Genomic DNA, 120,574 nt, shown 5'->3' with positions numbered 1-120,574 from the left:
CCAAAAATAATTTGAAATGTGGACTCGTCAGACCACAGAACACTTTTCATCAGTCTATCTTAGATGAGCTCGGGCCCAGCGAAGCCGGCGGCTATTCTGGGTGTTGTTGATAAATGGCTTTCGCTTTGCATAGTAGAGTTTTAACTTGCACTTACAGATGTAGCGACGAACTGTAGTTACTGACAGTGGTTTTCTGAAGTGTTCCTGAGCCCATGTGGTGATATCCTTTACACACTGATGTCGCTTGTTGATGCGGTACCGCCTGAGGGATCAAAAGTCACGGGCTAGCCGCTTACGTGCAGGGATTTCTCCAGATTCTCTGAACCTTTTGATGATATTACGGACCGTAGATGGTGAAATCCCAAAATTCCTTGCAATATCTTGTTGAGAAATGTTGTTCTTAAACTGTTCAACAATTTGCTCATGCATTTGTTGACAAAGTGGTGACCCTTGTCCCATCCTTGTTTGTGAATGACTGAGCATTTCATGGAAGCGGCTTTTTATACCCAATCATGGCACCCACCTGTTCCCAATTAGCCTGTTCACCTGCGGGATGTTCCAAATAAGTGTGTGATGAGCATTCCTCAACTTTATCAGTATTTTTTGAAACATGTTGCAGGCATCAAATTCCAAATGAGCTAATATTTGCAAAAAAAATAACGTTTTTCAGTTCGAACATTAAATATCTTGTTTTTGCAGTCTATTCAATTGGATATAAGTTGAAAAGGATTTGCAAATCATTGTATTCTGTTATTTATTTACCATTAACACATTGTGCCAACTTCACTGGTTTTGGGTTTTGTATAATACAAGCAAAATATTTGCCAAATAAAACACAAGAGACTACTTTTGTTGGTCAATGTTGCTCAGTAGAGATCGGATCGATACTTTATGCTCTAACATCCATTCTCAAGTCAAAATATCAATACTTTGAAGCTTTAGTTCTTTGAGATAATGTACTGGGAACACAGTGTAAAGTAACTAGATCTTTGGTATATCAATGTTTCTTAACCATAGCGCCCCCTAGAGAGCTGCCACAAAATATCAGTTTCTCAGCAGTGGTCCGTATGAGCCGCCGCGGTACTCAGTTGTAATACACTTTCCCACCACTTGTGGCAGGAATGACAATCTCAAACAGAATAATTCTAGAGCTAAAGTCAAGGGGAAGTTTTTTAAGCGCAAAAAATGTGACACAGCAACACATAAAATACAGAACTTTTTAAATTTTACCAGACACATAAGCATAGTATAATTGCACAAAGTAATGGTATCGGGCCGGTATCGCCAATACCAGCCACAATTTTACTGCTCAATAATGGGATGGGCGGTTGGATCCAAATATCAATCTATCGATACCAAGTAAGGCACGTGTCGGTATAGGATAAATAAACACAATCTCATACTTGCAGTATGAGATTGTGTTTATTTTGCCAAACATGTTGTGTTGTTCATTAAGATACAGTGTTATTGTTATACATATACAGTACAGGCCAAAAGTTTGGACACACCTTCTCATTCAATGCGTTTTCATGACTATTTACGTTGTAGATTGTCACTGACGGCATCAAAACTATGTAAATATACTTATGTACTGTTTTCTATTCTAGTTTCTTCAAAATAGCCACCCTTTGCTCTGATTACTGCTTTGCACACTCTTGGCATTCTCTCAGTGAGCTTCAAGAGGTAGTCACGTGAAACGGTTTTCACTTCACAGGTGTGCTTGAAACTCATTGAGAGAATGCAAAGAGTGTGCAAAGCAGTAATCAGAGCAAAGGGTGACTATTTTGAAGAAACTTGAATAAAAAACATAGTACATAAGTATAAGTACATAACTCCACGTGTTCATTCATAGTTTTGATGCCTTCAGTGACAATCTGCAATGTAAATAGTCATGAAAATAAAGAAAATGCATTGAATGAGGTGTGTCCAAACTTTTGGCCTGTACTGTATATCAAATAGTAGTTTTTGCTATTAACTGTCTGCTCAAAGAATTATAACACAAGGGAATAATTCTTATATTGATATATTAATAAGTAGGTAACTTGTTCACACATACACTGCGTTTTATTATGATCTTGAAAAATGTCAAGTACTGTAAAAAGTAGCGGTATCTGCAATACTGGTCATGTATTTACTCTGTATCAGATCGATACCAGAATGTGCAGTACTGTATCACTCAATGCAAGTAGGAAAGTACATTTCTGAATCATTTTCATGTCTTTATATGCACCCCCTGCTGTTCAGAAGCACTCATCACAGTTGATAGCACTCTGATACATACAGTACCTGTAAGAAAATGTTAAAGGATACTTACAGACCCGACTAATCAGAAGTTTGGTGACACTGTTGCACAATTGAATGAGAGAGTGTCACCAAACTTTAGACTTGTACTGTTTCACAAACGTATTAAGCAAATAATCATTAGAATAAAAATATATACAATACAGGCCAAACGCTTGGACACACCTTTTAACTCAATGCATTTTCTTTATTTTCATGACTATTTACATTGTAGATCAGGGGTGTCAAACTCAAATACAGAGTGGGCCAAAATTTAAAACTGAACAAAGCCGCGGGCCAAGGTTGAACAAATTAACCTTTAACGTACTCTGCGAGCTATCGTCACGTCCCCTTTTCATCCATTCTAACATCGTTCAGACCCAGTCACAAGCAATGTGCGGCTTCTGTACGCACACACGAGCGAATGCAACGCATACTTCATCAACAGCGATACAGGTTACACTGAGGGTGCCAGTATAAAAAACGTTAACACTGTTAGAAATATACGCCACACTGTGAATCCACACTAAACAAGAATGACAAACACATTGCGGGAGAACATCCGCACCGTAACACAACACAATACCCAGAATCCTTTGCGGCACTAACTCTTCCGGGACGCTACAAAATACACCCCCGCTACCACCAACCCCCCCCCACACACACCTTGTAGAGTCCCGGAAGAGTTAGTGCTGCAAAAGGGTCCTGGTTTGGTGTGTATTCACAGTGTGGCGTATATTTCTAACAGTGTTAAAGTTTTTTATTCGGCTACCCTCAGTGTAACCTGTATCGCTGTTGAAGTATGGCTGGCGTTTGGAAGACTCCCGGGAGGATCGGCGGGCCAGCTTTAGTGTTAATTTGATATCGCCTCAAGGGCCAAGTGAAATTACACGGTGGGCCAAATTTGGCCCGCGGGCCAGAGTTTGACACCCATGTTGTAGATTGTCACTGAAGGCATCAAAACTATGAATGAACACATGTGGAGTTATGTACTTAACAAAAAAGGTGAAATAACTGAAAACATGCTTTATATTCTAGTTTCCTCAAAATAGACACCCTTTGCTCTGATTACTGCTTTGCACACACACGCTTGGCATTCTCTCGATGAGCTTCAAGAGGTAGTCACTTGAAAGGGTTTTCACTTCACAGGTGTCATAGTTTTGATGCCTTCAGTGACAATCTACAAAGTAAATAGTCATGAAAATAAAGAAAACACATTGAAATGAGAAGGTGTGTCTAAACCTTTGGGCTGTACTGTATGTATATGGTACTGTACATGACAGCAAAATATGCTTGCAGGAATCAATGTGGGAAAACATTGTCCTGAATTTATTATAGGAAAGTTAGAAAACAAAAATAAAAAAGTCAATGCAAATCCTAATCTTCTGTACAGGTGCAGGTTAGGTCAGAATGTGTAAAAAAAAAAATGCTGCTTGTTTCTTGGCAAAACAGGAACTAAACATTGTATGTGACACATGATGGCAAATAAAAATTGTTTGACAATACGCATACGGTATGCAAGCAAACATGATCTCATTTTTTTTTTTAGCAATAATTGAGTGTTTTCGGCCCAAGTTGTCGATTGATAAAAGTGGATATTACAAATGTGTTATCCCATAGACTAAAATAAAAAGCATAGTAGGTTAAACATGTTAAATGCGCCATATTATTACGATGAGTTTGAGTTCCTTTAAATGTGTCCGGGTATAGTTAATCCACAGTCTGCTCCCGCCTCTGGACTGGCGTCCATTCTGGCTAATCTGCTCTGTTCCAAAGCGATGGCCTCTGCAGAGTGTTTGCATTTCTCAGAGCCACACTGACAGGTAAAGTACTTGCTCTTGATGTCCCAAAAGCGGTCTCCGTAGTCAAACCTATGCAAAGAGACACAGACAGGATGAACAAGCCTTCCTAAAAAGTGCAACGCAGACCATCGATGGAGGTGAGTCACACGTCTCAACACTCACCCGAGCTCTTGGCCGCTGAGGATGTCTCTGGAGCTGAAGAAGGCAATGCGGGGAAACCTCAAGTCCTGGTGCAGCATGAAGACCCTCACTGGGATGAGGTTGGGGTCGCAAAGGTGGTTGATGAAGCGGCTGATGTTGCCGTAGTAACGAGCATCAATACAATACACCTCCCCGTCCTTGAAGAAAACACGTCTTCTGTTAGACATCAATTGCACCTGGAATGTTTGACTGGAAACGGTGGAGTCACGAAATGACTTTAATGCGACTGCTTTCCGGAAATTGTTCACGAAAACCAACACATTTCATGACAGACATAAAATACTCAATAATCTAAAAGTTAAAAAACGAAGGCTGTCAAGTGATTCATTTTTTAAATCAGATTAATCACACTCTTGAACTGTGATAAATCATGAATAATCACAGGTTGCTATTTGCTTGCATAACTAAAGTTTCCTGAAGAAAATACCCCAATATATGGATACAAGTGCAATTTGGTAGTAAGAATGTCATACATGCAGGGGTGTCAAACTCATTTTAGCTCAGGGGCCGCATGGAGGAAAATCTGTGCACACGCGGGCCGAACTAAAATCATGGCATTAAAACTAAAAAATAAAGACAACTTCAGGTTGTTTTCTTTGGCCAAAAATAAAACATTCTGAAAATATTACAATAAAAATACCGGCAGCGGTAAAGTTTAGATCCATGAAGGAAAATAGAACGTGAATGAATGTTTATAACTGAATACATTTACCGGTACATATGCATAAAAAATTGTTTTCTTGTGTATTATTTTTTTATATGAATAAAATAACGTTTATGACAACCTTTCAAAACAATATAGAATGTGAGATATAACAGGATAATGCATACATTTATCATTTGTTTTCAAAACACTTACAAAAAAGTGGGACCCCAAAAATTTACTGTGGGACCCCATTTAAAGTAACTTTGATTTAATTGTTGTTCTTTCTAAAACCATACAATGTTCAGACACTTTTGGCCGCAGTCGCCATAAACTTGCAGTTTAAAGACATGTCGTCTCTTTGCTCATTCATATCTATGGCTGACAGACGTGTTGCTCTACTGCAGGGGTAGGGAACCTTTGGCTCTAGAGCCAGATGTGGATCTTTTGATGACTGCAACTGGCTCTCAGATAAATCGTAGCTGTCATTGCTTAACATGATAAGTAATGAATAATTCCTCTGGTAATCACAGTGTTAAAAATAACCACGTGTCAACCAGCCTACAAAGCCATCAGCAAAACCATGCAGCACCAGAAGTCGCATTAATGGTAAGAAGTATTTTATTTATTATTGGTTATCTTCAGAATAACAATGTTATTAAAAAGAATAAGAGACTTATCATACTCTAAACATGTTGGTCTTTCTTAAAAATGCACGCATTTAGTTGTATTCAGTGTTAAAAAATATTATATGGCTCTCACGGAAATACATTTTAAAATATTGGGCTTTCATGGCTCTCAGCCAAAAAGGTTCCCGACCCCTGCTCTACTGTATAGATGTTAGTCTCTCCTGACGTATTAATCTACTTGCTAATTTCCTCTTCTGAGCTGGTTACTCTCTGATGTAATGTGCTTCTGATTAGCCTTCTGTTGAAGTGCACATAGCATTTATTATTTTCTTGTTTCACTACTTCACATTCAAGGTAGCTTAGCGATGTGGCTACCATAGCTTTTCCTCTCCTCCTAACTCCACATGTCTGCACTAACCCAGCTGACACATAACATTAATATAATGTTAGTTAATGGTTCTCCCATTGTTTATTAGAACTAAACCGACAACTAACGTTTAGAGAACATTAGCAGTAATGCCGCATGTTCTAATCGTGATGCATCGTAGAATCGATCATCTTTTCCACATCTAATGCATTCGCTCACTCTTTGTCAAGTAATGAAAGTCGCCACTTCGCACAGAATAAATCAAATATGACTGGAAGTAATCCACTAAGTCAGGCAAATTGCAGTAAAACAAAAATATAGTTGGGTCCTTTGGGGCCACGGTGAATCACGGCCAAGTCCAGTACGGTATGAATGGCGAAGTGAGTACACCCTAAGACAGACCTGGGCAAATTAAGGCCCGGGGGCCGCATGCGGCCCGTTAAGCTTTTCAATCTGGCCCGCCGGACATTCCCCAAATTTTTTTTTTTACATCTAAAAGGTCGAGTTCCAAAGCTTAGTGATATATCAGATAGTAGGTGGGTTTATTTTTTACCCTTCGCTTTCATATTTCGCTGTGTTTGTTGCATTTTTGTTGCGTTTCGCTTGATTGTAAAATATGTCAATCGAGAGGGGGTGTGACGTTCATATGTTGTCAATATTCAGTGTTTTATCGTTAATATTGTAAATCCCACATTCGTTATTTTCATGTACATTCTGGTTGTCTCATTCAGTAAAAAAAAATTAAATTCCATTCCGTTTTTTTAAGGCGGTCTGTCACAACGTTTTTAGCATTCGATCAGACATTATTGTGAGGTTTTGTATTAGTGTTCCTAAAAATAGATATACCGGCCCCCAGACATTTTTTTTCTCTAAATTTGAGCCCCCCCCCCGAGTCAAAATAATTGCCCAGGCCTTCCCTAAGATAACTTGGTGTGCTAATAGATAACCAGAAAATAAATGAATCCGCTCAACAGTACATAACATTTAAATTAATAGACTAAGTAGTTCATCTCGGGAACGTACAAAAAATCATATTGTGAAATGCAGATTTTTCAGTTGTGCTTTTAAAATTTCCATTATCTTTTTAGGGCTGTCAACATTAACAAAATAACTTATATGATTAATTATTAAAAATATCACATTAATGACGAACACACTTAGATTAATCATGCAATTCATTTTTTACCGTACAGCTTTTTTTAACTTAACCATTATACGGTAAGTGATCAGATCAATGCATATGTCAGTACAAAAATTAGTGAAAAGACTTCTTTTTTTTGTGTGAAAAGACTTCGATTGGTGTGCTTGCTGGCACATTTTTATTCCAAAATATGGCCTGGAAGAACTTGAGATAAAACTCCTCCCAATTTTTTGTGAAAATAAATGGCCAGCATACAAGTAAAACGATAAAAACATTCCTGGATGACATTCTGACCAAAATTTGCATTGATGTACAAATATTGGTGTCTTTTCTTAAGCAAATGTTATTCATGCAAGGGAATAATCACCTGTGATAACTGTAATCATAATTCATCCAAATTCATAAATGTGATTAATCTGATTTGACAGCCCAATGTTTTTAAAAGCTGTTTGTCAGCTTTTGCATATGGTTTATATTAAAATTAAAGCCTTTACAGAGATAACTATTAGAGAGTTAAAACTGCTTATTGTAGTTTCATTATTATCACTATAGTAGTTTGTGGTACCTTATTGTCCAAGTCAAAAAGGTAGGAATCGTCCTCTCTAACGTCGGCTTCTGCATCCGAGATCAGCTCCCCCACATATCTGCGTGGGAAGAAGACATCACTTAATCTGACACTTTCTGTGGAAAACATACCTTGATTGGACAGGTGGACTCTTACTCGCAGATGAAGCTTCCCTGGGGGATGTCCTGCAACGCTCGAACGCCCCAACCCATCTTCTCTGTCCTGTAGAGTTGAAGGCGAACTCTAAGAGAAGAATATGAACATTTAATGGGTTTACTTCTAGTGTGAAAATACACAGTACCTAAATTCTGATGAAACGTGGCTTCTTATTTCTGACATCAACAGAATGGGTGGTAATGTCCAAATTCACTTTAACCTTGGGTAATAGTTTGTGAATTAAGGACTACACATTGTTGAACTAAACTTGCTAATACAGGCAAAAAGTAATTTAAAGAATGCAATTCGACACTTGCCTTTATGACCAGTGGCATTTTAAATTTAAACTTAGTAGAAATTGGCACCTTTTTTCAGTGCTAAGTTAATAGTTACTATCAAAGTAAATCATAAAGTTACTATTAAATCATGGTAACTAGTTAGTTAGTGGCATCAAAATGAGGCATACATAAGATATAGTTACCCAATAATTGATCATTTTCAATGTCTAAATCCGGACTTAACTGTCATTTATTAATAATTAAATGTAATTTGACATTAAATAAATTACGACACTTTTAACACATTTGTGTATTTAATTACAATTCTAATTACACATTTAAGTATTAATTTAAATGTGTATTTATTTTAAAAATGTTGTTCCATTTTCAACACTATGGGCCTGATTTACTAAGATCCAAATACCTCGTGCTAAACAGCGTGTGCAATCTACAGTACAGGCCAAAGGTTTGGACACACCTCCTCATTCAATGCGTTTTCTTTATTTTCATGACTATTTACATTGTAGATTGTCACTGAAGGCATAAAAACTATGAGAACACATGCGGAGTTACAGTATGTACTTAACAAAAGAGGTGAAATAAATGAAAACATGTTTTATGTTCTAGTTTCTTCAAAATAGCCACCCTTTGCGCTGATTACTGCTTTGCACACTCTTGGCATTCTCTTGATGAGCTTCAAGCACTCCTGGGATGTGAAAACCATTTCAGGTGACTACCTCTTGAAGCTCATTGAGAGAATGCAGCGTGAGCACTCCTCTCTGTGTGGAACTTTGTCAGTTTGCATGTCCTTTTCCAAACGTGCTAAATAAAGTGCTCCCAAAACAGTAATGAGTATTGATAAATCACACAACAAATGTATTTCTAATTTCTTCTCCCATTATTGTGGGAGTTTTGATTATCAGCATATATTCTGCATATTAATAAAGACAAACGCAAAATGACCTGCACACCTTATCCTGTTCACTTAACAGACGCAATCCACTTTGCACACGTTTAGTAGATCAGCTTTGCGTGTGCTTTCAAGTTTGCGCATGTTTTAGTACACGCAAACCTTTAATAAATCAGGCCCTATGCGTGTGTATACTACCGGTACTTACTTGATGCCAGCCTGTACCACTCTGTTCTTGCATGTTCGATGACAAGAGCAGGCCATGTTGCATTCAAAAATAAGCGGGGGTTCAATCTTGTTAAACTCCTGCAGCAACCGCTGATCCTAGAGATAGAAAAGGGTATACTATAGTTTTAATCTGCATACTTCTGGCCCTACATGACATACATTTTGTCCTCCGTTTACCTTGTCATACCAGCAGCGGATGCTGAGCTGTCCACATAGACAGTTACTAGACGAGCAATCGTCTGTGCAGCCACAGTGCTGAAGACAAGTGTGAGATTTGATGTAATATACTGCAGTTCAGTTTGCTAGTCAAGTAGCAGAAGCAGTACAGTACGAAACATCTTACCTGTAAATGTGTGATGTTGCGATCTATGTTCATCGCTGACGTTTCACAGTTTTCGGAAACGTATTTGTAGTCCGAAGGGCAGCCTTCGTCGTCCACCGCGTTGACACATGGAATGGGTACGTTCTCGTAGCCTTGGGCGATGTCACTAGGATTGTGGAGTAATAGTAAAGACAATCAGGTATAATGGCGAATTCTAAACCAAAAGCAGGAGAAGGGAGAGCCTTAACACAGATCACCGACAATACTGTACAGTATATTAAATAATCATATACTTGCATGCTACCATTAGGGGTGCCGGGAAAAAAAAAAAAAAAAAAAAAAAAAAAAAAAAAAAAAAAAAAAAAAAATCGATCTACAACCAATTCACTATTATTTATTTCAATTCAGAACGTGTATTAAAAAAAAAAAAAAAAAAGTTTAAAAATTGATTTTTAAAATGTTTATTCGTTTCGTGTAAGCATCATCAGCCAGAAGCCAAGATGGGCTTTTGTAACCTTTAAAAAAGGTTGTGTTATAATTTATATACCCATTAAAACGTTGAGAATCGATTTGAATTAGGGCTGGGCGATATGGCCTTTTTTTAATATCTTGATATTTTTAGGCCATGATACACGATATATATCTCGATATTTTGCCTTAGCCTTGAATGAACTCTTGATGCATATAATCACAGCAGTATGATGATTCTATGTGTCTATATTAAAACATTCTTGTTCATACTGCATTAATATATGTTACTTTTAAACTTTCATGCAGAGAGGGAAATCACAACTAAGTCAATTTAGCAAAACTGTATTTATTAAACAGTTATTAAGCAGTGGCACAATCATTCATGTCATATCCAAAACAAAAAGTGCAAGATTGTCAGAGACATTTTAAAACAAGCTATTAGTGCACTTTTGTGAATGATGTCACTAACATATCAAACATATCAAAAGAACACTAAATTAAAGTGCACTTTTTGTACAGAACGCCACTACAATAGTTTAAAACGAATAAAGCGCACTTTTGTGCATGATGACACACAAGATATTTCAATAACTGTCAAATAAAAATGAGCTGCATATCAAATAGTATATGTCCTACAGTGTTGATGTGGAAATAGTTGCTTCGGCATTTAGTTTGTGTGGCACCGAACGGAGATGTTGACATGTAAAGACATATTCCCGCTTGAAGCCAAACCACCGTCAGACGATGGACCCCGTGCTTTTCTTGGGAATTAATTATTCCTCCATTTGTTACCAGATTTGCACCTTCTTTCTCTCGTATTACCACTCAAACCACACCGTTAGCTGTTAACATCACAGCTAACGTTACCATGTCGCTCTGTGGGAGCGTGTGACGTTGCTCACGTGACAGTATGTGACGTATGTAAGAAGGTGCGCTTGTTTTAAGTGTCTGTGAGAAGGAGAGACAGGAAAGAGGGAGAAACGTCTGCAGTTTAATGCCCCACAGCTAAAAGCAACTGCGTGAGAACGTATACTCTAATATCACGATATAGTCATTTTATATATCGCACAGAGACAACCCCGCGATATATCGAGTATATCGATATATCGCCCAGCCCTAATTTGTATCAAATTAAATTGTGAGTAGTTGTAATATACCATACAACTTGATTAGAATGGAATAGAAAATAATCATTTATTGTCACTGTCAACTTTGTAAAATTCAGTTTTAGCAGCGCCACATGACTTCAAGCAGTGCCTGAGACAACAAACCGTAGCAGTATAATACATAAACAATATGAAAAAAGAATTTTGAAGATTTTTTTAACTATGTCTCAACCTACTATTATATGGCATGTCTGTGGGATACCCTCTTTCACCGTAAATGGAGTTGCTTGCTTGCTTGTTTGCCTAAGAAATAGTTAACCCACAGGTCTTATGGGTCAGACTGATATCACATATTAGGCAGTAGATCTAAAGAAGGTTTGTTTATTTTAGATAAGAGTTGTGGAGTCACATCAGTACAGGAAGTAGTTTTAACAAAAGGGTGATGCCAAAACCAAAGGACAAGGTCAATTAGCAATTTGAAAAAAAGGTTAAGCAACACCTGGCAACCAAACCAACAGAAAAATCGAAGGAAAACCACCACTTGATCTTTTGATGTCAGAAAGTCAAACCTACTTGAGCGGGGCCTGATTGTCTCCCTTTTCAAGATTGTATTTGTACCATCAGCTTCAATCAATCACAATTCTGAATCGGAAACCACTTCGGGAGTCTTGATTGAGACAAAAGAATACGCTAAAATGGGAACTGCACTTATTTGGAATTTTGCCTATCATTCACATTCCTGATGAGACAAAAAGACAAAAGGTTTTGGGTTTTTTCTGCCTTCTAACTTGTAATAATCCGTTGGTTCTAGATGGCTAGCAATGCAGCTAATGGGAACGATCCATTCTGCCGCTAAATCCCTTTAAAAATGCATCTTCAAACCGCCAACACTACATTTACGCTCTGTAACCTGTAAAATAACCAAGCTGTAGCGACATTGTAATTGTAAAAGCGAACACTGAGGAATTCTTTTGCTAGCGTAGTAATTAGGGATGTCCGATAATATCGGACTGCCGATATTATCGGCCGATAAATGCTTGAAAATGTAATATCGGAAATTATCGGTATCTGTTTCAAAATTATCGGTATCGGTTTCAAAAAGTAAAATTTATGACTTTTTAAAACACCGCTGTCTACACGGACGTAGGGAGAAGTACAGAGCGCCAGTAAACTCTTAAAGGCACTTCCTTTGCGTGCCGGTACAATCACCTAATACCTACGACTTTTCACACACACAAGTGAATGCAAGGCATACAGTTCACACTGAGGGTGGCCGTATAAACAACTTTAACACTGTTACAAATATGCGCCACTGTGAACCCACACCAAACAAGAATGACAAACACATTTCGGGAGAAGATCCGCACCGTAACACAACATAAACACAACAGAACAAATACCCAGAACCCCATGCCGCACTAACTCTTCAGGGACGGTACAATATACACCCCCAGCCACCCCCCCAACCCAGCCACCCCAACCACCCCATGCTCTCTAAGGGAGAGAGCATGTCCCAAATTCCAAGCTGCTGTTTTGAGGCATGTTAAAAAAATAATGCACTTTGTGACTTCATTAATAAATATGGCAGTGTCATGTTGGCACTTTTTTCCATAACTTGAGTTGATTTATTTTGGAAAACGTTGTTACATTGTTTAATGCATCCAGCGGGGTATCACAACAAAATTAGGCATAATAATGTGTTAATTCCACGACTGTATATATCTGTATCGGTTGATATCGGAATCGGTAATTAAGAGTTGGACAATTTCGGAATATCGGCAAAAAAGCCACTACGGGCAGCTCTAGTAGTAATACATCGCCATGCTGCGGGATTAGCCGTAAACTAGCTACTGCAAGCAGTAAACTAGCTACAACAAGAGGTAAGCTAGCACATTTGCAGCTTGACCAAATCATGCTGACCTCACTCTCTCGACTTCCGTCTGCTCCAACGTTTCACCCTCCGTTCGTGCTCGCTTCAATAAGCAGCAGCTCATCTTCCATATGTTAAGCTTCAATAAGATTAGGTTGCGAATCCTCATTTGTCCAAAAATAGTAGTTTTCGTTGTCTATTAACAAGTCCGTCGTGATTAAAACACACTTGTGTTTGTTTCCGGAAGTAGGGACACACATTTGTTGCCTGAAGTGTGCTGCTGTGGAAACGGAAATAAATGCGCCGAGAAAATAAGTTTCGTAATTGCTTTGTTAATTGGTGTACCTCAGGGATCAATACTAGGACCTAAATTATTCAATCTCTATATAAATGACATTTGTAAAGTTACAAAAGATTTAAGGTTAGTATTATTTGCGGATGATACAACAGCGTTTTGTTCAGGTGAGAACACACAGAAGATAATACAAATAACAGAAGAAATTAACAAATTAAAAAGATGGTTTGACAAAAACAGACTATCGTTGAATCTCAGTAAGACTAAAATAATGCTATTTGGTAACCGTAGCAGAAAGTCAAACAAATACAAATAGACGGAATAGAAATTGAAAGAGTAAATGAAACCAAATTTCAAGGTATAATGATTGATGATAAATTAAAATGGAAATCTCACGTAAAAAATCCATCCATTTTCTACCGCTTATACGCTTCGGGGTCGCCGGAGCCTATCTCAGCTACAATCGGGCGGAAGGCGGGGTACACCCTGGACAAGTCGCCACCTCATCGCAGGGCCAACACAGAGACAACATTCACACTCACAGTCACATTGGGCCAATTTAGTGTTGCCAATCAACCTATCCCCAGGTGCATGTCTTTGGAGGTGGGAGGAAGCCGGAGTACCCGGAGGGAACCCACGCAGTCACGGGGAGGACATGCAAACTCCACACAGAAAGATCCCGTGATCGGGATTGAACTCACGACTACTCAGGACCTTCGTATTGTGAGGCAGACGCACTAACCCCTCTGTCACCGTGCTGCCCACGTAAAAAATATACAACATAAAGTAGCAAGAAACACGTCAATAATTAATAAAGCAAAACATGTTCCAGACCAAAAATCACTTCATATTCTCTACTGCTCACTAGTGTTACCATATCTGAGTTATTGTGAAGAAATATGGGGAAATAATTACAAAAGTACACTTCATTCATTAACAGTGTTACAAAAAGGATCAGTTAGAATAACACATAATGTTGGATATAGAGAACATACAAACCCTTTATTTATTGAATCAAAGATACTGAAATTCCACGACAGTGAATTTGCAAACAGCTAAAATTATACACAAAGCAAACTATAACCTGCTACCCAAGAATATACAACAATTCTCAAAAAAAGGAGAAATATAATCTTAGAGAAAAATGTAATTTAAAACATTTGTACGCACGTACAACACTTAAGATCTTCAGTATATCAGTATGTGGAATTAAATTATGAATGGATTAAGCAAAGTAATCAAACAATGTACTAATATGATCCACTTCAAAAAACTCTTCAAACTTAGTGTTTACAAAGTACAAAGAAGAAGAACCATGATAAACATTCATCCATTCTTTCACTCTCAAAATAATCTTACTTATCTCATCATATTAAATATAACTTACTTCACCAATTATTATTATTATTTTTTTTTTTATTGTTTATTTTTATTATTATTTGACTTGCCTATTGCCATCTAAAGTAAAAAAGTAAGACAGAGAGACACCGACGCCAATGGATGCAAGCTCCCAAAACTTTAACAGCATTTACCTGCATATGATTCTTTCTGTCCGAAGCATACGATTGGTTATTCCCCTTCGTATCTTTCTGTTGATTTGGAGTGCAACCCAGACTGGCGTGTCAGGGCGGGCAAGAGTGAGGGGTGTGTCTCCTTCCCTGTTCATGATGTCAATATCGGCACCTCTGGACAGAAACAACCTAAAATGCCAGCTTTGTAAGTTACAGCAGTTGATCGTGTCAAGAATATCATGTCAATTTGGTAGTTACATGTTCAAAATAATATGGCTGGGGAATAGTGCTTAGATAGTAAAGCATGAAACACTTGATTGAATTTGACTCACGTAACGCATTCCAAGTAGCCTTCTCTGGCAGCGATGTGGAGTGGCGTGTCTCCATGCAGGTTTACTGCTGCAAGTGAACAGCCAGCGTTCAACACCATCTCTGCTATATCCACGTTTCCTGCATACGCTGCCCAGTGGAGACACACATTGAGCTCCTAAAGGGAAACATTTGTTGATTAAAATGTATCTGTGATTAATTCAGTTAAACCCAAATTCAAACATACCAGTATGTATGGTCAATTTGTTTTAGACAGGCTTATACAATAAGTTATGTTAAGAAACAATGTGGTTCCAGTTAATTACACGTCTAAAAAGGAGTAGGAAGCAGCAGAGCCTATTTAATTATAACGCTTTTCGTCATCGATTACTGATCATTCATTCACAGCACATATTTTACATGTTGACACATATACAGTATAATACAATACTTCCTGAACTTTAAAAAAAAAAAAGTTCTGAGAATAAGAAACAATGTTGGGTATCAGAAACACACATGTACAGTCAGGGCCAAAAATATTGGCACCCCTGCATTTCTGTCAGATAATGCACCACTTCTCCCAGAAAATTGTTGAAATTACAAATGCTTTAGTATTTTGGTATTTATTTCTTTTGTTTGCATTGGAACAACACAAAAACAGCCAATTCTGATATTATTATACACAGAACTCCAAAAATGGACTGGACAAAATTATTGGCACCCTCAACTTTTGGCTCTGCCTCGGGGAGCCATGGTCATGTTTGCACCAGAGACCAGCTGCTGCCTCTCTGCCACACCGGAGTCCACATAGAGAGACCGGAGGTGATGCAGAGGAAAAGACGGTGCTGTGCAGCGAGCGTTGAGCGTTGGGATGGACGAGCTTCACAGAGCCCTGGTTGAATGAGCATGTATCGGACACTTCGGTTTCCCTGGACGAATTCTCACTCATCGGCGCTGACTGGACATTAACCGAATGCTAGTGGGCAAACTAGGACAGAGTCTGCTCTCTTGGTTACTTTGTTGGGTCTGTTCCTGTCTCTGTCCGTGCTGCCACACCCTAGGAGACGACGTGTGGTGCATCACAGAGGCCACTGAGGTTTTTGTTTTGTTTGTCCAGCATGGTGCAATAGAATGTGTGCATTGTGTATTATTTGTTGCTAATATTTTACTTTTGTAGCTGTATATACAAATAGTGCCACTGAAGTAGCAGGTGGTTGCATCAGATCTGTACTCTTAATGTATTTCATGTCCTTTGTGTTCTGCACTCTCTCAGTTATGTTTTTGTTTCTTACATTGAACAAAGGCCACAATGTACAAAGTCAAATTCCTTGTGTGTTAAATATACTTGGTCAATAAAGCTGATTAAATAAAATACATGCAAAAATAGTAATTTATGTTTATAAATTAAGCGCTAACTTAACAGTTGTGTACAATGCAAATTATTTCCAAGACGGTCACAGCAGTCAAGTGTTGCTCTAACACAGAAAGTACTGTAAACAAATATGCCACTAAAAACAACTACAGTACTATGTTTTTCCAAGTAAAGTTTTGATATGACAATAACTCACCTTGTCACTGATGGCAACGTCGGCTCCTCGGTTCAGCAGCACCTTGATCACCTCCACGTGTTTGTGCTCTGCAGCCCAAATAATTGGCGTCCAACCGCCGTTGTCCTGAGATTAACCATGGAGAAGAATTATAAAATGTATCTGTGTTAATCGATAATAGGAACTAATAGTGGATGTTGCTGTCAGCCCAATAATAACATTACTATAATTAAGTAAGTACATTTTATTTATAAAAGGCTTTTCACAGATAAGAATCACACAGTGATGTACAAAAACAAAACATAGGTGAATTAAAACAACAGGGGTAACAAGATAAAAAGGATTAAAAAAACGTTAAAAAGTCCATTAACACAGTCAAGCTCACGGAGGGACTGGTGCAAGTCACTTCATTCTATACAATGCAAACTCCTTTTTGCATGCATGACTGATGACAAGTACAGTAAGTGATGCGTACAAAAGTGTATTTTTGGAATTAGAAGCTCATTACCTGACCATTGACATCAACTTGTCCTGTCTCCAGCAGCATGCTGACAATTTCTAGGTTGCCCTGTTTGGCTGAATGGTGGAGGCCAGTATAACCATCAGTCTCCTGAAAATAAACCAACAACATGAAACATGAATCTTGACCAAACCTGCAAAATCTTATTGTCACTGTTTTTTGAAAGGAGACAGCGATACTTACAACATGATAGACACAGGCGCCATTCTGGACCAGGTATCGAGCCACCTCTATGTGGTTGTTGACAATGGCTTCAAGGAGTGGCGTTCTAAGGTCTCTGTCTTGAGCATCAATTTGGGCACCTGCCTGGCAGTAGAAGATTGTCATTTATTAGCTAATGCACCAGATGGGGATAATACCCTAATAAACAAATGACATACATGCAACGTTCCCTCTAAGGTGCGCGCCTGCGCAATTGCGCACCGCTCACGCGTCCTCTGCGCACAGCAAATTAATGCCGCGCAGGAAATCAAAAATCCCATCTGAACTTTAAACAAAATAAACACATTACAATTCATTCTGTATGATTTTGCAATGCAACTCTGTGCGTGACAGGTGACAACAAGAGTGGCCCCAATGAATAAAACAATCTTTGTCAACACCGTTCAATTATTGTCTGTCGAGACACTTTACGGACAGGAATTCCATCAATCACTTTATTGAGCAAAACTGTAACCACACCAAAAACATGAGTAAAAAAAAACGTATCTATAAAAACTGGTAATTTTCTGCCATACAAACCAGGCTTAAACCAACGTTATCATCCGTCGTTTCAACAGAAGCCGCTCGCTCTCTCACCTGCACCAACACAAGCACTCATGGCACTTAGCCAGTGCTGCGTTTATGGCCACACAAAAAGTCGGACAACCCCAACGCCACACAATGTGTAAATGCCAGGTTGTAACACTCTGACTCCACAATCAGATGTGTGTTTATTTTACTGCCATTTATTAAGAATGTTAATCTAAGGATATTATTCATGAAATATTGTCACTAGATTTCATAAATGCTAATAAAAAGATGTATTTTACAGACAGAAAGTTACAGGAACTAAATGTAATCTCTGAAAGGGGTAACATTTATTATAAAGGCAGGACCCGCAGCCAGACATACAATACTAGCACATAGGTCATGAAAAACATGTTTTTTTGTTATTGTCATAGTAAGAGGGCAAAATCACTTATCAGAAAATTATTTTAATAAAACATTTTAAATTGTTATGTCAGGTTTGGGACAGGTGTGACGCTGGTGTGGCCACAGTGTGCACGTCTGATGTTGCTCACATATGCTCCACTGAATGCTCAGGGAGTTTGTGCGTTTGCTCACACACATGAAAAATTAGAGGGAACATTGCATACATGTATGCTGTGTTAATGCACCCTCTCACCTGCAGGAGTATGTAGCAGACTTCAAGGAGTCCTCTCTGAGCGGCAGCATGTAGAGCAGAGCGCCTGTTCTGAGAGTCAGGCTGGTATGTGGGATCAATGCCTTCCACTTTGACAAAAAACATTGTACAAAATATTAAGATTTTTTAAAACAATTTAAAAACATAATCATTTCATCACATACACAACATTGAAGATAACCAAAATATATACAAAAGAAATTGGTCAAAATGTTAGTGAAAATGTTCTAAATAGAAATAAATGAGCATTGTTTTTGTAGTATGTATTCCCTATTATGAACGTGCATATACGGCGTGTACGTATACGTACACATCTATGAATGTTTTCATTCATCCAGATCATTGTATTCTCAGGGAATTCAATTTATCGCAACTGGACTGTTTGGTTTGTCTTAGAAGACGTTTTGCCTCTCATCTGAGTAGGCTTCATCAGTTCATGCTCATAGACTTAGACTGGTCCGATTTAGTCAGTCTATGAGCATGAACTGATGAAGCCTACTCTGATGAGAGGGGGAAAGATCTTCTAAGACAAACCAAACAGTCCAGTTGCGATCAAGCACATGCTCTGAGAATGTATGTGTACACAATTCCAGATAAAAGACAAATATATATATATATATATATATATATATATATACACACACACACACACACACACACACAGGTAAAAGCCAGTAAATTAGAATATTTTGAAAAACTTGATTTCAGTAATTGCATTCAAAAGGTGTAACTTGTACATTATATTTATTCATTGCACACAGACTGATGCATTCAAATGTTTATTTCATTTAATTTTGATGATTTGAAGTGGCAACAAATGAAAATCCAAAATTCCGTGTGTCACAAAATTAGAATATTACTTAAGGCTAATACAAAAAAGGGATTTTTAGAAATGTTGGCCAACTGAAAAGTATGAAAATGAAAAATATGAGCATGTACAATACTCAATACTTGGTTGGAGCTCCTTTTGCCTCAATTACTGCGTTAATGCGGCGTGGCATGGAGTCGATGAGTTTCTGGCACTGCTCAGGTGTTATGAGAGCCCAGGTTGCTCTGATAAGTGGCCTTCAACTCTTCTGCGTTTTTGGGTCTGGCATTCTGCATCTTCCTTTTCACAATACCCCACAGATTTTCTATGGGGCTAAGGTCAGGGGAGTTGGCGGGCCAATTTAGAACAGAAATACCATGGCCCGTAAACCAGGCACGGGTAGATTTTGCGCTGTGTGCAGGCGCCAAGTCCTGTTGGAACTTGAAATCTCCATCTCCATAGAGCAGGTCAGCAGCAGGAAGCATGAAGTGCTCTAAAACTTGCTGGTAGACGGCTGCGTTGACCCTGGATCTCAGGAAACAGAGTGGACCGACACCAGCAGATGACATGGCACCCCAAACCATCACCCAACCATGCAAACTTTGCATTTCCTTTGGAAATCGAGGTCCCAGAGTCTGGAGGAAGACAGGAGAGGCACAAGATCCACGTTGCCTGAAATCTAGTGTAAAGTTTCCACCATCAGTGATGGTTTGGGGTGCCATGTCATCTGCTGGTGTCGGTCCACTCTGTTTCCTGAGATCCAGGGTCAACGCAGCCGTCTACCAGCAAGTTTTAGAGCACTTCATGCTTCCTGCTGCTGACCTGCTCTATGGAGATGGAGATTTCAAGTTCCAACAGGACTTGGCGCCTGCACACAGTGCAAAATCTACCCGTGCCTGGTTTACGGACCATGGTATTTCTGTTCTAAATTGGCCCGCCAACTCCCCTGACCTTAGCCCCATAGAAAATCTGTGGGGTATTGTGAAAAGGAAGATGCAGAATGCCAGACCCAAAAACGCAGAAGAGTTGAAGGCCACTATCAGAGCAACCTGGGCTCTCATAACACCTGAGCAGTGCCAGAAACTCATCGACTCCATGCCACGCCGCATTAACGCAGTAATTGAGGCAAAAGGAGCTCCAACCAAGTATTGAGTATTGTACATGCTCATATTTTTCATTTTCATACTTTTCAGTTGGCCAACATTTCTAAAAATCCCTTTTTTGTATTAGCCTTAAGTAATATTCTAATTTTGTGACACACGGAATTTTGGATTTTTATTTGTTGCCACTTCAAATCATCAAAATTAAATGAAATAAACATTTGAATGCATCAGTCTGTGTGCAATGAATAAATATAATGTACAAGTTACACCTTTTGAATGCAATTACTGAAATAAATCAAGTTTTTCAAAATATTCTAATTTACTGGCTTTTACCTGTATATACATACACACACACACACACAGTACAGGCCAAAGGTTTGGACACACCTTCTCCTCATTCAATGAGTTTTCTTTATTTTCATGACTATTTACATTGTACATTGTCACTGAAGGAATCAAAACTATGAATGAACACATGTGGAGTTATGTACTTAACAAAAAAAAAAAGTTAAATAACTGAAAACATGTTTTATATTCTAGTTTCTTTTTTTGGGGGGCGGTATAGCTCGGTTGGTAGAGTGGCCGTGCCAGCAACTTGAGGGTTGCAGGTTCGATACCCGCTTCCGCCATCCTAGTCACTGCCGTTGTGTCCTTGGGCAAGACACTTTGCCCACCTGCTCCCAGTGCCACCCACACTGGTTTAAATGTAACTTAGATATTGGGTTTCACTATGTAAAGCGCTTTGAGCTACTAGAGAAAAAGCGCTACATACCGGTAAATATAATTCACTTCACTTCTTCAAAATAGCCACCCTTTGCTCTGATTACTGCTTTGCACACTCGATGAGCTTCAAGCACACCTGTGAAGTGAAAACTATTTCAGGTGACAACCTCTTGAAGCTCATCGAGAGAATGCCAAGAGTGTGCAAAAAAGTAAAAAAAAAAGCAAAGTGACTATTTTGAAAAAAATAGAATATAAAACATGTTTTCAGTTATTTCACCTTTTTTTATTAAGTACATAACTCCACATGTGTTCATTCATAGTTTTGATGCCCTCAGTGACAATCTACAATGTAAATAGTCATGAAAATAAAGAAAACGCATTGAATGAGTAGGTATGTCCAAACTTTTGGCCTGTACTGTATATACATAAGTCAATTAAAAATATTCAAATTTAAAATACTTTTTTGGGAATTTTACCCATCATCCAAAATCCCCACATGAGACAAGACTTCTTTCCCTTTGTGTTTCTAGTAGAACTGCCAGTACGAGGCGGATAACAATGCAGGTAATGAGGATTCTACTATTTCGCCTTTCACACACTAAAATAACATCCCAAAACCGCCAAAACGTTCCATGTATATGCCGTCACCTGCATATTAACCATTCTTTAGCGACATTGTTATTGTAAGGAACTACTTTTCTGGCGTAGTAGTTTTTATCTGCGGAGTGAGGATTACGCTGAATTTACCAGCTAAACGGGGAGCACAAGTCTTGTGCTGAAAGATATGAACATACAGTACCATCATTAAGCATTCCAGTGAGAGAAGACATTGTAAGGGAATGTTTTAGGTTTATATTTTGTTGATGAAACATTTAGCACGAGTGCTACATGATGGTTTAGTGTTTCACTATAGCTGGATGTGCCTAGTACCAGCTTCTGAAATGTGTGGCTAATCCTCTGTATATTCAGGCTCAAAAAGATAAGGTTCTGGATGTCCCAAAGTAGTTGTCGCTGGCTTTCACAATGTCTTTAGTGTTAACAAATAAAGAACATGCTCTCTATGCTGTTGTTGCTATTGACAGAAGTAGCATTCGTTGCTATGCGCTCTGTGAAATTAATGCACCCAGGAAAGAAGTAATGCTTAAAATGACCAAAATACTGTAAGGACTACATGTTATCATGAATGCCTGCTACTCCATTGTTATAGCATGAATATAAAACATTGCTGGAGTTTTTTTAGAACGTGTTATAACAGAAATGGTGAATCCCCATTACCAGAATTGTTAGCCGCCTCCTACTAGCAGTTTTTTACTATGTAGATTGCACAGAAAAAAGAATGACATGTGTTCTTGTCTCCCATAGGGATTGTTGATGAGGGAACAAACTCTAAAAAAAAAAAGTGCAGTTTTCATTTAAGCATAGTAGTCATATTTCTATTAAGAAAGCAACATAAGTTTACAAATGATTTTGTTCAACTCACTTAGCATCAATAAAACTTTCTGCACCTCGCCTTGCTTGGCAGCAGGGTAGAGTTGGCGAGGGTGGAACCTCAGTTTCTTTTTCCTAAAAAAACAAAAAAACAACAACTTTTGATTTAAACAGTTAACATTTTTCGGGAGCACCAAGCATCCATCTCCATTTAGTAATTGTCAAGTTCTCCAGGTATTTTCACAGCCGTGCCCAAACTTGAAAGGGCCAGTTGGACTCAGGAAGGACTCAAAGGGACAACTCGATCCTTTCAAGTTTGGGCACGGCTGTGAAAAAATCTGGAGAACTTGACAGTTGATAACCAGTTGCGTCTTCTGAGTCCAAACAGGAGCTGTCTTCCTTCCTCTTAGCAGCATGTCAGCAGGGTGACTGACTGAAGCTCAAACATTTTGAGCACGTGCTCTGAGCAGGTGAACAGGTGAATTCAATCAAACCAATCTGTTGGAAGCAGGTGGAGATGTTCAGCCCTCAGCTCTCACTGTTGCCCCTTCAGGCCTGGAGTGTGCTCTACAAATCAGTGGTGTTTGTGCTGCTCTGTACTTTGACTTGACAGTAATAGTGGTATGCCACGCCTTTCTATATACCTAATAAGATATTATTTTGACAAGTGCTTGTAATTATACCAGGTAGGCTGCGAATCCCAGTATGTTGGCCAAGCATAATGCAGATTTACCATGTAGCCTAGATATTGTACATTTATGGTTAATTTTATCAGAAGAAACCTACCATTTCTACAATGTACAAATTAGAAATTGATGGCGTGAACAACTCTGCAAACATTTCGGCGACATTGTAATGAGCAGACCAGCCAGTAAACCACACACCCAGTCATTTCTACGCACACGCGCGCGCGCGCGCACGCACGCGCACACACGCGCACACACACGCACACACACACGCACACACACACACACACACACACACACACACACACACACACACACACACACACACACACGAACAAGAAGCGGCACAATACCCAGAAGACTCATGTTACGCTTGTCTGCAAATTTTGTGATTTTTACTCAACTAAATGTTAAAACACAATTTAATCATATAGAAATACATTTACAACACAGTTGAATGGACAAATACTAACATTAATTTTATGGTTTTATTGTTTTTGTAAATCCACCTTACCTGCCTACCCTGACTACACACCCATGCTACTTATTAATCTATTATATCCAAACTTTTAACATATTTGATTTTTTAATATGTTTATTGCACTGTAGCTCTGGTTAAGAACATATTTCCATTTCCTTTGTGTATATGCATTTACTCTGAAAATGACAAGTAAAGGAATCTGAATCATAGTGGTTAATTATTATCTTAATAGCCCTTGAGATGAGCAGGATATGGCCATTTTAAAGATGCTGAAACCAATCATGTAAATCAATACTGTACATGCTAAGCTAGCTGAACAATACAGCAACATCTTAGCTTTGTATTATAGGTGACAAAGCAAATTAGTGTACTATCTAATAATACAGTATGCCTCATTAATAATGTATTAATTATATTTTTTTAATATGCCAAGGGCCAATGAAAAACCAGCCTCTGGGCCCCACTGTGGATTTCCCTGCTCTAAATTATCCATTAGTGTAAATGTTCATGATTGTTTGGCTACGCGCCCGGTAACTGACTGTCAAGGGTGTACCCTGTCTCTCGGCCCAAGTTAGCTGGTATAGGCTCTAGCTCAGCATCTGTGTTTCTACCGCTTTAGCTGACAGAATACTTGAATACTTAAATACTTGAAAGCAAACCTTTCAGTGTCCTGCGTGAGAATTGCCTTTTGTAGCGCTGCCCTGCTGGGTCCTGGTGGAAGAGCACTTGGGCTAACAGGCTTCCCGTTTGGCATACAGACAGAAGGCCCCACGCTGTCCACCCCTTCTTCTGGAGGGGGAATGGTGGTGACGGACGCAGTTGAGGGTGCCGGTTGGGTTGGTTGCTGTTGTTGTTGCTCCACGGTCAGTGTTACCATTCCATGGCTGCGCATACGTGCACTGGTAAAGGCCATACAAAAGGATAATGTAACCCACATGACATTTTTTTTTATAAATATGACACTGCGGCACCTTGATTTATGAACCCCTTTTTTTGCAAACTTTTCTATTTACAAACCATAAGATTGAGCCAAATATGTCTTTCTGTGCGAACCATGGCTGTGTACGAACACTTCATTCATATTGTGTCCAATTGGCAGAAACCTTGTGCCAGAGGCGCAGCCATTTTGCGGAGCCAGAGCCTTCCATGCCACTACACCAGACCTGGGCAAATTAAGGCCCAGGGGCCACATGCGGCCCGTTAAGCTTTTCAATCTTGCCCGCCAGACATTCCCAAATAATTTTTTTAGATCTTTAAGATGGAAACTGTAGCTGCCATTATGATGTGCAGTGATGTTTTCAAATGACCGTAAGTCTTGAACTATACAAAGTATTTCAATGGTTGGAATGTGCGCTTTTGCATGATATACTAGTTACTATGGTAATCTAAGTCACAGCAGCTCAGACGAGGCACCAAGCAGTGTGGGCGTGGTTTGTTTCCACAGAGTGTTTCCAGAACGGCCAGCCTGAAATGCGGGTGACAGGGACAGACGCGGAAGGAGATTTTTACAACAAAGTTCTGCAAGAAAAGTGATATATCAGATTGTAGGTGGAGTTTTTTTACCCTTCGCATTCATATTTCGCCGTGTTTGTTGCATTTTTCTTGCGTTTCGCTTGATTGTAAAATACGTCGATCGAGAGGGGGTGTGACGTTCATATGTTGTCAATATTCAGTGTTTTATCGTTCATAGTTAATATTATAAATCCCACATTCTTTATATTCATGTACATTCTGGGTGTCTCATTCAGTAAAAAAATTTAAAAATCCATTTCGTTTTTAAGGCGGTCTGTCATAACAATCAGACATTATTGTGAGGTTTTGTATTAGTGTTCCTAAAAATAGATATACCGGCCCCCAGACACATTTCTTTTCTCTAAATTTGGCCCCCAGGTCAAAATAATTGCCCAGCCTGCACTACACTGTGCTTCAGCGTGTGTATTTTTAATGTTTTTTTGGCATTTTGCAAACTCAATAGGAGTCCCAAAGAGACACCAGATCAGTGTGGAAAGTGGGAGGGAATTGCTGTGGGGTTAAAAAAAAAAAGACTATTGGCAAGGAGTACATCAATGGCGCTAGCAAGTAATATGGAAGAATCGACTAAGTAGTCTTTGCAATATAGCAAGATTTTAATTGTGATGAGACCTGACTTTTCTGGAAAAATATGTCAAAGCGGACTTACTGTATATCACAGCGGAGAAGACGGTACTAGAGGGACACAAGCCAATCAAGGATCGCCTGCATCGGTGGCGTCATTATCAGCACGCACACACGCACGCACGCACGCACGCACGCACACACACACCCCTTCTATTTTTCCCGTCCGTTGTGTCTGCCTGCTTTCAGCCCCAGTCAGCTCCACATTTAAGTTGGAGTTGAAGTTAAGTGGATTTTACTTTTTAAACATTTATTATTGCAGCAATGTTGTTATTAAACGGCAGCCGCACTTTTTTTTTTGCCTATAAGTCACAATCCTTATGAGAGACAAGAACACATGTCTTTTTAATGCATTCTAACTCGTAAATAAAATTAAATAAAAGTACGCTTACAATAGGAGAAATACGAGCCATGAAGTCATGGTGTCATTGCGTCTATTCCGACCATAAAACCCAATAAATAACCATCCAAAAAGCGCCAACTATTTGAATTTTGTGACCTGAATATCAACTAAGTACTGTATTAGCGATATTGTTATTATAAGCGCTAACGTTAAATACCTATTTATTTCGGCGCATTGATTACAGAGAGATAACTTTTCTTATGCTGCTGTATTGACATCATCAGCTAGTGAGTTGCTTTCTTGCCTCGGAGCTCACCTGCATATTACATGGATGAGGCAATAAAGACCCGAAAAGACGCTTTATTATTCAGGAGGATTATGAGTAATTCTTCATGTAAACGAAAACATGTGTAAACAAGAACAAAGAAACTTCCTAACAAATGGCATCCCAGTGAGAGCAAATGTTGTACGGCAAATGATGTTTAATTTTCTTTGTTGATTCTCTTGTCTGCAGTGAGTAGTAATCATGTGATGTTGTTGAAGGAAAAAAATCAACGTTGTGGTGAATTAATACGCCGCTGTATGCGTAAAATGAGCTAAATATTACATATTATTATGAATGTGCCTGTAACTACATTACATATATACTTACAGTGTGTATATAAAACGTTGACAAAAGTGTTTTGAATGTTTTTCAAGCGCTTTATAGGCAGAATAGAGAAACATCCATAGGCTTTATTGTAAGCACACTTTTGCTCGCATTTATTTAAAAGTTAAAAAATAGAAAAACATGTGTTCTTATCTTACATAAAGATTTAGAATGATGGGCAAAATTCAACAAAAAGTGAAGTTCCCTTTTAAAGTTAAGGATTTTTGTGATTTCAGATCGTTTGTGAGGGCACTAAAGGACTTGTGTGCACGTGTTGGCAGAGCACCTGCATACGAGACTGTTAAACTTGTCGTCCTTGTTTTGGCTTGTTATTAAAGAGATTTGTTTTACATACAGGACATTAGATCACTTTATGTTGTGTTCAAAGTGTACTAACCTTCACTAAAACTTTTGTCGAGGCTGGAACCCAATTTTTGTCTTTACATTGTTTCTTATGGAGAAAACTTGCTTCACTATACCAACTTTTCTATTTCTGAAGAATGTTCAACAACCAATTAACTTCATAAATCAAGATTCCACTGTATAATGCCATCCAGAGTAATCAGGTTAAAAAGGCAAATACAATTTGAAGGTTACAAATAGAATTTTACCTGACAGGCCTTTCAGGCATCTTTTCGTCCTTCATCCCTCCTGTGGAGGCCGTCAGCGAGGGCGCTGTGGGAGCAGATGGCGGCAGAGACGGTGTTGTGGTGGAGGACGCTGACATGGTGACAACCTTAGTCATCGAGGCGGCTGTGGAGCCAGAGGAAGGTATGGTGACTTCCTGAGCCTCGGTAGCATCTTCACCACAGTGGGGACAGAAAAGCATCCCTCCATTTCCCCTAATTCGCCCTCCCCCGAGCACTGTCACACACCCCCGGTGGAAACGGTGGGCTATGCGCTGGTCCGGACAGCACTCAAGGAACGTTCCCTTGAAAAAGACATTGGGCATGAAAAAGGGCAACTCGAAAAGAACCAAAAGTGGTGATATAAAACTTACAGTAATGCAAAAGTAGCCACAGCCGGGGCAGCAGTGGTGCTTGACCATGTGTGAGCGATGAGTTTCACAAAGCACCATGAGGTTTACTCTACTAGACGGCCGCATGGTCTCTCCTTTGCTCGTCACATTTGTGCAAGCCCTCAACTGGTAGATATAACCAAAAAAAAGACAGTTGGAAATAGAGCATAGGGGTTATAGGTGACGATTAGCAGGGAAGTTCTTTTGATCAAATGTTTGGAATGTAACTTCCTGTATGCAGTATGGATCATTAGTCTGGAGTACGTACGTACAGTGGAACCTGCTAAAGTCAACCAATATACCAAGTCCCGGTCCACCAGGAAAAGTGCCCGCTTAAGTCGACACTGACATACATTGTTGACTGTCTTTTTTTCTTTAACAGCCAATGTGGTAATTTTGATGAAAAATTGGTCTATTTAGGTCACCATGTGTAGTATCGTCAAATTCCTCATTATCATTAATCAGCATAAAAAGGCAAGAGCAACTAAACTAGTGCCTAGTTACGCAGCATTAAAACGCACAAAGTTATTGTTCTGTCCAAAGTAAGCTTTAAAAAAAAAACATGACAATATTGACATAACAAAATTACAGATTTATTTTTATTTTTTTAGATTGCTATTCACCGGAAAATATGCACATGTACGAAAGCTTTATTGTTGTTATAGTCAAGACATACATATGAAATTACAGAAACAGCTCTGTTAGATTAGATTTAGGGATGTGAAGAAAAAAAACCACTGTTAGAAATCCCACTATTTTTCAAGTTTTGTGTTTGCTATGCTTCCCTGACAATGTTAAGTCTTAGTATCTTGTTATTTTAATGGTTAAGCTTTTATTGTTTTGAATATTGTTTTTTTACTGTAGCACATTGATATGTATTTAAATCAATAGCACATATGTAATATCTATTATGATTATTTATTATTTCTGGCAGGAATTGTGGCATCCTACTCTGTTCAGCGGTCCTTGAATGCATCGTAAAAGCACCTCCTTCTCGTATTCCTTTGAGTATAGAACAGTCACATTAAGAGAGCGCGGCTTGTAGGTTCAATAGCTTAGTTGCCCAGACAGCAATGTGTTTATATAAGGTTAGATTGGGGTATGTCCAATAATGGCTTTTTTGCCGATATACGATATTCCGATATTGTCCAACTCTTAATTCTGCGATTCCGATATCAACCGATACTGATATATACAGTCGTGGAATTAACACATTATTATGCCTAATTTTGTTGTGATGCCCCGCTGGATGCATTAAACAATGTAACAAGGTTTTCTAAAATAAATCAACTCAAGTAATGGAAAAAAAATGCCAACATAGCACTGCCATATTTATTATTGAAGTCACAAAGTGCATTATTTTTTTTAACATGCCTCAAAACAGCAGCTTGGTATTTGGGACATGCTCTCCCGGAGAGAGCATGAGGAGGTTGAGGTGGGTGGGGTTGGGGGAAGGGAGAGTAGGGGGTAGAGGGGGTGTATATTGTAGTGTCCCGGAACAGTTTGTGCTGCAAGGGGTTCTGGGTATTTGTTCTGTTGTGTTTATGTTGTGTTACGGTGCGGATGTTCGCCCGAAATGTGTTTGTCATTCTTGTTTGGTGTGGCGTCACAGTGTGGCGCATATTTGTAACAGTGTTAAAGTTATGTATACGGCCACCCTCAGTGTGACCTGTATGGCTGTTGACCAAGTATGCCTTGCATTCAGTTGTGTGTGTGAAAAGTCGTAGGTATCAGGTGATTGTACCGGCACGCAAAGGCAGTGCCTTTAAGGTTTATTGGCGCTCTGTACTTACAACCGTGTACCAATACGTACAGCGGCGTTTTAAAAAGTCATAAATTTTACTTTTTGAAACCGATACCGATAATTTCCGAACCGATACCGATCATTTCCGATATTACATTTTAAAGCATTTATCGGCCGATTATATCGGCAACCCGATGTTATCGGACATCTCTAGTAAATACCGTAGGTTTATCAAAGTGCAGTTATCAAAAACTTTTTTTCCATAATTTTATTCAAAATTGTAATACTAACCGTTAGGAGTTTTACTGCGCTTATCATTAATACCGCCTCTCGTTACATCCCTAATTAGAGTATGAAATGAAATAAAAATATATTATTTATTATTGCCCAATTTCCTTAAGTCAACAAGCAACAAGTAAAGGTGAAAGCAACAAGTAAATGTGCAAGCAATGGCTAGTTTAAGTCAACACCCAGTGTCAGAGGCATTGACAGAAACGGGTTCCAATGTATAATTGAAATTTTAAAACTTCATTATAAATTTCATTATAAGAAATACATATAGAAATACTTTTTCATAGATGCCCACTACTAATCCTTCAGGCATCTTCTAGATGTTTATGATAACAATAGGTGGCCGGTCTCAAGCACCTCCTATTCATTCTAGACATGTACTGAAGCAAACATCTGCAGGAATAACTGCAAAAAGGTCAAAGTTGACACACACCTCTCCATTGCTGCTCTCAGTGGCCATGCACTGCCTGGTGACATGGTGGCCGGAGCTGTCAACGCGAGGAGCCTCCATTCTGCAGCTGCACAAAGGAAGCTCTTCCAGCCTCTCTGTGTCGCCTCCATCACTTCCTTCTGCAACCACAACATTCTTCATTACTTTTCTTACATCATTGTTATTATTGCATGCATTTATTCATTTCACACACACACACGCAAACGCACACACACACGCACATACATTAATTTCTAACTAGAAAGGTCTCACCATATCTTTTTTTTTTTACTTGATGATATCACATACTGTATGGAAAGCAGTTTAAAGTGGTCCCCGCTCTATCTCTCTAGAACAGGGGTAGGGAACCTGTGGCTCTTTTGATTACTGCATCTGGCTCTCAGATAAATCCTAGCTGTCATTGCTTAACACTATAAGTAATGAATAATTCTGCTGCTAACCACAGTGTTAAAAATAACGTTCAAAATATAAAACATTCTCATACATTTTAATGCATCCATCCATTTTCTACCGCACCAGTTCAAGAAGTCGCATTAATGGTAAGAAGTATTTTATTTATTATTGGTTAGCTTCAGAATAACAATGTTATTAAAAAGAATAGGAGACTTATTGTACTCTAAAAATGTTGGTCTTACTTAAAAAGGCACGTATGTAGTTGTATTCAGTGTTAAAAAATATTATATGGCTCTCACGGAAATACATTTAAAAATATTTGGCTTTCATGGCTCTCTCAGCCGGTTACCGAACCCTGCTCTATAAGCTCGGGGGTCCTAAGCCTGGAAAACGTTGACGATCCCTGCACTACGGCAATCAAAGTATAATATTTACCAGTAAGTTTTTTGAGAACATTAGCTGCGTTTCTAAAAAACGTGCAAATTCATTCCAAGTGTTTGACTCAATAAAAAAGTGTTTTTATATTGTTTTGTAATTATTCAGCATGCTCTAAAACATATATTTTCTGGTAACCAATTCAATTCAATTGCACTCAAAATTATTCAACCATCATTGTAAATTTTATTTATATGCAAAGTATATTGAAAATAAAAGAAGTAAAAAAGTAGTTTGCAGTAAACCAACACTAACAAAAACAACTCATTAGCTCAAAACAGTAAATAATAAAAACAACCCTACATTTCTTTTTTTTTTCTACATGAAAGTGTGTACATTTAGAAAATACATGTACTTTGCAAAGGGAGTTAAATAATTTGAAGTACAACTGTGATTAAGTAAAAACAGGACCTTTAACACCACAGTGACAAGATACCTGTGACAATACAATTCCTGAGAAAAATTGTGTGTGAAATTTGTGAATGCTGTTGACGCTGATGCCGAACTGCAATGCTGTAAAACGTGCAGAGCACTAGCCGAAACTAAATGCCGGCGAAATTGCTTATGTCAGCATGTGTCGAGTTATAGGACTCTGAGGTGTACGCCTGCTGAAGCTGAATTGAAATGCTGCATGCTAACAGTTGTCATGTGTTAACTACCAAGTTACATGACTCTAGGGTAAATGGTTACAAAATTTGCCAAAAAAAGTTAGCATGGAATAAGAAAACTGGTTGGAATATTATACGTGTGAATACTACAAGTACTGTATAAACCTACCATGATGAGGTGAGAGCGTCAGGCTGTCGGCAGCAGCGATGTCCAGGGCACCTAAGGGAACCTCTGTGTACTCAGTGGATCTTCCATCTGAAAGCAGTAAAAAGACAAATCCGATGACGCAAAAAGTACTTTGTTTATTGTACGTGGAACTCCTATCGTACAGCAAGGGTTTGCGTGGCGTCGCAGACCTCTCAGGCCTTATTATAGCAAGGGTAAATATTTACAGAATTTAAACAAAACAATGTTTCTGCCTTTACCATGACCATCCCATCACCCACTTGAGCTGTCGATATTACTTTGCCCGTTATCTTATTACCGGCCATTATTATCGTGAGCTACATTTACACTACAGAAGATGCAGTCGGCAGGAGCGTTGAATGTTTTAAAACCACAAATTTGTCATGCATATGCAGAGATTTTATACTCAAATAATGCTGATAAGAAAGCTGACTAAGACTACAACCTGACTTCTGATCTACATTTCTGCAAAGCATAGGGCTCTTCAGCACAGCCTCTATTATCATTCATGAAAAGAGGAGCAGGTACTGTGTGCCATTGTTATCAATAATCGTTTACTCTTTAAATGTTATTAAACGCTATGTGCGTTTAGAATTTCAATAAAAAACAGCATTACAGTGTAAAATTAGATTTTTTTTGGTAAGGGGGGCAGAGTATTTGCTGCACAGTTGGAGGAACATTGTATAGCTCGGTTGGTGGAGTGGCCATGCCAGCATCTTGAGGGTTCCAGGTTCGATTCCCGCTTCCGCCATCCTAGTCACTACCGTTGTGTCTTTGGGCAAGACACTTTACCCACCTGCTCCTAGTGCCACCCACACTGGTTTAAATGTAACTTAGATATTGGGTTTCGCTATGTAAAGCGCTTTGAGTCACTAGAGAAAAAGCGTTATATAAATATAATTCACTTCACTTCACTTCACTTGTGTTTTAATGACTCCAGGGTAAACAAAGTATTTGCATATAAATATGTTACTGTAACACGAATATAGGTTACTAAGTAGCAGTATCGCATCGTATAGACATGAAAAAGTGGTATTGGGCCGTGCCTAATGTTAATCAGGTTTTGTCATGAGTTAGTCATTAGGTCACTAATTTGTATAAGAACATGAATACACAAGTATAGTTTACCATTGAAGATATTTTTTTTTTACTGTTAATCAGTGTTATTTTATGTAAGACTTGATACCAAATGACAAGAACATGTTTACTTTGTCACTCACCTCCGACAGCTTCCACTACATCACAGGTGATTTGTTCTTTTCCTGCCTGATGCCATGGGAACTCCTGAGATTTGTTTTGAATGGGTGTGCTTCTTTTTGATTCAGATTCTGAATCCTGCAAAAGAGAGAGAATATTTCGATCTGATAAGCCAATAAATGTGATATATTGCTTTGACACAAATTGTGCAAAATCGGCACTATTTCCAGTCAATGCAAGCCTTTGCTTGTACTAAAAATAAAATCGCAAGGCACACATAGACAAACAACATTCCCACTCACATTCACACCAATGGTCAATTAAGTCTCTGATTAACCTGAAATGCGTGTTTCAGGGATGTAGGTGGAAGCTGGAATTCCCAATGAAAACCCACCCACGCATGGGGAAAACATGCAAAGTCCAGACAGGTAGTCTAACCCTCAATCTCCTGTCTGTGCAGCATGCTAACCACTGTATGGTCCCCAGCACTCACTTTTTCAACAAAGTTACAAGAAAATAACTCACTTCCTTGAATCAAATAAAGTCTTGATATTCGGCCTACCGTATTTTGTGTATTATCAGAAAATGTCTTCTCAGGAGTGCTGGCAGATATGTGGTCCACTTTTCTCTTTTTTGCAACTGCAGAAAAAGTGACACTTTAATAAGGACCCGGTAACACAAAGAAAAGTTTACCATATTAAGGTAATTCACATCCTAAAATAAATACCAACATTGGACATTGGACTAAACGTAATCAACTCAAGAAATCAATTACCCGATTGTTTTTTGTTGAACATAATTGAAACCTGTTTATGTCTACGCTCCTCAGACTGGCTGAAACAAGCTGTTGTCAATTGTCAATTGGTTAGTTAGTCAACTCAAAAGGTTATGGGCGGATTTTTATGAAACTTTCAAGAAATGCCCGAAATGGGATAAGGAATGAGTAAAAAGATTTTGGAGGTGATACTAATCTAATATTGTAACAGCGATCCAGCACCTCCCCTCACGACATTGGGGCACGCAAACAATTGTTATACTTTTTTAATCAAACTTGAATTTAATTTGATGCATGTTTTTAGGGCTGCAACTATTAATCGGTTAAATTGATTAATTACATAGAAAAAAGCTTTAATTTATCTTTTGTCGCTTCGATTAATCTTTAAATAAGTGTAACTCGTAAAATCCGGACTGCACGGAGTGCCTGGAACCTGAAATACACAGACATAAATGTCTGCACGGCCGCTGCAGTACAGCATATGTTGGTGCCATGATATGTGTGGCCACGAACAGCAGAGCTTTTTTTGCATAAATGCAAACAAAAGTGAAATTTTAATGTTGACGATGTGCATCTGTGTCGTTTACACTGGTGAATGCATGTGAATGAATGATAGGTGGTGGTCGGAGGGGCCGTTGGCGCAAATTGGCAGCCACGCTTCAGTCAGTCTACCCCAGGGCAGCTGTGGCTACAAATGAAGCTTACCACCACCTATATGTGAATGTGGAGTGAATGAATGATGGGTTCTCACTTCTCTGTGAGCGTTTTGAGTGTCTAGTCAATAGAAAAGCGCTATATAAATCTAATCCATTATTGTTATTTTAGATAAGCAACATTTCCCCAAAAAGTGCTGGTCCCATTTAAAGTTAAGTTAAAGTTAAAGTACCAATGATTGTCACACACACTAGGTGTGGTGAAATTTGTCCTCTGCATTTGACCCATCCCCTTGTTCACCCCCTGGGAGGTGAGGGGAGCAGTCGGCAGCAGCAGTGGCCGCGGCCGAGAATAATTTTTGGTGATTTAACCCCCAATTCCAACCCTTGATACTGAGTGCCAAGCAAAAAAACTATGGGAATAAAACACAGTGGACAGTGACTTGTGAGTTGGTCGACTTAAACAGGTTGTCAACATAAGCGAGGCCGACTTACGGTAACCTCTGAAGGCCCAAGCTGTTTGTTTACATGCTTTTTTTTTATTTCTCTTTGCTATTTGCTAATAAAAACTAAGAATCATCTTTTGATATGATGTACTTAGTCCATAAGTACATAAACATGTACTTCATCTTTAGTGACATGCTAATTCTTATTTTTACACTTTTCTTTCTCCCCAAATTCCATTGTACCGTATGTTATACTCTTCTGACACCACCAGATGACAGTATAAGTGTCCACATACGCGGCCATAAGACCCCAATTCAGTAGTGTACACAATTTTGGAAATAAGACCTAAAAGGTGCTGTCCACGCATGTGGCCACTAAGCCTTTAGAGGTCAGGTTGTCAACATAAGCGAGGCCGACTTAAACAGGTTCCACTGTATAACACAAGTTTGAGCCAGTATATGAAGACACTCACCAGTTTCGGTATCTGAGGATGACCCTGAAGGAGGCATTGGTGCACTTGGTGTTTGAATTTGGCTCATCTGTATATTAAAGTAGTTAGTGGTTGAAGTGATGATGAAAATATAGAGTCAATGCAACATAGTTATTAAATACTTGATCAATAACATAGTCAAAGCAGGATAGCTATTCCAAGATGGTGCCGCTGCAGTGGCTGCTGGTTGCAGGAGCTCTACACTCTTGTGTATCCTCCTTTTGTGTTCTTGATGTGTCCCTCTTGTTTTCATGTGTTTGTTTCCTTTTGGTTGGGGCCCTGTTGGGATTGCGCAACAAGAGGTGGCACTTTCGTGACTTCTGCGGTGCCTTTTTGAGAACTTTTGGATCCGCCTCAGGGAGGTCTTTTGGCCATGTTTGCACCGGAAACCAGCTGCTGGCTGTCTGCCACACCGGAGTCCCCGTGGAGAGCCCGCAGGACATGCGGGGGAAGAAACGGGGCTACGGAGCTAGCGTTGAGCATCAGGATGGACAAGCTTAAACAAAGCCCTGGATAAACGAGCATGTATCGGAAACTTTGGTCTCCTTACACGGATTCTCGTACATCTGTACGGGCTGGACATCGGCCGAGAGCTAGTGGGCAGCCTAGGCCTCGACTCTCTTGGTTGGGGCTGTTCCTGTCTTGTCTCCCCCCTAGCAGATGATGGCATGAAGTACTGCAGAGGCCACCGCAGTGTACAGTGTGTGGTTGTTGATATTATGTTTTTGTATTGTTTTTGTTATTTGTCTATGTGTGGTGCAATCATATATGAGCAATACGTATTATTTATTGCAAATTTTTTGGTTTTTCGATGTTTTTTACTTTGTAGCTGTATGTAGAAATGGAGCTGCTGAAGTGGCAGCATCAGCTCTGTGCTCTTTTTTATGTAGTTTATGTAATTTGTGTTCTTTATTGGTTTTTTCTTGTTTTTTGTGGACTGTTTTTATCTACACAGCAACCACATCATTTCCCTATTGTAGTATGAATAAAGTCTATCCTATCCTATTCTATTTTAATAGAGCACGGGTATATTTTACCATAACTCTGTTAGGTCCAGAAGGCTTACCTGCGCTGGTGGTGGCCGGTTCATTGTTTTGCGTGCTCGATGGATTTTAGGGGATTCACTTAAAAGTGATGGAGAGGAGGACGACGAAGGCGCAGACGGCAGCACGGGTTTACTACTGACAGGCCCAGAAACACTCATCTTTGCTCGGCCTGGCGACAGCGTCAAAGACGTGGAAGGAGAGGACAACAAGGAGGACGACGACATTTGTAAGGATTTGGCAGCATGCCCTGAAAAAGAGAAGTACAAAGCATTACAGTGGGACCTGCTTAAGTCAACAATCAATCAATGTTGACTAGGTTATCAAGTCCTGGTCTAACAGGTTCTTATTTCTAAAAAGTGGATGTTGACATACAAGGTCCACCGCTTTTGTCCACATAAAATTTGAGAAGAAAAGGCAAATTTCTATACAAATTAATAAATAAATAAATATATATTAAAAATAAAAATAAAAATAAAAATATATATATATATACACAGTACAGGACACACTTTCAATTTTATGCGTTTTCTTTATTTTCATGACTATTTACATTTTAGATTGTCACTGAAGGCATCAAAACTATGAATGAACACATGTGGAGTTATGTACTTAACAAAAAAGGTGAAATAACTGAAAACATGTTTTATATTCTAGTTTCTTCAAAATAGCCACCCTTTGCTCAGATTACTGCTTTGCACACTCTTGGCATTCTCTCGATGAGCTACAAGAGTTACCGTATTTTTTGGAGTACAAGTCGCTCCGGAGTATAAGTCGCACCGGCAGAAAATGCATAATAAAGAAGGAAAAAAACATATATAAGTCGCACTGGAGTATAAGTTGCATTTTTTGGGGAAATGGATTTGACAAAACCCAACACCAAGAATAGACATTTGAAAGGCAATTTAAAATAAATACATAATAGTGAACAACAGGCTGAATAAGTGTACGTTATATGAGGCATAAATAACCAACAGAGAACGTGCCTGGTATGTTAACGTAACATATTATGGTAAGAGTCATTCAAATAACTATAACATATAGAACATGCTATACGTTTACCAAACAATCTGTCACTCCTAATCGCTAAATCCCATGAAATCTTATACGTCTAGTCTCTTACGTGAATGAGCTAAATAATATTATTTGATATTTTACGGTAATGTGTTAATAAATTCACACATAAGTCGCTCCTGAGTATAAGTCGCACCCCCGGCCAAACTATGAAAAAAACTGCGACTTATAGTCCGAAAAATACGGTTGTCACCTGAAATGGTTTTCACTTCACAGGTGTGCTTGAAAAACTAGAATATAAAACATGTTTTCAGTTATTTCACCTTTGTTTGTTAAGTACATAACTCCACATGTGTTCATTCATAGTTTTGATGCCTTCAGTGACAATCTACAATGTAAATAGTCAAGAAAATAAAGAAAATGCATTAAATGAGAGGGTGTGTCCAAAATTTTGGCCTGTACTGTATATATATATATGCCCGTTTACGTCAACATGCATTCTAATATTACAGTGTTGTGTTGAAACGACAACGTCAAACATAAATGTATACGAATGAGGAATGACTTGGATAAATGAACATTCAAGATCACTTTAGCATCTACTGAACACTCTTCAGGCTTTCCCGAAGATTGTCAAGATACCTGGGGGCGTGGTCACCATGACATGATTGTATAATTTGCTATGATTATATGATGTTCTTTAAAAGAGCTCAAAAAATGTATGCATACATTTAAAAATAAATCTGTGTTATTATCATTTAGTAGTAAAATTTTTGCATATTATATCGTTTTGCTATCATTTCAATTGTTGCTGCTTATTGTACAATGTACTTTGTTGAGAATTTTTTAAGACTTTTAGTGACTTTTTCTTTAATAAAAACGACTAGCAACAAATCTAGTATCTTTTTCCGGTGTTATTATAGACTGTAATCGTGTTTACAAAAATCTACTTCTGTGCCTCGATGTCCCCCGGCGAAAAGCCAGCTGCAGTGAGCATGACGTCACAATTGCTTCGCGCAGCTGCTCCGCTTGAACTTTCTCTCCTTTTTACTATTTGAACAATTTGTAGATCGCTGTCCGCAGGTATATCTGGGATGTATTAAAGTTACATCCACATCGCAGAATTGCTGACTAAGCTCCAGACTATCGCGTGCGTCTTGTTTACTTTATCACAACATCTGGTTTTGGCAGCGCTGTTATCTGTGATCAAAGTCTTGTTTTGGTAACACAATTTTAGGTGCATCACTAGTCAATAGTGCGCAAAAAATAAGCTATGTTTATATACAATCATACTGTAACAACCTGGTGGTAGTAATGTTTTATGTTCGTGTGGTTTTAATTTAATTAGAATTTTTCCCATGATCACAAACACACCCTCGGTGCCTGAAAGCAGATTGGCGTAGAATTAGGAAGTGTTGTGTGTCCGGAATTGAAGCACGGAGACGATGAATTGGGCTGGTTGTTAGCATGAGCTTGAGAATAAAAGTTAAAAATACCGTCGGATATTGCGTGACGACTTCTAGAGGCTACCATACTTTATATTACTTTAATTTGCGTTCACACGTGTGAAGGTGTGACAGCTATGATTTTGCCTTGGCGGTGTGCAACGTTTAGTTACATTAAATGCAAACCCTGTTCTACCTTTTGTACTTTGCTACGAGTTCTTTCTTGAACTCAATGGTGTTTCTCATCTTCTTTACCAAAATGCTTGCACTAGTGTTGTATCCAAGAATTACTGTGCTTACACAACTTAGACTGATGCCATCACTTATACATGCGCTAGACGGCACAACATGTTACAATGACGTGACTCCACAACCCCACGTCAGTATGCTACAACTCGCAACTTTCTTTGGCCCTATGGTGGCTTATTTTGAAGACGTACTCAATAAAAAAAAGCATAGACGGCAAGTATGTATGTATGCTTTGTTACCTTTGGTGAAATTTGTCAGAATCAAATGAAAAGTGGGGCGTACGAAAACCGACTTGCCAATGTGCTGTCTTGTTACACTGCATTAATGCATGCACTCAAGTTTCAAAATAAAAGCATATTACCCTGGATTCTACCACAGCAACTAACAAAATGTACACATTTAATAATTTTTTTAAAGATTGTTAGCCACCGGCAGAAACTTTGCCAGTTACGAAACTTCATCATTGAAGTCCAGACATACAACTAAATTACCGAAGCAGCTCTGTTAAAAAGGAGTTTAAAACCCACAAAAGAAAACTAAAATTAAAATATGCATAAATGGAGGAAAACGATGTTAAAAAAAAACTGCCGTAGGTTAAAAAATCTGTTCTCGCCTGTTCTCCATATGTCAAAGTAAATGTGCAAACAGTAACTATTTTTGGTTTTGAACACCTTATGTCAGTCGGTCAGCGGGACATCGACATTAATTGGTACCACTGTACAAAATTGCCAAAATAAGGAATTGGTGGCGATTCATAAGCAATACTTTACCTGGTTTGTTAAGTGGGGAGGACTCAGGTGGCCATTTTTCTCCATCCTCTCCATCTTTGGGCGCATCCCTTCCCAACGGCTGGGCGCTCAACACTGGCTGCACGCTGCTAAATGGTTCAGTTTTTCTGGCAACAGCAGTCATGGTGTTGTCCGCATCATCTGAAGAAAAAATAGGATTTCATGGATTAAATATTTTTTCATTTAAAAATGTAATAAAAAAATAAGCTGCCGAGCAGACTTACCCTGCTTGACTTGACTGGGCCCAGCTATCGACTCACATTTCGAGTCTTTTTCTTCTATAGAATCCTGGTGAAAAAGCAACACATTTTACCCATTGAAAAACATTTAGAGGAAGACAGTATTGTTTATGTTTCAACCATCTTCGAGGGATTTTACTATTTATTATAGTGGTCCGAATCCAAATCATGCACCTCTTATGCAACTACACTCTGAATGCACAAATGAAAAACGTGTTAGAAAACTTTAATTGTTTCTGCTGAAACTATCTTGGTCGTCTTGCTGGATATGTCCAATGCTGCTATCAATAAATCGTCACAATTGCACAAAATGACACCAAAGGGTCAATGACATGAAATGCATGTGAGTGTGTGTGTGTGTGTGTGTACTTTAACTACTTTCACATTATTTAAAATATTTGTTCAATTATATGGCAGCTCAAGCCACAAAATATAAGGTGGCACACCTGTCCGTAACTTTTAAAAATGGTACATTAATAGTATTAAACTCAAAATAATATTTTCTTTATATCCGAAAGCTTTCACAAAAACACAAAAAAGTTGTTGAGATAACTGAATAACTTTTGTCCAGCATTTTGTATGTTGTCAAATGTCAGGGCAGCATAAAACACACTTTTATTGTAAAATTTAAAAATAAGTAAACATGTACCATTAGCATAATTGCATTTTAAAACATTATTGGCAAAAGCCAACGCTAATGCAGAAGCATGTTTAATTTATAAATAGTTGTAAAAGTCAGGTGGCGCAACTGAACTGGAAGTCCATCCATCCATCCATTTTCTACCGCTTATCCCTTTCGAGGTCGCGGGGGATGCTGGAGCCTATCTCAGCTACAATCGGGCGGAAGGCGGGGTACACCCTGGACAAGTCGCCACCTCATCGCAGGGCCAACACAGATAGACAGACAACATTCACACTCACATTCACACACTAGGGCCAATTTAGTGTTGCGAATCAACCTATCCCCAGGTGCATGTCTTTGGAGGTAGGAGGAAGCCGGAGTACCCGGAGGGACCCACGCAGTCACGGGGAGAACATGCAAACTCCACACAGAAAGATACCGAGCGCAGGATCGAACCCAGGACTTTCGTATTGTGAGGCAGACGCACTAACCCCTCTTCCACCGTGCATGTACCTAAATAGAAAATAATCTAAAATTATTTTTTACGTTTTGTAAATGTTTATTATTTCATGCCTTTATTACCAGTAGGCTAGACTATTGTAATGGTCTCCTTGCAGGTCTTCCCAAAAAAACTGTCAGGCAGCTACAGCTAGTTCAGAACACTGCTGCTAGAGTTCTAAAAAAGACCAAAAAATGTGAGCACATTACACCAATTCTTAAATCCTTACATTGGCTCCCTGTACATCAGAGAATTGATTTCAAAATCCTCCTGCTCACATATAAATCAGTACATGGTCTAGGGCCGAAGAATATCACTGATATGCTCCCACTATATAAGCCCTCTAGATCACTAAGATCTTCTGAGACCAATCTGTTAGCGGTTCCCAGAGTAAACTCAAATCAAGGGAGAGCATCATTCAGTCACAATGCAACAAATAGCTGGAATAAACTTCCTGAAGATGTCAGACTTTCCCCAACTCTGACTACTTTTAAAACTAGACTGAAAACGTTTATGTTCACCTTAGCTTTCAGCTAAATCTTTTAACTTTTAACGTCCGCATTGTTTTTATTTTTATTGTCTGCATTTTAATTTTGCTTTTATTTTCTTTCATTTCACTTTGTTGTCTGTGAAGCACTTTGAGTCTGCGTTGTGTATGAAAAGTGCTATACAAATAAAGTTGCCTTGCCTTTATTTTTTTAAATATTTGTAAATAATATATATGTAAATAAAATGTTCACGTTTATAATTTGACAGATAGTAAAAAATCTGCACACTATGAACTCTAGGAAAACATTGATTGATTGAGACTTTTATTAGTAGATTGCACAGTACAGTACATATTCCGTACAATTGACCACTAAATGGTAACACCTGAATAAGTTTTTCAACTTGTTTAAGTCGGGGTCCACGTTAAGCAATTCATGGTACAAATATATACTATCAGCATAATACAGTCATCACACAAGTTAATCATCAGAGTATATACATTGAATTATTTACATTATTTACAATCCGGGGGGTTGGTGGGGGGGGGGGGTATGTTTGGTTGATATCAGCACTTCAGTCATCAACAATTATATAATCTGAGAAATGGACATTGAAACAGTGTAGGTCTGACTTGGTAGGATATGTACAGCGAGCAGTGAACATAGTGAGTTCAGAAAGCATAAGAACAAGTATATACATTTGATTATTTACATTTGTATATTTACAATCCGGGGAGGTGGGATGTGGTGGGGGGAGGGTGTTTGTCTAAGGTTGTAGTTGCCTGGAAGTGTTCTTTTAGTGCGGTTTTGAAGGAGGATAGAGATGCCCTTTCTTTTACACCTGTTGGGAGTGCATTCCATATTGATGTGGCATAGAAGGAGAATGAGTTAAGACCTTTGTTAGATCGGAATCTGGGTTTAACCTGGTTTGTGGAGCTCCCTCTGGTGTTGTGGTTATGGCGGTCATTTACGTTATGGAAGTAGTTTGACATGTACTTCGGTATCAGGGAGGTGTAGCGGATTTTATAGACTAGGCTCAGTGCAAGTTGTTTTACTCTGTCCTCCACACTGAGCCAGCCCACTTTGGAGAAGTGGGCTGAAGAAGAAGAAGCGTATTTGTCATTTTAAGCAACAATACACATTAAAATGACATCCCCATACATGAAACAGTAAGTTATTGAAATCACAAATACATGCATGTTGTTCATTCATTGCAGACACACATGAGTGTTGTGTTGGTATGCTGTAGGAATGAGCACATTTAAAGCCGTGCAACAGAATTGGGTGAATTACTAAAACCACTGTAAACATGCAACGGAAAACGACCTCCAATATATATATATATATATATTTATATATATATATATATATATAAACAAACGCAAGACTTAATGGGGCAGTGATTCTAAACACAATACTGTTGCAAGCTAACGGCTAATGCTAACAGTTCAGGAAAGCTTGGAAGCAAATGCTACTAGAAACAAACACATTGAAACCCCTAGTTTCACACACCGCTACATCTTTAACGAAACGTTTTGCCATCAGTGAGAGTGTGTTTTTAAATCATAAGCCCGGGCCGTGATGTGTGCAAGTGTCGTTTGCTACCTTTGTTGCTGGTTCGGATGCCGACATGTTTTACCATTTGGGCTCCAGAAGTCACGTGATCTCGCAATGCATCGTGGGTCGTGGTCGCCATTTTTGCCGGGAAAAGTTTTTGTTTACGTTAGTTGGACACAGTGATTGCAAATGTTTTTAAATATCTTGGAAAATTGTTTAAAAAAAAAAAAAATTAAAAAGAGAGAAAATCCCTTAAATTACTGTCTTTATTTGACTAATTTAAATTGTCCATCCATCCATCCATCCATCCATCCTCTTCTGCTTATCCGAGGTCGGGTCGCGGGGGCAGCAGCCTAAGCAGGGAAGCCCAGACTTCCCTCTCCCTAGCCACTTCGTCCAGCTCCTCCCGGGGGATCCCGAGGCGTTCCCAGGCCAGCCGGGAGAGATAGTCTTCCCAAATTGTTTCAGAAGATAATCCCAATATTTTAGAATTTTTATTTATTGTATTTTTTTGTTTGTATTTGTTATTTTATCTTTGTGTAATGTTACTTTACATAACTGGAAGTCTCTGCAGAGAGTGGTGAGGACGGCGGAAAATATCATCAGGACTCCTCTTCCTCCTATGGAAATCGCAAAAAGCTGCTGCCTGACCAGGGCTCAGAAAATCTGTAGAGACTCCTCCCACCCCTACCAAGGACTGTTTTCACTGCTGGACTCTAGAAAGACGTTCCGCAGCCCCCGTAGCAGAACCTCCAGGTTCTGTAACAGCTTCTTCCCTCAGGCCGTAAGACTCTTGAACGCATCATAATAATGCCCTCAATTCCCCCCAAAGATGGATTAACTCGCTGGAATATAAAGACAATAAAACATACACCCAAAAACGTGGATGCATATGCAAAAGTGCAATACATTTATCTGTACAGTAATCTATTTATTTATATCTGCACCTTATTGCTTTTTTATCCTGCACTACAACGAGCTAATGCAACGAAATTTCGTTTTTATCTGTACTATAAAGTACAGATAAGAACAATAAAAGAAAGTCTAAGTCTAAGTCTAATATAAATAGATAGATAGATAGTACTTTATTGATTCCTTCAGGAGAGTTCCCTCAGGAAAATTAAAAGTACCGTAAATAAATATACCCATATACAGCACCACCATCACCCAAGACCTCAAGTGGGAGCCGACCATCAGCTCCTTCATCAAGAAGGCCCAGTAGAGGATGTACTTCCTGCGGCAGCTGAACAAACTGATGGTGCCGACCGAGATGCTGGTGCAGTTCTACTCAGCAATCATCGAGTCCATCCTCACCTCCTCCATCACCGTGTGGTTCTCCAAGCATCGACTGCAGCGCATGGTACGTGCTGCTGAGAAGGTGATTGGCTGCAAACTCCCACCCCTCCAGGACCTGTTCTCCTCCAGGACCAGGAGGCGTGTGGGTCGGATCACAGCTGACTCTTCTCACCCTGGACTATTCTCCCCTTTCCCTTCAGGCAGGAGACTACGGTCCATCCAGACCCACACCTCCCGCCACCTGAACAGTTTTTTCCCCTCAGCCATCAGACACATGAACAATAACAAGATCTGATAGCTCAGTTACAGCTCATGTTATTCTATTCTGTGTTATATGTGTTTTATGTTTATGAAAACCTCAAATAAAGCCAGAAATCTTGGGGTTATTTTAGATTCTGATTTACATTTCGACAGTCACATCAAATCAGTAACAAAATCGACCTACTATCACCTCAAAAATGTAACAAGACTTAGAGGGCTCATGTCAGCTCAAGACTTAGAAAAACTTGTACATGCCTTTATTACCAGTAGGCTAGACCAGTGGTTCTCAACCTTTTTTCAGTGATGTACCCTCTGTGAGATTTTTTTCAATTCAAGTACCCCCTAATCAGAGCAAAGCATTTTTGGTTGAAAACAAGAGATAAAGAAGTAAAATGCAGCACTATGTCATCAGTTTCTGATTTATTAAATTGTATAACAGTGCAAAATATTGCTCATTTGTAGTGGTCTTTCTTGAACTATTTGGGAAAAAAGATAGGTTTTTATTTATATTTATAAAGGATTTTTGAATTGTTGCTATTTTTAGAATATTTAAAAAAAATCTCACGTACCCCTTGGCATACCTTCAAGTACTCCCAGGGGTACGCGTACACCCATTTGAGAACCACTGGGCTCGACTATTGTAATGGTCTCCTTGCAGGTCTTTCCAAAAAAACTGTCAGGCAGCTACAGCTTGTTCAGAACGCTGCTGCTAGAGTTCTAACAAAGACCAAATAATGTGAGCACATTACACCAATTCTTAAATCCTTACATTGGCTCCCTGTACATCAGAGAATTGATTTCAAAATCCTCCTGCTCACATATAAATCACTACATGGTCTAGGGCCGAAGTATATCACCGATATGCTCCCACTAAATAAGCCCTCTAGATCACTAAGATCTTCTGAGACCAATCTGTTAGCGGTTCCCAGAGTAAACTCAAATCAAGGGAGAGCATCATTCAGTCACTATATGCAACAAATAGCTGGAATAAACTTCCTGAAGATGTCAGACTTTCCCCAACTCTGACTACTTTTAAAACTAGACTGAAAACTTTTATGTTCACCTTAGCTTTCAGCTAAATCTTTTAACTTTTAACGTCCGCACTGTTTTTATTTTTATTGTCTGCATTTTAATTTTGCTTTTATTTTCTTTCATTTCACTTTGTTGTATGTGAAGCACTTTGAGTCTGCCTTGTGTATGAAAAGTGCTATACAAATAAAGTTGCCTTGCCTATGTTGCACGATTGCGCCAAGTAAAATTCCTAGTTTGTGAACCTGTTCTCAAACAATGGCAACAAACACTCTTCTGATTCTTCGGATTCTGATAATGCACATTTGATATGATTCGATTTTGAGAGTAGAAATGTATCTTTCGTGGATATTGGTAATAAATCAATTTTAGCAGCAAAAAAAATGTGACAAAAGTGAAGAAATTCCCATCACTTTTTTTCCCAATGAGCGTCAACGTGAAATAACGTGCTTGCGTCACATAACAAGCCCCGCCCCTGTACCTGACATTATTGAATTTTTTAAAAACCCGCTGATTGGAAATCAGTCCGCAAAGCTCAGGTTGAAAATAAACTAGCGTGAGGACAATTGCAGGAACTGACCCGAAGTCTGTCCGGCTGGCAACCGTCTAAACGGCGGTTGGCTGTCGGCTGTTGGTTGTTGGTTGTCATCCAACGAGAGGTCACAAAGTAAACACACTCATTGACTGTAAGACAACGACGCTGGACAACGGAGGCATTTTTCGCTGTGTTAATCAGCCTGCCTTTTTTTAATCGCCTTTTTAAGCAGTATTCGACGGTACGGAAGTGGCAGGTGAGTCGCTTCGAAGTGAAATAGTGAAGAGGTTTGTTTGTGTGACTGCTGACTGGTCGGATGTCAAGCAAGCTAACCTGTTAGCTAACGCTAGCTTTGGTGCTATTGGATTAGCTTTGAGGGACAACAGTAAAATCGAACGTCTTGTTTGATAACGTTATCCTACCACCATCATTTACCGTTTTCATTTAATCAAATACATTTAAATGACAATTTATCCCCCCGCCTCCCGTTGTATTTTTTTGTTGTTGCCACCATTCTAGTTAACTTTCTTGCCCAGGTCAATTCTAAGATGGTAATGTTTATTTTATGTGGTGGACTCACATTATGACATAGAGTGGAAGTTATGCTCTTGTCCTTGTTTTCACTGGTATTACAATGAGATCATACCGACATTTACCATGCATTCTTTCCACATGTGAATGTCTCTGCACAAAATGAACACGTAAAAACAAAAACATCTAAAAATAATAGAGATGTCCGATAATGGGGCTTTTTTTTGCCGATATTGCCCAACTCTTTATTACCGATTTCGATATCAACCGATACCGATGTATACAGTCGTGCAATTAACACATTATTATGCCTAATTTTGTTGTGATGCATTAAACAATGTAAGAAGGTTTTCAAAAATAAATCAACTCAAGTTATGGAAAAAAATGCCAACATGGCACTGCCATATTTATTATTGAAGTCACAAAGTGCATTGTTTTTTTTAACATGCCTCAAAACAGCAGCTTGGAATTTGGGACATGCGCTCCCTGAGAAAGCATGAGGAGGTTGAGGTGGGTGGGTTTGAGTTGGGGGTTGGGGGGTAGGTGGTAGCGGGGGGGTGTATTGTAGCGTCCGTAAGAGTTAGTGCTGCAAGGGGTTCTGGGTAGTGATGGGTTGATGAGGCGTCATGAAGCGTTTCGACACATTGCAAAACTGTATTGATACTGTGTCGATACTGTGTCACTAAATACTGACATCTGCTGGACATTAAAAATCCCTACAGGCAACCTATGGACCGACTCAACTGACACTGATTTTATGACCTAGTATATACAATAATATAAACCAAGTCATTGTATTTCATTTAGGATTATTTCATCCATCCATCCATCCATTTTCTACCGCTTATTCCCTTTGGGGTCGCGGGGGGCGCTGGAGCCTATCTCAGCTACAATCGGGCGGAAGGCGGGGTACACCCTGGACAAGTCGCCACCTCATCACAGGGCCGGATTATTTCATATCATTTAAATAAAAATATATTTTTATCTTTTTTAGATACAGTCAATAAATAATGTGAACATCTAACTGACTAACTGGTTGTACTTGTATAGCGCTTTTCTACCTTCAAGGTACTCAAAGCGCTTTGACACTACTTCCACATTTACCCATTCACACACACATTCACACACTGATGGAGGGAGCTGCCATGCAAGGCGCTAACCAGCAGCCATCAGGAGCAAGGGTGAAGTGTCTTGCTCAGGACACAACGGACAGTATCATAACATGGAAATCTAAGAGAACGTGTTGTGAATGAGGATGCTTGTGGACTGGGAATTTTTGTATTTATTTTTATACACATTTTTATTTAAAAAAACAACAGTTTTTCCAACGTATAAAATTTTAGACGATTTCTCTTCTTAGTTATTATTTCTCCGGCTGTAGAAAAGACCCGTCAGTGCGACACAGTTCGCGTATCGGTCACGTGACCGACACAGCTCATGATCAATCACGTGGCTTTCTAAAAGTGGTACGCGCACCGACACAGGGTTTTGCTCTATGAGCTCGTCGCATGCGCCGATGCATCGGTGTTGCCAGACCCATCACTAGTTCTGGGTATTTGTTCTGTTGTGTTTATGTTGTGTTACGGTGCGGATGTTCTCCCAAAATGTGTTTGTCATTCTTGTTTGGTGTGGGTTCACAGTGTGGCACATATTTGTAACAGTGTTGAAGTTGTTTATACGGCCACCCTCAGTGTGACCTGTATGGCTGTTGACCAAGTATTGCATTCACTTGTGTGTGTGAAAAGCTGTAGATTTTATGTGACTGGGCCAGCACGCAAAGGCAGTGCCTTTAAGGTTTATTAGTGCTCTGTACTTCTCCCTACGTCGGTGTACCACTCCGTACAGCGGCGTTTTAAAAAGTCATACATTTTACTTTTTGAAACCGATACCGATCATTTCCAATATTACATTTTAAAGCATTTATCGGCCGATAATATCGTCAGTCCGATATTATCGGACATCTCTAAAAAATACATCTGCTGTTGTGATTTGGACCATTTTTGATGTTACAATTTTTCTCATTTTTGATTCACTATACTGTTAACATAGACAGCACGGTGGAACACGGGGTTAGTGCATGTGCCTCACAATACGAAGGTCCTGTGTTTGATCCCTTTCTGTGTGGAGTTTGCATGTTCTCCCCGTTACTGCGTGGGTTCCCTCCAGGTACACCGGCTTCCTCCCACCTCCAAAGTCATGCACCTGGGGATAGGTTTATTGGCAACACTAAATTGGCCCTAGTGTGTGAATGTGAGTGTGAATGTTGTCTGTCTATCTGTGTTTGCCCTGCAATGAGGTGGTAGGCAGGGTGTACCCTGCCTACCACCTGAATGCAGCTAAAACAGGCTCCAGCACCCCTCCGCCACCCCAAAAAAAGGGACATGTGGTAGGAAATGGATGGATAGTTATACTGATAAAATAGCTTGTGCCTTTTAAAAAGTTAAAGTTAAAGTACCAATGATTGTCACACACACACTCTAGGTGTGGCGAGATTATGAGATTTTGAGCAGCTCATTAACTATTTATACATAAAGATTAGCTTAAAATGTTTATTAATGCCTACTGAATATTAATGCATAACATTAGGTCCTTAGAACCCGTTTTGTATGATGATGCTTATTTGAACATTAATGCTTCACATAGATCAGAGTGAAATGTATTGAGCATCGCTGAACCTCATGACCTGCTGGTTTTTGCAGAAGTGTCAACAAGTCCTATTCTATCAAAGAGCATTTCAGTGCGCAAGAGGAAAGAACATGACTGCTCTATTCTATAAAAGATGTGTGGCCCCTCCCCAGGGGACTTTCTCTCGTATAAGCTTAAAAAGCCAATGATTTTGAGCAACGGAACTCTTGCCTTCACATAACCCAACGAGTTTGGTGATTGTATTGCCAACAGTCCAGAGTGGCTCTAAGTATATTTTTATGGTTGATGCTAGGGATGTCCCGATCCGATATTTGGATCGGATCGGCCGCCGATATTTGCAAAAAAATGCGTATCGGCAAGGCATGGGAAAATGCCGATCCAGATCCAGTTAAAAAAAAAGCCTCCGGTCCGTGTTTTCCAATGCACCGATTTAAATAATACATTCCACTCTTCTGCTGCTCCCCAATTTCCGTTCCGCATTTTCCAGCACACCTTCAACACATCCACAGGTCTGTGGATTCTCACGCAGTTCCTTTTAGCTGCTGGCATTACACGACAGGCTCTTCTCACTCTTTCCTGTGTCTCCCTCTCACAGACAGACAAGCGCACCTTCTTACATACGTCACATACTGTCACGTCATACGTCACTTACGTATACGCCCTCCCCGAGCAGAGAGGTAGCAGCATGGCTAGCGTTAGCTGTGATGCTAGCGCAGCCGTGCGAGCAACCTTCCCTCTAAGGTGCGCGCCTGTGAATTGCACTGCTCAAGCGTCCTCTGCGCACGGCAAATTTATGCCACACACAAAATCAAATAAAAAAATAAGCGAATAACAATTTTCGACACACGGACACGACAGAGAAAACAGTTTTCGTCATCATTGTTCAAATATTGTAACGTCTGTCGCGACACTTATCTCCATTCGGTGCCACACGCCCACACCATCAAAATGCCGAGGCAAACATTTCCACATCAACACCGTATGAAAATTTATTTGATTTTTTTAGTTGTGATTTCCTTCTCTGCATGAAAGTTTAAAAGTAGCATATATTAATGCAGTATGAAGAAGAATGTTCTAATGTAGACACATAGACTCATCACACTGCTGTGATTATATGCATCAAGTGTTCATTCAAGGCTAAGGCAAAATATCGAGATATATATATCGTGTATCGCAATATGGCCTTAAAATATCGCAATATTAAAAAAAGGCCATATCGCCCAGCTCTAGTTCAATGATGCCATTTGTGTTTGTCATGTATAATTTTGTCTATTTTGTGTTTATCCTTGAATAAACAGGTCAGTTTCTTGTTACCAACCATTGTGTATTATTCAAACTCCCCTAATTCAGCTGGCTAGTTGTTATCAAGAGTACTAAAACATGATTCTGACAACTAAGTAGGCTACATAACTTTAAACTTTAATACATGCTCGGATAGGTCAGTATCGGTATCGGATCGGAAGTGCAAAAACAATATCGGTATCGGATCGGAAGTGCAAAAACCTGGATCGGGACATCCCTAGTTGATGCAAATAAATGTAACTGATTGAGCATTAACATACGTGTCTGAAAACCTTAATTTCCCTCTGATTAAATAATGAACACGCGGCGAGGTGGGACGAGTCCCTCGCCAATAATGCCTAGATTTTAATGTTTTAATGTTCCATTTCCTCAGACAAGATGGAGATGCTCTGTTTCCGCTTGCCGGGCCATGGGGACATGACTCTGAAGCACATGAATTCTCTGAGGTCTCGCCAGCACTTTTGTGACATCACCATTTTGACCAGCAACAACCAGACATTCCGAGGGCACAAAGTAGTGCTGGCGGCTTGTTCGCCATTCTTGAGAGACCAATTCCTCCTTAGTCACGCCTCCAAACTTCAGGTAGCGACAGTCACCATGCCACACCTTCATTTTAGTGGCTCATCTATATTCTGCGATTAAGAGGTTTTTCCTCTCTTTTTCCTGTTCAAGGTTTCAATGCTGCACAACTCCTCGGTCATGTGTGACCTGCTACAGTCCTGCTACACTGGTTTGTTGCAATTCAACCCAGAGGAGATTGTCAACTACCTGACTGCTGCAAGTTACCTGCAGATGGAGTGTATCGTAGAGCGCTGCAGAGATGCGCTGAAGAAATACATGCGATCGAAGAACCCGGGTCCACTTAAGGTCAGTCACTCGAAGGGGAGTGTCTACAGAAACTGCACTGCTAAAAAAGAGCTGTCAAAATATAAGGGGAACAACACTGTTTTGGATTTTTGATTATTGTTTTCAATCTTTATGTGAGACAAGCACACATATGTGTTGGGGTTTCTAATAAATAGTATTCTAATAAATAAATGTGAGCAAATGTCTGCTTACAATGGAGCCAATGAGAGTTGCTGTATTATGTCTATAAAGTGCTTAAAAAACATCCGAACACCTCCATCAAGGTTTTATCTACATGCTGTAAGTTTAGATATGTATATATAGGCCCATTATTATAACATGTTATATTTACGTATTGTGGGCATTTAAAGCAAAAAAAAAAGTAGGTGAACCGAAGAGTCTTTTCGACACTCGGGTCTTAGAACATACTCATAATCTGTTTATGCAATCAAAGTTGCTCAAATTTGATGACCTTGTTAAATATAATACATTAATAATCTTATATAAAGCATTTAACAAATTATTGCAGCCTAATCTACAACGTTTTTTTATAAGACGAGTGCAGGCTCATAACTTGAGAGGCTTTGGATATTTCTCATTGCCGAGAGCTCAAACCACTCGTAAACGTTTTTGTGTGTCTGTATGCGGAGTAAAACTATGGAACAAACTGGACTTACAACACAAGCAATGCCAAACTATTAATCGATTTAAACTATTATACAAACATGGGGTCTTGTTCAAATACAGAGATAAGGGTCTTTAATTTGACCTGCTGCTGTAATCTGTCTCAAAGTGTTAACATGTGCTCAGTGTTTCCTTACCATTATTGCTATGTTGTCTATTACCATTATTGCTATGTTGTCTATTACCATTGTTGGTATATTCATTATTCCTACGTTGTTGATACAAATTATTGTTACAGTGTAATAATTATTGTTACATGTGGTAATGCCACTATGATACAACATCTGTATTATAATCCTTGAACAAAGTAAGAGTGAAACTCATGTGAATAATCACTGAATGGAGAACTGGGGGTGGGATTAAATAAATTATCATCTTCACACTCCCTTTCAGGCAAAACTGGACAATCATGCATACTATACATTACCTTTTGCACTATATTAATTTATATTATTATGTGTTGTCAACTTTGTACTTTTTTTTGTCATTGCCTGAAATAAATAAATTAAATGAAAAAAAAAATAAATAAATGAAAATAAATTGGCTGTCAAAGTTGACCAACTTCTCAGATTGTGTCCACGTCATTTTACTTTATGGGTTAGATGCATGAATTATAATCTAGAATAAACTTTCACAAGCTTTGTGGCGAGGAAGCAGCTCACCAGCTGATGACGTCAATTCCACAGCATAAAAAAAGTTACCTCTCTGTGACAATGCGCCACTAAAAATAGTTACTTAACATTAGCTTCTTTATTATAGGGAATTTATGTTCCAGATTTGCACACATTTCAATTAATTTAATAAATGTGGGAATTATTATATTTGTGTCTTATTACAAATGCACTGTTTTTTAAAGTTGCAAGTGATAAACACTTATTTAGTGAAACAAAAATAAATGTAAAAAACTGCATCAGTATACATAAATTAAAGATGTATCAATAATCGATTTTTAATCGAATCATAGCTCCTGAACCGTAACAGTAATCGAATCGTGAGGTGTCCAAAGATTCCCACCTCTAGTGGTTATCGTAATATGTTTTTAAAAATTATTTAAGCCTTTATCGTGCCTTAAAAATGACAGAGTTGGCCAGTTATGTGGTAATAATGAGATTGTAAACGACTGTTAATGCGTTATGTTAATGTGCTAAACATGCTACATACATTAATAACTGATCTATGTTGATGTGCATAATACATATTAATATAACGTTTTGATGCATTCATTTAAGTGAGTTATATATATGATAATGGAGTACATATACTGTACTGTTAATGTGTTGAAGTACCCTTAATACCCATAAGAGAGTTATGACAATGAAGTACATACTGTACTGTTTACGTGTTGAAGTACCCTTTATACCCATAAGAGAGTTGCATAAATGATAATAAAGTACCTACTGTATTATTTACGTGTGAAAGTACCCTTTAAAAAGCTAAAATCAACCCCAAACAACATCTTTGTGAGTCACAATTATATTTTGACATTGACACAGGTCAAATATTGGCATCGGGACAACCTTACCAGTAGCCTATAAACTAGATTACAATTGTGACTCACAAGCAGCCAATTTTTCAAAACCTTAGTTAATGTTGCTTGTGTTGCTAGTAAAGTTTGTGCGATACAGACAATACACGATATAAGTGATAGAAATGTTGCTGACTATAGAGCTTTTAATATTGTTGTATTGTGACAATGCATGTTTATGACACATTATAAGTGTGTCCGTAAATTTGACAGTGAAGTGAATGACCGCATCCTCATCACACTAGCATTCTTGCTAGCAGCTAATGACCATCCACAGTGCAAAGCCACTTCTAAGTCAGTAATCCTCGCTTTCATTGTGCAAATAAACTATGTTTCTTACAAGTATCATCCCTGGAGGACAAGGAATAGCTAAACATAGTAGACTTTGCATGCAGTTGCAATTACAAGATGGCAGTAGTGTATATAGCGTACGGTGGGTTGCCATAGTCAAGAAGTAGTCTTTGCCGTTAAGCTGAATGTGTCGGTTTTGTTTTTAGTTGAGCCCTACAAAGTGTTAATACTTTAAGTTTTGTACTTGTTACACACCAACTGTTTGATTGTAACGTCCATCTTAGGTGTAGTTTTGATTACAAACTTTGAAAGTCTTGAAATAGCCATGTAAAATTGCTAATGCTAACTGGTAGCTTGTATATGGTATATCCTATGTAAACTAGCAACGTGCTACCACATTTTGAAAAGTGGAGCCTTACTTTGTTGGCATGGACAATTACATTAGCTAGAGACTGCTCGCTACGAATACACCTGTTTGCCTAGCGTGCAACAAAGGTATCGAAATATGGTACCGTCTGAGTTTACATAGTACCGAACGGAATAAAAGTACTGAATTTGTTACCCTTTCCTACTTTGCATGTTATCAGAGTCAATGATAGTTACACAATTCATCATGTCTATGTTTTAATGTATAGCAGTGAGCTTTTTTTTATGCTTCAATAACTGCTAATAATGTTAGAAATATGAAAACATTACAAGGTGGGGAGTCTTATTTCATATGTGTAAAATTATTTGTAAATATAAAGAGGTTACTACTGTATTTTGAGAACCAGTGTCCTCTGCATTGAATATTTGTATTCTATTTCTTTTGTGAGCATTGCAAATTTAGTGAGGGTAAAAAAATAGACCTTTTATGCTCATCACATATGCCAACTGCAGTAGATGCTGGTTCCTAGGTGGATATGCAGGCAAAAGCATTATTGTTTATGAATAATAGTCAACAGACAATGAACAACCCAACTAAGGTTAAAGATCAAATCTGCCTTGAAGCAAGAATCCCATTGATTTTCAGTCATAGCTGGTGTAGCTAAGGTTAAAAGTGTAAGGCTGTTGAAGAGAATTGGTTACATTTCTGCATCCCTAAAATTACACATTAGCCATTAAAGACTGGTAGTAGATGAGGTCATAGGTCACAACACATAGATATCAATTGGTTGAGTGTGTCAGAGGAACTCTATTGATTTTGGATGACAGTTCATCCAGATCGGCTGATAGGAAAGGCCACAGCTCCAGGGTGTAATAAAATCCTTTAACCCGAGTTTGCATGGATCGCCTTACAAGGAACTCTTAAGTTTTCTATACTGTGCAAAGGATTATTATTTTCTATTTCTACCCATTTAAGAGACAGCTTTTATAGACGTCATGTGTACCAAACACATTAAATTCTTAATGTGTTCCAGATAACCACTGAAGAGAATTCGGCTCAGCCTGTGATTGTCAGCGGCAGCATTCATTCCATTGCACCACCGCCCACCGGCCGAGCTTCCGCTGCGCGTAGCCCTGAAGTGCACTTAGTTGATAAGAACAGCACACAGGAGAGCAGTCAACAACAAGATGGCACTTCTTTTGTGCAAAAAGCTTGCGTCAAGGTGTGTGACAGGCATCTTCATTCATTTCTTGGATGGATACGAAATGCTTCATGATTTATGGTTGGCACTCCTGGTCTGTGCGTTAAGAAAAATACAATGATTAGTAAATACTAAAAACAAAACTATGGATAAATGTACGCAGATAAGCCATGTATCTGGTAAAACACACATTTGTTACAAAACACTAATTGTAGGAATTTGTTACAATATTTAGTAATTTCACTTGCATTAGTTGAAGCTACGATTAGGCGGTTTTAACTCCGCTAATATTTGGCATCAAATCAAGCAGCTGTGTGCGTGTCTACTTATCTACATGTGCACAGCAGGGGAGCTGGTTAAGAGAGTATTTGTGTTTGTGAGAATGGCAAAGTGATGGCTGAGTGACGTTAGTGAGTGAGTGGGCAAGTAAAGAGAGAGAAAGGGAGCGCGTGCACTGCGCAGTAGAGCGATGAACGGGTTTGGTTGTGTCCTGCAAAACTAATAATAAAGGGATTGTCGTGAATCGGCGGCCTCGTCATTCTAACCCCAAAGCGGAGCTTAGCAGACCCAGTGCCTAGTAAAGTGAGGGGTCTTGCACCGACGAAAACATCCACCCTGGAAGGAATGTCTGCCTAATGCTTCTCCACTACGGTCTGCACCGGAGCCGAACAACAGGATAGGACGTTGTTACCCAGTGGTGGACCGTGCGTTTCCCACCTAGGCCTTCAGTGATGTCTGACTTCAACTAATCTCAAAATACCATCATTTATGTCACCACATGACCATTGCTGGAGAAATACTATACAGGAACACATTTACGTACAACTGGGCATTGTACAAAACAGGTTATTTTCTGGCGCATTTAAAAATCAATTAACCCGCATCAGCATTTAAAACATATCTTATGTGGTACTGTCAAAATTAAAATTGCAAAAAACATATTAAACGTGAAATAATAAAGAAATAAAATATCTGAATTCACATTTCATTGCCGGGACAGCTGAGCTAGCTTCCGTGGTTGGCCGACATGGTCTCACAAGATGTAGTTTCTCTTTAAATATCCTTCTTGAAAATGGCCTTGCAAATATATGTTTTGTCTTGTCTAATCATAAAAGATGCAGACGAGGCGTGTTGGCTGAGTTCTTAAAGTTTACTCCACAGCGTGCTTGTCAATAACATCCCGCTGCCGCCATGTGTACATTCAACAACCTAAACGGGGCTGCTGAGCACGCTCTTCACTACTGTGGCATGCTGGGTATTGGAGTTCTTATGTTACCTCGCTCCACAGCTGAGGCCAGCTAGAAGGCCTTACTGACAACAACTTGTGATCTGATTGGCTATCGCAACTGTCTGTCAAATGTTTGTGTCCGTTCACTTACAGCGCATAGACGCCTGCATTGTTGATTCTGAAGGCTCTGGGCAGATTTGGTACAGCATGGCAACATAAGCTAGCTGAATTCTGATTGGAAAAAAACTCTATAACCTAAAAACAACAGCGCTGGAAGGAGCATAATATGACATGAAGAGAATATGAATACTTTTAGATATTTAAGGAAAGTAAATAAAAAATTACTCTTATCTTTAATTATGATCATGATTTTTGGTTATTGTTAGGCCAGCAGAGAAGGCCTTGCTGGCCCTGACGGCAAACCACTGTTATTACTTGTCACTCTTTATAACTCCTTGTGCAGATCTGAATGCTTATTATTTAAATGTTTACTTAAGTTTGAAGCAACGGTGGTAATACTAATGGCATGTTTTAATTACCGCATTTTTCGGAGTATAAGTCGCTCCGTAGTATAAGTCGCACCGGCCGAAAATGCATAATAAAGAAGGAAAAAAACATTTATAAGTCGCACTGGAGTATAAGTCGCATTTTTTTGGGAAATTTATTTGATAAAACCCAACACCAAGAATAGACATTTGAAAGGCAATTTCAAATAAATAAAGAATAGTGAACAACAGGCTGAATAAGTGTACGTTATATGACGCATAAATAACCAACTGAGAATGTGCCTGGTATGTTAACGTAACATATTATGGTAAGAGTCATTCAAATAACTATAACATATAGAACATGCTATACGTTTACCAAACAATCTGTCACTCCTAATCGCTAAATCCCATGAAATCTTATACGTCTAGTCTCTTACGTGAATGAGCTAAATAATATTATTTGATATTTTACGGTAATGTGTTAATAATTTCACACATAAGTCGCTCCTGAGTATAAGTCGCACCCCCGGCCAAACTATGAAAAAAACTGCGACTTATAGTCCGAAAAATACGGTACAACACTCATAGCGTGGCGCCTCCTTGTATAAAGCGTCACCTTAATCGATAGTGTTGAAGCCCAAATACCTCCATAGTGCGCTTCACCACCCTCTTTATATAGCTATACCGTCTTTTGGGACGGTATAGCTCGGTTGGTAGAGTGGCCGTGCCAGCAACTTGAGGGTTGCAGGTTCGATCCCCGCTTCCGCCATCCTAGTCACTGCCGTTGTGTCCTTGGGCAAGACACTTTACCCACCCGCTCCCAGTGCCACCCACACTGGTTTAAATGTAACTTAGATATTGGGTTTCACAATGTAAAGCGCTATATAAATGTAATTCACTTCACTTCACTCTTTATTAATTAGTAGAATTATCCTTTTTTGCCATTCTTCCCCACCACGATGTCATTGCTTGTATGCACTTTGTGTGTGCGTTTTGACACACTCAACATCATGCGCCTGCACAGCTGCATGCAGATGAAAGAACGGTACCGGTACTTTTCAAAGGTAGTATACTCCATCCATCCATTTTCTACCGCTTATTCCCTTTGGGGTCGCGGGGGGCGCTGGAGCCTATCTCAGCTACAATCGGGCGGAAGGCGGGGTACACCCTGGACAAGTCGCCACCTCATCGCAGGGCCAGGTAGTATACTACCGGTTTCAATTAATTGGTATTGCGGTACATTATTAGTACCGGTATACCGAGCCACCCTAGTTTGAACTTTCAACTAGAATTTGATACAGTAAATCTGAATAGCACTTTGTTGTCACAAGACTGAAAAATAACAACTTATTACCTAAAAAGTAGCTGTCCAATGTTACAGTACTGATACAAATGAATGGGAAATGGAAAAATGTCTCTGCCTTGTATCTTACCTCCTCTCATTTTTGGCGTAGGAGAAGGCATCAGACAATGAAGGAGAGACCCGCATTGAAAAGCAGCATGTGTTCCAAGTGTACATCTCTGATGAAGAGCCGAACAATGTCAAGGACGACGGGACCCTCGCTCCCACTGATGAGCCTCAGGATGCACGGTCCCCTGAAACGGAGGGGGGAGTAGTCGGAGGAGAGAGAAGCGAATACGACTTAAATCCAACAGGCAAAGGTGCGAACACCTTATCAAGAGATGAACTGCGTGCTCTCAGACACAGGTTATCGGAACCTGAGCAAGGCAGAGGGGGAGCAGCAGGACGGGGGCTCAAGAGGAGACGCTTGGTGTCAACTCAGGAGAAAAGATCTCCTAGATTGGCCTCTCAGGATTTGTGGTATTTAGCCAACGCGGCAACAGCAGGGGGCTTTGGGCTTGACTTCAGTGAAGGGCTCAAGACGGGGAGTTTGTTCTCGGTGGATCTCCCACAATTGGACTTCAGCTTGGACGACGCTCAAGGGGACAAATCTTTGCCACCGGCCGCCACTAGTTTGACTCATTTCGGCCTGGAAGAGTCTCGTGATGCTGGTGAGGGGAGTTCCGGGTTAAACGTTGGCACTAGCGAGGGAGGGGATGAGTCCGTCGCCGTGGTGGGATCCACGTCGAGCGTCACCGGTCCCGTCATCTGCGAGCACTGCGGCGTGACGTGCCCCTCGCCTCACGACCTCGCCATCCACTACTGCGCCGCTCACCAGGTTTACGCGTGCCCCTTCTGCGACAAGCAGTTCCAGCACTCTTATAACCTGAACCGACACATGGCCTTGCACCGGGGCAACGGTCGACCCCACCAGTGCCCCCTCTGCTCCAAGAGCTTCACCCAGCGGTCCACGCTCATCGACCACATGAACCTTCACAGCGGCGAGCGCCCACACCGCTGCGCATACTGCCACGCTCGGTTCGCACACAAGCCGGCCTTACGGCGCCACCTGAAGGAGCAGCACGGGAAAACGACGGTACAGAACTCCCTCCACGAGCAGGAGGAGCGAGAGAGGTCGATTGGAAGAATACAAGAAGGGCAAGAATGTCCGATTATGGAGCAAGTTTCCTAAAACCAAAGAATTAAAGGCAAAACCGAGTAACCGTGTGCTGGTAGTTTAGCTGTGAGGCCTTTTTAGACTGCTTTGTTTTAGTCTTGAGGAGGTTTTTATATACTGTGTAGTGTCAGGACATCAAAGACAACTTAAGATTGTATATGTTTTAAAAGAAGAAATGTGATATAATACAGCATTAAATGTCAAAAGAAGGTTGGTTTTCATTCCTGAAATTGCCTAAACAAAACCTTTTGTGGGGCTTTTCTAAATTTAAAAATGTAAGTCATTTTAATAGATTTACAGTAGATTTTTGTTACCACAAATGCTTAAGTTTTTGAAAGGACATTTAATTGGTAATACTTTATTTACAACACACCGCAGAAATATCCATCCAAGTTTTAAATATAAAGTTAAAGTACCAATGATTGTCACACACACACTAGGTATGGCGAAATTATTTTCTGCATTTAACCCATCACCCTTGATCACCCCCTGGGAGGTGAGGAGATCAGTGGTCACGGCCAGGAATCAATTTTGGTGATTTAACCCCCAATTCCAACCCTTGATGCTGAGTGCCAAGCAGGGAGGTAATGGGTCCCATTTTTATAGTCTTTGGTATGACTCGGCCGGGGTTTGAACTCACAACCTACCGATCTCAGGGCGGACACTAACCACTAGGCCACTGAGTAGGTACTGTATATACTGCAGTTTCAAAAGGTTGTATTAATCACATTTACATGGGGAGATAAATAATTATGTATATGAGCTCTTACTCTCATTGAGTATTTCCCTATCTCAGGCAACTTTACTTCATTTTTGTTCAAGGCTCCAAAGCCAAATATGTTGCATTTCAGCAAAAGGACTGAAGGTCACAGGAGTGAGTTTTCAGCATATCAAATACATGAAATATAGCCACATGGCATTTATGCCAATATATATTTCATGGGTTTGCTGAGTCTCTCAAAAACCTTTGACTCTCTAAGTACCACCATAATGATTAACTTTAAAATACAGTAGCATAGTAAGCCTAAAAATTCATTAAAAACAAGGCAATGGTTTTATTTTAACAAGTATATTAAATATTTTTGGCCACTGTAACATCACACTCAGTTTGAACAGTAACACTGTGTTTGAATATTTAATTCATTGGCGTATACCAGTGCCACAGTTTGAGAATCACTGGTCTATGCTAAAACCTCCCTCCTGTTACTTTCATTACTGTTACTCAAATGAGTAATCTTGTTCTTAGGAACCCTTCATCCATCCATTTTCTACCGCTTGTCCCTTTTGGGGTCGCGGGGGATGCTGGAGCCTATCTCAGCTGCATTTGGGCGGGGGATGCTGGAGCCTATCTCAGCTGCATTCGGGCGGAAGGCGGGGTACACCCTGGACAAGTCGCCACCTCATCACAGGGCCAACACAGATAAAAAGACAACATTCACACACTAGGGCCAATTTAGTGTTGCCAATCAACCTATCCCCAGGTGCATGTCTTTGGCGGTGGGAGTAAGCCGGAGTACCCGGAGGGAACCCACGCAGTCACGTGGAGAACATGCAAACTCCACACTGAAAGATCCCGAGCCCGGGATTGAACTCAGGACCTTCGTATTGTGAGGCACATGCACTAACCCCTGTTCCAACGTGCTGCCTGTTCTTAGGAATTGAAAATTACATTTTGAGTACAAAGACAAACTGTGCAAGTCCCCTTCTCCTAACACACCTCGAAGTTACTTCTGACAAACTGTGGCCAGGCTTGTGATGATAATTCCCACATTGAGCTCTTTGTTTTTTTTTCAGATTTAGAGTTGAAAAAAAGACATTTAAGTTTATTTAACAAACAAATGGAACTGTTTCGGCGGAATAGCTAGTAAAAGCCATTACAAATGACTTTAATAGTGCATTCACAAAAGTGATATGACGTACAGTGCAGGCCAAAAGTTTCGACACACCTTCTCCTCCAATGCGTTTTCTTTATTTTCATGACTATTTACATTGTAGATTGTCATTGAAGGCATCAAAACTATGAATGAACACATGTGGGTGGAGTTATGTACTTAACAAAAAAAGGTGAAATAACTGAAAATATGTTTTATATTCTGGTTTCTTCAAAATAGCCACCCTTTGCTCTGATTACTGTTTTGCACGCTCTTGGCATTCTCTCGATGAGCTTCAAGAGGTAGTCACCTGAAATGGTTTTCACTTCACAGGTGTGCTTGAAGCTCATCGAGAGAATGCCGAGAGTGTGCAAAGCAGTAATCAGAGCACAGGGTGGCTATTTTGAAGAAACTAGAATATAAAACCATTTAAAACATGTGTTCATTCATAGTTTTGATGCCTTCAGTGACAATCTACAAGCAGTCATGAAAATAAATGAGAACTTTTGGCTTGTACTGTATATCATAACAAACGATGGTTCTCTCAGCTTTTTGAGCAAAGACGAGCTAAACTGGAATTTCACGATTTTTTTTTTTACCGTAAATTTCCCTTTAAAATCTTTAGGACGTGTGGTTATGTAAACTATATTTTACTAGAAGCTGCGGCCCTGTACTGACAGCCACTACCAAAATAACTAGGAATACTTTTTACTGGGCTTGCTTTATTAGTCAAAACAAAAACCTTAACAATTGAACTAGTAATTACAAAAAAAAGTTAATATGTATGAAAAAAGTATTTTTACAGATACAGTCCTAGACAAAATCTAAAGAATGGAGAGAAAATAACAGCTGTCTGCTTGATTCGCTACAGGAAATCTTCACTGTACACCACCTGGTTCCTCTTGTCCCTGTAAGAGCCTTTGGCGCTGTTGTGCACAGCTGTGAATAAAAGAGGCAAAAGTGCAGGTTAACCAACAGTAAAGATGCACAGGAAAAGCGATTGAAAGAAAAAAAACAGCGTTTTACCCAAAGAGGCCCACACAGATTTTCCAGTGGCAGCGTCCAGCATGGGTTGCTTCCTGGCGATGCTGACTTTGATGTGAACGTCTCCCACCGTGCTCCCATTCAACTGGGGGGAACAACAACAAGGTAAATCTGTAAAAGAGGTCTACTTTGCCTAAATTTCCATTTTTTTAAAAATGTGTTTTTGACTACTCCGACGTTTTCTCACAATTTCAACAATTACACCATCAAAACATTCCACTTGGTCAGGACAATTGGGCCATCCATTCTTTCCTGCTTTAATATAGCACTTATTCTGTACTAAAAAGGGTTACTACTTTCACATTTATCTAAACTGACCATACATCCTCTTTTCCCCGGACGTGTCCTCTTTTGCGGGGCTGTCCGGGCGGGGTTTCTTAAATGCCTCAAATGTCCTGTACTTTGAGTTAGGGTTGCGTGTATTTTCAATGTACGTCCAGGGTTAAGAAGGGGTTGAAAACAAAACAAATTGTGGAGGTGTGCGCACGCAGCAACATTCGTGAGGGAGGGGCAGAGACAGAGAGCGAGACAGTCGAGAAACAGACATGACACAAGAGAGAAGCCGAAACGTAAATGCAACTTCACGGATGATTTGCATGACACGTGGAAAGCAGAATGCACTGTGTGCAAAGCAGGAACATATCTGTGGCAAATAAAAGGGACAACGATCTACAAGCCCATATCGACACTACAAAGCACAAAACAGCTGTGCAGGGCGAGAGCTCGTCTGCTGTTTTTTGTTTAAATTTTATTAACTTGTTTTGAGGCACTATTTATGTTTAGATTATATACAAGAGGTTTCTTTGAATATTTCTACCTCTGCACTTTTTTCCAAAACTGTGAATGTTACAGAATATAAGTGTGACTTATTTTGTTATACTGTCAAGCAGTGTTGGCGTTAACACACTTTTGGTGTCTTTTTAACGTATTAAAATCAGAAAAGACGCAGTTTTTTTTTTTTTTTTACCATTTGCGGCCCACAGCTAATGTTTTAAAGGCCCATGGCACATTTATAAAAATACTATTAAAATAAACAAAAACATAACAAAAGTGAAATAAAAAAGCTTAAAGGTGAAATGTAATTTAAAAAAAGTTGCAATGTTGACTAATAAAACAAAGCTGTTTTTTTTTTTTTTTCAAACGGTCATTGCTCAAAACATAATATTGAATCAAAATCAATTTTATTGTGAATTATTGACCTATCAAAGGTTCTGATTACTTCACAACAGATATTCCACTTTGAAAAATATTTTTGGTGGAAGATTTTGCATATTTTGTGTGTTTGCCATTAAAAACATAGTTTTGTTTGACAAAAAAGGGCGGAAAACAAACAAAAAAACAACATAAAAAAAACTACAACATTTTGAAATGAGGGATAGATCTGAAGTTGATGTAGACTCCAGAGATTTAAGCGTTAAATATAAAATGTATGTATGCCCTGGCACACCATTATCATAATTTCATGACCCAAGCAAAACACTTTTTACACTTTTATACTGAAATAAATACACCTACAACTTATTAAATAAAACCTTAGAAAAAACTACCAGCAGCGGTAAAGTTTGGATCCATGAAGGAAAGAAGAAAGTGAATGAATGTTTATAACTGAATAAATGTACATATGCATAAAAATGTGTTTTTTTTTTTTTTTTTTTTTTTTTTTTTAATGAATTAAGTAACGTTTATGACAACCTTTTTCCAAAACACAATATAGAATGTGAGATATAACAGGATAATGCATACGTTTATAATTTTTTTTCAAAACGCCTACAAAAAAGTGGGACCCCAAAAATTTACTGTGGGACCCCATTTTTATGACTTGATGGGGTGCCTGGGACCCCATTTTGAAAATTCCTAGCGCCAACACTGCTGTCAACAGAGGAGAAAAAATGCTTTATTTAAATAAATATATTATTTATAAAGCAAGTTCGCAAATTTGCCCGCCTTGGCACGCATATATGTGTCCTCTTTTTGGGATTTCAGAATATGGTCAGCCTACCTAAGAGTCATATAACTTGGTACTTGACATGCTAACCTGTTCAGCTAATATTGCAGGCATACCCCTCAGAGTCAGAACTTGCATTTTCTAGTATGTGTGTAAAGTTGATACCAACCTCAGTTACTGCCAGGTCTGCAGACTCCATCTTCTCAAAAGTAATGAATGCACAACTAGAAAACAAAGTGAGTAATACACACTCAACACTGATTTTTTTGCTGTTGTAAACAATCTAAGCAATAGAGAGAGGAGGAAGCCATTTATGGCTGCTGACTTGCGTGGGTTGTCCATGGAGAGGTCGATGATGTTGCCATGTTGAGAGAAAGCAGAGCGCATGCTGTCCTCAGAGAGCCCCGATCCATAAACATACACAGTGTTCCCTTTCCTCACTCTGCGCTCAGGATAAGAATCAGAGCCTGACAAAAAGAAAAATGGAGTTTACACATGGAGCCATGAACTAGGAGCCTGTGAGTCCTTGCGTGGTTACTCACGTCTGAAGGACCCATCTCTCTCTCTTTCACCTTCACGATCCCGATCTCTCTCGCTGCTCCGGTCCCGCTCTCTGTCTGTCTCTCGGTCCCTCTCCCGGTCTCTTTCTCTGTCTCTGTCTCGCTCCCTGTCCCTGTCACGTTCTCTATCCTTTTCGCTTTCTCTATCTCGACCCCGCTCTCTGTCACGGTCCCTCTCTCTCTCTCTATCGCGCTCGGGGTCCCTCTCGCGCTCTCGTTCGCTGTCCCGTTCCCGCTCTCTGTCCCGCTCCCGATCGCGGTCTCTGTCCGTCTCTCGGCTGGAGGACACGCCGCCCCCGTCGTCCTCGTCCCGGTATCTGTCACTGGAACTGACAAAGCTGCAGGAAAGTGCATGAAAACGATGTCACGGCGATGCAATCTGCACATCAGGTGTGCTGAACAAGTGCACAGTACTACCTTTCGTACAGCGACTTCCTCTGGGATCTCCTTCCAGACTAGGGAAAACACACAATATGTAAAGATCACAGTCAAATACAAACAACTGCTTCATTTGTGTCAATTAATTATTCATGCCAAATAAGATAAGGCTCAGAATGGTTTCTTAACAAAACTTTTCTACATATAAAGGGCTTTTTTTGATTGATTGATTGAGACTTTTATTAGTAGATTGCACAGTACAGTACATATTCCGTACAATTGACCACTAAATGGTAACACCCGAATAAGTTTTCAACTTGTTTAAGTCGGGGTCCACGTTAATCAACATTAAACTGCTTCAAGTTGTTGCTCTGATTAAATAAAATGACAAAACTTTTCTTCTACATATAAAAAGTGCAACATTAAACAGTTTCAAGTAAACTCAGCCTCAGATTAACTTTTCTCATTCACACAAAAGGGGTTGTTTCTTTCTGTTATTAAATTTCTGGTTCCTACACTATAGAACAATACAGTCTGCAAGGGATACAGTCCTTGAAGCACACATGATTGTGTGTGCTGCTGGTCCACTAACATTTTCATTAATTACAATTTTTTATGTGATTGTTTTTATATTGTTTTACTTTCTTTTTTATTCAAGAAAATGTTTTTTATTTATTTATGTTATTTTATTTTTTAAAAAAGGACCTTATCTTCACCAGACCAGGTTCTCAATGAAATGTATTAATGAAAACTAGTACATCTTTGCGATAGTATATTGCGTAAACCTCACGGCGCCGGACAATGGCCTTTAGCTCATTTCCTAGCACCGTTTGGCTAACTTGTTTTTAAATTATTCCAACATTAATTTTTTTAATTATATTTATTTTTTTATAATATTTATATTTATTTATTATCGCATATATTTTACTAATGCTAAACATTCCAAAATGTATGCCAATATTGCAGACCCATGTAATCGATGTCAATTGACTCCTGCAAACATGATACACATGTTCTGGTCCTGTCCCTGTCTGAAAGCATACTGGATTAATATTTTTAAACATCTGGCAGATGCCCTAAATTTTAAGTTGTGCCGAATTGGCTATTTTTGGAATTCCACCAAACTATCAAAAAATTAAGCAGACTTTTAGGGATAGTATCTCCTTTGCATCATCAATAGCTCGTAGAAGGATTTTATTGGAGCGCAAATCACAGTTTGCCCCAAGGCCTCCCTATATTTCAAGGACCTCATGTTTTTCTTAGATTTAGAGAAAATTAAATATAATCTGAGAGGTACACCAAAACAATTTGACTTGGCCTGGGGCTGCATAATTAGTTACATAGCTAAATTAAAGACACTATAGGATAAATGTGACACTCACTGTTGACAATGTACCTTTCCACTTACCTCAACTCTTTTGTTGTTGTTGTTTTTTTTAATTTAGTGACACTTCTCTGTATGTTTGTGATTTTTATTTTGGTTGTTACTTGTTTTCCTTTAGTCAGATTCTCTATCTGCTTGTGGTGAAGAGGAAGGTAGTACATTCCTACCCACTGTGACTGAAATGTAGGACGGGGGGTGGGAGGGGGTGTTATTATTTTGCTTTTATTATTTTTTGTATTTTTTTTGTGGGGGGGAGACAAAAAAGTGTCTGTTTTTCTCAGTATCTGTATTATGATTTCCATATCAAATGAATAAATAAATATTATTTTTGAGCATCAACAGTTTTGAAGTAAAAAAAAAAAAAAAACTGCCTGCATGGCAGCTTTGTGTTACTAGAGTCAATATTGCAACATGTTCTTTCTTTTTTGTAGTAGTATTTACAAAAGGTACCGCAGGCCGTAAAAATATCAACTGCAGGCCGCACTTTGGACACCTTTGATTTAAACTAGAGCTTTCCCTCCACATTTTTTAAGGGTATTGTTGTCAACCCGTTGTGTAGAAGCCTAAAAGACAAGTACTGAGGAGCTAAATGTTTACTATTTGACATGAAAGATGTCCTCTCATGTCAGCATCAGCTGTCTTACTTCAGATAAGACTGTATAGGTGAGCTCTGATCCTAATTCTGTAAATTTTAATTCAAAATTTTTTAAGACAGCACCCTCTAGTGGCGAGATGTGAGTGAAACAACCACCCTGAATGACAACTACCGGTAACCTGTTTAATGGAGGTGCACGAACAGTACAGGCCAAAAGTTTGGACACACCTTCTCATTTCAATGCGTTTTCTTTATTTTCATGACTATTTACATTGTAGATTGTCACTGAAGGCATCAAAACTATGACACCTGTTAAGTGAAAACCATTTCAGGTGACTACTTCTTTAAGCTCATCAAGAGAATGCCAAGAGTGTGCAAAGCAGTAATAAGAGCAAAGGGTGGCTATTTTGAAGAAACTGGAATATAAACCATGTTTTCAGTTATTTCACCTTTTTTTGTTAAGTACATATTTCCACATGTGTTCATTCATAGTTTTGATGCCTTCAGTGACAATCGACAATGTAAATAGTCATGAAAATAAAGAAAACGCATTCAATGAGAAGAAGGTGTGTCCAAACTTTTGGCCTGTACTGTATAAATTTCAACCTGTATGTATATTTTTTAACCTGTGTAAATGAGAGAACATTCTGAATAAGTTCAAAAGTGTGCACCAAATACTTTTTTATCAGAGGTCATAAAAGATGACTTTGGAAAAAGTTTGAATAAATCCTTAAAAACTAAAAATGCACATGGAATGTATTCTCATGGCTGGTTTGTGTAAACATGTGTGGGAAAAAACACAGTAAAATGTATCAACAGCATGCTGTGACTCCACAATACCTCAGGTTCAACTTCATCTGTGGACACGCTTCTTTGGAAAGGCAAGAAAGCCGGAACTGGACCTTTTTCGGGATCCTGTAATACACAAAAAAAGTGGAATGGCTAGTGAACATACACTACCATACATAATTCATTTAAAAAATGCACAACAATCTCACCTTTAGTTTAATTTCCAGCATGCGAGAACGTTTAAAACCAGAGTTCTTGTTCTCCGATTTGATGGCGCTGATTGCACCCGACTTGATCAACATCTTGGCTTGCTCGGTCGCCGTGGCAGTGTCAACAACTGGCTGGTCTGACAGCGCTGTAATCAAAGAGTGTTTCAATAAAAACAAAACAATACTACAACACTAAATATGCCACAATTTGATGAAAAAAATGAACCATTGACTTTTCAAGTCACATAAAATAAACTTACTGCGTTTTAATCCGCTCTGGTTTGTCTGGTTGGTTGTATTCTGCTTCTTAAGAGCAAGCAGTGCTTTTCTCTAAAACACAAGGGTGGGGAAGTAAGGCTTGTCAGTAAGTGTAGTACATGTAGCATTAATACACATGTGTCAAACTCAAAGCCTGGGGGCCAGATATGACCCGCCACATCATTTTACATGGCCCATAAACGACCTGGAAAAAAACATAAGTCAGTAAAGTACCTTATCTTTTCTTACCAAATGTATTATTTTTTTTCCATTTTGACAGAATAACAAATATTAACTGCATGACATTGCATACCTTTTAAATAGAGATGTCCGATAATATCGGACTGCCGCTATTATCGGCCGATAAATGCTTTAAAATGTAATATCGGAAATTATCGGTCTCAAAAACTAAAATGTATGACTTTTTAAAACGCTGCTGTACGGAGTGGTACACGGACGTAGGGAGAAGTACAGAGCGCCAATAAACCTTAAAGGCACTGCCTTGGCGTGCCGGCCCAATCACATAACATCTACGGCTTTTCACACACACAAGTGAATGCCAGCATACTTGGTCAACAGCCATACATGTCACACTGAGGGTGGCCGTATAAACAACTTTAACACTGCTACAAATATGCGCCACACTGTGAACCCACACCAAACAAGAATGACAAACACATTTCGGGAGAACATCCGCACCGTAACACAACATAAACACAACAGAACAAATACCCAGAACCCCTTGCAGCACTAACTCTTCCGGGATGCTACAATATACACCCCCGCTACCCCCCCCCCCCACCTCAACCCCGCCCACCTCAACCTCCTCATGCCCTCTCAGGGAGAGCATGTCTCAAATTCCAAGCTGCTGTTTTGAGGCATGTTGAAAAAAAAATACTGCACTTTGTGACTTCAATAATAAATATGGCAGTGCCATGTTGGCATTTTTTTCCATAACTTGAGTTGATTTATTTTGGAAAACCTTGTTACATTGTTTAATGCATCCAGCGGGGCATCACAACAAAATTAGGCATAATAATGTGTTAATTCCACGACTGTATATATCGGTATCAGTTGATATCGGAATCTGTAATTAAGAGTTGGACAATATCGGAATATCGGCAAAAAAAGCCATTATCGGACATCTCTACTTTTAAACTTTAATAGTATCCAATATTGAAAAAAATATTATATTACCATACTTTACAAACATTTTATTTTGTCAAAGTAAAAATAAATATCAATATCTGCTTGACTTATGATTTCAAAGCAAGTTATCTTGCTGTAAAAATGATAAGTTTACAGTAAAATTTACGATAATTTTTCACAGCATGTTACTGTAGATTAAAAGAAACTTTACCACTGTTTAAAATTATGTTTACTGAGTACTGAGCTGCCAGTTTAAATCTACAGTTGTTGATTTAACGGTATATTACTATAAATGTAAAAACGGTCACACGTTTTTTTACGGTACAAACTAGCAGCTCAGTTGCCAGAATTAAAAATAAAAGTGGTATTAATTGATTGAGACTTTTATTAGTAGATTGCACAGTACAGTACATATTCCGTACAATTGATCACTAAATGGTAACACCCGAATAAGTTTTTCACCTTGTTTAAGTCGGGGTCCATGTTAAATCAATTCATAGTACTGTTTTTCCATTTCCACCATGGCCCCCAATAAAAAAAAAAACACTATATCTTACAGTAAAATTATGGTGACTGAGTTGCCAGTTTTTCACTGTAGAATCTACAGATTTACAATTTTTACAGTGTACGTAATATATAAATATTAATGTATATAATAATCAGTTGCATAGGCAAATTCATATACTATTTTTACTGTTACAGCCATAACTGCAATGTGCCCCTCAATGAAAACAAAAGTGACACCACTGCTTTAATAGTAGGCCCAATCAATAGGTTTAGTTTATACCTGTACAGGGGAAGGGATTTTAAAAAATGTCAGTTTTTTTTCCCTCAACATAAGTCATGCACTTTACCTTTTTCTTGAGCTTAGCATATTTTTTTTGCAAAGCCTCCTCTTCTTCAGTCAGTGAAACTGGAAACGCCACCATGTTGACTAGGAAAACAACATGAATAATAATTATTGGCATCAAACAATACAAACAGTAGTTTATCGTCGCGGCCATACAACACAGGCCGATTATATTGATAACACGATCTAATCGAAATTACATAAGAAAGTTATATTCATTTTATATATCAAAAGCGAATCGTAGTGTAGTAGTATGTAATATATTCGAAATATATTCTGCTTACCTACATATAAGCTAAGCGGAACAAAAACACAGTCGCGCAAATATGACGTAACAAAAAGCGACGTTCTGTCGGAGGAAAACAAGTTTATTTTATAAAATTGCACCATTTTGATATGTGGTGGTTGTATTGTATTCCATTAATTTGTATTCATATTAACAATAAAATACAATTTTTAAGGTTTTTAAGATATATTCGCTTCCAAGCAACTTCCGCGTGTCAAGCAAGCTACTTCCGGTTCGGCTAAACAGCAACAACTAAAACATCAGTGACTGAGATAAATGGACAGAATAAGTAAGTGGGATTTTATGAAAATACCACCAGTTTTTTTCATGTAAAGTAAAGTTAGAAAATAATCATGCCTCATTTTGAACGAACCCACTTCTGTTGATTGACTGTGGTGTTTTGGGCAACTTCTCTACACCGTCATCATAGCTTTTGGTGTAACATTTTAACGTATTACTTTACTAACTTGCTAATAAATGTTAATACATGCAAAATATATAAATCATTATTGAGAATATATTTGTTTTAAACGGTGTTTAGATGTGTCCTACATGCCTGTGAACTCGCATGAATTTGTTTACCTCACTCCACTGCAGCTGTGCCCCCGGCGGGCCCCATGGACCTTCCCTTGTCCCTGTTGGAGATGGGATGCTCTGGCAGGTTTGAAATCATCACCCATCCTTCACCAGGGCTGCCTTTCCCTCCCCAGACTACAGTAAGATTACCTATGCAGGGTCATTGCTAGTGCATCGGGGTCTAAATTATTAAAAAAAGAGTTCAATTCAGAGTCAGTTACCATGGCAACTTACTCTGTAACTTACTCTACCTGAGTTTTTTCATGGTACCTCCTGATAAACATGAAGCAAGCAGTCAGACATGATGTGTCTGCTACTTTGTAACCTAGTAGATGTCCAAACATAAACCTGAATATTTATGCCAAGAGAGGGTTTTGGAGTTCACGGTTAGTTAGTTATACTATCTTCGTCTAAGACTGCTAAGGAAAATCAATCAATCAATCAATCAATCAATCAATCAATCAATCAGCCCTAAATCACAAGTGTCTCAAAGGGCTGCACAAGCCACAACGACATCCTCGGTTCAGAGCCCACATAAGGGCAAGGAAAAACTCACAACCCAGTGGGATGTCAATGTGAATGACTATGAGAAACCTTGGAGAGGACTGAAGATGTGGGTGAAAAAAAAAATTGTTAGTCAATAAAAAAAAAAAATCCTTGATTTTGGATATTTAGTATTTATTGGATTTGTTTAAATAAAAAAAAAAACATTTAACCAACAGAGACATACATACTGTTTTCATTATTGTAAAACTAAAATATGTGCTGTATCCCGCAGCGTCCTTCAAACTAATACAAACATGTCCACTGTGGAGGACTCTGGTTCTCAATTTTGCACATATTTAATTCAATTATGACAAACATAATGACCTGGTAAGAAAAAAAGCTATCTTCCTAGCAAAAAATATTTTTTTCCATCGTGATTTCATGTATTTAACCTGGGTTAATCCTAATCCTAATTTCAAATTAATACAGTATTTTATACAAATATGTATTACTATTAGTAAGCAAAGTAACCCTCCAAATGGCAGATTATTTTCAAGAGTACATAATATAGATGAGCCCCCCCCACCACCAGGAAGGAGAAAATATTTTGGAGCCCCCCCCCACTTTCCACTGTGACTCTAAATTGTATTATTTGTCTATATATTTGTTATATTTATACCTCTGCATAACATTGTAAATTTATGAACATTAAAAGAAGCAACACACCGGCCTTTCCTCGTCTCCCACCGTGGTTGCAGTGAAGCTAAGTCCTACATTCGGTACGGAATAAAAAGCATGTTCCCCAAGGTCACCCGCCCCACTTTTTGAGAAGGACTGGTCTAACTGAAGAAAATATACAAAGCCACTCAACGATATTTACTTTGCATTTGCATTGATTTTACATGTCAAATATAATTAAAACAAATACATATATTTTTCAGCTGCCTCCACGTGTGTCTTTGCACTTAAATAGATATGAGATTTTATTCCATATCAAATAAACTTATGCATTTAATTATGCATTGACTCTGGCATTAATTATTCCTCACTTCAGTCCAATTTTATTTTACTGTATTGTTTTTCTTTCTAAAATAGTGTTAACACTGATAAAACATTAATATACCTGCATTAACATTTTAATTTCCAGCTGGGTAACACAGCATTTTCTCTGTCCCAAGTTGCTATGGAGAATCGTAGATTCTGCGCTCCAATGATCATGTCTTTTTATCGTGGTAGTAAAGGGGAACTGCATTTTTTTTTATTTTTTTTACTATCATTCACAATTAATATGAAAGACATGACGACTGATTTTTTTTTTTAATGCATTCAAACTTGTAAATAAACATTAATAAAAGTCCGCTTACAACAGAGCCAATGGGAGGTCCTCTATTCCCAATAAATAACCATTCAAAAAGCGCCGACAATACTCATTTTATATTTCATGACTTGAATATTAACCAAGTATTAGGGATGTTGTTATTATAAGCGCTAACGCAGACAAACTATTTATAGCGGCGCCGTGATCACAAGCTTACGTGCTGCTTCCTTGTTTTCTTGCTCGTCAAACTTCATTGTAGATAAATCATGCCTCTCACTTGGATATTTGAAGGACAAAGACGGATTCTGACATGTTGGTACACTTTGACCGCCAATTTACACAGGAAATGACGCTTGGTTCCATTATGAGGATTATGAGTCATTCTTAATCTAAACGGGAATATAAGAGCATCCTAGCAGTCGGCATCCTAATGACAGCAGAGCGTGTACAGTAAGTGATGTTGTGATGCGTTTTTAAAATGAATCCGCCTCATATGCTTAAAATGATCAAAATACGTAAATATTAAATGTAATTATAAATGTGCCTGTTACTACATTACGTATATACTTACATCATGTATATAAAACTTTAATGGAAGTGTTTGGATGTTTTTTTAAGGGCTTTTTAGGCAGATTAGTTAGACATGTTTTACAGTTCTCTTTTATGTATTTTAAAATGTATGTCTCAACATATTACTTTTTGAAACTGCTCTGTGGCATGTGCTGTTGACCTCTTGGCCAGGTCACCCTTGTGAAAGAGCTCTTGATCTCAATGGGTTTCTTATCTGGTTAAATAAAGGTTCTATTAGAGCTGCTCCCAAAAGCTCCATTGTAAGCAGACTTTTGATAGCATTTGTTTACTATTTAGAATGCATGAAATATAATACAACATTTTCATGTCTTTCATAATGATTGTGGCAAAATTCCAAAAAAAGGGCAGTTCCCCTTTAACTCGGAGTCAACATACTCAGGATTGATTGAACTAACTCAGACCTGCTGTTCTGGCACTCAAGAGTTTCCCATCTTAGGGCAAATCAACTCAAACGTCAGGTTTAGACTCATAGTTTGTTGAACCTCCTGCCTGGAATACCTCCAGCTTTTTTTTTTCAGTTGTTGATAATCCTGTACTATCTTTCCTTCTCCAGCTCCCTAATGGTCTTCCCCCTACATGCCTGAGTCTGGAGGCTGAAGTGAAGAAACAGTTTTTACAGGACCCCGCCTGGCTTCCTTTACACGACACAGACTTTGCCTTCCAGAGGTTTCTCAAGTGCGTATCCACTCCTAAGAAAACCTTATTTACTGCTGTTTAGTATGTGCTCATTATGGGGGTTACAGTTTGCTGTAGGGATGGGCGATACGGCAAAGATTAGCTAGTACTGCAGATAACAATATTTAAACATGTTCAATTTCATTAAAGGGGTCCTATTATGCAAAACCAACTTTTCTTACCTATTGATACCTGCTGTTGTTTATTTGGGATCTGCATAAGTCCTGAAAATTAAAAAAATCAAACATGGGAGGCATTGTGGCGATACTTATAAGACAATCTTGCCTTCCTATCTACTTCCTCCAAACGGTCCGTTTTGAATGTGCACAATTGGTGACGTCACCAATTGGGAACATCGTCAACGGATTATCCATGTATGGTATAAATCTACCCAGACTGCTTTAGTTTATTCCAGTGTCATCTGAAGAAGTAGGAAGTGCCTTACTAACTTTTTTGTTTCGCGGCAATGTGCCTTCAATTGTGAAGAATTCGCTTTGAGTGTGTGCCAAGAAGAGTCCTGCTTCACCCACAAACTTTCACAAAATGATGCATTTTCCGACAAACTAATTTTATTGGCAGGCTCGGTGACTATTAATAATGGCAGACAATGAAACGGTAAGTAATAACAGTAGGTTAGAAATGTGTGAATAATACGTTAGCAACGTTAGCTCGAGTTGTTGTGTAGCTAGCTTATCCTTCTACTGTATAACAATAGCATCACCGTCCTCTGGCAAAATAAAGAAGGATTTTCTTAAAAGCGACTTTTAATCGGATCAGTGCCTACTGTGTTTGGCAATGGATGAGTAAGTTATATAATCTGTTATCACGTTTGTGATGTAGCTCGTAGCGTATCTATAGCCTTAAGCCTCTGTTGTTTACAACTCGGAAGCAGCCGTGCAACGGAATTCTTGTGATATGATATTCAATAGAAAAGCCTTTTATTGTCAATATACAGTTATAAAGTTTGAACTTTAGCCAGCGTGTATAGTTCTAGACCTGTACGTCAGTCTCTCTTGTCCGCCCGCATCGTCTCTTACCTTTGAGGCCGACAACAAACCACGGTGAGCCGCTGATCTCGCTATATTATCTGGGATGTTGTGTTGTGGTTAAAGTCACTCAAACAGATGGCTGGTGGTGATCGCCGATGTCCGTAGTGCATAATAAAAAAATATTGTTAAATGAACTAAAAATATCAATACTACAGTAGTATTAGCCCCTAGATGAGACCAAACCAGAGCACGCTGTTCAGTATCTTAGCCACTGATTGGTTCAGCCTCAGCCAGCATTACTATTATTGGATTAAAAGTATGTAAAAGGACTAAATTGTGTTCTTTCATGTCTAGAGTGCTCTCGTTATGTTGAAAAATGTATTGAAATGATTATAAACAGTTTTTTATGCTCTAGCTATTAACTAACATTGATAAACGAGAGATCATTGTAGATGACTCTATTTAATTATTAGGTCAACATTCGAGCATTCAGCAATCGTCAGGTAACTTCTGAAGGTAATTGTTTGCGCTCAGATGATGGACACTTCTGCACACTAGACTTTTAGGTTTTTGAATTGTTAAAAAAAAGTTTAAAATCACATATTATTTTCCTATACATTATAATTGTGTGTCGCTTCGTGTTGATCCGTCACGTAAAATCCAAATAGAATATATTTACGTTTATGTGAATGTGAGTGTGAATGTTGTCTGTCTATCTGTGTTGGCCCTGCGATGAGGTGGCGACTTGTCCAGGGTGTGCCCCGCCTTCTGCCCGAATGCAGCTGAGATAGGCTCCAGCACCCCCCGCGACCCCAAAAGGGACAAGCGGTAGAAAATGGATGGATGTTGTAACGTGACAAAAGGTTAAATGGTACGGATAGGGTTCGATGCTGCCAATTCCGATACTGATTATCATCGAATGAAACCATCCGATACCAATACCGATATCGATCACACGTGTAAACTGTAAATGTTTTAATTTATTTATGGAGAGTGCTTTTGACTGTTTAACAACATCAAACAATGTTTAAACTAGATCCTTATTCTCTTTTATTACATACAAGTGTTTCATCAAAACCAGTCAATAGTACACAATAACAAAACAAAAGCTAAAACTATAATCAACTACTCATTTAAATAATTTTTTTTTTGCCCTCAAAGTCCTCCTGTGTCCAGGGATTTATTCCCTTAATTTGTACACATGAACAATAACGATTTTGAGAAAAAAAATATCAATCTAATGAGTTGAGTATCAATCATATACTGATACTACCCTTGGTATCGACACCACCAATTTATGGATCGATCTGCCCTATTTTGTGTTGTGCACTTGCTTCAACTGTGCTGATACACATTTTATTAATCTACGTGTTAATTTCCTGTTAATATCGGCTTACTTTCTGCTGCAACGTGGTTCCATCTACACTTCTAAAAATGTACTAAGCACTTATTTCTTAGTGTTGTTTAAAACCAGCTTCGCAGTTATCTTAGCTATTAGCATGCCTGCTCTTGGCTTGTTCTCGGTGTGTAACATGTTTAGCCTTGTTCTTCAAAGATAGTTGTCATGATACTTAAGATTCTAAGAATCACAGTTTATTTGCTATAATTAATAACTTAGGGGAGCTGCTCCACACTGTGCATGGAGATACACAATTATCTGCTAGCTGCTTGTCAGCCGGGGGAGTGAAAATAAATACAGACGGGATCGGCGTTTGTGATCATTAAAAGGCTTTAATCGGAAGTGGCGATCACATACGATCAATTACCACATATACTGTAGCTACAGTAAATGGTATGAATACTTTTTTATGCCGCTGTATACCAACAACCTAACAATATGAACACCACTACACTTTGTTTTTGATACTGTCAATATTTGGATCAATTGGCCCAGTCCTGGTTTTTAATGGCGTAAAAGTGTTAGAAAGAGCTCTCAGAATGATGCAATGTACCACCGAAAACTGGACTCGAAATACAGTAATACAACTTAAAACAGAATAAATATTACACTAAGTTTAGATGATCATTAGATGCTCTTAATGTTTGTGTCAGGTCACTGAGTATTTCATCAACGTACAGTTAAAGTTAGAATCTTTTATTTTTTCAGAGTGACAGAAAGAAACACGAATGTCGACTCGCTTCTCAACTGCACTCAGGCTCCGCTCCATTCCGGCCTGTCTGTCGTCAGAGATCCGACCACAGGGATGCTGCTGGATTTCACAGAGGTATTCACACTTTCTTAAGTCCTCCACTCTTTGTTTCATACAAAAAAATGACTGTTGTCGACTAATTCATATTTAGGTTTTATTGGAGAACACCGGTCTTTCTGCAAAGAACTCACTGTCATTACAACGCAAACCCGGACCTCCTTCAGAGAGTCTGAGAGGCAGCAACACCAATTATCCCTTCCTGCCTGGTGAGTATTTATTATTAAATATGAGGAACATACTGTACCTCGAATATCTGTATCAACCCTAACTTTGTTTCCATTCTGCCTCTGCACAGGGGGCATGGAAGAACTTACTCTGGACCAAATCAAGAACAAATCTGAGCTGGAACAGGAAATAGACTTTGAAAATGGTGAGTTTATCTTTAATGGTGTTTAACCATTGTTCAAATAAACTGGATAAATCAAGTCCAAAAAAAAGTATCAAAACCCCTTTAATTTTTCTGCATCTTGTCCCGATACGACCACAAACATGAAAATATTTTTTGGGGATTTTATGTGAAAGACAAACACAAAGCGGAACACAATTGTGGAGTAGAAGGAAATGATACTTGATTCCCCCTTCACCCCTTTTTTGGCATATAAAAGTATTCAATCCCCTTTATTTAGAGTGCAACCAATTGCCTTTTTAAATGTGTGTAATTATAGCTAGATGATCGAATGTTGACCTAATAACTAAATATAATTCACCTGCTTGTAATCTAATCTCACCCATTTTTAGTTTTTCATTGCATTTTTACTTTGTTGCTGTATGTTAAAATGGCACCGCTCAAGTGGCAGCTGGTTGCAGCAGCTCTGTGCTCTTTTATATCCTCCTTTGTGTTTTTTAATGTTTCCCTATTGTTTTATCTGTTTTTACCTTTCCTGCACTTTCCCAAATGTGGGATGAATAACAGTCTATCCTATCCTATATAATCTCAGTTTTAAAACTTTTTAAAGCCACTTTAGGGTAAAAAAGGGCCACAAATCCAGAACCTGAGCAAAAACGTCAAGACAGGACAAAGCAATTGATATAACTCCCAGTCTTATTTTTTTCCTTTTTTTCCCTTTTTGGTGTGTATACCCTTTCACATGGGCATATTTTGTAATATTTTTGTCTTAACTTGACAAAAAAAGGGTAAAATACTATTCAAATACCGGTATGTTCCGTAGAGTCGTCCCTCACCACAATGCGCTTCACCACCTAGCATAATTTTATTTTATTTATCTGTTTAAGCATATTCTACATGTTTGCCCTAAATTAAGCTATTTTCAAGCATAAAATTGGCTAAATAAACTAAAAATAGCAGTACGACAGTACTGTTGACTATTAGATGAGACCAAACCAATCAGATCAAGCTGTTCAGTATCGCGGCTACTGATTGGCTCAACCTTCATGCAGCATTACTATATTAGATTAAACGAGTGTAAAGTGTGACTAAAGGGTGTTATATCATGTCAAGAGGGCTCTCATAATGCTGAAAAAATTATTTAGAAGGTAATAAACAGTTTTTATACTCTAGCTATGAAGATATTTGATTTATAATTACTGATTCCTACTTCACGGAAATCCCCTTAAAACCAATTAACAGCGATACACCGATAAATGAGGGATTACTGTATACATAACGTGTGTGATAGCAAATGATTGATCCCTGTATGTATGCTTTAAATCAGGCCTGGGCAATTATTTTGAGAAATTTAAAGAAAAAAATTTGTCTGGGAATCTATTTTTAGAAACCCTAATACAAAACCTCACAATAATGTCTGATTGAATGCTAAAAATGTTATGACAGACCGCTTAAAAAACGGAATGGAATTTAAAATGTTTTTACTGAATGAGACACCCAGAATGTACATGAAAATGTGTGATTTACAATATTAACTATGACCGATAAAACACTGAATATTGACAACATATGAACGTCGCACCCCCTCTCCATCGACATACTTTACAATCAAGTGAAACGCAGCAAAAATGCAACAAACACAGCAAAATATGAAAAATAAACCCACCTACAATCTGATATATCTGATATATCACTAAGCTTTACAACTTCGTTGTAAAAATCTCCTTCCGCGTCTGTCCCTGACACCCGCATTTCAGGCTGGCCGCTCTGGAAACACTGTGTGGAAAAGCTCCCGACCCACACTGCTTGATGCCTTGTCTGAGCTGCTGTGACTTACATTACCATAGTAACTAGTATATCATCATGCAAACGCGCAGATTCCAACCATTGAAATACTTTGTATAGTTCAAGACTTACGGTCATTTGAAAACATCACTGCACATCAGAGCTAGAGTTTCCATCTTAAAGATCTAAAAAAATGTTTTGGAAATGTCCGGCGGGCCAGGTTGAAAAGCTTAACGGGCCGCATGGGTCCCTCAGGCCTTAATTTGCCCAGGTCTGCCTTAAATGCACAGATTTTGGTATTTATTTTTTGTTCTGTTTCTATTATTTATATATCTGACCAATTTCTGAGTGGCTACTGTACTGTAACTACAACATCGGTATTATTTAACTTCTTACACGCTTTCTGTTGTTGATGTTTTTACCCACAGATTTACTCAGAGTCCCCCCTGGTTTTAAAGCTGGAATGGACTTCACTGATAAAGGTTTGTGGGTCAAAATACATTCTCAATTAATTTAGTGGTGTTCATTCTAGATCACTGATACGTTAGTGCAGGGGTATCCAAAGCGCAGCGCCACAGTTAGTTTTTCATTGGCCTATGGCACATTGGAGAAATTAAACCCACCCAAAAACTGAAAAAAATATATAGGCACCTGTAAAAAGTGTGATCGATCAGCCACTGATCAGTATCGCTGGGTATTGTGAAAAAGTATGTGATCTGGCTTTGCCGATTAATGTCTTTCAATGTGTATCAGTATATGATTGACACTAGAGCCATCAGATCGATATTTTTATTTTCACAAAATAGTTTTTGGTAATGTTTACAGATTCAGAGAATAATTCCTGGGCACCAGGAGGCCTTGGAGGGAAAAAACCAAATGGTTTAAATCAGTGGTTGTTAACCTTGTTGGAGGTACCAAACCCCACCAGTTTCATATGCGCATTCACCGAACCCTTCTCTAGTGAAAAATACATTTTTTATTTAAAAAAAAAAATTCAGGACAAAGTTATATGTTTTTGGTAACACTTTAGTATGGGGAACATATTCTAAGTAACAAAGACTTAATTTAGAGTTTTTTGGACACTTGGGGAACATGTTCTAAGTAACAAAGACTTAATTTAGAGTTATTTGGTTAGGGTTAGGGTTAGGGTTAGAGGGTTAGGGCCAGGGTTAGAGGGTTAGGGTTATAATAAGGCCATGCCGAATAAGGCATTAATAAGTACTTAATAATGACTAGTTAAGAGCCAATATGTTACTAATTTGCATGTTAATAAGCAACTAATTAATGGTGAATATGTTCCCCATCCTAAAGCGTTACCATGTTTTTTTACTGGTGCACAAAATGAACCGTGCATGAACATCACCTTGTTCAAACAACAAAACCAACACAGTGCATAAACGCACAACAAATTACACACCTGCAAATCAGTGTGACTTCTGCTGTTGCCGTATCCGTAATACGCCGATAGGGAGAAGTTTTTATTTACACGATGAGTCGGGTGTGTCTTGACCTCCGCCGAACCCCTGAGCCCGACTCACCGAACCCCTAGGGTTCGATCGAACCCAGGTTAAGAACCACTGGCTTAAATGATTAGTAGATTGTATTTTTATTAGTTTTTTATCTTTTTTAGTAATTGTGTACTATTGACTTTATTTTGAACAATATGTATGTTATAAAATAGAACAATGAACTTGTTGAAATATTGCGTTGATATTGTAAAACTGTCAATAGCACTCAGCATGAATTAAAACAAAGAATACAGTTAATTCATGTGATCGGTATTGGCCGATCTCACTCATGGATTATCGGTATTGCAATCGGCAGCATGAAACCCTGATTGGAACATCCCTAGTTGATTCTAGTTCCTGCTAATAACACAACTCTTTCTCCTCGTGACATTTACTTAGCATCCAATGGCTACCTATACCTTTGCAGCATCGAGAGATTCCAGTGCAATAACTATTTCAATGTGCTGTTTTCATTTTTTAAATGTGTGTCTTCAAGAAGCGAAAATCGCGAAACCAGAGGTCAACCTCATGTCGCTGCTGTCCGCTTCTGATGACATCACTGACTTGGTGGCTGATGTAGAAGGGACGGTGAAGGGGCAAGAACACGAGGAAGCTGCCAAACTACCAAGAACAAACAGCCTTGAAGACCTGGGCATCCAGGTACGACATTCTTCCTTTTTGATACACAATTCTGTCAGTGGCTATGAATTTTACAAATTTATAGCTAAATAACTAGTTCAAACCATAATTTGCTTGTTTGTTGATGGTATAGTTCGGTGCGTTCTTACCTTCATAATACATTTTCAAATACAAAACGACTTGTTATGCATTTCTAACATCTCCCATCAGGCGGCTGTGTCATCCTCCTCTCACTCCAATAAGGAAAAAGATGTGAACTCAAAGCAGAGTGAGAAGCCAGAAGATAATAAAAAATGGGCAATTCCTGTGGACATAAGTTCTCCTTGCGAGGACTTCTACAAACGCATTCCTCATCCGGCTTTCAAGGTACTCCTGCCTCTACATCACGTCGAACAATTGTTCGTTGGCAGACAACAACTTCTTTTGTTTTTTTTCCAGTGGCCGTTTGAGCTAGACGTGTTCCAGAAACAAGCCGTATTGCGACTGGAGGCCCACGAATCTGTGTTTGTAGCCGCGCACACATCGGCTGGCAAGACAGTGGTGGCCGAATACGCCATTGCCCTTTCACAGAAACACATGACAAGGTGTGTAGTTACTGTTTACCATATGTTTCGGACCATAGGGTGCACCGGATTATAAGGCACACTGCCAATGAGCGGGTTTATTTTCATATTAAATAAATAAATGATAAATGGGTTATACTTGTATAGCGCTTTTCTACCTTCAAGGTACTCAAAGCGATAAGGTGCAAAAAAGGGTCATATGATATTTATTTCTACATTTAAAATACATCCTTTTGGTCTACATAACATGTAATGGTGGTTATTTTGGTCAAATTGTTGCATAGATTATGTTTTACAGACCATCTTCAAGCCATTTTTGACTGTCTCTTCAGGATGCGCTGTTTGGTGGGCGGTCCTTTTTACACGGCTCCACGTCTTCTCCCCGCCATCTTTGTTGTACCGGTAGTTGTTAGCGCTTCCATAGACAATCTAGTGACAGATTGAAGTTAGAACTGTACGTTAATATGTACAATGGAGGACAAATGCTCCCATAACAAGAGGGTAGTGAAAAAGAAGGAGCTTATTGTCAATGGCGGACACGCACACATTTTCGTGACTTATGGAGATCCCAAATACACATCCGCAGAAACCAATAGGTAAGGAAAGTTGGTTTTGCATAATAAGTCGAAACAAAATGCCAGATAGTATGTCTTCTAATAGGTGCCATTTTGGTGTCCTTATAGGTTGTATTCCTCTAGGTTGTTTACTTCAGCAGAAGTAAACAAAGTGGTGGGCCACCAAACCAATATGGCTACTGTGAAGCAAACAGAGTGCAAACTATCTGAGTTTGTAAGGGGCCTAGATCTTACCACTAAAAAGAGATACGAGCAAAAAAAATTAACTATGCAATTGTAACTATTCATATACGTTATAAAACAAAAAAAGACTTGTGTAATGTTTTATATACTTAAAGAAACATCAAAGTTTTGGGCACAACCAGAATACATTTTTATTCTGGGTTCTAAGGAGAGCTGTCGATTTTGTAGAAAATGTAAGGGTTGCGCCTTATACTACGAAAAATACGCTTACTCTAATCATAATTATAACATATTAAAATGTAATCTTCACGTCAGAGTTGTTTAGGCGTTCTCCAACGAAACCAAAAGTTTACCTTAGCTTGTGTTTTGGACACACGCACATTTGTCCACTCTCGCTTCGTCTCGTTCCTGGCACCTCTTCTCACCATCGAAACTAATTAAGAGAATATGTGTGTGTTTTTGCAAAGATAGAAACACAGGGTGTACTTGTGTTTTGTTCTTGAACAGAACCAAGTGAACAGGTGAAACTCTCTGTGCATTCCATTCTGCTTTAGGGTAAAAAAAAAAGGTGTACATGTAATAGCTAATAAGCATAAACATAATTAATAAAAAAGTTGAATAATTACACAAAAACACACATTTGGTATAGAAAATAATATATAAAACAAAACAAAAGCATTGATAAAAAGTAATTCAATACATACAAATTCAAAATTAAAGAGGCTGTTTGCAACTTTCTCAAAATACCAAAAAATTAAATAAGAACATCATCGGCTAGCTTATGTTGCCAATACCATATATAAATGTCTATATATTTCACAATTACTAATTGTATTGAATAAAAACTGCTGGGGTTCAGGCTGTCTTACAGACACGTACATGCATTGAGCGCGTGCACACATAGAAAAGCAGTCTAGAAGCAACTAACAATTTGCAATCATGTTGTTATGATAGGCGACAGAGTCAACGTTAGTTGCTAAACTTTGCTACATCGCTATCATGTGCGTGCAAAACCTTTTTTTTACACTGTTTTTTGAGGGTAGTCTTAATTGTGTCTTCTGATAGGACCATCTACACTTCCCCAATCAAGGCCTTGTCAAATCAGAAGTTCAGAGACTTCAAAGCAACTTTCGGGGATGTGGGACTCCTGACAGGTGACGTCCAAATCAGTCCCGAGTCTTCATGTCTCATCATGACCACTGAGATTCTCAGGTATTCTAGCACAATTGTGACAGACAGTTAAATAGTTAAGTTCCTCCTCGGGTCCATAAATGCACCACTCTCTTCCTTCTCAGGTCTATGCTGTACAACGGGTCAGAGGTCATCAGAGACTTGGAGTGGGTCATATTTGATGAGGTCCACTACATTAATGACGCTGAGGTCAGGAGATTTCCATGACGGCTTCTTTTGTTTTATCCCCATTCGACTTTGACGATTATCTTCTCCATTTTTCAGAGAGGGGTTGTGTGGGAGGAGGTTCTGATCATGCTTCCCGATCATATCAGCATCATCCTCTTGAGCGCCACGGTGCCAAACGCTTTGGAGTTCAGCGAGTGGATCGGGTAGGCGCCATGACATGAACACAATTGACCTGTAAAGAAAAAGGCATAAACTAAATATTGACAAGGGATGTTTTTCCTCTCTTTAACCAGCCGCATTAAGAAGAGGCACATTTACGTGATCAGCACATTAAAGAGGCCTGTGCCTTTGGAGCATTATTTGTACACTGGAAACAACACAAAGACCCAAAAGGAGATGTTTCTGCTTTTGGATGCGGCAGGAAATTTCCTCACTAAAGGGTACCATTTTTTACTGTGCCAGTACACCTTTTTTATACTGTACACTAGAGATGTCCGATAATGGCTTTTTTTGCCAATATTCCGATATTGTCCAACTCTTAATTACCGATACCGATATCAACCAATACCGATATATACAGTCGTGGAATTAACACATTATTATGCCTAATTTTGTTGTGATGCCCCGCTGGATGCATTAAACAATGTAACAAGGTTTTCCAAAATAAATAAACTCAAGTTATGGAAAAAAATGCCAACATGGCACTGCCATATTTATTATTGAAGTCACAAAGTGCATTATTTTTTTAAACATGCCTCAAAACAGCAGCTTGGAGAGCTGAGAGAGCGGGTTGAGGTGGGCGGGGTTGGGGGGCGCGGGGTTGAGGTGGGGGGCGGGAGGTAGGGGGTAGCAGGGGTGTATATTGTAGCGTCCCGGAAGAGTTAGTGCTGCAAGGGGTTCTGGGTATTTGTTCTGTTGTTTATGTTGTGTTACGGTGCAGATGTTCTCCTGAAATGTGTTTGGTGTGGGTTCACAGTGTAACAGTGTTAAAGTTGTTTATACGGCCACCCTCAGTGTGACCTGTATGGTTGTTGATCAAGTATGCTTGCATTCACTTGTGTGTGTGAAAAGCCGTAGTATTATGTGATTGGGCCGGCACGCAAAGGCAGTGCCTTTAAGGTTTATTGGTGCTCTGTACTTCTCCCTACGTCCGTGTACACAGCGGCGTTTTAAAAAGTCATAAATTTTACTTTTTGAAACCGATACCGATAATTTTGAAACCGATACTGATAATTTCCGATATTACATTTTTAAAGCATTTATCGGCCGATAACATCGGCAGTGCGATATTATCGGACATCTCTACTGTACACCCATGTTGACCCTAGGATACGCTTGCGTGCTTCGATTCTCTACAGGTACGCATTTTGTTTTCAGTTTCGAGTTCAGTCTGTGATAACGGGATTATGCTCCCGTGTCATGGCACCAGCAGCGTATGCTACAGCGGCTCACTCCTCCCCTGCAGAGCCTCTTTTGTGGGTTAGGGTAACCTCGCAAAAGAACGTTATTGCCCATGTGTATACTGCTCATTCAGAGACCTTATAGCCTGAGGCAAAGATGTGATTTTTGTGAACGAATAGAGTCTTTTGAATGGCTCTTTTAAGTAAACGTCGAGAGCCGATTCGCAGTCGCGAGATGTTCGTTTGCCAGCCAAATTTTTACGCACATGCAGATACATTGCAACCCAACTCGCGACTGGACTATAGATATTTGAGTCAAGAGTCAAAGAAAACAAAGCTGCATTTAGATTCACTTTTCTCGTTCATTGTTCTGATGTAGATATGTAAAGTAGTTCAAGCGTAAACACACACACTAGGTAGGGTAGTACAATTTTGTATTTATTGGGGCGTGGTTTCATTTGCAATCTGGGAACACCTCCAGGAACGAACATCTTGCACATAGACTTAAAAAATTTAACTGTAGAGCAAAATTTACACCAAGCATACCTGATATACAGTACAGGCCAAAAGTTTGGACACACCTTCTCATTCAATGGGTTTTCTTTATTTTCATGACTATTTACATTATAGATTGTCACTGAAGGCATCAAAACTATGAATGAACACATGTGGAGTTATGTACTTAACAAAAATAGGTGAAATAACTGAAAACATGGTTTATATTCTACTTTCTTCAAAATAGCCACCCTTTGCTCTGCTTTGCACACTCTTGGCATTCTCTCGATGAGCTTCAAGAGTAGTTGCCTGAAAGGATTTTCACTTCACAGGTGAGCCTTAACAGGGTTGATTAGTGGAATTTCTTGCTTTATCAGTGGGGTTGGAACCATCAGTTGTGTTGTGAATGAGAAGGTGTGTCCAAACTTTTGGCCTGTACTGTATATTATTTGGACCATAATGAAGTGTTTTAAATATAGATATAAATCATCATAGGTCCCCTTTACTAAAAAAACCCAGCTAAAATAGATAATTATTTTTTATAACTTGTAATAGCAAAGGTTTTTTTTAAACATGTATCGGTAATATGTAATATTTTTTATAGCCTTTTTATTAAACTAAAGAAATATATTAAAATATCTCACTTTTATATGCTTATGCACATTTTTTTTTTACATTAGATTTTTTTTGTACTGTATATTTCTTTGCACTGCTCTATTGTAGTTACATAATATTGATATTATTGTGGGGATGTGAATATAACGATTCGTTTAATTTAGTTTCAGAATCGAGTCTTGATTCAACGCGATTCTTAACTCAAACTAATACTCGTAAGCCCAGGGATAGCCCAAACAATGTATTTTTTTTAATTATTCTTAAAAAATAAATAAACAATTAAAATTTCGAAAATTATGAATTGATTTGGAATCTGAATAAATAAGAATGGTGATTCGGTTGTGAATCAAATCAAATTGTATTTACATGTACATTGTGATTACACTATGGAGAGAGGAAAACGTAATTTCTAAAATCTGTGTCTGATACACATTTGACAATAGGGACTCTTAAATCTTCAATTTTAAAGTGATTGTCGAAGTGTGTTACATACAAAGTATTTAAGCTTGGCAGGTGTGCAGCTATGAATAACTATAACAATATTAAGAAAGTTTCAAATACACATTATTGGGTATTTACAGGTACTTTGCAGCTGTGGATGCCAAAAAGGAACGCACCAGCAAGTATGCCCAGTCTTTTGGCACAAAAAGCACAAATCAAAACACCACAGCGAGTCAGGTAATTTATCCCCTCAAGTTGATGCTCTTCTTATTTTTTATCCTTCACTTTTCTGTCTTCCATCTACATTTTAGGACCGATCGGTGTGGCTCACCCTCTTGCACTTCCTGTCCCAGCGGCAGCAGACTCCCGTGGTGGCCTTTACGTTCTCCCGCACACGCTGCGACAAGAACGCCCACTCGCTGGAATCCATGGACTTGACCACGTCCATAGAGAAAGCAGAGATCCACTCCTTTTTCCAGAAGAGCCTGAGTCGCCTTCGAGGAGGAGACCGACAGCTTCCTCAGGTATGCAAACTCTGCTCCAAAATGATGCTTTATCCGTGGAACACTACCCAGATACACACAAAAGGCTTCTATCATATAGAAATCTGTTCAGATATGTTTTAATGTGCATTGTAGCAAAGTCATTGTTTGTTTATCGCAACTAATTATAAAAATGCAACTAATCGTTTATTGTAACTAGAGAAAGTAAAACACTAACACAAATAGACGGAGTAGACATTGAAAGAGTAAAAGGAATAACATTTTTGGGTGTAATAATTGTAACCTATTTTTATGGACTTGCCTCTTTGTGATGTTAAGTTCCTGTTATAAGCTATCATACAGTATATGTCTTGAGTAGAGATGTCGGATAATATCGGACTGCCGATATTATCGGACATCTCTACTCTATCGGACTGCCGATATTATTGGCCGATGAATGCTTTAAAATTTAATATATATGATGTAATGGATAGGAATGTCTGATGCTGGATGTCAATAAAAAAAAAAAATTAAAAAATGTAATATCGGAAATTATTGGTATCGGTTTCAAAAAGTAAAATTTATGACTTTTTAAAACGCCGCTGTACGGAGTGGTACACGGACGTAGGGAGAAGTACAGAGCAGTTGCGTCTCCCAGTCATACTTGCCAACCCTCCCGATTTTCCCGGGAGACTCCCAAATTTCAGTGCCCCTCCCGAAAATCTCTCGGGGCAGCCATTCTCCCGAATTTCTTCCGATTTCCACCCAGACAACATTTTTGGAGGGGTGCCTTAAAGGCACTGCCTTTGCGTGCCGGCCCAATCACATTATATCTACGGCTTTTCACACACACAAGTGAATGCAAGGCATAATTGGTCAACAGCCATACAGGTCAGACTGAGGGTGGCCGTATAAACAACTTTAACACTGTTACAAATATGCGCCACACTGTGAACCCACACCAAACAAGAATGACAAACACATTTCGGGAGAACATCCGCACCGTAACACAACATAAACACAACAGAACAAATACCCAGAACCCCTTGCAGCACTAACTCTTCCGGGACACTACAAAACTCCATCACCAACTGCCGTTTGGTAATAAATAAATGGATGAGTAACAACTTCCTGAAACTAAATGAGAACAAAACTGAAATTCTAATTATCGGCCCCAAAACAAAAAGAGAAACGTTAATTAAAAACCTTGGAGGATCAAATCTGAGGTCACAAGTCTTGGTGTTATCATAGACTCAGAACTGAATTTCAACTCCCATATAAACAAGGTGACCAAAACATCGTTCTTTCATCTCAGGAACATAGCAAAAGTACGACCATTTATAAATCAAAATGATGCAGAGAAGCTAATTCACGCCTTCATATCTAGCCAGTTAGACTACTGTAACGCACTCTTCATAGGTCTCCCTAAGAAAACCACAGAGAGACTTCAACTTATTCAAAACTCTGCAGCTCGACTGCTAACAAAAACCAAAAGGAGAGAGCAGTATTAGTTACTCCACTGGCTCCCTATAACGTTTAGAATTGACTTTAAGGTCCTACTCCTTACATACAAAGCCCTAAACAGACAGGGACCAAGCTATATCGCCACAACCCTAACAAACTATGTACCAAAAAGAACGCTGCGGTCATCAGCTGCTTAGTTATTAGAGGCTCCCAGAAATAGTCAAAAGAGGTTCGGTGAGGCAGCCTTTGTCAACTACGCCCCAAGACTATGGAAACACACTGCCCAAAAATATCAGGGAAGCCAACTCCATAGATATCTTCAAAAGACAGCTTAAAACCTATCTCGTTATTCAAGCATTTAAATTAGATATCAGGGCAGCACGGTGAAAGAACGGTTAGTGCGTCTGCCTCACAATACGAAGGTCCTGAGTAGTCGTGAGTTCAATCCCGGCCTCGGGATCTTTCTGTGTGGAGTTTGCATAGTCCTCCCCGTGACTGTGTGGGTTCCCTCCGGGTACTCCGGCTTCCTCCCACCTCCAAAGACATGCACCTGGGGATAAGTTGATTGGCAACACTAAATTGGCCCTAGTGTGTGAAAGTGAGTGTGAATGTTGTCTGTCTATCTGTGTTGGCCCTGTGATGAGGTGGCGACCTGTCCAGGGTGTACCCCGCCTTCCGCCCGATTGTAGCTGAGATAGGCTCCAGCGCCCCCCGCGACCCCGAAGGGAATAAGCGGTAGAAAATGGATGGATGGATGGATCAGGGAAGCAAGCTAACTACACCTTTAACCACTACACTATCACCTTGCACTCACACTGCATCACCCATTTATTTCCTACATTGCTCTTAAATTTCTGCATCCACACTGTGATTAGTGTACTGTAAATGAAACCTGCCATTCAGTGCCTTTTATTTCTTACATTGCTGTGATTACTGTACTGTAAATGAGACCTACAGCCTACAGTGATCCTTGTATTTTATTATACAAGGATTACTGTCTGCATTACTGCCTTATCGTTACGGCTTCCTACTTTGTTTTTATTTTATATCGTTGCGGTACCATCAAACCGATACATACCGGTTGGTTATAATACATTTTTACTTTTATTGTAAGCACCTTGAGTTCACTGTAATTTGCTATTCTGACGTTTATCCTATATAATTGCACTATATCTTATTCTCTGCATCCATACTGTGATTATTGTACTGTAAATGAGACCTACGACTCACAGTGATCCCTGTATTTTACTCTGCATTACTTTGAGCCTTTTATTTCCTACATTACTTTCTTGTTCCTCACTGTGATTATTGTAACTATTATTGTCTGATCCTTTTGTTTTCTACTTTGCTTTTATCTTTATTTTTATTTTGTTATCATTTATTTTCCATTTTCTACACTTGTTATTACCATGTTTTTACTTGATCATGTATTTTACTGCTGTGAAGCACTTTGAGCTGCAATTCTTGTATGAAAGGTGCTATACAAATAACGTTTATTATTATTATTATTATTACTGTACTACAGTGGTCAATAATACAGATTTTAATACATTTGGGAGAGAAATAATTGTCCCTCCTTAACAATCAGGGTAGGCTTATTATGAGTGTTTGAATGTGACATCATCAACAGAAACCAACAAAAAATGTGCACATTGTTGATTGAATAATTGTCTTACCAAGTAACAACAATGAAAACTCCTTTTTAGATTGTGCTCATGAGGGACCTATTGAAGAGAGGAGTGGCTGTCCATCACAGCGGGATCCTGCCAATACTCAAGGAGGTCATTGAGATGCTCTTCTCAAGAGGTCTAGTAAAGGTCAGTCTGACTGCTTTAGCGAGCATGTAGAACAGGGGTGTCGAAACATCTTGACTAGTCGCCAACACATGGATCCACGTGCGCACACACACACACACACCCACACCCACACCCACACCCACACCCACACACACACACACACACACACACACACACACACACACACACACTCGAACACGCACACACAAATAAACACATTGCGACACTTTTCACCACACAGCAGAGCGTTGATTGTGATGTAACAACAATCATTTGTACAAAAATAAAGAATGTCGGATTTCCGATATTATCAGGAAATGACCAGAGACAATTTGGTTTGCATTATTTAAAGCAAACTATAGCTAACAGACTGAAATCAGCGCATAACTTTAACTTTTATGAACAACCCCACCCCTACACATCAGACCTTGGCGACACTGCAATATGAAGTATAAACAATTAAACACTGAATATTAAGAGAATGTGAATGTTCGACTCCTACGGTGTTTACTTTCGTGACGACCTTCTTAAAGTTTCGTAAACAATCAGAAACACGGAACATACGGCAAACGTGGCGAAGTGTGGAGAGTGTTTTGCTCTGCAGTCTCTTTAAATGCGTGTATTTTTTTAATTGTGTATTGTGCTTAGACATTTTTTATAATGTCCACATAGTTCAGTGAGCAGGTTGTGCGTTATGTCCCACTGTGTGTTGACTTTCTGTGTGGGTTATGGGTTATTTGCATCATGAGTGGAAAAGGTTGCTTGGATTGGGGTATATATATTGGGGAATTGGGGGTTAAATCACCAAAAATGATTCCCGGGCGCGGCACCGCTGCTGCCCACTGCTCCCCTCACCTCCCAGGGGGTGAACAAGGGGATGGGTCAAATGCAGAGGACAAATTTCGCCACACCTCGTGTGTGTGTGACAATCATTGGTACTTTAACTTAACTTTAAATTGATGGTAGGCTCATTAGTCTGTAATACAAAATTCATGGTCATTGACTCACATTACGAACAAGGTGGTGTAATGTTTGCAGTTATTAAAAATTAATGATCTGCATCAATTTAGTAAGCTATGATCAAAAAGTAAAAATGCATTCTTTCATTATGCATCATAACAAAAACGGTAATATTAAAAAAATGGATAGATGTTGATAGTCCAACCCATACTGGCACAAGCTATGGAGAGGATATTAGTAGAAAAAAAAATGCATATAGTTTAGATAATAATGTGTCATATATTGGAATATGGGATCCATTATTTAAATTTGTTTTAACTATTAAATTAACCTAAAATATGACTTATTTTATCTTTGTGGAAAATATTGGACACAATGTGTTGTCAAGCTTATGAGATGTGATGCAAGTGCAAGCCACTGTGACACTATTGTTCATTTTTTAAATGTTTATATTTTATTTTTTATAAATGGCTGTGATGATAATGTAAATGAGGGATTTCTAATCCCTGTTTTGTTGGAATTCTTATTAATATTGATACTGTTGTTGATATTATTCATTTTTGTTTGACTACTTTTGGATTGTTTGTGAATGTTGTCTGTCTATATGTGGTGGCCCTGCGATGAGGTGACGACTTGTCCAGGGTGTACACCGTCTTCCGCCTGTGTGCAGCTGGGATAGGCTCCAGCATCCCCCGCGACCCCGTAAGGGACAAGCGGTAGAATATGGATAGATGGATGTGTCATGTTTGTGTGTCCTCTGAATTGCTCTGTTGATTGCTATTTTGAATGTTGCTGGGCCGGTTTTGGAATTGGAATTGTATTATTATTGAATTATTGTGTATTATTTTGTTGGACTGATTAATAATAATAATTAAAAAAATATATATATATATAAAGTAATGACAGAATGACAACGTTGCAATTTGAACACCTCTGATTTACAAAGAAAATAAATATACCCTCTTCGGTGTTAAAGGTGCTGTTTGCGACTGAGACGTTTGCAATGGGAGTAAACATGCCTGCCAGAACTGTGGTGTTCGACAACATTCGTAAACATGACGGAACCAGCAATAGAAATCTGCTGCCTGGTATGTTGCTCACTGCTAATGTTGATTGCGTTCATCTCTGCACGTGAATCTGAGTTTCGACATAACTTGAATGTTTCTTTAAGGGGAATATATTCAGATGGCGGGGAGAGCAGGCAGAAGAGGTCTGGACGCGACAGGCACCGTCATCATTCTATGCAAAGGCGGCGTTCACGAGATGTCTGATCTTCATGTCATGATGCTGGTGAGGACTTTTATGTTATGTATGTTGGCATGGGTTCCTCCCACACTGCAGCATATATGTGTCAGCCTTGTGCTTGGCCGCTAATCTCTCCATCTTTCCAAATGTCAGCTATTATAGGATGGATGAGTTGTTTTAAAGGGTGATGTCAAGAAGGGATGTCCCGATCCGATATCAGCAAAACAATACAATTAGTCCTGCAACGTGCTGGACAGCCAGTTCACATCTAAATATCGCACACTACTTTGATCTTTTCTTGTATTTTAGTGAAGTAATTTACAAAACATAAACACGGTAGGCTATACTGTAGGCTACTACTGTCAAGACTGGGACCATGGCTTGGTTTGTTCTCCCGAGGTGCAAGTGATTTGGACCAGATGTGGCGTGAAGGTGAATACATGATTTATTTAAACACTATAACTACAAAAAAAGGAAGCAAACAAAAGCGCGCACAGTGGCGGAGAAATGACTTGGCTATGAAAACAAATACTTGCACAAAGGCAGAAACTATGAACAACAAAAAACACTAACTGTGGCTTAATAAACAAAAACTTACTTGGCATGGAACCGGCATGAAAAAAGAGCAGCAAGGGTCTTAAGGGTGTGTGGAGAGTGTGCAGAAGCATAAATGCGGGATGTCGTCAGAACGACAAACTGAAAACAATGAACTTAAATACTATAGACATGATTAGTGAAAGCAGGTGCGTGACTCAAAACGTGAAACAGGTGCGTGACGTGACAGGTGAAAACTAATGGTTGCTATGGTGACAAAACAAAACAAAAGTGCACAAAAAGTCCAAAAACAAAACCGAACATGACTAAAACAAAACATGATCACGCAGACATGACAACTACGAGCTAGCAGCTACACAACAGTTGAACACATAATAGCACACAAGCTAGACATAGTACTAACCTGTCCTCATTATTGCAGTGTAAATCACATGTGTCAATGTATAAAATAATCATAGTTGCATAATAATATGTAAATATATAAATTCTCCAAGGCAGAAGGTTTGTTGTGTACTGAGAAGGGAAGGAGGAGACAACCAAGGCTGAACTGCGGTTTACAGGGTTTATTGAAACTTTTGATGAGTGAGTGGAGTGTGTATGCTACTGTTAGTGAATGGGTGTAGACGATGTGTAGAATTAACCGTGTAAGTGTTACCAGGGTTTGTTGTCTGTGAGTGTTGGATGGCTCTTTCGTCGAATCAAGGGGGCAAGGCGAAGAGGCAGTCCGTAAGAAGGCAAACAGTCGAGGGTAGGAGAGTGGCAGCGTTGTCCGTGTCCGAGCAGGGGTCAAGGATCGAGGAAGGCAGTCATAGATCCGGATGGATGTTGTGAGGCAAAACACGATCATAGACTACGGGGAAGACACTGCGGGAGACACAAGGGACATGAACTAGGGAACAAGGAAGAGCACAGAGAAGGCGAGCAAAGCACAAGGGAGGGGATGCCAGACGTGATGCTTACTGGGAAGATGAGCGACGTTCTGGCAAAGGTTCCTTGGGTCCGCTGGTTTTTATGCCGCTCCCTCTCATTAGGTCCAGGTGCGCTGATCCGTGATTGCCTGCAGCCTTGTCGCAGCGTGGCCGTGCTGCACTCAGTGCGACTAGGGACATGTCTGGGCGCGCTGCCAGCGGAGGTGCCGTCAGACCCAGCTGCCGGGGAAAAGCGGGTTCGATCCTGCGCCGTGACAAGTTTTTTAGAAAGTATCCATTAACAAAAGTGTCTTGATCATACGCTTTTATAGCTACCATTGTTCTTTGTTTGAGTAATTTCACTTGATCAAACATTTTCTAACATTCCGCACTACAAAATAATAAAAGTGTGTATGATTCCAGCTGTTATCGTATAGAATCAATATTGGTATTGGCCAATACTCAAGGCTCTAATATCAGTATTGTATCGGAAGTGAAAAAGTTCAGGACACCTATTTATTTAAAAAAAATGTTTGGAACTTCTTGTTGCATGATCAGATCATTTTAAAGTTTAGAATATGCATTTTTTTTTCCTGTCAAAACTGAAAAAACAAATACATTCAACAATAGAGATGATGTACTTTATTGACGCATATTATTATATTATTACCAGACTTTCACATAAAATTAGGTGGCGGGCCACATTTGCCACCTGGCCTTCGAGTTTCACTCTGGTGGTGTTAAATTGGAGAGTAAAAAGGGAAATAACATTTTTTTTTGCTAATGTCCTAATTGTTTCTATCAGGGCAAGCCTACCACCCTCCACTCACAGTTCAGGCTGACCTACACTATGATCCTAAACCTGCTGCGAGTGGAGGCTCTCCATGTGACGGACATGATGAAGAGGAGCTTCTCTGAAAACCACAGAGACACTCAGGTAACAAGGGAAAAACAGACAATATAGACATTATTTTTTAATAAAGCTTGAAATGACCACCTATATTTATAGTGTTTAAGTTCAGTTGGCTGATTGCTGCAATGCCAGTGTAAGTTATTGAGAACTTACTGATGCTTAGGGGGACACTTAATGAAGCAAAAAAACCAACTCAGAACAGTGCATTAACTTCTATAATGAATAATTAATAACCTACCAGAGCAATATTAGCACAATTGGTTTGTAGGGGTATCTTAGAAAAGTAGAAGATTTGATTCGGGGGAGTCTAACTCCACTATCGACCTCACAGTTAAATCATCACACATTGAACTCCCTTGTCCCCCTGCGAATGATGAAGCAACTTGGGATAATAGCGATACCCATAAAAAGCACCAAAAAGGCCTATTTTGCAACCCGCAGCTCCATTTTCAATGGTGCATGGCACAATCTAAAATCAATCAATAAAACTCTAAAAGCAACAACAAAATGGTTTGAAAATTAATAACAGAAAGGCTATAAAAGTAATGATAAAAGTTTATTTTTCCATTAACTTTTATTTAGCCAGGATAAAAAAACTAATTGACCACTTTATTGACCACAGCAATTAGTCAGCAACAATAAAAACAAATTTTTTTCATTCACTCACAAATGATATAAAATACAAATAAATGCAATGTAAGTGTTAATATGCTGTATGTCAGCTGTTGGCGTCATCCCAGGATGCAGAGAAGGCAAGAGAAGGTTGTTTAATTAGGCACCAGGTTGAAGAAAAGTACCATAGGTCTAGCACAGAGGTGTCGAAGTCGTTTTCACTGAGGGCCACATTGCAGTTATGTTTGGCCCCAGAGGGCCGCTTACAACAGTGAATACTATTATTAAAAAATATGTCTATGCATTTCATTAGTAGATTTGATTTTTTTTTTAACTAAAATGTAAAAAAATATGGTATGTCTCAATAATTTGACTTCAACATTTAGTGTGTATTACAGTAAATGCAAAAACAGTTCTGCTTTTTTAATGGTAAAAAAGGCAGTGCCGTTGTCAGAATTTTACAATAAAATGTATATTTGGTTTTGTAAAATTATCCATCCATCCATCCATCCATTTTCTACCGCTTATTCCCTTTGGGGTCGCGGGGGGCGCTGGAGCCTATCTCAGCTACAATCGGGCGGAAGGCGGTGTACACCCTGGACAAGTCGCCACCTCATCGCAGGGCCAACACAGATAGACAGACAACATTCACACACTAGGGCCAATTTAGTGTTGCCAATCAACTTATCCCAAGGTGCATGTCTTTGGAAGTGGGAGGAAGCCAGAGTAAAAAAAATGCAATTTTACAGTAAAAATTTGGCCCCTGCGCTGCCAGTTTGTTTTTGTTTTTTACCGCAAATCAACAACTGTAGATTTTTCGGTGTATTACTGTAAATGCCAAAACGACACCACAGTTTATTACAGTAAAAAAAAGTACAGTTTTTTTCATTTAGAGAATAATGCTGTAAAAACCACAGTAAATTTCACAATTTTACCATGAAATATATTGCTACTTTTACATTGCACAATTTGATGGATAACTTGCTTTGAAATCATTATTATTAGTATTTATTTATATTTAAAAAATGGCTTGAATGTGTGATAATATATTTTTGCATAATTAGACAATATTTAAGTTAACATAATTTGCAATTACATGGAGTACATGTATTTTTTTCTCCCAAAATAGAAAGAAAGAATACATTTAGTAAGAAAAGTTATTGTACTTTATTGATACATATTATTCCAAATAAAATGAAGTGGCGGGCTACATCTGGCTCCCGGGCCCTGAGTTTGACACCTTTGGTCTAGCAGGAACTCAGAAAACAACAGAACACTTAAGCATTGAGAAGATATTGAACCAGCGCTAAAGGAGGGAACAAAGTGCAACGAAATAGAAGTCATTAACAATGATGAACAGGTGTGCTATGGGGACAAGGAACACAAGGTAAAGGTGCTGCAAAACACAGAAACCAAACAGGAAATACTACCAAAACAAAGAGCACCAGAACAGGAATTGATACCAAATGCAGGAAAATAAAGCCCAAAGTCCAAACCGACTTGTGGGATCATGACAATAAGAGCAAAAAACAAGGTTAATGTTATATTAAATATGTAACATCTTCTATATAGGTAGCCTCTTTTACGATTAAAAAAATATCAAAATTGCCCTCGCATCTGTTGATTTCTCTGTATGCGTCTCTTAATGGAAAGGTTTGGGCACCCCTGCTCTAAACCCTGGAGTATGCCTCTCACAGTTATTCAACACATTTTAAATTCAATTTTAGACATTAATAAAAAATTACAGGTATGCATTATACAGTTGTACTTACAAAACGTTGTTGCGTCTTATTAAAGCATCATTGCTGTGCTGGATTCATAGCTGGAGAACTCTTTAAAAAAAAAAAAAAGTTTTAAATAGTGTATGCAAACAACTTTTTATTTAATTTACATTTAATAACATGAAATATGGGAATGTCATAAAGTAATGATTAGTAGTAAAGAGCAATTCCAAACAAAACACAAGAAATAATCAGAAGGTTTGTTTATATTTTCAGTTCTTGTACAAACCCCGTTTCCATATGAGTTGGGAAATTCTGTTAGATGTAAATATAAACGGAATACAATGATTTGCAAATCATTTTTTAACCCATAATCAATTGAATGCACTACAAAGACAAGATATTTGATGTTCAAACTCATAAACTTTATTTATTTTTTGCAAATAATAATTAACTTAGAATTTCATGGCTGCAACACGTGCCAAAGTAGTTGGGAAAGGGCATGTTCACCACTGTGTTACATGGCCTTTCCTTTTAACAACACTCAGTAAATGTTTGGGAACTGAGGAGACACATTTTTTAAGCTTCTCAGGTGGAATTCTTTCCCATTCTTGCTTGATGTACAGCTTAAGTTGTTCAACAGTCCGGGGCAGGTGCGTCCATGGTAACGTCGCTAGGCTGGCAACATATGTTGCTCCAAAACCTGTATGTACCTTTCAGCATTAATGGCGCCTTCGCAGATGTGTAAGTTACCCATGTCTTGGGCACTAATACACCCCCATACTATCACAGATGCTGGCTTTTCAACTTTGCGCCTATAACAATCTGGATTGTTCTTTTCCTCTTTGGTCCGGAGGACACGACGTCCACAGTTTCCAAAAACAATTTGAAATGTGAACTCGTCAGACCACAGAACACTTTTCCACTTTGTATCAGTCCATCTTAGATGAGCTCAGGCCCAGCAAAGCCGACGGCGTTTCTGGGTGTTGTTGATAAACGGTTTTCGCCTTGCATAGGAGAGTTTTAACTTGCACTTACAGATGTAGCGACCAACTGTAGTTACTGACAATGGGTTTCTGAAGTGTTCCTGGGCCCATGTGGTGATATCCTTTACACACCGATGTCGCTTGTTGATGCAGTACAGCCTGAGGGATCGAAGGTCACGGGCTTAGCTGCTTACGTGCAGTGATTTCTCCAGTTTCTCTGAACCCTTTGATGATATTACGGACCGTAGATGGTGAAATCCCTAAATTCCTTGCAATAGCTGGTTGAGAAAGGTTTTTCTTAAACTGTTCGACAAATTGCTCACGCATTTGTTGACAAAGTGGTGACCCTCGCCCCATCCTTGTTTGTGAATGACTGAGCATTTCATGGAATCTACTTTTATACCCAATCATGGCACCCACCTGTTCCCAATTTGCCTGTTCACCTGTGGGATGTTCCAAATAAGTGTTTGATGAGCATTACTCAACTTTATCAGTATTTATTGCCACCTTTCCCAACTTCTTTGTCACGTGTTGCTGGCATCAAATTCTAAAGTTAATGATTATTTGCACAAAAAAAAATGTTTATCAGTTTGAACATCAAATATGTTGTCTTTGTAGCATATTCAACTGAATATGGGTTGAAAATGATTTGCAAATCATTGTATTCCGTTTATATTTACATCTAACACAAATTCCCAACTCAGATGGAAACGGGGTTTGTAGATTATATTGTAATACCTTTTAAATTGCTACAAAAGAACACATGCAAACATTCAATTGCCTCTGCTTCTAGGCTCATGAAAAGAGGATCACCCAGCTGAAGAAGACATTGGCCACGCTACCGCCTCCGGCCAACGAGGGCCAGCTGTCTGATGTGTTACCGTACTACCTCACTGTGACAGAGCTACAAACCACCAAAGACATCCTCCAGGTGGCACAAAGTACCTCGAACCTCCGCAACCACTGTTTATTTTGACGACCAATTCTTCCTCTTTGACTGCAGCATGCTATTCTGGAGTCGGTCAGTGGGCTGAAAGCTCTATCTGTGGGCCGGGTTGTGGTGGTGAACAACAAGCAGCATCCTAACGCCCTGGGAGTCATTCTGCAGGTAGGCGTGCCGATGTGTCAGTAGCTCAGGGTCAGTTAAGGATGCTGAGTGTCCCAGCATGCATTGGGCAAAAGGTTGCAAAATGCCAGGAAGTGGTCTGCAGACAGTAATTCACACCTTCAACCCTGCAAACAAGTTGGCTAAATTAGGCCAGGAGTGGTAGCGTTAGCATCGCCAAATACTGCGGCTGTCCCTCCATGTCTGCGTCATGTGCTCTGCAGGTGTCCAACGATGCTGTGAATCGCACCTTCACCGCGCTCATTATATGCGAGAAAGGCAACGAGGAAATGGAAGGGAACGGCGGTGACAGCCGAGCTTTTCCTCACCACTTCCACACGACACTCTTCATACCTGAAGGTTGGTCAATAAATGACTACCGTATTTTCCGAGCCATAGGGCGCATGAGCGGGTCTAGTCAGGTCTATTTTCATATAAAAGGCTCACCGGATTATAGGGCGCATTAAAGGAGTCATATTATTACTATTTTTTTCTAAATTTAAAAGACTTCCTTGTGGTCTACATAACATGTAATGGTGGTTCTTTGGTCAAAATGTTGCATAGATTATGTTTTACAGACCATCTTCAAGCCGCTTTCTGACAGTCGCTTCAGGATGCGCCGTTTTGTGGGCGGTCTTATTTACGTGGCTTACCTTCGGCAGCGTCTTCTCCCCGTCATCTTTGTTGTAGCGGTGTAGTGTGCAAGGACGGGGGTGGACGAAGTGTCAAAAGATGGAGCTAACTGTTTTAATGACATTCAGACTTTACTTAAATCAATAACGGAGCAGCATCTCCTCATCTGTGGCTCACTAGTGCAATAACAACGCCGGAAATGTGTCCCGTGAAAAACCGTCCAACCGTAACTCTCTAATAACTAAAGTTCCTTGGGTGAATAATGTAAACTCACTACACTGGTATGTTTTAAAGTTAAAAGTACCACTGATAGTCACACACACACTAGGTGTGGTGAAATTACTCTCTGCATTTGACCCATCCCCTTGTTCCAACCCCTCGGAGATGAGGGGAGCAGTGAGCAGCAGCGGTGGCCGCGCTCGGGAATAATTTTGGTGATTTAACCCCCAATTCCAACAATTGATGCCAAGCAGGGAGGTAATGGGTCCCATTTTTATAGTCTTTGGTATGACACGGCCGAGTTTTGAACTCACAACCTACCGATCTCAGGGCGGACACTCTAACCACAAGGCCACTGAGCAAGTGAGTTTACTGACAGATATAAGTAAGAACTTTACACTACTTTATATTAGAAATGGCAACAGCGGAGGATGAATGTCACATAACAAGAAGATAGAGGAAAAGAAGAAGCTTATCGACTACGGTCCACAGACTACAAAGGCGGATGCGCACACATTTTTAGGACATATGCAGTTCCAAAATAGAGATCAGCAGGTACCAGAAGGTAAGAAACGTTGCTTTTGCATAATATTGCGAAACAAAACGCCAGATAATATGTCTTACCTTATACACACACCATAATAATACTCGTATGTTGAATCACAGTACAATCCATCAAGCGGTGCGGCTTCATAGCTTACAAAAGTTGTACTAAAACATTTTGATATATTTTTGAGCGCCGTGTTTAATGTTCTATATTTTCAATGGAACATATACAATTTTGGTGTTGTTTACTTGAGTCATATTGCAGTCTACACATATCTCTTATGTGTGACTGGTCACACTTATTACACCATGTACCAAATAAAATAGCTTCGAGGTCGGTAAGCACAACCAAAATGATTCTGTACATTAGGCGCACCGGGTTATAAGGCGCACTGTTGAGTTTTGAGAAAATGAAAGGATTTTAAGTGTGCCTTATAGTCCGAAAAACATGGTAGGTGCTGATAATGGATAAACAACACAAATGATTGCTGACAGTGCCCCAAAATCCTTCATGACTTGTAATGAATCTGATAGTAAACTAACTTTGTGTTCAGGTGAAACTCAAAAAAGGCGAATATAGTGCAAATGTTTGTTTATTCTAGCAATTAGATTTACAAGGTGAAACTAATATACAGTATGACATTGGCTCATAACATGCAACTTGAAATATTTTAAACATTTCGATGAAAGCTTATGAAAACCGGAAATTTTAAATGTTGGGTTTTCAAAAACTGTAAGCCGTGATCATCAAAATTATAGAAAATAAAGGCTGAACATGTCTCACTTTGCATGTAATGAGTTTACATCACATATTAGAAGTTGCATTGCTGAAACTGATGGACTTTTGCATGATATTGTAATTTTTTTGGGAGTACCACCTGTATATGGGAAGCAAAATGGACCCCAAAAGAGGGAAAAGCGGTAGAAAATGGATGGATGGATGGCGTGACAAAGGATCTGGAATTTTTTCTTCCAGATTTGATCCAATATTTATTTACTAAGTACCTATTGAAGCTTTCAACCTTTTCATTCATATTGTATTTTTACATTTTCATCTGAAAAGTATGAAGGGTAATCGTTAAAATCATTCTTAGTAATACAGTGTAGTATGAAAATAGGACATCTATACTGTTATACAAGCTGTACACAGACTACTGTAAAGTTTACCCAAGTTGAATCTCTATAGTAGTGTCCCTTTGGAAGATATACTGTAAATGTGTACACACATGTACTGTAAGTGATGATGCTGTGTTTTGTGTCAGGTCCATGCAGCCACACGGTGCAGAAGCTAAACCCACAGGACATCACTGCCATCACAGTGAAGACCCTGAAAGTGATCCCTGACAGGATCATTGACAACTATCATAAGAGACAACAACCCAGATTCAGGTTGGACACTGGGTTCCTTTTTCGGGACTCTGAATGTTTGAATAAATATGATAAAGGGAAGTTATTCTTCTATCTAATCTTCCAGAAGTGAACCCCCTGGCCAGGCCATCTCCACGGCCTCACAGGAGCTCTTGCGAATGGCCGAGGCCAACCCCGGCGGCGTCGCCACCCTCCACCCGGTGAACGACCTCCAGCTGAAGAGCGTGGACGTGGTCGAGGCGTCCCTTCGCATCCGTGCGCTGCAGGACAGCCTAAAGGATTTTAACTGCATCCATTCGCCCACGTTTGCAGAGCAGGTGTGTGCTTGTGCTTGCTCCTTTCTGGCCCCTTTGTTGGGCAGACAGGAAGTAGGCGTTCTCAAATTACCAATACTGACCAACCGGTGCACCACGTTTTTGACATGTACATTTTCTAGACAGCAGTGTTTTGTTTTTAATTTGAGATGAACATTATTTATGTAGTTTCCTTGGGTGCGATAAAGCAATGGTATACACACCTGCATTGTCGAGTGACATCCATAATGATGCCGCATAATTGCACACCTTCATTTTCATAGATCAGAGGTGTCCAATTTTTTTTTACTTGGGGGCCACATTGGGCTAAAAGAATTTGGCTGCATGTAAAGTAACTATATATATATATATATATATATATATATATATATATATATTTATATTTATATTTATATGGGTGTGTGTGTGTATATTTATATATATATATATATATATATATATATATATATATATATATATATATATATATATATATGTATATATATATATATATGTATGTATATATATATATATATGTATATATACAGTATATATATATACAAAATAACAACAACAAAATATATATACATATATGTGTGTGTATGTATGTGTGTATATATATATATATATATATATATATATATATATAACAACAACAAAAAATGTATTTACACGTCAAGGTCAGGAAAAAACACAGACGCTATTTCATCCCTACAAGCCTGTTTCGCAGGTTTCCCTGCTCTTCAGGGTATTTTATTAAAAAAGAACAGGGAAACCTGCATATATATATATATATATATATATATATATATATATATATATATATATATATATATATATGTATGTATGTATGTATGTATGTGTGTGTGTGTGTGTGTGTGTGTGTGTGTGTGTGTGTGTATATATATATATATATATATATATATATATATATATATATATATATATATATATATATATATAAAGCCTATACATATACAGTACAGGCCAAAAGTTTGGACACACCGTCTCATTCAATGCGTTTTCTTTATTTTCATGACTATTTACATTGTCAATGTCACTGAAGGCATCAAAACTATGAATAAACACATGTGGACTTATGTACTTAACAAAAAAAGGAGTCATAACTGAAAAAATGTTTTATATTCTAGTTCCTTCAAAATAGCCACCCTTTGCTCTGATTACTGCTTTGCACACTCTTGGCATTCTCTTGATGAGCTTCAAGAGATTGTCACCTGAAATGGTTTTCACTTCACAGGTGTACCTTATCGGGGTTGATAAGTGGAATGTTTTGCTTTATCAATGGGGTTGGGACCATCAGCTGTGTTGTGAATGTGTCCAAACGTTTGGCCTGTACTGTATGTGTACTGCGCCAAACATAGATGAGTGTTGAGACAGTGTTTTGCATTTTACCATAATAATTGTAGTGGATTTAAATGGGTGTAATTTAGAATTATGATTGGTACTTGGTACTAACATTTTTTAAGTGTCCACAAAGTTCAGTGAGCAGGTTGTGTTATGTGTGTTTTTTGGTGTTTTTTTGCAATTTATTGGCGGCATGAGTGGGAAAGGTTGTTTGGCTTTAGTCGTGCATGCTTCAAATTACAATTAATGGTCATTGACCTGATTTACTCACATTGTCCACAAGCTGGTGACACATTTCCAACAATTAGGCTTTCAGATATTGAAAACTAAGCTGCGAACCTGATTCCATCTGCAGGGCCAATTTGATGGTGACTGTGTCCCCACCTGTGTTTCAGTTTGCACAGGTTAAGGAGAGAATGAGTGTGCAGGAGGAGCTAGACAAACTGCTCTTTTTGGTGTCAGACCAGTCACTGTCTCTACTGCCTGAGTACCACCAGAGGATCAAGGTTCGATTGGATCATTCTATTTTACAATACATTGCATGTATGTATATCTAGCCCAGTGGTTCTCAAACTTTTTTTGTCATCCCCCACTTTGGACAAGGGGGAGTTTTCAAGCCCCACCTGCCCCCATCGCCCCAACAGAGCGCTTATGCCAAGCTTTAACATTTTCAAATTGATTGAACATCAAGTTGTATACATTCAAACTCAATAACATAAAATAACATTAAGTTCAATAATAAATAAAATAACTGTGCAGCTGTGGTATAACTTGCATCAAGTTCAATAATAAATAAAATAACTTCCATCAAGTTCAATAATAAATAAAACAAAAGTGTTATAACTTGCATCAAGTTCAATAATAAATCAAAAAAAGTGTTATAACTTGCATCACGTTCAATAATAAATCAAAAAAACTGTTATAACTTGCATCAAATTCAATAATAAATCAAAAAAAGTGTTATAACTTGCATCACGTTCAATAATAAATCAAATAAAAGTGTTATAACGTGCATCAAGTTCAATAATAAATCAAAAAAAGTGTTATAACTTGCATCAAGTTCAATAATAAATCAAAAAGTGTTATAACTTGCATCACGTTCAATAATAAATCAAAAAAGTGTTATAACTTGCATCAAGTTCAATAATAAATCAAATAACTTGCATCAAGTTCAATAAAAAATCAAAAAAATTGTTATAACTTGCATCAAGTTCAATAATAAATAAAACAAGTGTTATAACTTGCATCAAGTTCAATAAAAAAAAAAGTGTTATAACTTGCATCAAGTTCAATAATAAATCAAATAAAAGTGTTATAACTTGCATCAAGTTCAATAATAAATCAAATAACTTGCATCAAGTTCAATAATAAATCAAAAAAAGTGTTATAACTTGCATCAAGTTCAATAATAAATAAAACAAAAGTGTTATAACTTGCATCAAGTTCAATAATAAATCAAAAAAAGTGTTATAACTTGCATCAAGTTCAATAATAAATCAAAAAAAGTGTTATAACTTGCATCAAGTTCAATAATAAATAAAACAAAAGTGTTATAACTTGCATCAAGTTCAATAATAAATCAAAAAAAGTGTTATAACTTGCATCAAGTTCAATAATAAATCAAAAAAAGTGTTATAACTTGCATCAAGTTCAATAATAAATAAAACAAAAGTGTTATAACTTGCATCTAGTTCAATAATAAATCAAAAAAAGTGTTATAACTCGCATCAAGTTCAATAATAAATCAAATAACTTGCATCAAGTTCAATAATAAATACAATAAAAGTGCCACTTTGCAATCTTTGCAAAAAAAAAAAGGAGGAGGTATGCATTTGGCAAGACAGGGCAAGTGACAGCACTTTCCCCCAGGAGAGCCACCTTGCTTCACTGTGAAACAGCACGGCTGTATGATCAGCTCCCATTTCCTCACACAGTGCAGAGAACAGTCGCGCTTTCAGTGGTCGTGTTTTGATCAAATTTACCGCGCTCACATCTGTTAAAACCTCATTGAGTTCGGGGCTGAGCTGCCTTGACGCGAGTGCTTCCCGGTGAATGACAGTGTGTGCCCGTCAGATTTTTGTTTCTCTGCAGGCGCTGGCTCTGGCTCGACGACCTTTGAGGTGCGAGTCACAAATGTATATATTTGTGTAATTGTGGTCCACACATTAGCCTGCTACCCATCCGCACGAAAGTTTGTTCCGCTTAGCCCCGCCCCCATTAGTTACTGTTGCTATGTCTGTCAAATTTTCGCTCGTACCGAGAAATATAAAGCCTACAGTAAAAATAAGTACCGGTAATTTCCATTTATTTATATAGCGGATTTCACAGACAGAATCACAAAGTGATTTACAGTGTGTATAGAAAATGAAAGCATAGTAAAAATAATAATATAAGAATATAATGATTAAAAAAAAAAAAGTAAAGTGAAATTTCCTCCCGTTCCTCGCGCCCCACCTGTCATGTCTCTATTCCCCACCAGTGGGGCGCACCCCACACTTTGAGAAACGCTGATCTAGCCCTAGCTGTAAGTATTTACCCGTACTTGACTGTATTTTTCCACCGGCGTGTCTCTCAGGTGCTGCAGTCTCTCCAGTACATAGACAGCAGCGGCGCGGTGCAGCTCAAAGGCCGAGTGGCCTGTCAGATCAGCAGCCACGAGCTGTTGCTCACCGAGCTGCTGTTCGAGAACGTGCTGAGCCCTCTGGCGCCCGAAGAGAGCGCCGCCCTGCTGTCCTGTTTGGTCTTCACACAGAATACGCAAGTGAAGCCGCATGTTAGCAACAACCTGAAAGAGGTAACTGAGTGTACTACACCCGCTTTGTATGACAGTATCTAACACCGCACACATGCACATGTGCTGCATAACATCCTGTAGAAAGGCTGGTAAAAATGGGAGAACATCTTTCCTGTGTCCTATCCTGAAAGCTTCACTGGTACATGAAAGTGCTTTATAGGGTCTTACATTAGTTATGACTTGTCGCAAGAAAGCAAGAAAAAAAGCTTCTGTTTTTTATTTTTATTTTTTTTACATAAGTGACATATTTTCTCTATACCTTTGTATACGCAGCCACAACATTAAGTACAAGAGTTCAAAAACTACGTTTGCAACGATAGTAAACATAGTGATGCTAATTGTATTTGATTAACCAAAATGTTTTAAAATGGTTGTCATTAGAGATGTCCGATAATATTATCGGCCGATAAATGCTTTAAAATGTAATATCGGAAATTATCGGTATCGGTTTCAAAATTAGCGGTATCGGTTTCAAAAAGTAAAATTTATGACTTTAAAAACGCTGTTGTGCACAAGGACGTAAAGAGAAGTACAGAGCGCCAATAAACCTTAAAGGCACTTCCTTTGCGCGCCGGCCCAGTCACATAATATCTATGGTTTTTCACACACACAAGTGAATGCACGCATACTTGGTCAACAGCCATACAGTTCACACTGAGGGTAGCCGTATAAACAACTTAAACACTGTTACAAATATGCGCCACACTGTGAACCCACACCAAACAAGAATGGCAAACACATTTCGGGAGAACATCCACACCGTAACACAACATAAACACAACAGAACAAATACCCGGAACCCCTTGCAGCACTAACTCCTCCGGGACACTACAATATACACCCCCGCTACCCCCCCACCCCGCCCACCTCAACCTCCTCATGCTCTCTCAGGGCGAGCATGTCCCAAATTCCAAGCTGCTGTTTTGAGGCATGTTAAAAAAATAATAATGCATTTTGTGACTTCAATAATAAATATGGCAGTGCCATTTTGGCATTTTTTTCCATAACTTGAGTTGATTTATTTTGGAAAACCTTGTTACATTGTTTAATGCATGCAGCGGGGCATCACAACAAAATTAGGCATAATAATGTGTTAATTCCACGACTGTATATATCGGTATCGGTTGATATCGGAATCGGTAATTAAGAGTTGGACAATATCGCAATATCGGATATCGGCAAAAAAGCCATTATCGGACATCTCTAGTTGTCAAATGACTATTTGGATAAAAAACAATGTGACTAATAGACAGTGGGGAAAATGACTATTTTATCCCCTGCAGATTCATTAGTAATTTTTTATAATAGTATCTAAAGTTTAACTGAAAACATAATAAAAAAACAACACAAATCTAGGAAAAAATACTATAGGTTATAAATTAATTTGGTCCAGCCACCCCCGCTACAAAAAGATGGAAAAGCAGCCCTTCAACTTTAACCCCCCCCCCCCTACATCAGACCGTGACGACGATGCAATATGAAGTATAAATGATACAACATTGAATATTAAGAGTAAAAGTGAAAGTTTGACTCTTCCTTTTTTTTCTCCCCCTGACAACCTCTTTAAAGTTTTGTAATCAGAAATATCAAGCAGCTAAAATGTGCCAAACATGGGGAAGTGTGGAGATGGTGTTTTGCATATATTACCCATCATGCACTGTAATGGATTTATATATGTATAATTTTAAATTATACAAACCCCGTTTCCATATGAGTTGGGAAATTGTGTTAGATGTAAATATAAACGGAATACAATGATTTGCAAATCCTTTTCAACCCATATTCAATTGAATGCACTACAAAGACAAGATATTTGATGTTCAAACTCATAAACTTTATTTTTTTTTGCAAATAATAATTAACTTAGAATTTCATGGCTGCAACACGTGCCAAAGTAGTTGGGAACGGGCATGTTCACCACTGTGTTACATGGCCTTTCCTTTTAACAACACTCAGTAAACGTTTGGGAACTGAGGAGACACATTTATTAAGCTTCTCAGGTGGAATTCTTTCCCATTCTTGCTTGATGTACAGCTTAAGTTGTTCAACATTCCGGGGGTCTCCGTTGTGGTATTTTAGGCTTCATAATGCGCCACACATTTTCAATGGGAGACAGGTCTGGACTACAGGCAGGCCAGTCTAGTACCCGCACTCTTTTACTATGAAGCCATGTTGATGTAACACGTGGCTTGGCATTGTCTTGCTGAAATAAGCAGGGGCGTCCATGGTAACGTTGCTTGGATGGCAACATATGTTGCTCCAAAACCTGTATGTACCTTTCAGCATTAATGGCGCCTTCACAGATGTGTAAGTTACCCATGTCTTGGGCACTAATACACCCCCATACCATCACAGATGCTGGCTTTTCAACTTTGCGCCTATAACAATCCGGATGTTTTTTTTCCTCTTTGGTCCGGAGGACACAACCTCCACAGTTTCCAAAAACAATTTGAAATGTGGACTCGTCAGACCACAGAACACTTTTCCACTTTGTATCAGTCCATCTCAGATGAGCTCAGGCCCAGCGAAGCCGACGGCGTTTCTGAGTGTTGTTGATAAACGGTTTTCGCCTTGCATAGGAGAGTTTTAACTTGCACTTACAGATGTAGCGACCAACTGTAGTTACTGACAGTGGGTTTCTGAAGTGTTCCTGAGCCCATGTGGTGATATCCTTTACACACTGATGTCGCTTGTTGATGCAGTACAGCCTGATGGATCGAAGGTGCTTACGTGCAGCGATTTCTCCAGATTCTCTGAACCCTTTGATGATATTACGGACCGTAGATGGTGAAATCCCTAAATTTCTTGCAATAGCTGGTTGAGAAAAGTTTTTCTTAAACTGTTCAACAATTTCCTCACGCATTTGTTGACAAAGCGGTGACCCTCGCCCCATCCTTGTTTGTGAATGACTGAGCATTTCATGGAATCTACTTTTATACCCAATCATGGCACCCACCTGTTCCCAATTAGCCTGTTCACCTGTGGGATGTTCCAAATAAGTGTTTGATGAGCATTCCTCAACTTTATCAGTATTTATTGCCACCTTTCCCAACTTCTTTGTCACGTGTTGCTGGCATCAAATTCTAAAGTTAATGATTATTTGCAAAAAAAAAAAAGGTTTATCAGTTTGGACATCAAATATGTTGTCTTTGTAGCATATTCAACTGAATATGGCTTGAAAATGATTTGCAAATCATTGTATTCCGTTTATATTTACATCTAACACAATTTCCCAACTCATATGGAAACGGGGTTTGTATATACGTGTTTCATAATGTCCACAAAGTTCAATGAGCAAGAGGTTGTGTAATGTGCGGCCGTGTGTTGACTTTATTTGTTGGTTATAGTTAATGTACACCATCAGACAAGAGGGCCACAATATCACTCTAAATCAGGGGTGTCAAACCTACAGCCCGCGGGCCTGATCAACATGTTTTATCCGACCCGCGTGATGAGTTTGCCAAGTATTAAAATGAGCTGCTTTTTTAACGAAAGAAACTGCTGTTCTAAATGTGCCCACTGGAAGTCACAAGCAATTCTGTTAGCAAACGGTTTATACCGGTGCCAAGCAAGAGGTACACAGTAAAGGGTGACTGTGGCTCCTCCTCCTCTACACACATGAAACTTAAAACCTGTCGTTTTATGTCTTCTGCTTCGAACACATCGTCATTTGGCACCCTCGTTTACCCAACATCTCTCTGTCAAACACGAGAAAAGTGAACTTAACCCTTTTGAATAGTTTTTACCTCCGTTTCTTACGGTTTGTTGAGTTAGCACTGGATTGATGCGTGGACATGACAAAGGAGGTATTTGATACTAAAAAGAGTTAACATGTGTTTTTTTATTCAACCCAGAAAGACTGATTGAAAGTTGAATCGTGGCTTTGTAGATACACTGAGACCAAGTCTAAGCTCATTGTGTTTTTGAAACTGCACCAATTCCCTCAGAATTTTCAACAAACTTGAAGGATTATTTGCGATTTGTACGTTTTTCAGAATGTGCTTGTTTTATTTTTGGCTAAAGTGAAACAAAGAAAACAACCTGGAGTTGTCTTTATTTTTAAATGATCATGCCATGGTTTTACCATTCCGGCCCACTTGGGAATAGATTTTCCTCCATCTGGTCCCTGAGCTAAAATGAGTTTGACATCCCTGCTCTAAATCAATCCACAGGGGACAAAATTTAGGGAAAAACGCACAGCGGGCCATTTATCTTGTTAAACTTGGCCGCACCGAAGACTCCAGCCGGCTGCATTTGGCCCGCAGGCCTTAGTTTGGACACAAAGGATCTATGGGATTAAGGACCAGACACTGGTTAGTCTACTCCAGGATCTTAACCTGCTTCTTCTTATGCCTTAAGGCTTAAGGCACGGTCCCGCTGCAAGACCAATCCAGCGACCAAGTTCTAGCTGAAGCCAAAGTGCATCTTTAGAACAGCTTCTCTCGTATTTTCACTGACATGTAAAATATGTTTTTTTCCTGTTCACGCACCTCCTCTTATTATTTATGTTTCCTTTCAGGTTACCGATCGGGTGTTATCGGTGGCCAAGCGTATCGGAGAGCTCCAGAGGGATTGTGGCTTACCACAGACTGTAGAAGAATTTGTGGGCCAGTTCAAGTTTGGCCTGACCGAAGTGGTGTACTGCTGGGCCAGAGGCATGGTGAGCTCCATGCAGGCCCTATTTCACTTTGGGGAGAAATATTAAACATATTGGAAAAATGAATGCACCAATCAAACATTTTGTCTCTTCTTCAAAGCCCTTCGCAGAGATCGCCCTGCTGACAGACGTCCAGGAAGGCACGGTGGTCCGCTGCATCCAGCGTCTGGACGAGGTCCTTAAGGAGGTGCGCCAGGCCGCCCGCATCGTGGGCGACTCCGTGCTGGGAAGCAAGATGGAGAAAGCGTCCCTGGCCATCAGGAGGGACATCGTCTTTACCGCTTCCCTCTACACGCACTGAGAGACGGGCGAACATTTCATATCAGCTCACTACGGTGATATTTTTTTATGATAAACCCTAATCTGGCTTGCCATGTGTCGGGGCTTTGACATCTGCATCAGTTTTTTTTAAATAAAGGGAAACCTACAAATGAATTTAACTTAAATAAGTGGAACACTTTGTGTTTTCTCTTTAGGGGAGTCCATACTTTTTTTTTTCTGAAGGATGCAGGTGCCACATTGATATTTTTAAATTGTAAAAAGGCTTATAGCAGTATGCACTATAAATTTAATTAAAAACAGCCTTTAATACTAACATTAACTTTTCTAATTAATTACAGTTTTTGCTGTTTTATTTAGTTTTTCTTAGAGATGTCCGATAATATCGGACTGCCGATATTATCGGCCGATAAATGCTTTAAAATGTAATATCGGAAATTATCGGTATCGGTTTCAAAAAGTAAAATTTATGACTTTTTAAAATGCCGCTGTGTACACGGACGTAGGGAGAAGTACAGAGCACCAATAAACCTTAAAGGCACTGCCTTTGCGTGCCGGCCCAGTCACATAACATCTACGGCTTTTCACACACACAAGTGAATGCATAGCGAACCTGGTCAACAGCCATACAGGTCACACTGAGGGTGGCTGTATAAACAACTTTAACACTGTTAGAAATATGCGCCACACTGTGAACCCACACCAAACAAGAATGATAAATAAATTTCGGGAGAACATCCGCACCGTAACACAACATAAACACAACAGAACAAATACCCAGAACCCCTTGCAGCACTAACTCTTCTGGGACGCTACAATATACACCCCCCGCTGCCTCCTAGCCCCCTCAACCCGCCCACCTCAACCCCGCCCACCTCAACCTCCTCATGCTCTCTCAGGGAGAGCATGTCCCAAATTCCAAGCTGCTGTTTTGATGCATGTTAAAGAAATAATGCACTTTGTGACTTCAATAATAAATATGGCAGTGCCATGTTGGCATTTTTTTCCATAGCTTGAGTTGATTTATTTTGGAGAACCTTGTTACGGTACATTGTTTAATGCATCCAGCGGGGCATCACAACAAAATTAGGCATAGTAATGTGTTAAATCCACGACTGTATATATCGGTATCGGTTGATATCGGAATCGGTAATTAAGAGTTGGACAATATCGGAATATTGGCAAAAAAGCCATTATCGGACACCTCTAGTTTTTTTGTTTGGTTACATTTTTTATTTTTATTTTTTTTAAAGCAACACTACCATCTAGTGGCTCGGCATGCACATTGCAGCATTATATCATACCTTACATCAGGGGTGTCAAACTCATTTTAATTGAGGGCCATATCGCAGTTATGTTTGCCCTCAGAGGGCCACTTCTAACAGTGAATGATATTATTACACAATTGCCTATGCATTTGATGATTTTTTTTTTTTATGTACAATGTAAAAAAAATGTTTGTAGATTTTACAGTAAAAAAGCTGTCATGTCAGTTGCAAAAATGTTATCGTAAAATTTACAATGTTTTTTTCAGCATGTTACTGTAAATGGAAAAAACAGCACCACTCTTTTTCAAGGTACAAAACTGGCAGCTCAGTTGATAAAATGTTACCGTAACATTTACAGTGTTTTTTTTACTGTAAATACACAACTGCAATTTTACAGTAAAATTCTGGCAACTTAGCTTCTGGATTTTACCGTAAAAACGACAACTGTAGATTTTACCGTGTACTTTTGTGAATAGCAAAACAGTATCACTGTTTTTTACAGTAAAAAAACTGGCAGCTCAGTCGCCAGAATGTTATAGTCAAAAAACTGGGGGACTTTTTTTTTTCATGTACAAGTAAAATGCTGTAAAACCACAGTAAATTTCATAAAGTCGCTATAAAATTTGACAATATGATGAATAACTTGCTTTGAAATCATAAGTCAAGCAGATGAAAAGTATTTATTTTTAGTTGAACAAAAACATTGTTTGACTGTATGATCATATATTTGTTACATTATAATATTTATGTTTAAAAGTAGAGATGTCCGATAATGGCTTTTTTGCCGATCCAACTCTTAAATTACCAATTCTGATATCAACCGATATGCAGTATACCATTGTGGAATTAACACATTATGCCTAATTTTGTTGTGATGCCCCGCTGGATGCATTAAACAAGGTAACAAGGTTTTCCAAAATAAGAGAACAACTTCAACTCAAGTTATGGAAAAAAATGCCAACATGGCACTGCCATATTTATTATTGAAGTCACAAAGTGCATTTTTCTTTTTTTAACATGCCTCAAAACAGCTTGGAATTTGGGACATGCTCTACCTGATATAATCCTGTAACCCACTACAACTATGGGAAATACTATACTTTGACTTTCACAAAGTGCATTATTTTTTATTTTTTTTAAACATGCCTTAAAACAACAGCTACAAAAACAATGAAGGCACACAGCTTCAGTCCAGAGTATACTAGAGTAATAAAGTAAAAAATAACATAGTGCAAGACTGCCTGGCATACTGTATAACAGGAAATTATAAACTGGGCTCAATCTGCCCTGCTCTAACGTATTTGTATGAGTAACACAAATGTGCTGCAAGCTAGTGGTGAGTGCTTGAAGTGGCCTCGCAGTCAGCCAGAGCTTCTGAAATGCTGCATTGAGACAGGGCACCTCCGCTCACTGCAAGCTGCAAACTGTGTGCCATGCAGGGCAGACTAGCCACACCAAACTCCAGCGTAGGTTTTGCCATACTGCGTGCGTTGTCCCTGACCACAACGTGGGCTTTCGCCTTTGGGGTGGTTTTTGTTGTATTTTTGTTTTTTCTCGGCAGGGTCTTTAAGCGACAACTGTGTGGTACTACTTTTTTTCGGTGTTTGCTTTTCATCCGTCTTCCGCTTGTATTCATTGTGTATCTCCTTATGATTCTTGAAGAGGTGGGAGATCAAATTGCTCATATTAAAGGAAGACGTCTTGGTTCCTCCTCGCATGACCAACTTTTTGCAGTCATGCCAGTTTTTTTTATCCGTTAGAGACACTTTAATATAATCCCAAACTATAGACTTGGTGTCGTTAGTCAGTCACCGAGCTCGCTCGCTTGTTAGCCACGGCTACAGCACCTGCAACAACACACTCTTGTTGTTGTTATGCTCCGTTCGCGGCGGTTTGATGAGATCATCAAGCGTCGCCAGTAAACCTCTCATGCTGCAGTTGTCAATTCCTGTGTTGTGTGTGTGGGAGAGGGGAGAGGGGAGGGGCTGCTGACTGGGAGACGCATCTGCTCTGTACTTCCCCCTACGTCCGTGTTTTACCGGATATGTACAGCAGCGTTTTAAAAAGTCATTAATTTTAGTTTTTGAAACCGATACCGATCATTTCTGATATTACATTTTAAAGCGTTTATCTATTTAAAAGATATGCGATTGCATTGAGTACATGTATTTTTTCGGTCAAAATGGAAAAGACTAATACATTTAGTAAGAAAATATAAAGTACTTTAATGACGCACATTATTTCCATTACAGACAATTATTGCCAAATTTGGCCAGCCACAAATTGTTTTTGGAAACTGTGGTCATTGTGTCCTCCGGAACAAAGAGCAAAAGAACCATCCGGATTGTTATAGGCGCAAAGTTCAAAAGCCAGCATCTGTGATGGTATGGGGGTGTATGTATTACAACAACAAGAGTGCGCACGTAACCAACAGAATCCTCTACAAGGGAATACCAAGGGTGAGTGAGAAGATTGCTGTAAGGAGAATGAGACTAGCAGGACACTGCCAAAGGCATCAGGAGCTGCCAGCCAGCAAATTGGTGCTGTGGGAACCAACACATGGGCATCGGTCAAGAGGACGCCCCACACTAACATACGTGGACATACTCAAGAAGGATGTAGGAGCTCAGAGTACCAAGGAACTGGCCAAATGTATGGAGAATCGGGATGACTGGAAGCAACGATGGAAGGCTCGTCTGAGGACGACCTAGAGAGAGAGTGTCCAAGGCATGGGTAACTTACACATCTGTGAAGGCACCATTAATGCTCAAAGGTACATATAGGTTTTGGCACAACATATGTTGCCATCCAACTAACGTCTTTTTCATGGATGCCCCTGCTTATTTCAGCAAGACAATGCCAAGCCACATTCTGCATGTGTTACAACAGCGTGGCTTCATAGTAAAAGAGTGCGGGTACTAGACTGGCCTGCCTGTAGTCCAGACCTGTCTCACATTGAAAATGTGTGGCGCATTATGAAGCCTAAATTACCACAACGGAGACCTTGGACTGTTGAACAACTTAAGCTGTAAATCAAGCAAGAATGGGAAAGAATTCCACCTGAAAAGCTTCAAAAATTGGTCTCCTCAGTTCCCAAACCTTTACTGAGTGTTGTTAAAAGGAAAGGCCAGTGGTAAAAATGCCCCTCTGCCAACTTTTTTGCAATGTGTTTGTAATGGTACCGGGGAGAAGAAGACGGCACTGAGGCTGGTAGAGCGTTTAGTCTTGGGCGTATTTATTAAAGATATAAATATATGATGGGTTGATAACCAAAAGAGAATGAGTGTCAGACTATGTGTAGTATTTACCTAGAGAGTGTTACCGTGAATGTTGGAGGTGCGTGTTGAGAGGAGCAGTGCTGTCAGACAAGGGCAGGGCATGCAGGGTAGTCCAGGGACAGAAGAGTGGTTGAGAGTCAGGAGCAAGGCGTCGTAGTCCAGGGATAGGCGAGGGGTCGAGAACCAGGAAGCACGAGGAAGACTGGGAAGATCCAAGAGTACGAGACACACAGCTCGACTCGGGGACACACACACAAGGAACTGCGGGACAAGGAAGGACACAACAATCAACTCTGGGAAAACACAGAGATCAGGGAATGAAAGGCAACTAGGGAGCATGAGACGATCTTACGGTACGATATACAGGTCGCTATGTTCTGGCACTGGATCTCAGGACGCGGTGGTTTAAGTAGGCGTCCCTCTCATCCGTGTTGATTGCTGATTGAAGGCAGCCGTCTGCTGCAGCCGGACTGGCATGCGCAGGTGCGCACTTGGGAGGTGCGCTCAGCGCAGAGCCCAGATGAATGCGCACAGAAGTGCACCTGGGCCATGACGGTGTTGCTGCCATTAAATTCTAAGTTAATGATTATTTGCAAAAAAAAAATTACCTTTCCCAGTTCGAACATTAAATATCTTGTCTTTGCAGTCTATTCAATTGAATATAAGTTGAAAAGGATTAGTAAATCATTGTATTCTGTTTCTATTTACCATTTACACTATGTACCAACTTCACTGGTTTTAGGTTTTGTATTTTGTCCTTATTGACCTTCCATAAAAACATACTTTCTAAAATATTACTTTAGAAATATGGCTAATATTTCAGGGATTGTGAATCACAATTCTAAAAAGAAATGTATCTATTCATTTTTTTTTAAATGAATAGGTAAATGATTATACTTGATGGGTTATACTTGTATAGCGCTTTTCTATCTTTTTAAGGAACTCAAAGCGCTTTGACACTATTTCCACATTCACCTATTCACTGCCTAACTAGGACCCATCAAGAGCAAGGGTGAAGTGTCTTGCTCAAGGACACAACGGACGTGACTAGGATGGTAGAAGGTGGGGATTGAACCAGGAACCCTCAGGTTGCTGGTACAGCTACCCTCCCAACTGCGCCACGCCATCCCCATAGGACCATGCCATATAAAAAAAACAGCAGTTAAAACGTTTAATCCGAACCCTGCCTTTTGAAAAAAAATTGTCCGATAAATCATGAAATAATTAGTAAATATGTAATGAAACAATTTGACAAATACGTAAATCTTGAAATAATTATTTAAATGATTAAATGCTTAATGCTAAATAAATTATTGACAAATTAAATAAAATGTTTATGTATTTAATTAATTAATTAATCACAGGTTTATGTAATTATTTAATGATTTATTTATTTTATTTTGTCCTTATTGACCTTCCATAAAAATATAATTTCTAAAATATGACTTTAGAAATATGACTGTGAATCACACTTCTAAAAAAAAAAAGTATCCATTAAAAAAATATTTTAAATAAATAGGACCAAGCCATATATATATAAAAAAAAACAGCAGTTAACATTCAATCCAAACCCAACCTTTAAAAAATAATTGTCCAATAAATCATGAAATAATTAGTAATTATGTAATGAAATAATTAGACGAATACGTCAATCTTGAAAATAAATATTTAAATACTTAATGCTAAATAAATTATTGACAAATTAAATAATTTTTTTTATGTATTTAATTGATTAATTAATCACACGTTTATGTCATTATTTAATGATTTATTTATTTTATTTTGTCCTTATTGACCTTCCATAAAAATATACTTTCTAAAATATGACTTTAGAACAGGCCTGGGCAATTATTTTGACCCGGGGGCCAAATTTTGAGAAAAAAATGTGTCTGGGGGCCGTTATATCTATTTTTAGGAACAGTAATACAAAACCTCACAATAATGTCTGATTGAATGCTAAAAACGTTATGACAGACCACCTTAAAAAACGGAATGGAATTTAAAATTTTTTTTACTGAATGAGACACCCAGAATGTACATGAAAATAAAAAATTTGGGATTTACAATATTAACTATGACCGATAAAACACTGAATATTGACAACATATGGACGTCACACCCCCTCTCCATCCACATATTTTACAAAAAAGCAAAGGGCAACAAAAATGCAACAAACACAGTGAAATATGAACGCGAAGGGTAAAAAAATCCCACCTACAATCTGATATATCACTAAGTTTTAGAACTTTGTTGTAAAAATCTCCTTCCGCGTCTGTCCCTGACACCCGCATTTCAGGCTGGCTGCTCTGGAAACACTCTGTGGAAACGCTCCCCACCCACACTGCTTGGTACCTCGTCTGAGCTGCTGTGACTTAGATTACCATAGTCACTAATTACATTACCATAGTAACTAATTACATTACCATAGTAACTAAGATTACCTTAGTAACTAATTAGATTACCATAGTAACTAATTAGATTACCATAGTAACTAGTATATCATGCAAAAGTGCAGATTCCAACCATTGTAATACTTTGTATAGTTCAAAACTTACGGTCATTAGAAAACATCACTGCACATCATAATGGCAGCTACACTTTCCATTTTAAAGATCTAAAAAAATTAAAGCTGCAAGCAGCGATGGACGGGACCGACTTTGACGGCACATAAAATCCAAACCGGAGCAGTAATTAAAAGTCTTTAGTCATCTTTTAATCAGAAGGGTTCAATCTCTCTCCTGT

General features: G+C 38.9%; 4 protein-coding genes across 5 annotated transcripts; 2 read left to right on the top strand and 2 right to left on the bottom strand.

The window, feature by feature from the left end:
* Positions 1–3,568: 3,568 nt before the first annotated feature.
* ehmt2 (euchromatic histone-lysine N-methyltransferase 2) lies at positions 3,569–43,670 on the bottom strand. Its single transcript, XM_061982619.1, has 26 exons — positions 43,613–43,670; positions 40,384–40,447; positions 40,142–40,300; positions 36,687–36,913; positions 35,603–35,669; positions 33,818–33,894; positions 33,279–33,393; positions 32,041–32,127; positions 30,418–30,554; positions 27,932–28,075; positions 27,543–27,862; positions 24,445–24,684; positions 22,671–22,753; positions 18,539–18,645; positions 17,335–17,457; positions 17,140–17,241; positions 16,653–16,757; positions 15,108–15,262; positions 14,797–14,964; positions 9,544–9,688; positions 9,378–9,455; positions 9,181–9,296; positions 7,785–7,871; positions 7,629–7,707; positions 4,245–4,420; positions 3,569–4,151 (listed from the first exon to the last, which is right to left on the bottom strand). The coding sequence occupies exons 1-26, from the start codon at positions 43,637–43,639 to the stop codon at positions 3,971–3,973; spliced, it is 3,369 nt and encodes a 1,122-aa protein (XP_061838603.1). The 5' UTR covers positions 43,640–43,670; the 3' UTR covers positions 3,569–3,970.
* Positions 43,671–46,630: 2,960 nt separating this feature from the next.
* On the top strand, positions 46,631–60,523 carry LOC133620943 (uncharacterized). 2 transcript variants are annotated; one of them, XM_061982622.1, is made up of 5 exons: positions 46,631–46,941; positions 51,538–51,746; positions 51,837–52,031; positions 55,911–56,099; positions 59,249–60,523. In XM_061982622.1, the coding sequence occupies exons 2-5, from the start codon at positions 51,543–51,545 to the stop codon at positions 60,326–60,328; spliced, it is 1,668 nt and encodes a 555-aa protein (XP_061838606.1). In that variant the 5' UTR covers positions 46,631–46,941; positions 51,538–51,542; the 3' UTR covers positions 60,329–60,523. The 2 variants fall into 2 exon arrangements, with proteins under 2 accessions (XP_061838606.1, XP_061838607.1); XM_061982623.1 differs by lacking the exon at positions 55,911–56,099.
* Positions 60,524–62,881: 2,358 nt separating this feature from the next.
* nelfe (negative elongation factor complex member E) lies at positions 62,882–71,670 on the bottom strand. The gene is made up of 11 exons (XM_061982626.2): positions 71,630–71,670; positions 71,350–71,429; positions 69,349–69,418; positions 69,089–69,234; positions 68,931–69,005; positions 66,151–66,188; positions 65,716–66,071; positions 65,499–65,640; positions 65,343–65,397; positions 63,211–63,313; positions 62,882–63,123 (listed from the first exon to the last, which is right to left on the bottom strand). The coding sequence occupies exons 2-11, from the start codon at positions 71,422–71,424 to the stop codon at positions 63,050–63,052; spliced, it is 1,134 nt and encodes a 377-aa protein (XP_061838610.1). The 5' UTR covers positions 71,425–71,429; positions 71,630–71,670; the 3' UTR covers positions 62,882–63,049.
* A 178-nt stretch (positions 71,671–71,848) lies between these two features.
* On the top strand, positions 71,849–113,447 carry skic2 (SKI2 subunit of superkiller complex). Its single transcript, XM_061982625.1, has 29 exons — positions 71,849–71,920; positions 72,229–72,347; positions 75,156–75,277; positions 78,374–78,491; positions 78,568–78,682; positions 78,772–78,846; positions 81,036–81,089; positions 82,612–82,775; positions 82,965–83,120; positions 83,193–83,338; positions 85,141–85,287; positions 85,371–85,455; positions 85,531–85,637; positions 85,728–85,874; positions 88,526–88,622; positions 88,697–88,909; positions 92,038–92,148; positions 94,064–94,175; positions 94,259–94,377; positions 96,601–96,732; positions 100,821–100,958; positions 101,031–101,135; positions 101,357–101,492; positions 103,793–103,919; positions 104,005–104,215; positions 105,952–106,062; positions 108,132–108,350; positions 112,870–113,010; positions 113,108–113,447. Exons 1-29 carry the CDS (start codon positions 71,908–71,910, stop codon positions 113,306–113,308), a joined length of 3,741 nt encoding a protein of 1,246 aa, XP_061838609.1. The 5' UTR covers positions 71,849–71,907; the 3' UTR covers positions 113,309–113,447.
* Positions 113,448–120,574: the final 7,127 nt, after the last annotated feature.

The sequence above is a fragment of the Nerophis lumbriciformis genome, linkage group LG21, assembly GCF_033978685.3.
Source record: "Nerophis lumbriciformis linkage group LG21, RoL_Nlum_v2.1, whole genome shotgun sequence".
Taxonomy (NCBI): Eukaryota; Metazoa; Chordata; class Actinopteri; order Syngnathiformes; family Syngnathidae; genus Nerophis; species Nerophis lumbriciformis.
The sequence above is the reverse complement of the archived record's forward strand: the minus strand, read 5'-3'. Positions and strand labels throughout refer to the sequence as shown.

Bases quoted from the DNA above. Each gene is read 5' to 3' on its own strand.
- ehmt2 (XM_061982619.1), bottom strand. From the start codon at position 43,639: ATGTCGGCATCCGAACCAGCAACAAAG. The intron at 27,863-27,931 runs GTAAGTTTTATA...GTCTTTTTCAAG, and splicing joins GTGGCTACTTTTGCATTACT to GGAACGTTCCTTGAGTGCTG. The intron at 16,758-17,139 runs GTAATGAGCTTC...GGTTAATCTCAG, and splicing joins AAGTTGATGTCAATGGTCAG to GACAACGGCGGTTGGACGCC.
- LOC133620943 (XM_061982622.1), top strand. From the start codon at position 51,543: ATGGAGATGCTCTGTTTCCGCTTGCCGGGCCATGGGGACATGACTCTG. The intron at 51,747-51,836 runs GTAGCGACAGTC...TTCCTGTTCAAG, and splicing joins GTCACGCCTCCAAACTTCAG to GTTTCAATGCTGCACAACTC. The intron at 56,100-59,248 runs GTGTGTGACAGG...TTTTTGGCGTAG, and splicing joins TGCAAAAAGCTTGCGTCAAG to GAGAAGGCATCAGACAATGA.
- nelfe (XM_061982626.2), bottom strand. From the start codon at position 71,424: ATGGTGGCGTTTCCAGTTTCACTGACTGAAGAAGAGGAGGCTTTGCAA. The intron at 69,006-69,088 runs GTGAGATTGTTG...TGTGTATTACAG, and splicing joins TGCTGGAAATTAAACTAAAG to GATCCCGAAAAAGGTCCAGT. The intron at 66,189-68,930 runs GTATTGTGGAGT...TGTTTTCCCTAG, and splicing joins CAGATGAAGTTGAACCTGAG to TCTGGAAGGAGATCCCAGAG.
- skic2 (XM_061982625.1), top strand. The intron at 82,776-82,964 runs GTACGACATTCT...ATCTCCCATCAG, and splicing joins TTGAAGACCTGGGCATCCAG to GCGGCTGTGTCATCCTCCTC. The intron at 101,136-101,356 runs GTAGGCGTGCCG...TGTGCTCTGCAG, and splicing joins CCCTGGGAGTCATTCTGCAG to GTGTCCAACGATGCTGTGAA.